Raw genomic sequence first — 118,361 nt, 5'->3', positions numbered from 1 at the left:
CGAATTTGTGGGGATTTTGGAGATGCTGTGGGAATCCGACTTCTGCTTTCACCGAGAAGTGCTGAGTGTTTCATAGCGGGGAAGGGGGATGTCCGTTAGTCCATATGCAGCTCTTTCGCAAACTGATAACTTCAACCTCTCAAAAGTCATTATGATCCAGTGTCCATGCAGTGTTCCTATGTGTTTCTGTGTTTATTTTCACATTTTGGAAATATATGGTGCCTGTAATACTGGGTGTAACTGTTGGTTTATTTGTCTGTCTCCTCCTGAGGGTCCTCGAGGGCAGAGAATTTTTTTCAGAGGCTGGTGATCATTTGTTAAAAATTGTCTGATTTTGCCTTGAAAGTGACTTTCTTGGCATGAGTGCTGGCATTTTTCTTGTCTGTTAACCACGTCTGAGGCTGATAACCCGTCACCCATCTCTGAGAGCTATCCTGTGATCACAGGCTCTGCTCCCTAAGAGAGGGTCAACTCTTCACAAACATCCGTGTTCTCAGCAGTCAGGCGTGGTCACACTGAATATGCTCTACTTCAGGCACAGGTAAACTAAACCACTGGCAAAGCCAAGTGTCTTTGGACTCACCCTAAAGTTACTGATCACCATGAAGAAGTTGAAATAGAGAATCTGGGTCAACCCAGACTCATTGTAGCAGTTCTGATCTCAATTGCCCTCAGCTGCCTAGTTGACAGCTCAATATACCCTTACACTCATTTTTACTCTTGTATTAAGACATCACTTAATAGGCTTTCTGACTTCCTCTGTATCTCTGGCTGCATGAACAACCAAATGCAGCCACGTGCCATGCTTCACCCACATCCTTGTGCTCCCCCACCACCATATCATTTCCCTCTTCTCATGGAGCAAAAGCCCTAAAAATGTTTTCTCATTTTTTTTTTTAATTTACAATCTACTGGTTTATGAGTGTAAGGCAATTTTATGTTATTTTTCAAGTCTTTTACATACTTGGGGAACTTCGCCTTCAAGAGGGATCAGCAAGATGTCACATCAGCCATTCACCTCCATGTTCTAAATTGAGCGCCTACCCTGTTTGGCTGAATGCTCCATTCATATCATTGGGAACAGCTCCACACCCTCAGAAGCTACATGGAGTTGCACACACACCTCACACCATCACAAAATTTCCTCAGATGAGAATTTGATTTCCTCCAGAGCATTTTAAATTCCAGCAAATGGGCTCTATTAAAAAAACAAAACAAAACAAAAAACAGGAAATGCTGCAAAGGCCTGTGCCCTTGTCTTTCGTTCAAAGCTAATTTTGTGCTTGACTCAGCAGAGAAGCCTGTAGTCTGGACAGCAGAAACCTGAACTTCCCCAAGAACAAACAGGGTCCCTAAGTCTCCCAGTGAGCCTGGCGCTGAGTCAGCTGGGCAACTCAATGTCTCTGCAGCTCCCCACTCAATCACTTTTTAAAAATTTTTTCTTCCTTTTTTATTGAGATATAATTGACCTGTTACTGTGAGAATAGAAAGAGCAGGAGTCCTGCTGTGAGCTGGTGTCCCTGGGTTTACAGAAGGACCTGTGTGCCTGCCTCCCTTTCCCTCTCCATGCTGCACCAGCCACAGCTGGCTCCCCACCCCCAGTTTCAGCCTTGCCTTGCACCCCCAGGCTATACCAACCCTACCACTGCTCCTTCTGTCACCAGCCATGAAAAAAATGCTGACAAAGTACTTAACTGAACTAAACTGGATTGAATTCAGGGTCTAAGTGTGTTACTAAAAAAAATCATCAACATAAACTTTTGGAAGGCCTTTCTTGAAAACATATCCAATGGAAACTTCCTTACCTTTCAAATGACTGATAGCATATGCTGTGAGACACTCTATTTGTTATCCATTTTCACTTTTGTTTTGCAACAATAATATTTAAATTATTTCATCTATCTTCTAAAATTTCTTATGAAGGTAGAACTCTAGAACTCCAGTGTTTAATATCGCTCACCTGAATCTAAAAGTTTCTGCCATTTTCACATTTTGGTGTAAACTTCTTTGCTCTTCCCCTCCTCCTGAAATTACGGTGTCAGTGGCAATGAGTCTTCACAGATCATGGGCTTTTAAGAGCCAAAGGCCTTACAGATCATCTGAATTAAGAGTGGGGGACACACATGTATACCTGTGGCGGATTCATTTTGATATTTGGCAAAACTAATACAGTTATGTAAAGTTTAAAAATAAAATAAAATTAAAAAAAAAAAAAAGAGTGGAATGGGGATAAGAAGCATATGTTCAGTCATGTCTGACTCTTGGCAATGCCATGGACTGTAACCTGCCAGGCTTCTCTGACCATGGAATTCTCCAGGCAAGAATACTGGAGTGGGATGCCATTTCCTCCTCCAGGGGACCTTCTCAACGTAGGGATTGAACCCATGGCTCTTGTATCTCCTGCATTGGCAGGCAGATTCTTTACCACCAGCGCCACCTGGGAAGCCAAACTAGAGCGAGTTGCCTGCAAAAGAGACTTCTGCTGGTCAGGTAAGCAAGGAGTAGCTTCAAACAGAAAGACAGATATCCATCATAAAAGAGTGAAATTCATCTAAGCAATATTATAATATGTTTGGTTATTTTTCTTAAATTCCAAGACCCATTGATTTCCCTTATTTGCCTAGTCTGATTCTCCATGGAAACCATGCACACAGAATCTGTTTGTATACATAAATTCATCCTGAAAACATTTACCAAGTACTTATGAAAATCAGGCATTGAGTTAGATCGTGGGCATGCAAAGGAAGGCTTTTCTATGAAGGCCTGTTTTGTACTCCTAGGGAAAATTGTAACCAGCAAAGCCTACTGGATACCCAGGAAAAATATTAGTAAGATGTAATCTAGGTGATAAGGCCTAATCTCTTTTGTGCTTAGTTCCACTTCCCTATAGGCGGCGTGTGCAGAGGCCTGGTACCTAACACATCATCAGATTCGAGTTCCCAGTGTGAGCCACTGCACTGACACCTCAACTTGGTGGGCTGCCTGCAGAGACACTGCACCTGACACTGCGAGGTGGAGCCCTGAGCAACATGACTGTGCCTGCCCCTGGAGAGCTCCTTACTCTTCACCTCCAAACTCTATAAAGCAGCCCTTTGGCGAAAGCGTGTGTCTAGAACACAAGCTCATACCTCTCCATTCTCCGATCAAAGGCTGAAGCTTTCCTTTGCTTCTGCACCAAACTTGGTTTTATTCCATTGGTGCAAGCAACACCGAGCAGGAGAATCCTTGTTGGGCCCCAGCTCAAAAGGGTTGGAAACCAAATGAAGGTTAATAGAAGGAAAGCCACTGAAATGTTGATCCTGCAATGCAAGTCTTTATCCTATGGTGGAGGCATAAAGGAGGAAGCAGAAATTTCATTCCTATTTTTCTGATCTGGAGAACAGAATAGGTGACCTTGTGAAAAGTCTTTGTATACTTTTACTGAACTCTCATATTTATCTTCTGAAATAGACTCAGTTAAGAAAACTGTTATAATGCCAAAAATTTCTTGCCTTAATAATAACTACATTCATTTTCCTGCAGGAGGGGGTGGTTCTAGAGAAAGCAATGTTTCTTCAGTGAGGATCTCTTTCTACTTTTCTATCACCTTGCTTCTGACTCAGGAGGGCTGTGGATACAGCCAATATGAGGATGGTTTTGTGTGTATGTCAGAAGATTTCTAAGTATGAAAGTAATTTCATACAAGTGTGTATGAGTCCATAATTAAAAACCACCTAAACTGAGAAAGTGGCATTAGCTAAAACATTGTAAAATCAAAGTTTATTTTCTCTTGGGTGCTAGTAATAGTAGGAAAATAGTGCCTAGGGGAAAAAAAAAATCACCTGTTGAGGGGAGTAGAGTGTGGAAAAGTCCACTGGCTTGAGATTGAGTCCCCAGCCTAAGTAGATAATCTGAGAGATTGGTCTTACAAGACAAGTTTTATACTATGGCTGTCCACCATCATGGCTTTATCCAATTATGTGAAAAAGAGCTTCTGGGAAGCTGCTCTAGGCAATCCAGATAGCTACTATCATCTACCTCAACCACCAGCCACCTCCTTCCTTTCCCTCCACATCTTCCCCTCTTCCACCATCCCTTTCTTTCTCCGAACCTTGTTTCCAGTAGCAGGAGTGAGAGGTAGAGAAAAGAGAGAGAGTGACTTGTTAAAGAACCAAGCCACAAACCCTTGCCTCTGTTTACCCTTTCTCCTACTTGACTCTCTTAAGTCATCTATAAGAACAGGAATTTAGAAAAATATTTGCAAACTCCATCTAGAAGTACTTTCACCAACCTCCACCCAATGAGCCTGTGACATTAGGTAAAATTTGTACACAGGAAATCAACTCCCTTGATGGTATTCGTGTCCTTTTTAAAAGCAGTTATTTTTCTATTTTAATTTGCCTTGCCTTTACTGGTGAGAAGTTAATCAGAAGCTATACTTTGGAGACCTGAGATGGTTGGGTTTCTTATTTTTACCTAAAGGGAAAGTAAACTGAGTAAATTCTAAGTTATTTTAAAGGCAATGTGATCTGGCCACACCAGCTTTTGTAGAATAAGCCATAAGTGAGAGTTGCTCAGTCGTGTCTGACTGTTTGTGACCCCATGGACTATACAGTCCATGGAATTCTCCAGGCCAGAATAGTGGAGTGGGTAGCCTTTCCCTTCCCCAGGGGATCTTCCCAACCCAGGAATTGAACCCAGGTCTCCTGCAATGCAGGCAGATTCTTTACCAGCTGAGCCACAAGAGAAGCCCAATACAGTCCCATATTTAGGCTGTGCACATTTCTGTTTTTAGCAGAATGGCTTTTTAAAATTAAAGATATGAAATTAGCTAGCCCTGATCAGAGAAACAACACAATAGTAAAGCTTCTGCAAATTGACATAGCAAAATGCTGACAATGGACTCTAGAGGGGGCAGAGAGTCCCTAAGGAATAAAGAACCCCGACCTAGGCAGCAGTTCTCTGTGCTGATCTTCAGTCGGTTCCTGGACTTTCAAAAGAACAATAAGCAGCGTAACTGAACACTTAACTCTGTTTCATACTCTTTACATGTGTTACCTCATTTTCTTTTTCTTCAAAAGGCCATTTTGAGGGATAAACCTTTGTTACCTCCATTTTGAAGATGGTAAAATTTTAAAATGTTAAATGAAGTGCCCAGCTAGTGAATGACAGAGCAGGGATCCAAACTCAGTCTTAATTTAGATACTGATATTTTGAACTTGATCCTCAGAGCACCTAATACAGTGTTGGATACTTGAAAATAATTAAGACTTTGTTGATCCATCTGTGGGATAATTGACTCAGCAGGTGAAGAATCTGCCTGCAATGCAGGAGACTCAGGTTTGATCCCCAGATTGGGAAGATCCCTTGGAGAAGGAAATGGCAACCCACCCCAATATTCTTGCCTGGAGAATCCCATGGACAGAGGAGTCTGGTCGGCTACAGTCCATGGGGTTGCAAAGAGTTGGAAATGACTGGGCACACAAGCAAACTAGTAATAACTGTGTAAGAGGGACAGTAAACAGGAAAGGTGGAGAAGGCAACGGGGAGCCTGGTAGGCTACAGTCCATGGGGTCACTAAGAGTCGGACACGACTGAGCAACTTCACTTTCACTTTTCACTTCCATGCACTGGAGAAGGAAACAACAACCCACTTGTGTTCTTGCCTGGAGAATTCCAGGGATGGGGGAGCCTGGTGGGCTGCCGTCTATGGGGTCACACAGAGTCGGACACGACTGAAGCGACTTAGCAGTAGCAGCAGCAAACAGGAAAAGAGACCTAAAGGGATCACTCACCACTCAATTTTTCTAGTTATTTTCAACATTATTCCTTAACGCAGTATTTACTGAAATTTTACTAGGGAGTGCCTAGTGTATCTAGTACAGTGCCAAGTACTGAGGTGGGTGGAAAACAGAAATAAATATGAATCTTGTATTTTAGTAACTCACAGCTCAATTAAAGACTCCCAAGGATAGTCAGACAACTTAAATGGTCAAACAACATGGCAAAGGGAAGTGACATTAGCAGACTACGGAGGAGCTGGCAGGACCCCAGCTTCCAGGAGGAGGGGGCTTCTGAGCAGAGACGTGAAAGATGAGCAAGAGGAGAGCAACAGTTAAGGCCCTGACAGACTTGGGGGAGAGTGTGAGCACAGGCAAGAGAAAGGGACATGGTGATTTCAAGCAGTCATTGCTGCTGCAGTGAAAGTGCTGTGTTGGGAGTCTCAGTGTATCCGTGGTCCTGGACAGGGAGGGAGGGACGAAATCAAACAGAACCTTCTAAGGCATGGGAGGTGGGAGTTGGATGAATGAAATAGCAGAGGCGTGGGGGCAAGGGAGAGAAGCAGGAATTATGCTTCTATCACTGTGAGTAAATCACAATGTAAAAAAAAAAAAAAGAGTGCAGTTCATGTCCTTGAGTTCTCTTCATTTCTCCTTTGGATTTTTCCTATTTTCTATTAAAGTGAAAGTGAAAGTGTTAGTCACTCAATCGTGTTGGACTCTTTAAGACCCCACGGACTGTAGCCTGCCAGACTCCTCCATGGAAATTTCCAGGCAAGAATACCAGAGTGGGTTGCCATTCTCTTCTCCAGGGAATCTTCTCAACCCAGGGATCAAACCCAGGTCTCCTGCTTTGCAGGCAGACTCTTACCCTTTACCAGGGACGCCCCCTATTTTCTATTAAAACACATGCAAACATGAAACACATTTCATTCACGAAACAACATGACCTACAAAAAGTGTTAAGGAATCAGTTTGCTGAAATAACATACCTACAGAAAGTGTTAAGGAACCAGTTTGCATGGCAACCCACTCCAGTATTCTTTACTGGCGAATTCCATGGACAGAGGAGCCTGGGGAATACAGCCCTTGGAGTCACTAAGAGTAGGACACTATTTCATGACAAATGTTATAATACGTCATAGCCAGCAGATGGCACTAGGCATATGTAAAATAAACATTTTGTGCACTATAACTTTTTAGTGGACATTCCTGCCTAGATATTACCAAAAGAAATTGCTTTTATAATACAGCAAATCATTTTGGTAAGCATGGGGAATAAACATGAACTATGTTTCAGATTATGATAGCTTTGCTTTTCAGTATACTAGAGAGAAGGCAATGGCAACCCACTCCAGTATTCTCGCCTGGAAAATCCCATGGACGGAGGAGCCCGGTAGGCTGCAGTCCATGGGGTTGCCATGAGTCGGACACGACTGAGCGACTTCACTTTCACTCTTCACTTTCATGACTGGAGAAGGAAATGACAACCCACTCCAGTATTCTTGCCTGGAGAATCCCAGGGACAGAGGAGCCTGTTGGTTGGGTTGCCATCTATGGGGTCGCACAGAGTTGGATACGACTGACATGACTTAGCAGCAGCAGCAGCATAGAGTGTCTAATAAAGCTCAGCTGTTACATTTAAGATAACTGGACTTAGCTAGAGTAATTTGTGATCAAATTTCAGTGTTTAAATCCTCAAAGAAGCATGCATGTGTATTTACTAAGCTTTGATGGTTTGAATGCCTGGCTTCTATGGTTCACATAGCACTTTATTCTGGAAACTCTGAGGTTTGACTAAGGTCCAGGGTGTGAGAAGCATGGGCATCTCACAGTCATGCAGTCCCCCTCTCCTGACAACAGCTACCACGATATAGCCCCAAAAGGGATTACCTTAAGGGCCTCAGTGAACTTCTAAAAAGAAGTTTCTTTGGAGGCACCATCTCTGAGTGGTCAGGAAAATTCATGGAAAACTAGATTTTCCTACAGTCAGAGTTGTTTTGTTTTGTATTTATAAGCCCTGCACACACACAGAACAGCACACCTCTCCAGAATCCCCGGCAGACTGAGACAAAAACCCTGAGCTTGCTCTGCTTGGGATTCGGGCCGGCATCCACCTAGGTTAGTTCAGATTTTCCAGGAAACAGATGCTGAGAGGGGACAAGAGGCTTACTGGAAGGGGGATCAGCTGTTAGAGGAGGGAGCTGGATTGGTTAGGGAAGATTTTAGGAATGAGGTGGATCTGATACCTACAACAGAAGGAGCAAGAAAGGAGAGCCAGGGGGATCCAACCAGGTCTTGGCTTACTCAGCAGGGAGTTCCAAAGTCCAGCACTGGGCAGGGACGGCCAGGCCCTGGTACACTGCTATGCCCTGTCACCGGCTGAGGACTTCCCGAAAGAGTGTGACCTTGGCTTGAACACTAGTGGCAGATGCAGAAGGGGCTGCAGGAGGAGGCTGTCAGTAAACTGCAGATGGACAGTTAGTTTTTTCCCAGAAGAAGGTCTGAGGGCTGGTGTACCTTTGTGGCTGCCACACTAACCTAGTTAAAACAAACTCCATTCATGTTAAGATTCCCTTTGTATTCTTAGGTCTCTCTCAGATGAAGGCGTGTGAACAAGCTATTTCTTTTCCAGTAATTGAGGTGCTATTTCTGTACAGATGTTAAGTCCTAGATTCTTGGGTTATGATTCAATCCAAAATATTCCATGAAGGGCCCTTCAGCTTCATTTGAAAAATCTCAATGTCTATATGTGAATCATACATACCACTTTAATGGAATCAAAAAAAATAAAGACTGCTGTCTGTGTTTAAAAGTTACAGATGAATTTTAGTATCAGGCAAGCATAATAAGGAAGTCAGTATCTGCAAAGGCTCCTCTCAGTTCAGTTCAGTTCAGTCGCTCAGTCGTGTCCGACTCTTTGCGACCCCATGAATTGCAGCACGCCAGGCCTTCCTGTCCATCACCAACTCCCGGAGTTCACCCAAACTCATGTCCATCGAGTCGGTGATGCCATCCAGCCATCTCATTCTCTGTCATCCCCTTCTCCTCCTGCCCCCAATCCCTCCCAGCATCAGAGTCTTTTCCAATGAGTCAACTCTTCACATGAGGTGGCCAAAGTACTGGAGTTTCAGCTTTAGCATCATTCCTTCCAAAGAAATCCCAGGGCTGATGTCCTTCAGAATGGACTGGTTGGATCTCCTTGCAGTCCAAGGGACTCTCAAGAGTCTTCTCCAACACCACAGTTCAAAAGCATCAATTCTTCGGCACTCAGCCTTCTTCACAGTCCAATTCTCACATCCATACATGACTACTGGAAAAACCGTAGCCTTTACTAGATCGATCTTTGTTGGCAAAGTAATGACTCTGCTTTTGAATATGCTATCTAGGTTGGTCATATCTTTTCTTCCAAGGAGTATGCGTCTTTTAATTTCATGGCTGCAATCACCATCTGCAGTGATTTTGGAGCCCAAAAAAATAAAGTCTGACACTGTTTCCACTGTTTCCGCATCTATTTGCCATGAAGTGATGGGACCAGATGCCATGATCTTCATTTTCTAAATGTTGAGCTTTAAGCCAACCTTTTCACTCTCCACTTTCACTTTCATCAAGAGGCTTTTTAGTTCCTCTTCACTTTCTGCCATAAGGGTGGTGTCATCTGCATATCTGAGGTTATTGATATTTCTCCCGGCAATCTTGATTCCAGTTTGTGTTTCTTCCAGTCCAGCATTTCTCACGATGTACTCTGCATATAAGTTAAGCAGGGTGACAATATACAGCCTCGACGGACTCCTTTTCCTATTTGGAACCAGTCTGTTGTTCCATGTCCAGTTTGAACTGTTGCTTCCTGACCTGCATACAGATTTCTCAAGAGGCAGGTCAGGTGGTCTGGTATTCTCATCTCTTTCAGAATGGATATATACAGTATTCTAGTAACTGTGTACATTTTGTATTTTTTCTAATCTTTGTAGTTAACAACAGGGGGAGAAAACGAGGTAATTTAGCACAATACAAGAGAAACAGTGAGGCCAATTTGAAGTTCTAAACAAGGTACTGCTGAGTAATAAAAATCTTGACCTTTGAAAAAATAAAAACAAATTTGCATTTATCTTAACTATTAAACAACATGAATATTTGATATGCAGAGGCTGTCAAATACTCTGATGGGCTGCAAAAACAGAATTCTCATCACATGGAGGCTATCTTAAGGACATGAAGAAGCCACTTTATATTGCACATTTTTAAAATATATTCTGAATTGTAACAAAATTTCTATGAATGATATCTTTCTTCAGTCTATAATGTAATTTTTAAAAAGCTATTACCACTCCTGAAAGATCATGTAGTTTCTTTTTACAACTATTATGGATTTTCCAACTTTCCCTTTGTGAACATGAATTACTTTTATAGAAAAAAATTTTAAAATAAGAATAAAAAATAATAATCACTTTCTATCCAGTCTGGTTGTTCAATATAGGCACTGTCATATCATCTGCCATTTAAAGAAACTAAGTAATACATTATGCAAATGTACGCTCATCTACAATTTGAGAATTTGACAAGTTGTACTTCAGTCTGATGATGCTTGTTTAAGCACCCTAGAACCACTACAAGAGAATCTGAGGTTTAAGAACCACTGATGTGGTATCAATGCCTTACTTTGAAGGGTATAAAATATATCAAACATTATCAAGTATACACACATCTTAATTACAAAATGAAACTTACATACTTAACACCCAGTTAGAACAGGGACATTTAAGCACCCAGGGTTCCTCTGGATTGCACTCTCTCTTAGAAGTGATTGCTGGCCTAACTCTCGTATGAATTCTGCCTATGCTTTTATTGTTTTGCTACACATGTATCTCCTAATATTCTTGTTTTGCTTTTAGGCTATTTACAAATACCATTTATACTTACACATGCATACACATACAACCATTGATAACTTTTTTATTCTTTTTTTCAAAAATGTATGTATCTGTTTTTGGCTGCCGTGGGTCTTCATTGCAGCATGGGCTTTCTCTAGTTTGCTGTGAGCAGGGGCTGCTCTGTGTGGTGAGTGGGCTTCTTACCGTGGACCGTGGTGGCTTCTCCAGCTGCAGAGCACAGGTTCTAGGCAGGTTTCAGTAGTTGTGGCATATGGGATCTTTCCAGACCAGGGATTGAACCCATGTTCCCTGCATTGGCAGGCAGATTCTTAATCACTGGGCCACCAGGAAAATTCCAAGCTTTTTATTCTTAACCTTATATTGGAGATTCATTCCTATTGACATGTGAATAGATGATTTACCCCTGTATAATATTCCATTATATGGAACTGTTTTGTTTTACTCACTCACTCTATTGGTGCCTTTAGGTTGCTTCCAGCTCCCTCTACCAGGTACAAATAATGCTTCCATGAACATTCTTGGGTTTGAAAATTTAATAATTCTGCCTTCTGTAACCTATAAAAAGCAGCTCAGATGAGATCAACAATAATGGTTTAAGAAATTTCATACATAAAACACAATTTACAAAGTCAATGGTGTCCAAGCATGAAATTATGATCATTGAATCCTTTTTAAAAGCAGTGGAATCACTGAGATTTTTAAACGTGGCATTTAATATTAAATATGACATCCTGGATATACTATAAAGTATATTATATAGTATAAAGTATATAGTATAAATTATAAACTATTTTAGACAGGCTGAAGCATCATGCCAAGCTTATTGAGGAGTAGGTAAACTAATATGACATTTTTATTGACTTGACGGAATACTTAATGACAAGACAGAATCACCAACAGTGAGGATCTGTAACACAGCTGGTCTCAGTGCCAGGCTGGGCTTTCATAAAATATATGCAGACAAATGTAAACAGACAATGTACAAGAGGAAATGGAACCATTTACAAACATGAATAGGTGGTCCAATCACACAAACCATGGGATAAATGCAAATTAAAATGATAATACCATTTTGGGTGTCACAAATTAGCAAAAAATCATTAATAAAAAACCCAATGCTAACGAGTGTTGTGAGATGAGCATTATCACACACTGATTTTTGGTGATGCATACAATACTTTTGCAGAGGTAATTTGAGGCAAACTGCATTGACAGTATCCATAGTGTTTTATTGAAAGAAATTTATGGGAATGTACCCTAAAGAAATAATTTGAAAATTAAAAAAAGAATTCATGGCAGTGTTCTATACATATCTTATATATTGTACTATGATATCTACATAGTCACAAAAGTGGAAACAGCTAAATAATGGTTAAGATACAAATATCTGTGCATATATTTATATACAAAATAGGGCATTATGGAGCCATTAAAAATAGTTTGTATGTAACATTTCCATATTTATTACATGAAGAACAAAAGATAAAACTGTTTACATTAACACAACAAAAACTTATGCCTAAAGACTGGAAGGAAACAATGAGATATTAATAATGTCTTGGTGAACATTTTCCCCTTTTGAATTTTTTGTTTTTTTCAAAACTAATTTTCCATAATGAGTTTGTATGGCTTGTATAATACAAACATATAAAATATAAGCATAGTTTTATTATTAAAATTAACATGAAAAGTAAAGTGAAAGTCACTCAGTCATGTTCAACTCTTTTTGATATATAGTCCATGGAATTTCCCAGGCCAGAATACTGGAGTGGGTAGACATTCCCTTCTCCAGGAGATCTTCCCAACCCAGGGATTGAACCCAGGTCTCCTGCATTGCAGGCGGATTCTCTATCAGCTGAGCTACCAGAGAATCCCCCATGAAAAGTATTCAATGATTTTTGATGTAGTGTTCTTAGCAGCAAAAGACTAGCATATAACACACATATTATTTACTGAAGCTGTATATCAGCTTCTGACAACTTGATGGTGGAGGGAATTACTGAACTTGTGCACAACTCACTTTTATCATGGTTTCAAGTAAGTGTGCAAAAATATGACCATAGGAAACTAAGGAAAACGCTTCCTTGCACTGAGGAAAAATCTACCCATTACTCAACAAACAGCATTCATGCATATTTTTTTCAGATTTCCAAAGAATAGATAATAAAATGTACACAGACAAGAATGTAATAACCTAATTTATATTTAAAAAGTAAGCAGTGGTCCAGTATTCTTACTTATAGACACCAAAGAAAAGTAGGACTATTTGCATTAGTATATGAACCTATTTACTGGGAAGGAATGGAGACACAGATGTAAAGAACAGACTTGTGGCCGCAGTGCGGGGAGGAGAGAGTGGGATGAATGGAGAAAGTAGCATCGACATATATACACTGCCATGTGTAACACAGATAGCTGGTGCTAAGTTCCTGTATAATACAGGAAGCCCAGCCAGGCACTCTGTAATGACCTAGACGGGTGGGAGTTGGGGATGTGAGGGAGGCTCGGGAAGGAGGCTCAAGAGGGAGGTGATATATGTATAATTATGGCTGATTTGCATTGTTGTATTGGCAGAAACTATCATAATACTGTAAAGCAATTTCCCTCCAACTAAAGAATAAAATTTATTTTTAAAGTAGGACTATTTGGAATTCTGAAATGAGACAACACACCAGGTAACACGGTATTACAAAACTGGCTATTGGTGGGTAAGGGAGAAAGAGTGAATGGGCTAACAACTGTCGAGGGCCTGTATGTGCTCTAACACATCATCTCACTAATCCTCAAAATGACTCTGCCAAGTAGGTAGTGTGAGTCTCCTTTTTGTGTTAAGAAACTGAAGTTTTCAGAGTCAAGCCACATAGCCACGAATAGTGCCTGACATACATCAAGTGTTCAAGAAATATCTTTTCGATGGATGGTAGGTAATATACCTAGTAAATGAAAGTTATCAGGATTCACAGTGAGATCCAACTGGTTACAAAGCCACACTATTTCCTCCATAGTACATTGCCTTTTGTGTGAGACTACACAGAATTGTTTTAAAATGGTCAAAAAAAACACTATCAATGTAAACACGGTCAGGAAACCATGATTTCTACTTTCATATCAGAGTGATTTCAATTTCCAAATGTGTTTTAGTAAAGAATGAAGAAAGACAGAAAACATATGCCAGGATCTTCAAGGGCTTTTTTAATTTAAAACATATATAGCACGTGAAAATAACATAAATTCATATTAATACATTATATTTATATGAAATATGTTTTAGTTAATCCAACTCATCCATTTTTGTTGCATCCATTTTTGTTCTAGCAATTTCTTTTAAATGTTGCTTATGAAAATACTATCCAAAATGTGCTACTTTAATTTCATTAATCTTAGGTGTTGTAGCTTTTTTATCTCACATTTACACCAAATGAAATATTTGAAAATGCTAAAATAATGCTTTCTTATTGGCTTTGCATCCTGTATTAAAATAGTTTACAACTATAAAAGTTGAAAATGACTTTATTGATTCCCTATATATAAATCCATGTAAATATACTTGTACTGCATATTTTATTAACTGATAAAGTTCTTGAAAAATTCTACCAACTTCTTTAGAATAGTTCCTATGAAAGCATCATCCAAAATATATTTCAATTTTTGTGTTAGGTGTTCTATCTCCTTTACTTCTTTGCCCCATACTTAGATCAAAACAAAGTATCTGAGATGTGAATATAAATACAGTTTTGTATTCTTAGCTGTTCTGTATCTTGTATTAAAATATTTTACAATTATAATAAAAGTTGAAAAATAATTTATTGGTTTTCCTGTATATGTACTTTTCTACCTACTATAAATGAACTAATCTATGGAATTAAGTAATTTTGCTATCTCAAACACAGAGAGGGCCAAAAACAAGAGAATTACAAACATTCCAAGATTATTAAAGTAGATGCACATTAAAATACTACAGATATGGCATATTCAACATCTATCAATCAGAGAGAGTGTTTAACTTTCCACTTGGCAACCATATTTTCTAGATAACTACCACTTTTCAAAGCATTACTGTTGGATAGGTTTTATACTGGAAGAGAGGATCTATGAAACATTACTGTCCTCATCCAAAACCAAAACTAAATAAGGACTTAAAACATATTATTAAAAAAGATGGTGACGGGGGTAAAAATGACTATGACCAATGAGCTACAGGACTTCAAGATGAAAATGCCTTTGCTTCTTCAAATTTTATTTGATAAATTTAACTGGGTTTTCTTTTCTGATTATGCTTAAGCCCTAAATTTGGCTGTGTACTATAACATTTTTACTTGGATAGTAAAAGAAAAAAAAAACACCACTGTATTCTAAAAGACAGATTAATAAATCTGCTGAACTTAAATTGAGAACTGATCAGTGGAAAATATCTGGCTGGATAAATAAATTTAAAAAGATTGAAAACATTGCAAAATAAGCTGTTTTGAAAAATATTTAACTTGAAATGATAAAAAAAAGTTGTTAAAAGCTATTAAAGATCTTTCCTGAGGGCTACTAAAGGCAAAAACAACCTTAATATACACATGGTTACAAACAAATTTCCTCACAAAGATAGAGGTTGTGATCAGTAGCAGGATCTTAGGGAAGTGTCATTTCAGAAACTGCATTAGTCTCTTTTAAGTGTTTTAAAGAGTTTGAGTTGGTACATCCTAGAACTAGAGAAAATTAGAAGCAATTCACCTAGTTGGATACAAAAGGACTTATATATTCTTGATTTATTCAATTTCATTGTTCTCTTACATATATTTTTCTTCTTTAAAACTTTAAGATGAACATTTATTTATGGAATATGAAATTATTTACTCATTTATATGATAAGTTTAATAAGGCTGACATTCAATGGAAAACAATGAAATAATTTACCTTTTAGAAATTAGAAAAACTTTAAATCATTTTTCCTATCTTGTTTTTAAGGGTCTCTTATTAAAGCTTGTGATTTTTATTAATGTAAATAAACTAAAGTGATTTTTTTTGTGCACCTCTTTGCACCATAGTGTAAAGGGCAGTCTTTTCTCAATTAACTTTTAACACTCTGTACATACTATTCTGAAACACTGTGGTGAAGTATGGCCTCGCATCCTTGAGCAAGATGCTACATAAGGGAGGGTTAGCTGAGTTAGAAGGGTCTTCCACATCCCAAATTTCAAGCATACTACAACCAGGCCTGAAAAAATAAGCACATATATATATATATAAAAAATGCATTCATATTAGAAGAACTATAATTATAAAATATCTCAGATTTTTAGAGACTAACATTTAATGAATTAAAGATCTTAGTGCATTTCAAAAAAACATGTTTAAAATTTAGAGATATTAATAATAAAATGAAATTATGCTATATTTTTATATTCCAGTTAACCAAATAACCAATATATTATTGAATCAAATAATAAGAGCTTAATGTAATTCAGATATATATATTTAAAAATCCACCTTCAAAGTGAAATATAAATGAATATATGTTCTAAGCGGTACTGCCATCCAAATATAATACCCGTTTACAGTAAAATGAGACAAATTAAAGTTAATAGTTGATCTAATTCCTGATGAATTACCTACTTCATATTCTTGAACTTAAATTTTGAATTAAATTAGCATGATAACATATAAAGTCCAAAGTAGGAAAGAGAAGCTCTTCTGCCACTGTTACTCCCCTCAACTCTTCCCTTTCTGAGTGGACTGAATGAGATATTTCTCACTAGAGAGTAACCCTGCACGGGAATCATTACAGGGAAGAAGTCAGACAAAATCAGTCTATACTGAGGTACAATTTATGTACAATAAAATCCACCCAGTTTATGTGTAAATTTTCATAAGCATGGGTAAATGTGTATAAGTGTGTGAGCACCATCATAATCATAACACGGAAAATTTCCATCACCTCAACGAGTTCCCTTGTACCCTTTTATAGTCAATCCTCTCCCTGAAGCATCAGCCTAGGTAAGTGCTGATCTTCCTTCCACACTATAGTGTTGCCTTTTTAGAATATGCTAGAAAATACATATTTAGCATATGCTACACACATGGTTACTCAAGTGGTGACATTTTTATCCTTTCTACTTCAACCTTTCTTTCATGTATTTGTACTTAAAATGCATCTTCCTGTAAGGAAGGACATAGATGGGTTTTGCTTTTGTATTCAGTCTCAATCTCTGACATTTGATTGGAGCGTTTAGTCCCCACTCACATTTGCAAGTACTGATATACTTCTTCCTATACATTATTTATTAGATTTTAAAATTAGATACAAAAATTAGCTACTAAAATCTCAAAACTTAGCTCTTCAAAAGTCTCATATAGCCAATTCCTAATTATTCATAGGAGAAATGAAAATTCTTAATGTTAAGATTAATACAACTAAGGATTTTTTAAATCAAGGAGACTAAACAAAGGCCTGAAGATATTCATTACACATCTCAGAATAGGATGTATTTTTAGGTATTCAAAATTTAGAAATTAAAACTTTAATTAGAAACATTTTCTTATTATGTCCTTTTGAGTTATGTGAAACTTTTCTTATATGTCTTATAAAGCCAATGTAAATCAACTGTAGTAGCAGAATGCTAGTATCTCACTTTGCTATAAATTCAAATCTGTATTTTAGATATCTAATAAAAGTTTAAAAAACTTGAAAATTATGGAAAAAAGCAACATTCAGATGTTAAAATGAAAGAATTAGGATAGCAAAATACACTATCATTTCTGAAATTACATTATGCTTAAATAGCATAATTCCATGCAAGAATTTTAAATAAAATGCCAAGATAACAATTTAATGGAATTAATTTAGAATAAAAATTTTTAAAGAATCAGGACTGCTATAATGAAGTAAAACATTCATTGCTTTAAAATATACCATATATCATAGAGCATAGGGCTCATACTCACTTAGTTCTCACAACACACCATGCCTCTTCTAAAATGTAGTAATTTACATGTAACTCCACCAACTTGTCTCTCACTTCTTTTGCAGATTTTCGACTATATGCGGAGTAAACTATTTTTGTCCGAGCTCTTTAAATTCAAACAAGTTAAAAAAAAGTTTCTAAATAAGTGATAATAGAGTTGACTAAAGAAATTTTGTTATCAAATTAAAACCCCAATGCTTACTGGATGGAGCACTGATTATACATGACCCCAAACAGCATGAATTATTTGCCGATAGAAACTTCCACATTTTACTTGTATTTTAAATGTTCTAAAACTTACAGAAATTTGAATTTTGCAGGTACTGATTATCAGCATATAAGCCAGTTTAGAGTTTAAAGATAGGTAGCAATATAACAGTTCAGAATATAACTGAACTAAATTTAAATTAGTTTTGCATAATTTATAAAATAACTAATCTGGAAGAAACTCAGATAGAGGCTAAATATAGTGAAAATACAGATTTCAGTAGATAATTTCATTTAGAGAAGATCTGAAAGACATATGAGTTGAAGTTGAATGTAGTAAATAGAATAATTAGACAGTGAGCATCTACAGTAGTAGTCAGGTAGAGAAAGTACCCTAACAGAAGCTTGAGAAACAGGAATGCTCACCAAAATATGGTAGACAGATGATTTAGTTCTAAGTGGGAGTTTTTATAAAATCCTAAGTAAATGATCAATTATACATTAGACTTTTCTTAAGAGTTCAAGCATACAGAATGCCCAATCTTCAAAGCCAAACATAAAACTTTAATTTAAAATATTACCTTTAACAAAAAACCAAAGTCACATTAAAAGGAAAAGATTATCCAATTACTAGGATGATTAAAATAATTTTTAAAAGTCACTTAAGGAAAACAAAACTTTCAGATTTCAGTGGAAACTAGGGTTCCCATAATCAACTAATAAAAGAGCAACCCAAATTTTCATAAAAGCATTTAACATAGTGGACTTCATAAACTCTTTTTACCTGTGAAAAAAAGGCTAATCATTGACCACCAGTAAGATCAAGAGTGGTTTCTTAAATCAGGCAGAGGGGCTGTGGAATCTGGAATAGGGGTTGGCAAATGATGGCCATGAGCCAAGTCTATTCCCTTCTTGTTACTACTACTTAGGAGTGTCACTGGAACACACACACCCACAGAAACACACAGAGGCTAGTCATAAATGTGATCTATTTTTTACTTTGAGCAAAATTCAGTTTTGCTTTTTTCAGTTTTCAGCAATTTATTAAGGTTGCTTTAGCAGGTACATGTTGTAATTTCTGAATTGTTACTACTTTTTAACTTCTAGAATGAACATGAGCATGAAAGAATGTGTGTGTGTAGATAAACATTTTCCCCATTCCTATGAGTCAGTAGAAGTCCTTGGTGTGTCTGGTTGTAATATTCTATCAGTTGCCCACCTCAAGTCTGCATCCTCATAATGTGGGTGATTCACAATGGGGTGAAGAGTGGAAAGCTTGACACTTGCCATTATAGGCATGGCACCAGCAAAAACAGCATCTGGAAAACAAGATTATATTTCTTAACAACATGTTTTAAAGAAAACCAAAAGTTACTCATCTGTAATATTTGAACCCAGTTAAGAAAGATGTGCTGTGCTTAGTTGCTCAGTCATGTCCAACTCTTTCTGACCCCATGGACTGTAGCCTACCAGGCTCCTCTGTCCATGGGATTTTTCCAGCAAGAACACCAGAGTAGGTTGTCATTTCCTCCTCCGGGGGATCTTCCCAACCCAGGAAATCAAACTCAGGTCTTCTACATCGCAGGCAGATTCTTCACCGTCTGAGCCACCAGAGGAGCCCGGGAATACTGGAGTGGGTAGCCTATCCCTTCTCCAGAGCATCTTTCCAACCCAGGAATCAAACCAGGCTCTCCTGCATTGCAGGCAGATTCTTTACCAGAAGAGCTACTAGGGAAGCCCAAGAAAGATGAAGTACAGTTAAAATAATAATCATTGACAGCATTCTTTTTTTTTTTTTACTTAATATTTACTGATGGTCTACATAATAATAGCCATCTTTTGTTAAATGTTATCTTGGTGCCATACACTTGGTGATTATACAATTTAACTTGTACAGCTTTGGGGGCGGGTTCTATGTTATTCCTGTTTTGTAGATTAGGAAGCTAAGAGACAGCAAAGCAATTAGCCCAAGACAGCACAGCTAGGAACTATCACTAGAGCACACTGGCCTGTTCAAGTGCTATACTACAAAGACGCGACTGGAAAGAATTGTAAAATTTCATATCTTGTTCCAATAGTCTAAAGTTCTAGGAACTAGAAGACTTATAAAGGGCAAGTCTCACGGTACATGTTTTAAAGTGAGTTTCATGGGTTATGAACTGTAATCCTGAGAACTTGCCAGATGAAGGCATTGTTTTCTTCTTCAGATCACTTTTAAATATTCATAACTAAGTCTTGACTTTATAAATATATATATTTCATCAAACCCTTTCACTATGTGTTAGTAGTACTTTCTGGAGTAATACCAGGTATGAATCCATTGCTTTTTGTTTATAACTAGCAATACACCAAAATCTACTGTGTGGCTTCAGTTTTAGTTGTATTTCTTGAGAGACAAAAAGACCAAATGGAAAGAAATAAATATGATTTATTATAATCATATAATAAATGATTATATAATTATGAAGATCATTATCACTTTTAATCAGCAAAGCAAAACCACCAATAAGAACTAGGCATATTACTCAGATCTACTGGAAATAATTGAATATTTATTTTCAAATATAATTAACCATTCTAGATGTAACTTTGAATGAATTTGTTGTTGCTCTTCAGTCACTCAGTCATGTCTAACTCTTTGCAACCCCATAGACTGCAACACACCAGCTTCCCTGTCCTTCACCATCTCCCAGAGCTTGCTCAAACTCATGTCCATTGAGTCCGTGATGCCATCTAACCATTTCACCCTCTGTCATCCCCTTCTCCTCCTGCCTTCAATCTTTCCCAGCATCAGGGTCTTTTCCAATGAGTCAATTCTTCGCATAAGGTGGCCAAAGTATTGAAGCTTCAGCTTCAGCATCAGTCCTTCCAATGAATATTCAGGATTGATTTCCTTTAGGATTGACTGGTTTGATCTCCTGGCCGACTCTCAAGAGTCTTCTCCAACATCGCAGTTCAAAAGTATTAGTTCTTCGGCACTCAGCTTTCTTTATAGTCCAGCTCTCACATCCATATATGACTAGTGGAAAAACCATAGCTTTGACTAGATAGACCTTTGTCTGCAAAGTAATGTCTCTGCTTTTTAACATGTTGTCTAGGTCTGTCGTAGCTTTTCTTCCAAGGAGAAAGCTTTTAATTTCATGGCTGCAGTCACCATCTGCAGTGATTCTGGAGCCCAAGAAAATAAAGTCTGTCACTGTTTCCATTGTTTTCCATCTATTTGCCATGATTGGATACCATGATCTTCATGTTTTCAACACTGACTTTTAAGCCAACTTTTTCACTCTCCTCTATCACCTTCATTAAGAGGCTTTGTTAGTTCCTCTTTGCTTTCTGCCACAAGGGTGGTATCATCTGCATATCTAAGGTTATTGATATTTCTTCCAGCAATCTTGATTCCAGCTTGCACTTCATCTGGCCCGGCATTTTGCATGATGTGCTCTACATATAAGTTAAATAAGCAAGGTGACAATATACAGCTTTGACGTGCTCCTTTCCCAATTTAGAACCAGTCCATTGTTCCATGTCCAGTTCTAACTGTTGCTTCTTGACCTGCATACAGGTTTCTCAGGAGGCAGGTTACGTGGTTTAGTATTCTCATATCTTGAAGAATTTTCCATATTTTGTTGTGGTCCACACAGTCAAAGGCTTTATTTAGCGTGGTCAATGAAGCATAAGTATATGCTTTTCTGGATTTCTTCTGCTTTTTCTATGATCCAACGGATGTTGGCAATTTGATCTCTGGTTCCTCTGTCTTTTCTAAATCCAGCTTGAACATCTGGAAGTTCTTGGTTAGTGAAGCCTAGTCTGGAGAATTTTGAGCATTACTTTGCTAGCAGGTGAGATGAGTGCAATTGTGCAGTACTTTGAGCATTCTTTAGCATTGTCTTTCTTTGGGACTGGAATGAAAACTGACCTTTTCCAGTGCTGTGGCCACTGTTGAGTTTTCCAAATTTGCTGGCATATTGAGTGCAGTACTTTCACAGCATCATCTTTTAGGATTTGAAATAGCTCAACTGGAATTCCATCACCTTCACTAGCTTTGTTTATAGTCATGCTTCCTAAGACCTACTTGACTTTGCATTCCAGGATATCTGGCTCTAGGCAATTGATCACACCATCATGATTATCTGGGTCATTAAGATCTTTTTTGTACAGTTCTGTGTATTCTTGCCACCTCCTCTCTATATCTTCTGCTTCTGTTAGGTACATATCATTTCTGTCCTCTATCGAGCCCATCTTTGCATGAGATGTTCCCTTGGTATCTCCAATTTTCTTGAAGAGATCTCTACTCTTTCCCATTCTATTGTTTTCCTTTGTTTCTTTGCATTGATCATTGAGGAAGGCTTTCTTATCTCTCCTTGCTATTCTTTGGAACTCTGCATTCAGATGAGTGTATCTTTCCTTTTTTCCTTTGCCTTTCACTTCTCTTTTTTTCTCAGCTATTTGTAAAGCCTCCTCAGACAACCATTTTGTCTTTTTGCATTTCTTTTTCTTGGACATGGTTTTCATCACCACCTCCTGTACAGTGTTATGAAACTCTGTCCATAGTGCTTTAGGCACTCTATCAGAACTAATCCCTTGAATCCATTTGTCACATCCACTGTATAATTGTAGGGATTTGATTTAGGTCATATCTGAATGGCCTAGTGGTTTTCCCTACTTTCTTCAATTTAAGTCTGAATTTGGCAATAAGGAGTTCATCATCTGAGCCACAGTCAGCTCCTGGTCTTGTTTTTCTGACTGTATAGAGCTTCTCCATCTTTGGCTGCAAAGACTATAATCAATCTGATTTCAGTACTGGCCATCTGGTGGTGTCCATGTGTAGAGTTGTCTCTTTTGTGTTGGAAGACGGTGTATGCCTTCTCTTGGCAAAACTCTATTAGCCTTCGCCCTGCTTTATTTTGTACTCCAAGGCCAAATTTGCCTGTTATTCCAGGTATCTCTTGACTTCCTACTTTTGCATTCCAGTCTCCTGTGATGAAAAGGATATCTTTTTTGGTGTTAGTTCTAGAAGGTCTTGTAGGTCTTTACAGATCATTCAACTTCAGCTTCCTTGGCATTAGTGGTTGGTGCATAGACTAAGATTACTGTGATATTGAATGGTTTGCTTTGGAAACAAACAGAGATCATTCTGTTGCTTTTGAGATAACACCCAAGTACTGCATTTTGTAATCTTTTGTTGACTATGAGGGCTATTACATTTCTTCTAAGGGATTTATATCTCTTCATATGCCTTAAATTAAAAAATATATAAATAAACTGAAGTAAACATATCTATATTACTGTAAGATTCAATAATTAATGATAAAAAGCTCTTAGACAAGAATAGTAGTTCTCAGTCAGGAGTAATTTTGTTCCTGGCAACTTCTGGAGACATTTTTGGTTACCACACTGTTAAGGGAGAGGTACTACTGACATCTGATTGGTAGAAGAAAGGAATGCTGCTAATGCTGCTAAATATTATTCTGCCAGTGTAAAGGGTAGCCCCGAATTTCAAAGTTGAGAAACTCTGGGCTAGAGGGACCCAAGCTCAGGACCAGGGTCATCCAGAAGAAACTAAGGAAGCCTGTCCAGTAAGAACTGGAACCACAGAGAAAAAACTGTCTATGAAACAGAGGGAAAGGGAGAAATACTCCTTAGCTGCTTCTTTCCTCTTGGGAGTAAGGCATCAAATATGAGCATGACAGGGAAACCACAGGATCTTTTCTATAATATATTTAAATCTCCAATTAGCCTACTGCATGTATTAGAAAAAAGTATCCCTTCTGATCTGACAGAACCTCACTAACACACGACTTGTGAGTGGACCACAGGCTGGATTACAGTTCCCTCTTGTCCTCTCAACTGAGCACCTTTGTGCTGTGTACAAACTATGCAAAGCTACATGGTAGACCTGAATGTAAGCTCTAGTCTCACCTTAATTATAGAATCTCAAGCTTCTTTTAATAAAACCTGTGGTAACCATGAGAGAACTCATAATACAGAGATGAGAAAAATTGGTAGGATCAAACAAGAGGCAAAAATGAGGTAAGAGTTTGTAGGAAATCTCTTAGAAGGATAAGTTGCTAAACATAGGCTTTCTTTGACAAGAACCCAAGACAAACACTGGAACAAAGACGCAAACAAACATGAAAAGAACAGATACCTTTTAAAACTTTGGAAAAACAGCTGTAAGTGGTGAGGGGTGAGAGAGAGAGTAAAGGCAGTAACTACCTTGTACCTTATAGGGAAAAAATAAAGTATTAATTCAAAAATTCTGATTAAACTAGCCTGGAAGCTCTAAGACTTAGAGTCTAAGTGATGAGGCATTGTCAACTGTCATCCTTTGAAAGCCACAGACCAAATATTTGAGTTGAAGTTTACAAGAGTTTACCTTAATGATAGCTAATTAGTAGAATGATGACTATCAAATAAGAGATAAGAGGAAAGTGGCTCAAAGAGTCACAAGATAAATTTAAATAAATCATAGTGAAGAAATTAAGCCAGAAAAAACTGTCTTGGACAGGTCTATACAGTAGTTGCAGAAAATAGCATAGAATATATTCATTCTCTGGAAAGGTATTTAAAAATGAAGTAAGTATCAATCTGCTTGAGGTGGTCTTAGATAAAGACTGTAAGAAAAGAAAAACTAAAAGAATATTTTAAACTATTTAAAAGTAGCATGTATAATCATCTTTTTGAGATGAGTTAGTGAAAAAACCCGAATGTCCAAGATTTTAACCCTTCTGTATGTGACTGGCTTTATAGATATGAAGCAGAGGGTATGCAGTGGTGGAAGCAATGGGAAGGTACTGTTAACCTCCCCACAGTCAAAACTGGTTTCTCCAGTCGCCTGTCACACGGTGCGAAAGTTTGTCATTAAAGGTTTTTTACTTTGAAGTGTCACTGTTATGATTAAAATACAATAATAATCTCAGAGTTATAGCATATAACTTGTGAACAATTATTAACTCTAGATATCAATTAAAATTCTTTTTGACAGGTATCCAGGAGGGGTTTAAAGAGGACACAAAATTTCCTTTTGGAAATTTGATTTGGTGAATGCTGCAATTAACACACTAAAAATGTGTGAAGGTATGAATGCATGTGTTTTTTTAAATTGCATATATATACACATATATATATGAAATGATAACTATACAATATACACAAATGTATAACAACATATAATGTGTATAAGTGTATGTGTGTGTGCTAGCTATACATATAATCAAAACAGCTACATACCTGGCCTGGTATTGTATTTGATCCACTGTATCAGTTCTTCCTGGGGCAAATTATTAAATTCTCCTATTATGCTCCATTGATTATGGAGGTTTGCATAACCTTGTATTGACATTACTGTTACAAGACTGAGGATAAGAGGCATAAAACGAAGTCTGCAAAAAAGCCAGCCAAAGAGCTGAAATGAAAGAAACCATTTATTTATAATTCTTATATGAACAGTGCTATTGGGTCAATAATATATTCTCACCTTTCTACCTAAACCAAGATGGATTACCATTTGATACTAATAATAAACAGAATATAATAATTATCTATTGTTTAAAACCAGCAAATATTTTAGAATTATATGATCCAGTTAAAAATGGAGCTTACTTTCCTCTTGAAAGAATTAAAGAAGAAATACCTTCCAGGACAGATTTACAACCAGGAGTTAAGGTTAACAAATCGTAATTCTGACATATCCTCAAACTAAATCCTGTAATATCTGGATGTCTTTTATGGACATCTTGAATATCTAGGGAAACACCATTAGTACTGACAATTTTTATCCTCTCAGGAATTTAAGTATTATGATATTCTAAGGCAAAACGTTTATAATCAAAACCAAGTAAGGGGTCTCTAGAAGTAACTTGGTCCCCAAATTCTAGCTACTTTATCTAGCTGTCTTGCATATGAGCTATAGTAACAGAACCCTAGAAATTGACAATTTTCCCACAGATTATCCAAGCCCAACAGCACAATACTAGAGCATCTTCTCTAGTATTACAAGAGCACTTGAGGATAGTTTTGATGGGCCACGAAGCTGTTACACTGACCTGAATTTCAAAAACTATATTAGTGAGAATACTAATAGAGGGGAAAGTCACAGAATTATCAGCTAAAGTCTAGGAATAAATTTCAAAGCTACTTGAATTTGCTTTTCTTATGCTATAATGAATCACAAACTAGTACTTTAAATCACTTAAGATAAAAAACCACCAAGGGCTTTTATGTTTTAGATTAGTGAGCAAAACCATGATTAACTACACTGTAGTTGCTATAGTGTTATAGAGTAGTTATAAAAGAATGAATACCTTACCCGCCGAGAACATATCAGGGAAGCCATAACACACATGTGAGGTGTCAAAAAGAGCTTCAGCCTCATAATTAAAATGGCAAGGGGAGTAAATGCAAACAACTGCAATGTGTGAAAAATTATCTATAAAAACACAAAACAAAATTAATTTTCGCTTCATATTTTAAAATTAGTATATGTACAATAAAGTATATTAAAACTGTTGTTATTCACTAGGACGAGGATCTTTTAACTCAGTAATACATCTATTAATATTCGTTCATTCATTCAACAAAGATTTATCAAATGCCTGCTATATGCCAGGTACTGTTCTGAGTGCTTTGGATATAGTAGGGTGCTCAAACACCACTGAGCAATTCCTGTCCTCATGAGACTCACATTTTAGTGCATTTAGTAAGGAGAGACAGAAAATAAATAGACATATCAAATAACAAAACCTATTAAACAGTCTTTCAGAAAGTGGTAAGTATAATGGAAAAGGAAGTAGAGCTGAAAAGGAGACTCAAGTGCAGGGTGTGGTGTGAGGTCACAGGCAGAGGTCGCAAGTGTACTTAGGATCATCAGAGTGGAACTCCTCAAAAAGATGGTATTTGAGCAAGGCCCTATACCAGGTGAGACAGGGAGTCACAGAGACTTAAAAATACGGGATGCTTCAAAAATTTGTGATATTCAGTCAGCAACAAAAATCGTAACACAATCTAGATTATTTTAGAAGTAGTGGGATTGTATAAATATTTGTACTAATCAGTAGGACACCCCATTTTGACTAAGATGGAGTTTCACTGAGCTAAGTTTTCAAACAAAACTTTTCTAACAGACATATTCATAAAATATCAACAAACTCCTCAGTACATAAATGGACAAATAATTAATACAAGTAAAAGTAACTAAATATTCATGTTCTAAACCACTAATATTAAAACAAGGTAAATAGTAAAAATAATATTTTCATCTATAAAATTGACAAATATTAAATTAATATTGAGTATTAGAGAGGATGCCATGAAACCACACACTGTAATAATTGGTATATTTTTGTAATTTAGCAATATTTATCAATATCCTAGAAAACAGCCAACCTTGGCTAGGGTCTAGCCAAGACCCTAGAACCAAACCAACCTAAATTTTGGTTCTAGGCATTAAAGGGAATAATCAAAACATAAAAATACTTCTACAAAGATGGTAACTTAAGTGAGTTTTTCACACCAGAAATAGAAACAAACTAAATGAACAATATAGAAGACTAAGTGAATTACTGCATTTTCACATGTGAAAAGTAAAGTGTTAGTTCCTCAGCTGTGTCTGACTCTTTGCAATCCCATGTACTGTAGCCCCCCTAGGCTCCTCTGTCCATGGGATTCTCCAGGCAAGAATACTAGAGTGGGTTTCCATTCCCTTCTCCAGGGGATCTTCCCAATGCAGTAATCAAACCCAGGTCTCCTGCATTTCCTGCATTGTAGGCGGATTCTTTACCATCTGAGCTACCAGAGAAGCTCCATTATCACATGTTATATAGACATTAATATATTGGAAGACTATTTAATGGTGTGGAATAGTTTTCAAAAACAAAGATCATGCCATCTGGTCTCATCACTTCATAGCAAATATATGGGGGAAAAATGGAAACAATGACAGACTTTATTTTGGGGGGGGGCTCCAAAATCACTGCAGATGGTGACTGCAGCCATGAAATTAAAAGACACTTGCTCCTTGCAAAAAAAGCCATGGTATGAGTAGGTCAAAAGAATATTCAGGAGTTAATTCTAAATGTTATCTCTCCCTAGCCTATCTTCACAGTATTATGATATTCTGGAACTAAATATTGTTTTTAAATTCTTTTTCTTTCCTGTGAATTACTATGTCAAATCAGATCAGTTGCTCAGTCATGTCCGACTCTTTGCAACCCCATGAATCGCAGCATGCCAGGCCTCCCTGTCCATCACCAACTCCCGGAGTTCACTCAGACTCACGTCCATTGAGTCAGTGATGCCATCCAGCCATCTCATCCTCTGTCATCCCCTTCTCCTCCTGCCCCCAATCCCTCCCAGCATCAGAGTCTTTTCCAATGAGTCAACTCTTCACATGAGGTGGCCAAAGTACTGGAGTTTCAGCTTCAGCATCATTCCTTCCAAAGAAATCCCAGGGCTGATCTCCTTCAGAATGGACTGGTTGGATCTCCTTGCAGTCCAGGGGACTCTCAAGAGTCTTCTCCAACACCACAGTTCAAAAGCATCAATTCTTCGGCGCTCAGCCTTCTTCACAGTCCAACTCTCACATTCCTTCACTAATTTCTAAGCTCGTAACATAGAACAGTTGGCTAAAAGTAACTAATATGATGGAATAAATAAAACACAAGTACATTAAATTATGAGTAAAAAATCACAATAGACTCCATTAATCTAACAAACTTTAATAATATCACGACAGCAGAGAAGGCAATGGCACCCCACTCCAGTACTCTTGCCTGGAAAATCCCATGGACGGAGGAGCCTAGTAGGCTGCAGTGCATGGGGTTGCTAGAGTCGGACACGACTGAGCGACTTCACTTTCTCTTTACACTTTCATGCATTGGAGAAGAAAATGGCAACCCACTCCAGTGTTCTTGCCTGGAGAATCCCAGGGATGGGGAAGCCTGGTGGGCTGCCGTCTCTGGGGTCACACAGAGTCGGACACGACTGAAGCGACTTAGCAGTAGCAGGGAGGTAACCCAGGGGTTCATTTAGTGAGCTGAGATTTACAGACTGTCCCTGATTCAGAGGGTTGGCACAAAGCAAGGAACTTAGAACTTACTCCCTGGTGAAAAAATTATCCTAAGGAATTCTCACCTAATTTTGAAACAAGCTGGAATGTACAACCTTTTGTTATCATATCACATTCAGAGTTTGTCAACATTTCTGTCTCTCACACCCTGTCATCCCTAAGGTGAAGCAAAGTTGCTCAGTCGTGTCCAACTTTTTGAGATCCCATGGACAGTAGCCAACCAGGCTCCTCCATCCATGGGATTTTCCAGGCAAGAATACTGGAGTGGGTTGCCATTCCCTTCTCCAGGGGATCTTCCCAATCCAGAAATTAAACCCAGGTCTCCTGCGTTGTAGGCAGATGCTTACCGTCTGAGCCACCAGGGAAGTCAAAGTGAAAACAGTTTCATCCCAAACCAAAGAGATTTATCAAGTGTGAGTCACAAGTGGAAGTAGGATTAGGTGCCAGGAAGACACAAGACTCATACTGGTACTGCCCAGAAAGCTATCATCTCCTTCTATAAGATCTACTATTTTTAGAAATTTAAATCTCTAATCTGTTTATGTATTAGGAGTTTAACATACCCACTTTAGTTTAAAAAAATTAGAGATTTTCTATCACTGTCCTCTTTTTGGTCAGCTTTATTTCTAATTGCCTTTCCAGAAAAATATCTTCTTTACTGCCAACAGACTATTTAAAACTCAGATCTGACAACACCATCTCCAACTTAACAACAAGGTCCTAATAACCTCTAGCTTCTTTGCATACAAAGCTCCCAGAGTCTAATGCTGCTTACTTTTCCCAACTTCTTGTCTTTTTTATCCATCAGCAACACTGATTTGCCTTATATCTATAGATAAATTTGGAAAACTCAGCAGTAGCCACAGGATTGGAAAAGGTCAGTTTTCATTCCAGTCCCAGAGAAAGGCAATGCCAGCGAATGTTCAAACTACCGCACAATTGCATTCATCTCACACACTAGCAAAGTAATACTCAAAATTCTCCAAGGTAGGCCTCAGCAGTATGTGAATGTGAACTTCCAGATGTTCAAGCTGGATTTACAAAAGGCAGAGGAACCAGAGATCAAATTGCCAATATCTGTTGGATCACTGAAAAAGCAAGAGAGTTCCAGAAAAACATCTATTTCTGAATTATCGACTATGCCAAAGCCTTTGACTGTGTGGATCACAATAAACTGTGGAAAATTCTGAAAGAGATGGCAATACCAGACCACCTAACCTGCCTCCTGAGAAACCTGCATGCAAGTCAAGAAGCAACAGTTGGAACAGGACATGGAACAATGGACTGGTTCCAAATTGGGAAAGGAGTACATCGAGGCTGTATATTGTCACCCTACTTATTTAACTTATATGCAGAGTACCTCATGCAAAATGCCATGCTGGATGAAGCACAAGCTAGAATCAAGACTGCAGGGAGAAATATCAAACCTCAGATATGCAGATGACACCACACTTATGGCAGAAAGTGAAGAAGAACTAAAGAGCTTCTTGATGAAAGTGAAAGAGGAGAGTGAAAAAGTTGGTTTAAAACTCAACATTCAGAAAACTAAGATCATGGCATCCAGTCCCATCACTTCATGGCAACTAGACGGGGAAAAAATGAATACAGTGAGAGACTATTTTCTTGGGCTCTAAAATCACTGCAGATGGTGACTGCAGCCATGAAATTAAAGGACATTTGGTCCTTGGAAGAAAAGCTATGACAAACATGGACAGCATATTAAAAAGCAGAGACATTACTTTGCAGACAAAGGTCTGTCTAGTCAAAGCTATGGTTTTTCCAGTAGTCATATATGGATATGAGAGCTGGACCATAAAGAAAGCTGAGTGCCGAACAACTGATACTTTTGAACTGCGATGTTGGAGAAGACTCTTGAGAGTCAGCCAGGAGGTCAAACCAGTCAATCCTAAAGGAAATCAGTCCTGAATATTCATTGGAAGGACTGATGCTGAAGCTGAAGCTTCCATACTTTTGCCACCCGATGTGAAGAACCGATTCATTGGAAAAGGCCCTGGGAAAGATTGAAGGCAGGAGGAGAAGGGAACAACAGAGGATGGGATGGTTGCATGACATTGCTGACTCAATTGACATGAGTTTGAGCAAGCTCTGGAAGTTGGTGATGGACAGGGAAGGCTGGCCTGCTGCAGTCCATGGAGTCACAAAGAGTCGGACGTAACTGAGCGACTGAACTGAGCTAAACCAGATAAATTTATTACCTTCTGTCTTCCTTGCATACGTGCATCCTTTGTCTTCAGATAGGTATCCCTCTATATACATTTTAAAAACCCTTCTCCAACTACCACATCCCCTCCACACAGATTTAATCACTTCTTTTGTACTACTTTTATATCTCGCTTTGTCATTGCACATATACTTATATGTTCTCATTTTTTCCTTTACTATATACCTTCATTTCCATAGAAGTAGAAACTTGGTGTATAGTAGGCACATAATAAAGACTGAATGGATAAACATACAGAATTAACACAAAAGAGAAAAGTGGGCAAAATAAGAAGAAATGGAGAAATGAATGACAATGAGAAGGTAGCAAACTAATGTGAAAAAGGGAGGCAGAAACTTAAGGAATACTTATGGAATTAGGTGGTTGCAGAGTGAATGACAAACAGCATAGATTTTGTTGCTACACTGCCCGGATTCATAGTACTTGGCTCTACAAAGCTCAGCTCAGTCTAGCTTTCTGACTTTAGGCAAGTTACTGACCATCTCTTTGCAACATTTTTTTTGTAATCTGTGAAATAAAAAGTAATAGTATTTACATCAGTGGGTTGTTGTGAGAATGAAAGTATAAAAGTATGTAAATAACTACCCCCCCACCCCAACCAAAATACCTGGCACATAGGAAGCAGTAAAGTGCTGACTACTCCTCTAAGAGCGCTGGAAATGGATTGGCAGTGGATAAATTGAAGATTTACTGCAAATTTGCTGTGAGACCTTAGGTGAACTGTTTCATTTCTCCAGGTCTCCAGTTCTTGGCAGAGACTCTTTGCTTTTATTCCTAGAAACACAGCAAGATTCCACTTCCCAGCTTCACTGGCAGTCAGGTGTGGCCATATGTCTGAGTTCTGGCTGTGAGCAGGAAGCAATATTTGTCTCTTTTCCAGGGCTAGCTCTTACAAAGCCTCCAGTGTGCAGTGTTCTTTTTTCTTTGCTGGCTTGTACAAATCAAGCCTGAAAACCACATGTTAAAGACGGCAGAACCATAGGTGGAAGGAATCTGGGTCCCTGAAACACTGCTTGTTGGAGAACCACCTGCTAATCCGAAACTCTGGTTTTAACTTTATGTGAGCAAAGAATTAAACTTCCACTGAGTTAAGTCATTTTGATGTTATCATTTATCTTTAACAGCTAATATCACTTAATTAACATGACTTTCTTATTTGCAAAGTGGGAATAATATTATGAGACTCAAACAGCACAGTACATGGCACATAGTAACTATTCAAAACATCTCGTTTATCATCAGAAGCTATTCCTGTTGAGTTCACAATCAGTTGTCCTTTCATGTAAATTTGACCTGTCCCTTAAGACTCAAAGTTCTATTACTTAGGAAATCATATTTCTAGCCCATGCTATTTTTTCTCTTATCGCAGAACAATTTAGCACCATAAAAAAAAGACTATCCTGTTTTGTTCTCCATTGAAAAATTAGATGTATCTGAGAGCAGGAACACTGCTATACTATCTGTTTTATCCTATAACACTGCTAAGATTATAACTGATTGACCATCAAGTCTGTGTGCGGCAAAGTCACCAGTCACAGTACCTACCCTGATGGCCCACAGCTGATTGGCTCAGCAGGCTAGAAATTAATGTTTATTATTGTTGAATGAATGAATGAATGAAGGTAATTTAATTATACTCAGTGGTCATAAATCAGCTTTCTAGTTGTCAAGTCCTTACCACTCTTCAAAATTGAGAGCAGCTTAAAGAGTGGGAAGATCAGCAGAAATTTACTATCAGTATTGAGCCACTTTAGCACTGCTGATGGTGTACCTGCAGCAAGGTTATACCTTTGTGAGTATCCTTGAACTTAAATATAATACACAAATCTAGCAGCAATTAAAATGAAAGCTTTACCTCACCATGTTCAAGGAGCTGTTTTCTGGAATAAAACAAAAATATTCTCTATTAACTGACTGTTCATTATACTATGATTATATCAGAATGAACCTCCACTTATTTGTTCTTATGTTTTAAATAAATTAATATATAAATAAAGCTGTTGGATAAAAATTACTAAGTTCTACCAAAAAATTACTAAATTAGATAAAAATTACTAAAAACAATGGAAATTTAAAAGGCATGATTTATAGTCATTCTATTTAAAGTATATCAAAATGCTCTTCTTTGGTTAAATGGGTTAAATTTGGATAAAATGGGTATTACTGATTGCTAAATACTCCCTTTGGAGAAATAAATAATAAAAAGAGTGTTTATTAAATATTCAATCACACACATATATTATGCTTTAGATAAGCACTGCTGTGACTTTTGAGTTATTTTTATTTTTCACAGTTATAAATATGAACATCCTTGCACTTAAAACTCTGTAAGCATCTCTGAGTATTTCCTTAGGATAAATTTCTAGAATAAATTTTTTGGGTAAAGCATATAAATATTTTTAGTTCCACAAAAGTTGTTTTACAAATTTTCTAAATATTTACGTCTAAAAATTTACTAAAATTTTATGGCATACCTACTGTATTCCAGACACTGTGCAGTGAACACAGTGTGAACAGAACAGATCCTGTTCTTATTCTCCACAGTTTGTGTTAGATTGGGAAGAGGTACAAGACTGCTTATTTTACTTCCCATTGTAAAGACAATAGTTCACTTTTATAACAAAGCTTTGTAGTATAAAAGGCCTTCTCATATGGATTTTGGGTTTGGCAAGAGAAGTAAGACAGTATAAATATGAAAGTATGAAGTATAAGGAAGTTCAGGGGCACACACAGATCCAGAGATTTAAAAAAAAAAAAAAAAGAGTAGTGAGGGGAGGCCACTTAGAAGAGGACTGAAATTACTACATTATTTTGCCACCGCTGCAGCTCCTTCCTGACTTCTGCAGTCAAGGGTGGAAGTGGGCGTGGATGGATGGGTTCCCACACGTCCAGAAACCTGTCAGTCACAACAGAATCCTGTAGTGAGTGACTGCATGTAAGGGAGAGGCCTGGTAGGTAAGTATTATAATCACCAAAGACCCCAACAATAACTATGGATACAAATAAATCTAGTAACTAATTTAGAATATCAGTATACAGTCAAATCATGAGAAACAAATAGGATGGAAGAAAAACACCAAGATAAATGAGCAAATGAACTCTCAAGAAAGTGTTAATATAAGTAATAAGAATATTAAATGAAAGTTCCAATTATTATCTTCACAGATGCTTAAGAGAACACTGTATCCATACAAATAAAACAAGCTGTAATAAAAAAGAGCTTTCAGAGATAATTAAAAAAACTAATTTGCCAAATTTAAAACCTCAAAAAAAGGTCAAATAGCAGTGTACACAACTGAAAGTTGTGTTGAAGATGCATTCATGAAATTCTGAGAAGAGAAAAAAGAAATAAAAAATATAAATATAATAATAGATGATCGAAAAAGAGAGGCTAAAGTAAAAGAGAGAGGGAAAGAGAATATCCTTTGAGCTAAAGAAAAATTTGAGTGTTCAGATTAAAATTTCCATGAATAATTATGTAAACAGGGCAGAAACTTTATTTAAAGAATAACAGCTGAAAACCTGCAGCTCTGGAGAGAGATATGGACATTCAAGTACATGAAGCTCATAGGTAACTCCCCACACACACTGCAAATTCACTAGATATAATAAAACTGTCAAAAGCAAAAAATGAACTTCAAAAACAAAAAATCATCTCATATAAGGGAACCCCTGTAAGGCTATCAGCAGATTTCTCAACTGAAACCTTGCAAGCCAGGAGAGACTGGGATACTTAAAAGTGCTCAAATAAAAAAATCTGCCATCTAAGAATACTTTACCTAGCAAAGCTGTCTTTCAGATGAAGGTGAGAAAGACTTTCCCAGAAAAACAAAGTTGAGGGAGTCATCATCACTAGACCTGCCTTATAAGAAATGCTAAAGAGAGTCCTTCAAGCTGAAATGAAAGAATGCTCATTAGTAACATAAACATACACGAAAGCATAAAATTAGCTAGTAAAAGTAACTATATAGTCAATCTCAGAATACTGTAATAGTGGTGTGTAAATCACTTAACTCTAGTATAAAAAGACTGAAGCATTAAAAAATAAATATAGCTACAATAATTTGCTAACTGATACACAATATAATAAGACACAGATTGTGACATCAAAAGCATAAAATGGGGATGAGAGAAGTAAAAGACAGAATTTTTATATATAAATGAAGTTGAGCTGTTATCAGCTTAAAATAGACTCGTAACTCTATAAGATGTATTATGATAACCACACAGCAAAACATGCAACAGATATACAAAAGATAAAGGAATCAAAGTATACCACTATGAAAATCATCACATGATGAAGAAAGTTAGCATGAAAGGAAGACAGACACTACAAAACAGAAAGAAAACAAGATGGCAAAAATAAGCCATCCCTATCTATCAATAATTACTTTAAGTATAAATTGATTAAATTCTCTAAAGATAGAGAGTGGCTAAATGGATTAAAAAAACAAGACCCAATCATGCTGCTATGAGAGTCTCATTTTAGTTTTAAGGATACATATGAAGGATACACACTTTTAAGTGAATGGATGAAAAAAAAAATTCCACTAAAATGGAAGTGAAAAGAAAGCACGGGTGAGCACGGGGTGTGTGTGTGTGTGTGTGTGTGTATAATCAGGAGAAACAGCCTAAGTTGAATAATGTAACAAGAGGTACAGGGTATCCCAGGATATCCAGATCAGGCCTGTTGGAAATTTATTATCAAACCTTTGAGGATGACATAGCACTTTAGATGATCACAAAGATCTAGGCTCTTGATAACATATAAACTTTAGATAAAAAGTCCCTGAGAGGTCTCCTTCCCATCTTTCTTTGTTACTTGCATGTGTCCTCAATATGCTTCTAATCAGTATACTTTTCCTCTGCAGACACTACACCCAGAAAAAGTCCTTCCTGGCATTAAGGGACAGAAAACTACTGAAACTGGAAAACCTGACTCTCGATCAATGCTGCTTTCAGAGGAAGTTCTTGATCAAAAGGGAGAAAGAAAAAAAAAAATGGAAATTTCAATTAAATAGGAGTTGGGATACAAGAAGGGGGAACTTTCATGCCCTGAAACAATAGAGGAGTCCAACAAGAAGAATAAGGATTCCTCTTCTTTCCTGGCAAGTAGTCAGCCAATGAAAAGCCATGAATTTTTTGTTTACTATAGCTCTCACAACTTTGTTTTCCCTTCCATAAAAGTGTTCTCTTCTCCTGGCTGTGCAGGGACTTGCATATGGCTCACCATGGTGGTAAACCTCAAAGTGCAATCCTCTGCTGATCCCCAATAAACCCAATTTTGCTGAAGAAATTATCTGGCAGTCCAATTGTTTTGTTAGGTCAACAATGAATAAAGGAAATGTGGCATGTGTGTATACTCTAATACAACAGAGTATTATTCCACCATAAAAAAAAAAAAAAAGAAAAACAAGGAAATCCTGTCATTTGCAACTACATGGATAAACCTGGAAGGCATTATGGTATGTGAAATAGGGCAGACAGGGAAAGACAAATATTTTATGGTATCACTCGTATGTGGAATCTAAAAGTGATCCCCAAAAACGTAAAAGAAAGAGCAGAATGGTAGCTGCCAGGGTCTGGGGACTGGGCATAATGATGTGATGTTCCTTAAAGGGTATAAGCATTTAGTTATAAGATGAAGAAATTCTGAGGAAGCAATGTACAGCATAGTGACTATACTTGATAATACTGCACTGTATACTTGACATTTGCTAAGATGGTAGGCCTTAAGTATCTACACACATACAAACACATTAACTCTGTTAGTGGATAGATGTGTTGAATGTGTTAATTAACTTTGTTGTGGTGATCACTTCACAACATTTATGAATATCAAATCATTGCATTATCTACTTTACACATATTTATTTTGCAAAAAAATATGAAAGAGAATATAGGGAACTATTTTTATGATACTGATGTGGGGGAGTGTATCTAAGCACAGAAATTAACAGAAAACAGAGAGTGTACAGTTGTGATTGTATAGAAATTTTAATCTTCTATAGAGCAATGACCATTAATAAGTTACAAACTGACATTCTAGAATAAAGCCTGTTATACACATAACAGACAAAAGATTACTGTCTATACTATAAAAAGACACCATAAATAAATTTTCAAATGGACAAAATAGAAATACAAATAGCCAACAGACATATGGAAAGATGTACTTCACTGGTAAAGATGTAAAACTTCACTTCACTTTGTAAAATGAGTTACTTCTTAAAAAACTACCAGTAAGAAAACGTGATTAAGAAAACTTAATAACATTGGTGTTCATAGACATGCAGAGAAATGGACACTCTCACCATTATTCTCTCAGTATCTGTAAAATATTCATAGCTTATGATCCAGCAGTCACATTTCAAATATGTTAAATATTCTAAATACTGAAATAAGTGTCCAAATGAATGTGTATAAAGTTGGTAATTACTCATAGCATTGGTTGTTATGACAAAAAGAGAAATATAATCTAAACATCCACTAATGTGAGAATGGCTAAGTACATGATAGTCACTGGTGATAATGAATAAATAAAACATGGGGACCAGAGTAATACCAGTAAAAAAAATACATTGTGCTTTCAGAAGTATTTTCTGAAATGATACATACTAAGCCATTTATAAACAGCACTAATTGAGGAATACATCTAAGAGATGGGAATATTTCTTCTTTTCTTGATATACTATTTTTTCTGATTGTATCACCATAAGCATACAGTTGGCCCTTGAACGACACAACAGTAAGGGGTGCAGTTGAAAGTCTGAGTATAAATTACAGTTGGCTCTCCGTATACTTGGTCCCTCTGTATCCTGAAATTCAACCAACCACAGATCTAGTAATAGTGTAGTGTTTATTACTGTATAAAGTCTGCGAATAAGTGGAACCATGCAGTTCAAATCCATGTTGTTCAACAGTCAACTGTATTATTTTTGTGGTTTAAAGGACCCTTCTTCCCAGATACCCATAGAGAGCCAGAACTTACAGGAATGTAATCATCAAGAAACACCTCATTTCCACCAACTTGCCCCTCAAGTCCGTCCTCTACATGGTTGTTGTTGTTTAGTCACTAAGTCATGTCCAACTCTTTCGTAACCCCAAGGACTGTAGTCTGCCAGGCTCCTCTTTCTCTGTTCATGGGATTTCCAGGCAAGAATATTAGAGTGAGACATTTCCTTCTCCAGGGGTTCTTCGTGACTGACAGGTGGATTCTTTACCACTGACTGAGCCACCATACCCTCTTAATTTTTTTGAGACAGAGGCCATGTATCACGGGCTTCCCAGGTGGCATTAGTGGTAAAGAACTCACTGGCCAATGCAGGAGATGTAAGAGACATGGTTTTGATACCAGAGTGAGGAAGATACCCTGGAGGAGGGCGTGGAAACCCACTCCAATATTCTTGTCTGGAGAATCCCATGGACAGAAGAGCCTGGAGGGCTATAGTCCACAGGGTTGCAAAGAGTCATTCAAGACTGAAGTAGCTTAGCACACTTGCCATGCACCCCTTCATCTTCTATTATTCAATGAAATATCTCAAGTCTCTTAATGCACTCCTTATATGAATAGTTTTCAGAGCTCTAAAAACATTGTTTTTAGAATGTCAAGACATAGCCTCTGGGCTCCATCTGACCAGGACAAGGTAGAGTGGATCTATTAACTCTCTTGATTTGGAAACAATTTCAACAAATAAGATTTTACCATTTCAAGTATAAGATTCTAATTAGCTCTTCTGGCTACCATACAAAGTTGTTTACTGAAAATATAAGCAGAGGGCATACGGTTCATGGAAGCCCTGTGCACTAATTTTACAATTTTCCTGTAAATATAAATTGGCCTAAAAAATAAACTTTATTAAAAAACAATAAATTTAATGGCTATATGTACAAATATAATGCAATCTGAGTTAAAATTTTTTCTCAGAGGAAGTTTTCCTCACAATTTATTCTCATGTCCTATAACAGTGTGTGCTTTGGTTATATTTTGCTTGTATTTGTTTATACCATAATTCTAGTGACTACTAAAACCACAAATAAATGTAATAAAACAGTTTTAACCATAAATGTAGGAAAAACTATTCCATGAATACTCAGAAAAACAAGTTGCTTTCTCTGAAAGTTAAAAAAAAATCACCAAAAATAACTTCAGCTTACTTCTGTTTACTGACTTTAAATTGGAGTGGTATATGAAATTAAACCAATTTAAACTTTGAGTTAATTCACAAATATAAATCCTTAAAAACAAGCCCAAATACATAAAAGAGACACAGCCATCATACAGTCTTTTTTTTTTTCTTTCCAAGAAGAAATCTAAATTTGGTTCATGTTTCCTTTCATAATCATAATGGTGAAGTTTAATGTACATTCATTTGGAAAACTGATATTATAGTAAGTTATTTAATAACTGAATATTAAAAACAACTATGATATAATTACCTTAGATAAGTGTTTGCACACAAGACACATAGAATATCACGAAAAGCCTGTGAACAGAATCAAATTAATGAAATGTCTAAGGAATTAAGTGATATTTAAAATGCCCTGATTCATTAACAAAGACATCCCTACTAGAAAGAAGTATTTTTCTTGTTAAAACAAGTCCTTGGGAACAATTTAGTTCCAGCTCTGCCTTAGGAAAGCAGTATCTTGAAGTTGTAACCTCCTTTTCTACGACAATAAAAGGTACTAGAGTAAATCTTTCAGGTCTAAAATTCTAAGGTTTATATATGGGTAACTTCTGACTGGAGTTTAAATTTATATTTTACTAGATGCAAGTGAGCTGTAGTTGGGGGACTGGTTTCCACAAAGGAGGCAGGTTTCTCCAGGTATTTCAGAGGCTATTTTATGTCGAACTTCTAAGAAATTAGGACTCTCTCTCTATCTCTGTCTACAAAGACTATATTCCTACCTCAAACTCTTGATTATTATAAAATTAGCTGTGGCCTACCTGCTTCCCTGGTCTACCTCAGCCTGAAGTGACTGCTACAGAAGGCTTAAGAGCACTTATCAAGATGTATCAGCTAATGATGAGAGAGGGAGAGAGGGAGGAGTAAAGATGAGTATGAAGCTAACGTTGGCCAAAGAGGTTTCAGCAGCATTTACAGACAAGAAATTTACAAGAACTTAAAATTTTGTACTCTGCATGATATGTGGCTTATAACTCACAGATAAACATTGAAAAAATACATAATACAATTTGGACTCAAATGTTAAATATAAGTTTAGAATTTTTAACTTCTCTCATTGACCCAAGAGCATCCTGCATGGAAGAATGTTTCAAATAACAAAAATGAGGTTACACTCCTTGTGACAAGCAAAAGCCCATTCAAAGGTACAGACAACAGAACGCACACATTCACAGGAGTCTAAGAGTCAGTAGTGTCATGGTAGAATCATACTACACATGTCTTGCTCCTTTCCTTCCCAGAAGAGATTTCACACAAGTGAAAAGTTAAATGAACATCAGAAATATCCCTGATGTGGAAAATAAGCCATAACAGGACAAATAAAGACTGAGGCATTTATGTGGATGCAAAAGTGGAGTTAAGCTTTAATGGCTGCAGGGATGGTTATGTCTGTGTATACATGTGGGGATGTTATATCTGTGTATACTGTATGTTACGTCTGTGTATGTGTATATATGTGTATACGTGTGGAGATGGTTATGTCTGTGTACATGTCTGGGGATACGTGTGTCTGCATGCTGGCTACTGCACAAACATGGTTTGAGCTGTGGTATGTTTGGGGGCTAGTATTACATTTATGAGGCTTTATATCTTTATTTTTAAAATAGTTAATAGTAGATCTAGCTGTCATTTTCTCCTGTGCTGGATATTTCCCCCACTGAATAGTTAATTCTTGCATTAGTACTTCCAAGTGGGACCTCAGAAGAGTAACAGAAGCTGACATGATGGAATAGACAAACTGGCTAATAGAGAAAACCTGCAACTCGAGCTAGGCAGGGTCAAAGCAAGGGAGAGCAGCAAACTTGTGTGCGGTTTACTCACTCCCTCTCATCACCTCTGTCTATCCTGACTCTTTCTTTCCAAGTGGTGCCTAGGGAACTAGACCAGGGGTGAAGCAGCACAGATGTAGAGGGAATGTCTTTCTCACTCATAAATTAGTCATCTTCGATGTGAAAACAAAATAATAAGAAATGCGGGAACTGAAACTACATAGAAAGATAGGCAATTTGACTTTAAATATAGAATACTGACTTCAACAGAACCAGCTGAAGTAGAGACAACTTGCTGTGACAGTAGAGAAATAATGTTACTGCTATCTGCTAAAAGCATAAAACACCTACTGACTAAAGGCAGGGCAATTTTTCAATAATATAAATAAAGATGGTTCAAAATTGCTAAAAACTGAGGACCCACTGTCTTTAACCAGGCTTTCAGATAAACTACTCCCAGACCAAGAAAATCTTCCAGTAGTATTTTAAACACTAGCTTTTCTATGGTGATAATACTATCTTTTTTTGTGTGAAAACAGTGAACAGTAGAGAATGATATTTTAATGGCTATACAAATTTCTATTCATGTTTCAAAATGGATCAAGACTTCTTCGAATGTGTCTTATTTTGAAAGAGACTGAAAATGTATTCTACTTTTCTTTTTTAGTACTAATAACAATTGCAATTATTTAATCATTTGGGAAATTATTTGTTTATTGTTCCCACTGGATCAGACTGTGAGTTTCAAGATAGGGTGGACTTGTCTTATTTATCCCAGTGTACCTACAGTGTTAACATAGTTCTTACCAGATAGTGGGTAACTGACATATTTCTTTTGAAAGAATAAATAAAAATATCTTTTCTAATGTGGCAGATTAAAAACTCCATATAAAGCAAGATAAATAAAAATCTGAATAAAAAAAGGTTTTAGGGAGGGGAAGAGTCATCCTAAAAGTAAAACAGAATCCTGAGCTATTAGCACTAACCTAAATCCTTGTCTTAAACCCAAAAGCAAGTAAAAAAAAATTTTAAATACCTTTTTAAAGATAAAATAAGTAATCACCACAATAGTTGGAAGCAACAATGTCTTTGAATATCGCACTGGCGTCTGAAATATAGCAAATTATTCAAAATATTTTTTATTAAATTTTATACTAATATACAAGTCTATGTCAAATTGTCACAATGAGATTTCTTAAAGGTAAAAGATATCTTTGTCATTAACAGAATATATATTATCAAGTTTCATATTCTAACATAAGAATCAAAATTATAATGACTTACACAAATATATCAAAAATTATGATAAAAACTATTAAAGCAAAATTAGCTATGGATATTATTTTTTCCTTTCTTGTGTTTTATCTTTCCTTTATTTATATAATAGTAAGTTTTAAAATGTGTGTTTACTGATCCCTGGGCCCTAGATTATCACCTCCTGGGCTTTAAGTTTCTATTATTTTCATTTGTGAAACTATAGGACTAACAAGGGAGAAAGACTAAGTAATTACTGTGCTTGCTTGCTAAGTTGCTTCAGTCGTGTCCGACTCTGTGCGACCCCATAGACGGCAGCCCACCAGGCTCCCCTGTCCCTGGGATTTTCCAGGCAAGAATACTGGAGTGGGTTGCCATTTCCTTCTCCAATGCATGAAAGTGAAAAGGGAAAGTGAAGTCGCTCAGTCATGTCCGACTCTGTGCGACCCCATGGACTGCAGCCCACCAGGCTCCTCCGTCCATGGGATTTTCCAGGCAAGAGTACTGGAGTGGGGTGCCATCGCCTTCTCCGAAGTAATTACTGTAAGTATAAATAAATACTGAAACAAAAGCAGCAGCTAAATAATTCTCATGAGTTGTGATAGGGAGTGAGTTACCACTTAACTAAATGATATATTTCTTAAAGGCAGGAACCAAGTTATTTAACTCTTTGTAGTCCTATTAAAAACTGCCTCATAGATAATTAATGGTCAATAATTGTTTTTGAATGAATGTATGACTGATTTGACAGATAAGAGAATAATATATGATTACTAGCATATTTACTTGGCAACATTTTATTATAAAATTTTGTAATATTTGAGATATTAAGTGAAAGAAAATTGAATTTTTAAAAAATAAAACAATAATTTGGGTTTATTTTTCCTGAATGCTCTCATACCTCCAACTGACCTAGATTATGAAAAGTAACTGAACTGCAATAATAGTAATTGACCATAGGTCACATCCTGTGCACTTGCCCTGGTAGGGGCCATTGTTTACTGATTTTACATGTAAGAAACTAGATGAGAATGGCCATATTATTAGCAAAAGTTATCATAAAAATGGTAAGAATAAATAAATTGGGTGTTTCTAAATAAAATTTTTGAGTTTCAGATTAAAGAGAAACTTAAGAGCAAGAACTCATCATACCTGTAGAGGAAAAAAATAAAAGAATCATTCATACCGCTTTTTCCATGAAGTCAAATTCAGGAGCACAGGTGTAAATTAAGGTATCAAAATCTGTATATCTTAAGATTCTGGCGGCAATAAGGTCACTCAGGCGAATCTGGAAGAAATATTAAAATTATAAAAATAATTATAGTTAATAATAATTGGTTTGCTGCAGCAGTAATAATGTCTACAGAGAAGATATATCCATGGTACATGGATGCCCCTTCAAGGAAACAAAAAATACAGTGAACCCCATTATGTGCTGAGTTATGAAAAAAATTGAAAAAAAAATAGAAATATCAAGAGAAATGAAAAGGAAAAAGAAGTCAGGAAAAATAAGTAAATAAGATGATAATACAAAGAATGAGCTAAAATCAACACTTGCTGGGCACAAACCACTATGCAGTTGACCATGAAATTTCATGATCAGATCATTTATCAAGAACAAAACATTTCATGTTAACCCCTTTTACCACATATTGTAAATCATTAACAAATTTTCTGTGTGTTGTCATTTTCACAAAGCCTCATACATTAAGGACAATTTTTTGGTGCTTCTTGAATTTTTCAGACATACATTGAAGCCATTAACAACGAAGCTATTCTTCAAGAGAATTACAACAACTATACATACCACTCTGATTTAGTTACTTGGTCTGGAAGGCCTTTTAAAATAAATACCATCAACTAAATCCAATGTAGAACTATTTTCTACTGATCATTTATTATTTACTTTGGTGAGACAATTATTTTTACGCTGCATCCTTAGAAGGTAAGAAAAATATCTGGTATGCAAAGCAGTAATTCAAATTACTTTATAAGAACATAAATTATTTTATATCAACTTCGATGATTATGGTTTTCAATTACTCATTATTGCATTATCTACCAGTACCAAACATACTTTACAGTTAAACTTTATTTTTCCAATTTAGAGCAGGGCTGGTGACTAATGATAATTTAACCAAGCCACTTTAGTTTCAAGTCTTTCTCACAGTTGTCACATAGAAGTCACTTAAGAATACCAAGGGTGTATGTGTGTGTGTGTGTTTTAGGATTTGTAAAGAGTTGGGTGACAATGTAGGGCGAGTCAAGGAAGAAAATCACAGATCAACTTAATAACTTAAGATGCCTAAATAAAGTTTACCATAAAATACACATCCCCTAAAGAATAAAAATTTAAGAATGACAAATAAACCTAATAAACCATAATGCAGAGCTAACAGTAAATGACAAATCCTTATATTTTGAAATTTCATTTGTCATTAATATGTATATAGGGCCAATTGTACTGGAGAGTGATAGCACTTGTCATTTTAAGAGAGTTAACTACGATAATCCCTTGTTAAGTTTGAAGCAATTTCATCAGCAGACAGGGTTCTAACTGGAGAGTACCTGATATGGTAAATTTCAGGGTAGATTATTGCATGATACACTCATCTATCTTCTATCCAAAGAGAAAGTGCTAAAAATCAAAAGTTAAATTCATGCACTGCTTTCTATTCCCTAAACAAATTAGCTGATAGGAATTTATCTTTGAAAACAGCCATCATTTGAGGCATGAGCCTTAAAACAGACAGAAACATTGTACATTAGGGATGTGGTCCATATATGTTCCAGAAGATGAAAAGATAGAGAATTTTTATCGTATTCTTTATATAAGAAAAACTTTAAAGATATCAAATCACACCCTAATTTTAGTGTCTAATTATAAATAAAACTTTGAGTTCTATACTTCAAAGTTGAGGACATTTTTATATTCATATTCATATTTATATTTATATTTATAATGTTCATATTTATATTTATATTTATATTTATTTCTGTTCATATTTATATTTATATGTTTATATTTATATTTATATTTATATATATTTTTTCTGTTCATATTTATATTTATAATGAATCAATTTCATATTTATATTTATATTTCATATTTATATTTATATTTCATATATTTATAATGAATCAATAACTTGCTAAACAAATTATTTGTATTTTAACCAAAATATAAACAACTATTTAACATAATTTTTTCCAAGAAGGTTTAGTCACCATTCATTAATGTACTTTTTTCTTAGTGGGATGAAAACAATCTACAGGATTTTAGTACTAACTCTGCCAATAACTAGCTGGGGACTTTGAAGAAGGTACTCAGCCTCCATAAAATATAGAGGTTTCATTTTAAAATAGATGGTTTCAAAGTCTTCTCCAACTATGCATTTACAGAACTTTTAATGTTCTAACTAGAAAGTACTTACATGGTCTGAAACACCTAAAATTTTAGATGTCAGAAATTTCAAAATGATTGTTCCAAAAAACCAAGCACTACCTTGAATTACCTAGAAAATAAACAAAATAGATAGAAGTCAGAAGACTAAAAAGCCCTTTCTCTTGGAAATTATTAATAACAAACATTCTAATAACAAGTCCTAAGTGAAAGGGAAACACAAACTTGAAGAATTTTTTTAACATAAGGTAATGAAAACTACATACTAGAAACTAAGGAATGTATGTAACACAGTGATCAGAAGAAAATGCTTGGCCTCAAAAACTTTTATCAATAAAAAAATGGAGGAGAATGGATACATGCATATGTATGGCTGAGTCCATTTGCTGTTCCACTGAAACTATCACAACATTGTTAATCAGCTATATCCCAATGCAAAATTAAAAGTTTGTAAAAATTAGAGTAAAAATAAGGGAAAAGCCTGACTCAAACATCTAGATAAAAAAAACAATAAAATAAAAACACATGAAAGGAAATACTCAAGAGAAAAATAGTCAATTATATTTACACCTATGTGTATCCATTTTGTTGTCCTTTATTTCTTCTGAATGTTCTAAGATTCTTTCTCTCATCATATACTTCCTGCTTCAAGGACTTCCATTTAAGGGTTGCTCTGCTAAAAACAAATTCTTAGTTTTCCTTCATCTGAGAATATGTTTTACTTTCCTCTTCATTCCAAAAAGACACTTTCACTGTATATACAAATTATCATTCACAATTCTTTCCAGCATTTTTCAAATGCTGTGCCACATCCTTCTGGCTCCCATAGTTATAGACCAGAAGACTGGTGTGATTGAAATCTGTTTGGGCCTAAAGGTAATGTCCCATTTCTTGCTATCTGTTTTCAAAACTTTTTCTTTGCCTTTAGTCTGCAGCAGTTTATGACTGTGCCTTGACATGGATTTTGTTAGCTTTATCCTACTTTGGATTCACTCAGTTTCATGACATATATATATATATATATATATATATATATACACACACACACACACACACATACATACACACACACACACATGCATATGGCTACTTTTGAGTTGCTAATCTTTTCTTTTGTATTTTAGATCCATGGAGTATTTTTTAGTATAGATGGAATTTAAAAATCTATGTTCATGAGTAAAGTGAAGTTGAAAGTGAAGTTGCTTAGTCGTGTCCGACTCTTTGCGACTCCATGGACTATAGCCAAACAGGTTCCTCTGTCCATGGGATTTTCCAGGCAAGAACACTGGAGAGGGTTGCCATTTCCTTCTCTAGGAGATCTTCCCAACCCAGAGATTGAACCCAGGTCTCCCTGAGTGCTCATGAGTAAACCTAAGCTTAACCATACTGTTCATGCCTGACCTTCAGTTCAGTTCAGTCGCTCAGTCGTGTCCGAGTCTTTGCGACCCCATGAATTGCAGCATGCCAGGCCTCCCTGTCCATCACAAACTCCTGGAGTTCACTCAAACTCATATCCATTGAGTCGGTGATGCCATCCAGCCATCTCATTCTCTGTTGTCCCCTTCTCCTCCTGCCCCAATCCCTCCCAGCATCAGAGTCTTTTCCAATGAGTCAACTCTTAGCATGAAGTGGCCAAAGTATTGGAGTTTCAGCTCTAGCATAAGTCCTTCCAAAGAACACCCAGGGCTGATCTCCTTCAGAATGGACTGGTTGGATCTCCTTGCAGTCCAAGGGACTCTCAAGAGTCTTCTCCAACACCACAGTTCAAAAGCATCAATTCTTCGGTGCTCAGCTTTCTTCACAGTCCAACTCTCACATCCATACATGACCACTGGAAAAACCATAGGCTTGACTAGACGGACCTTTGTTGGCAAAGTAATGTCACTGCTTTTCAATATGCTATCTAGGTTGGTCATAACTTTTCTTCCAAGAAGTAAGCATCTTTTAATTTCATGGCTACAATCACCATCTGCAGTTATTTTGGAGCCCAAAATAATAAAAGTCTGACACTGTTTCCACTGTTTCCCCGTCTATTTCCCATGAAGTGATGGGACCAGATGTCATGATCTTAGTTTTCTGAATGTTGAGCTTTAGATTACCAATAAGATTTTGTTTTCTTTCTTGTAAGGATTTACATTCCTTATGATACACACAGAGTTGCCCTTGGGTTTTGAGTAAATTTCAGCATAAGCTCAGTTCAATATATTTACCTTGCAACTAAAAACTGAGGTCTCCCATTAAGCACTGAATTTGCTCCTATTAAGAAAACTCTAAGTGAATCACTTAGGCCTAAAAGTACTTGTTTAGGCTTTATGTCATAAATACTTATCTTCGCTAAAGATACCAAGAAGCTAAAAATAGAGAATACCTAGTACCTAGCAAGGGGAAAAAGAGTCTTTCTTCCAACTTACCACATGATGGTAAAGAATATTAAAATTAGTGTTTGATCACTCATAAGTGGCAATTTTGCTATACATTGTTTTACTATCATTCAATTCAAAAACATAAGGATTTCCTTGTTTTCAAATTTCTCAATTATGACAGAATAAGATATGCAACATAATCTTTATTCCATAGGCATGTAAAAATTACTTGGAGTAATAAAATAGATGTTGTAAAAAAAAAAGTGTCAATTCAAAACAGCTTTGCCTTTTCTTTTACTCTTTTCAAAAAAAAATTAGCTACATAAAGCAAAAATATCTTTTATGCTGTTTAGATGACTATGATGGTTCATTTCTCCCTGTTGCAAGAGACTGGTGGTATTAATTATATCAGTTTAAAAACATACATATAAGCTGAATATTCATAATATCTTAACTTTTCTCTCATTCAGATTTTTGTTTCTTTGAAATTCTTGAATTGAAAGCTTTTTATTCTTTCTGATCTAAAACTGAAAATATACAAGACAATAAACTTTCCTCTGAGCACAATGTTGGCAGAATCCCCTAAATATCCACAGGCACTGCTGATTTGCTGTCATTTTACAATAATTTGTAATTAAAACTTCGCTTTCCTTTTGAGTTCAATTATTAAATAAAAATCTTTAAATTTTCTTTTGATTTCTTGGTTTAATCTTTTAAAAAACCGGCATTGCCAATTTTTCTAAAATAAAATAAACTCATATATATCACACATTAGAAAGGTAATGTGATTCAATAACTTAAATGCATTTTCATCACGGTTATGGGAGAATGCTTCCAGTAATGAGAAACTGGCAACTCATCCCATTTTGTTCATTTGTAATCTGAACAGATATTTACCTTGTATTTTCCAGTTTTACCATAACAATATATAATATGTAATCACACAGTTCTTCTATATGGCAGATTTGATTTTTTAGAAAGAGTACATTAAAGACCCAGAGAAAAAGAATGTTATCTGCCTGATATTATAAGAATTAAGTCATCGCAACACCTACCTAATAAAATACTTACTTTACTTTGTAACATAACACACAAGTATAAAGGTGACCTGGGCCACTCATGTGTACATTTGGGAACAAGTGAAACAAAGATCAGGTAATGGCTGAGTTGAAATTAAAAAGGGACTGTGAGATCATAAGGAAAATGTTAAAAAGACAAAGATAATAAGAATCTAAAGATGGAAGATGAAGGAAAGATTGATGATGAATAAATGCAGAAAAAACAAACAGGTACAGCAGGGACAGAACTACAGATTGAGTTATGTTGAAGAGGTTACTAAGTCTAAAGAAAAAAAAAAAACAACTCAAAGCAAATAGAAAAAAAAAATTAAAAGCAAGGTAATAGGGGTATAGCAGAATGAAAAGTAAAGAAGAAAGGCCTGAGAGTAGTGCTGAAATACATGAACTAACTTCTTGAAAAGGACTTGTAGATGTTGCTAAGAACTATTTCCCACCTTGTGAAAGTAGCTTAATATTTATTAACTATAAATCATTCAATTCTTAAAGTACATTATTTGTATTCAGTTTATAGAAATAAAGAAGGATTTGAAGAAATTGTGGTAAAAATGTTGAACCTTACCCAAAAGTGGAGTTCAGATACTCCAAATCTTTGAATTTTATTTCTCTTTAGAATTATCACCTAAAATGCATATGATATAAAATAAAATAATTAAATAAAATTAACATTTATATTTTATATGAATGATACATTTCAAAAATCATGCAGCCAACCCCTTCTACCTTGGTTATCACCAGACATTTTCCTTCATTGTTGATTTTTCTGAATTTGAACATGGAAAATTTTGGGGGGTGTAAGAGCGAAATGCTTTCTGTGCCAAAAAGTTGACTCTAGGATCAAGTTAATTCCTCACTGAATTACTTGGGATGTTTTATGTACGAAAACTCCTCTGAGGAGGCAGATGGTGTGGGAAAGGTGCATTCCATGCAAGTGTACACGTAAGTTACCCAGCAAAAGGAGAATTCTTCCTCTCCAAACTCCCACATATTTTAAAATGTTAAAAAATATGTCTAACTGAATTTATAAGAAAGAAAAGGTACTTATATCAGGTGCCAAGGAAAGGAGGTGATTTTTAAAAACTAAACCATTAATTAGGAGAGAACCTATGACAGTTTTTAAGGAGGTCTGTAGGCCAGAGTTACAGTGTTACAAATGTGAGCTTATATTAAAAGGGAGGGCAGCAGAATTGACTTGAAGCTATGTAAGGTTAATTAAGACTTGTGCAGACATTTTGAGATACCAGGGATCCTCAAAATCCCTGGGATCCTTGGTGCTATCAACTAAATATTTATATCCCTGTACAAATCCATATGTTGAAATGATAATCTCAAATGCAACATATTTAGATGTGGAAACTTTGTGAGGTAATTATATAACATTATGAAAGTGGGAACTTCATAAATGGGCTTAATGCCTTTCTAAGAAGAGACATAACAAAGAAAATCCCTTTCTCCATCATGGGAGGACAAAGCAGATATCCGTCTATACATCAAAAAGAAAGCTCTTACCAAGAACTAACTCAGGTGACATCTTGATCTTGCACATTCCAGCATTTAGAATTGTAAGAAATAGATTTCTACAAAAGCTACCCAGTCTGGTATTTTATTATAGCAGTCTAAACTGACAAAGATGTACAGGGAGGTATTTGTTTATTCTCAAGTTGGTATTGAAAAATAAAGGCTCCAATGAGAAACAAATCTTAGGCCTGTGTATTATTTAGATCTGGAGGAGAATTCTGTATTATCTATTTGGCCCAAGATGAACCAGATTTCCTGAACTTCCAACAACAGAAAAATATAAATGTACCATATTATACAATGCAAAATTGCTTGTAAATGCAAAATACAAGAAATAAACCAAGTGCCCAGACATAGGACAGTGGTTAAATTATCTATAGAATATGCAGAAGGGAATACTTACTATGAAATTATAAGGAAGGTTGAAGATCTCTATCCAGGAAAGGTTAATAAGTGATACCCAGGATAGGTTGATAAATCAAAAATGCAAAGGACTATAGTATGCTACCTTTCATGTAATTAAGAGGGGTTATGATAAAATATATATGTAATATTTATTAGTGCAAAAAATAAAAAAGTAAATGGGCAAACTAGAAAACCAATGAGCTATCTCACTTATAAGATATAGGGAGGGGACTTCCCTGGTGAAGTCCCTGTGGTTAAGAATCCATACTGCAATGCAGGGGACGCAGGTTCAACCCCTGGTTGGGGAACTAAGGTCACATGTGCCTCAAAGCGGCTGGGCCCCCTCGCCGCAGACGGAGAGCCCGTGTGCCACCATGGAAGATCCCACATGATGCAGTGAAGATCCCAGGACCCAATACAGCCAAAGAAATAAATACTTTTTTTAAAGAAATAGGCAGGACCAAGGTAAAAAGAAAAGTGGAGAGAATGAGGTGGAAGGGAGGAGAGAGAGTGGTATTTTCTGAGTATAAGATGTATATTTCTTATTCCTAGAAACATGGTACTTTTCACCACAAAAATAATTAAAATCAATCAAGAGGGAACTTTTGCTTGTGGTCAAAGTTGGTACAACAGGAAAGAAATTTACTTTCCCATCTTTAACAACTAAACACAAGCAAAATAGGTAAGAGACTACTATGAACAATTAAATGTCAATGTATTATATTATTATAAAATGTATATATTCCTAGAAGCATATAATCTACCAAGACAGAATCATAAAGGAACAAAAACTCTGATCACACCTATAACTAGTAAGGATATTGAATCATATTCAAAAATCTCTCAAAAAAGAAAAGCGGGACCAGTTGGCTTTACTGGTAAATTCTACCAAATATTTCAAGAACTAATGTCAGTCCTTCTCAAATCCTTCCAAAAAATTGAAGAGAAAGGAATAATTCCAAACATATTGCATAAGGTCAGCATGTTTCTGATACCAAAGTTAGACGAGAACACTACAATAAAACGCAACTATAGACCAATATCCCAGATGAACACAGATGCAAAAGTTCTTATCAAAATATTATCAAACCAAATTTAACATCACATTAAAGTATCACACACAATTGTCAAGTGATAATTACCTTTGCAATGCTAGGATGGTTCAACATAACAAGGGATAAAAATCACATAATCATTTCAATCAATGCAGAAAAACATTTGATAAAATCTGACACCCTTTCAGCAAATTTGGAAAACTCAGCAGTGGCCACAGGACTGGAAAAGGTCAGTTTTCACTCCAATCCCAAAGAAAGGCAATGCCAAAGAATGCTCAAACTACCACACAATTGCACTCATCTCACACGCTAGTAAAGTAATGCTCAAAATTCTCCAAGCCAGGCTTCAGCAATATGTGAACCGTGAACTTCTGATGTTCAAGCTGGTTTTAGAAAAGGAAGAGGAACCAGTGATCAAATTGCCAACATCCGCTGGATCATGGAAAAAGCAAGAGAGTTCCAGAAAAACATCTATTTCTGCTTTATTGACTATGCCAAAGCCTTTGACTGTGTGGATCACAATAAACTGTGGAAAATTCTGAAAGATATGGGAATACCAGACCACCTGATCTGCCTCTTGAGAAATTTGTATGCAGGTCAGGAAACAACAGTTAGAACTGTACATGGAACAACAGACTGGTTCCAAATAGGAAAAGGAGTTTGTCAAGGCTGTATATTGTCACCCTGTTTATTTAACTTATATGCAGAGTACATCCTGAGAAACGCTGGACTGGAAGAAACACAAGCTGGAATCAAGATTGCCGGGAGAAATATCAATAACCTCAGATATGCAGATGACACCACCCTTATGGCAGAAAGTGAAGAGGAACTCAAAAGCCTCTTGATGAAAGTGAAAGTGGAGAGTGGAAAAGTTGGCTTAAAGCTCAACATTCAGAAAACGAAGATCATGGCATCTGGTCCCACCACTTCATGGGAAATAGATGGGGAAACAGTGGAAACAGTGTCCGACTTTAGTTTTCTGGGCCCCCAAATCACTGCAGATGGTGACTGCAGCCATGAAATTAAAAGACGCTTACTCCTTGGAAGGAAAGTTATGACCAACCTACATAGCATATTCAAAAGCAGAGACATTACTTTGCCAACAAAGGTTCATCTAGTCAAGGCTATGGTTTTTCCTGTGGTCATGTATGGATGTGAGAGTTGGACTGGGAAGAAGGCTGAGCGCCGAAGAATTGATGCTTTTGAACTGTGGTATTGGAGAAGACTCTTGAGAGTCCCTTGGACTGCAAGGAGATCCAACCAGTCCATTCTGAAGGAGATCAGCCCTGGGATTTCTTTGGAAGGAATGATGCTAAAGCTGAAACTCCAGTACTTTGGCCACCTCATGAGAAGAGTTGACTCATTGGAAAAGACTCTGATGCTGGGAGAGATTGGGGGCAGGAGGAGAAGGGGACGACAGAGGATGAGATGGCTGGATGGCATCACTGACTCGATGGACGTGAGTCTCAGTGAACTCCGGGAGTTGGTGATAGACAGGGAGGCCTGGCATGCTGCGATTCATGGGGTCGCAAAGAGTCGGACACGACTGAGCGACTGATCTGATCTGATCTGATCTGACACCCTTTCATGATAAAAACTCTCAACAAACTAAATGGAAATTATCTCAATATAATTAAGATCATATTTTAAAATCCCATTGCTAACATCATACTCAATAGTGAAAAACTACAAGCTTTCCTCTAAGATCAGGTACAAGGAAAATGTAAAATTATCTCTGTTCACAGATGACATCATCTTAAATGTGGAAGACACTAAAGATTCTATACACACACACAGTGTTAGAACTAATAAGTTCTGCAAAGTAGCAGGGTACAAACTCAATAAAGAAACTATGTGGTATTTCTATACATTAACAATGAGCTATCTAAAAAGGAAATTAAGAAAATAATGCTATTCACAATAGCCTAAAAATTATAAAATAGTAAGGATAAACATAACCAAAGAGGTGAAAGGTTTATACACTGAAAACACTGTTGAAAGAAATTAAAGAAGACACAAATGGAAAGACAGTAGCTGTCTTCTGTGTCTGACTTATTTTACATAGTATTATGTCAAGGTCTACCCATGTTGTCACAAATGGTAGGAAAATCTTTAGCTACCATTTCCAGTGACTTTCATAGAGCCAGACTGATATCTAATATTATAATATATTCCTTTCATATGAAGGACCTTCTTTAATATTTCTTTTAGTGTAAAACTGCTGGTCATAAACTCTATTTTGCCTTCATTCTTGAAAGACATGTTTGCTGAATATAGAATTGTAGATAGCATTTTTAAGTATTTTAAAGATGTTGCTTGACTGTTTTATTGCTTGTATTTTTTTCTTATGAAAAATCTGACATCCTTACTCTTTGTTCTTCTATATTTAATATGTCTTACTTCTCTTGCTGCTCTTAAGATTTTATCACTGACCTTGAACAAACTGATAATATGCCTTACTATATAGCTTTATGTTTCTTGTACTTGAGATTCATTGAAATCCTTCATCCAGAAGATCGTAATTTTCATCAAATTTGGAAAATTTTTGGTCATGATTTCTTCAAATATTTTTCTAGCTCCTCCCAACTCCACTGATTTAGACATGTACTTTTCATATATAAACTGTAACTGGGGGATTAGAAGATCAGCATTTTGCAATCCTTATTGAATTAATGAATCTGATACTAAGCACTGGAGGCTGTGATCATAAAAAGAGGGGTACCAGATAATAAGTGCTTTCTGCTTAAAGAACAATACTATCGACTTGCCAAAGGTATTAAACTTGAACATGTCTAAGCTTTAGATTCAAGTATTAATACAGAAGACAAAAGAAAATGTAAAGCTGCCTCATAAGGACTCAGAGAGTTAAATCTAGATCACAGAACCCTTCACATGTGCAATGACCCAGGTTTTTCAACAAATAAATATTCCAGGAAGAAAACATGGAGACATATTAGAAGCCTGTAGATTAAAAACAGAAACTTGATAAAATTATAAGGAAAAGCTTGGAGTGATCAAGTGATCTTGACCATGGCCAAGATAGACGCTACTGTTTTAGAGCCCTTCTAGGTCACGTGGAGGGCTTCTCGAATGGTTAAAAAAGTTCTGGCTTTGAGGTGATGGTATTTTAAGGATGTATAACAGTCCTTAATAACAGTATTATTAATACTTATCAGTATTATTCAGTATATGAAATATTGGTTTTATAAAGTTTTCTATATCTGCTATATTTTAAAATAAAGGTTTTCATAAAAAGAGGTGGATGAGCAGAATATAACAAGTTCTCTACTCTGTAATGCTGAAAAAGTTTGACAACATGCTGAAAAGAGCCTGTGTTTTTGGATATAGAAAAAGGAGAGCTTACTCACTGTGAGGCAAAAAAAAAGTATGGGGAGATAAAAATGTTAAAAACCTAAATTTCAAGAATACAATATGGCAGAACCAATACAATATTGTAAAGTTTAAAAATAAAATAAAATTTTTAAAAAAGAATATATACGTGTGTGTGTGTGTGTGTGTGTGTGTGTGTGTGTATAACTGAGTCACTTTGCTCTACAGCAGAAATTGGCAAAACATTGTAAAACAACTATACTTCAACTTTGAAAAGTGGGGGAAAAACCTTAAATCTCGAAAGATTCCATCAATGCACCATATGTGGAAAAGTGCTGTATTTTGGTATTTCTGTATTCAGTTATCATTTTCTGATCATTGTGGAAAGGGAATATCCCAGGAACATTCCAGTGAAGAACATTCCAGGTACTGGCATATGAACATCAAAAGTGTGACTATAAGGTAATAAAACTGATTTACTGAACCACCATTCCAAATACAACTTCAAATGAGAGTTATTCCATGAAAGTAAGATACATGAGGAGATTATACACTTATTCTAATTATGTTGCCATTGCTCAAAACAGTTTGGAACTCCTCTTTATAAACTTTATAATTCCGAGTTTATTTCCTTGTGGGTGTAAGAAAATCGGTCTTATTACTTTATTGCCACACCATATTTTGATCAAGATCTGTATTACCTAGTCCAATCACCCACCTTAGTCACAAGACTTTGGTCGTTTCCAAAAATCAAATCCACCCTTGAAAGACGCAGATTTGCCACCATTGAAGATATTCAAAAGAATGTGCCACAGTCTGTGAAGGCATCAGAGGATTTCCAAAAATGCTTTGGGCAATGGCAGTGTCACTGCAATAAGTATTTAGCCTACTGAAGTGACTTAGAAGGAAATAAATAATTTTTATCATAAATTATGGCATATTTTAAAAAGTAAGTCATTACTTTATTATTTAAAAAATAGCTACTGGGGTATCGGCTTAAAAAGGTAAACCTTCCTTATATTATTTTTAAAGGATGAGATAGAGAAAAGCATTATCTTGGAAAAACTTCTTATGTGAGTAATAATCCAGAAAGGGCTCTATTTGTTCTTGTTAATTGTTGCTGTGCTCCGTCTTGTCCGACTCTTGGTGACTTCATGGACTATAACCCATTAGGCTCCTCTGTCCATGGAATTTTTCAGGCAAGAATACTGGAGCAGGTTTCCATTTCCTACTCCAGGGGATCTTCCCGACCCAGGGATTGAACCCATATCTTTTGCATCTCCTGCATCGGCAGGCAGATTCTTCATCACTAGAGCCACTTGGGGAACCTATTTATTCTTTCTCACCTACATTAAATGGTTAAAATTGCTATTTGAAGGTAAAAAAAAAATATTTATGAGCTTAACAAACACTCACCAATGTTATTATCAGAGATGAAGAATAGTAAGAAGATAAATACATTGGATTTCCAAACATGAATACAAAACAAAGCAAAACTGAAATCTGAAAATTGAAGAAAATAAATACATTTTATAGTTATTAAATAAATATCATAATGCATACTTTGTCTACAAGGATACAGTCATTTCTAATATAAACTTTATTTGCATAGAATATTAATAAATAGATCTTGACCAAGTGATAACAGAATTTCAACACACTGACAGGCTGTAAGTATCTTCAACACCATAAATACTATATAACAGAATTTAATTTTTTTCTCATTTGCAACCTGGCACAAAGAAAAAGCAATGGCACCCCACTCCAGTACTGTTGCCCGGAAAATCCCATGGATGGAGGAGCCTGGTGGGCTGCAGTCCATGGGGTCACTAAGAGTCGGACACGACTGAGCGACTTCACTTTCACTTTCCACTTTCATGCACTGGAGAAGGAAATGGCAACCCACTCCAGTGTTCTTGCCTGGAGAATCCCAGGGACGGAGAAGCCTGGTAGGCTGCAGTCCATGGGGTCGCACAGAGTCGGACACGACTGAAGTGACTTAGTAGTAGTAGTAGTACAAAGAAAAAACTATTATTTCTACTGATTTAATAATGGAGTGATATAAAAAGAAAGACTTAGTTATAAGTATTAGTTTTCTAATCTGAGTTTTGTTAAACTACTTGAGGACTTCTCTCAATAAGGAAGTTTTATTTTACATTCTTATTAAAGATTTTCATTTTTTATTTTCTTAAAGGAGATGTGTTTGGAAGCTAATATAAAACAATAATGGAAAAACATTTACAGTCATGCAAAGTATTAAAAAAAATCTCAGGCCTCAGAGAGAAAAGGCAGTTTCAAAAGTAGCAACAATAATAATAAAACAAAAAATTTTAAAGTTTCATTGAGTACAAAACATCTGCAGTCTAGTTGAAAGTATAGTTCTCTAATATGTCATTCAGTTATCCTTCTAATATTATCAACATCATATGTATTAAATACTACCTGAGAGGAGATATATGAAACAGTCAGTTCTACTTTATAAATTCTGAAATCTTATTTTAATATATGACTTATAAGTATTTAAAACGTTACCATGTTTGCATGAATTATCTTTTGAAACTTGTTTGGCTCAATGTACCCCACAATATACATAGGAAATAATGAAGCTATCTGAAATAAAAACATAAAAAAGCAGAAGTGAAAAAAATGTAGAAAAGCATTTCCCTATTCATTAGCAAAGTAATTGTGAGAGGACAGTCATATTTCTAATAATTAAAGTCAGAATAATGTGAACCAACCTCCTCACTAATGACTAGAACAGCTCGAAAAAATACTAAAACTACCTGTATGAAAGGCTTCCCGGTGACTCAGTGATAAAGAATCTGCTTGCCAAGCAGGAGACATGGGTTCAATTCCTGGCTTGGGAAGATACCCTGGAGAAGAAAATGTCAACCCACTCCAGTATTCTTGCCTGGGAAATCACATGGACAGAAGGGCCTGGCAGGCTACAGCCCATTGGGTTGCAAAAGAGTCAGACACGACTTAGCAACTAAACAACAACAACCTATAAGGCATAAAAGAATTAGGAAGCTAAGAGCAGAGAAAAGATAGAAATCTACACAGATGAGCATGACATTTTGGATCACTTTTCTTCCAGAGGCATCTGCCAATTCCATCAGCAGCAGATGCCTGCCAGCTGAGAGGCAGTTGAGAGGTTTCTACATACTCAGCAGTCAAGTAATCCCAAGAGTGAGATCCCTGCTAAGTCCTCAAGATTTGGTTGGGACTTTGAAGAGTTATACTGTAAGCGTGAGTGCTCAGTCGCTCAGTCATGTCTCACTCTTTGCAACTCCATGTCCTGCAGCCCCCAATGTTCCTCTGTCCAGATATTCTCCAGGCAAGGATACTGGAGTGGGTTGCCATTTCCTCCTCCAAGGAATCTTCCCAACACAAGGATTGAACCCATGTCTCCTGTGTCTCTGCATTGGCAGGTGGATTCCTTACCGCTAAGCACCTGGGAAGCCCCTAGATGAGAGGCAACCAGAAATCAAAGCATCCCTCCAAAATACTGAATCCCATCTTTGAATTATCTCATTCTCTGATTGCAGGAGTATGATTAAAGATTGTTAGTCCCTGTATTTGCCTGCTGGAAGAAAATTTACTTTTCTCTGAAAGAAGTGAATATCATCATAGTCTCAAATTAACTCTATTGAACTCAAATTGTTCATGTACAATGTCTAATACCATATAAAAACTAACCAGATATAGAAGGAGATATGACATTATCACTAAGACAACAGAAACAGATCTAAGAAGAATCTAAGTCTAGTTCAGGGGTCAGCAAACTTTTTATGGAAAAAGCCAGATAGTAAATGTATTATGATTTATAGGCCACATACAGACGCAATTGTATATTCTTCTATGTTTTTTAAACAACATTATAAAAATGTAAAAACTATATCTTAGCTCACAAATCACTCAGAAACATGTGTGGTATCATCAGACATAGACTTTATGTTTCACATATGCACAGAAATAATACAGAAGATTGAAAATTCCAGGAGGGTACTGAAAGCCATAAAAAATAAAATAAAAATGTATAACTAGTATTACAATAATCAATAGTAAGAAGTCAAAGATGGGTTTAAAAGCAGGTGAAACACAAGCAAACCAACAAGTGATAAATTGGAAGAAGGATCAGAAGAAAGTATAAAGTGGCAAAAGGATGAACGACATATGAAAGAACACAAGACATGTAAAACATACAGTGTAAAGATCATACTTTATATCTCAGAAAGGGTTGAGGGATTTATACTTAAAAGACATTATACCTGAGAAGTTCCCAAAATCTACAGTAAAAAAAAAAAAATCAAGCCCTGATTCATAAAGTATTACTAACCCCCAGCAAAGGCTAAATTATAACAAATAAAACCTAACCACACTTAGACATGTCATAGTAAAAACTGCTTATAACCAAAGGCAAAGAGTAAACACTTAAATAGAGTATGAAACTGACTGACTTTAAGACTTACTATAAAGTTTCTGAAACTGGAGCCTATTATACAGAGTGAAGTAAGCCAGAAAGAAAAACACCAATACAGTATACTAACGCATATATATGGAATTTAGAAAGATGGTAACAATAACCCTGTGTACGAGACAGCAAAAGAGACACTGATGTATAGAACAGTCTTATGGACTCTGTGGGAGAGGGAGAGGGTGGGAAGATTTGGGAGAATGGCATTGAAACATGTATAATATCAAGTATGAAACGAGTTGCTAGTCCAGGTTCGATGCACGATACTGGACGCTTGGGGCTAGTGCACTGGGACGACCCAGAGGGATGGTATGGGGAGGGAGGAGGGAGGAGGGTTCAGGATGGGGAACGCATGTATACCTGTGGCGGATTCATTTTGATATTTGGCAAAACTAATACAATTTTGTAAAGTTTAAAAATAAAATAAAATTAAAAAAAAAAAAGACATCGTGGTACTGGAGAAAAAATAAACAAACTGACCAAAGGAATAAAATAGAGGGTCCCAAAACAGATCGACACAATCAGAGGCAACTGAGCTTTGACAACAGAGCAAAGGTAATTCAATGGAGAAATGACAGTCTTTTCAGTAAAATGTGCTGGAAGACTTGGATATGCATGTATTAAAAAAAAAATCTAGATCTATACGTCTTTCAAAAAACTGACTCAAATTTATCTTAGATTTAAATGTAGAACACAGACTAAAAAACTTCTAAAAGATAATATAGGAGAAAATCAAGGTGATCTTGTTTAAGGATGAGTTTTTAGATAGACAAGCATAAGCATGATTCATGGAAAAAAACTGATAAAACTGAGCTTCCTTAAAATTAAAAATTCCAGCTCCACAAAAGACACTATAAAAAAAAACTAAAAGACAAGCCAGGTATTGTGAGAAAATCATTACATAACTCATATCTAATAAAGGTCTAGCATGTAAATACTAAGAACTCTCAAAACTCAGAAATAAGAAAACAAATAATCCAATTTAAAAATGGACAAAATATCAGAACAAATACCTAATCAAAGAAGATACACAGAGGGCAACTAAGCACATATAAGGATGCGAGAGACAATACTACATTAGGGAACTGTAAATCAGAAAAACAAGATACTGCTACACACCTATTAGAGTGGCTGAAATTCAAAACCTTGACACAACTGGCAATTTCTTACAAAATCAGTCTTACATACAGCCCATCAATCACAATCCTGGGCACTTACCCAACTGAGCTGAAATCTTTTGCCCACTCAAAACCTTCACGTGAATTTTTAAAGAATCCCAAATCATGTTATTCGGTGACTAGTCACGATCGTTTCAAGAGGTGAATGGATAAACAAACTGTGGTACATTCAGACAACGGACTATTATTCATCAGTGAAAAGAAACAAGCTATCATTTCATTAAAAGACATGGAGGAACCTAAAATACATATGGCTAAGTGAAAGAAGACAGTCTAAAAAAGTGACATGATCTATGATTCTAACTATATGACATTTTATTCTGGCTGTATTTTATTTCATTAAAAATTGCAGAGCTCAACTGTGAATTACAATATTAACATTTCTTGTATTTTAGATGACTGCATTCACAATAACAATTATGACTGGACCCAGGAATTCTTTTGTTTGGGCCTTTGAAAAGTCCCATGCAACTTAACATTCAGCAGTGACCAGATTATGGATTTGTTGTAGAAGTAAAACAATGATGGATAATTCATTTAAGAATTCCAAAGAAATTTTTATTTCAAGAAGTACCAGTTGGAGATGGTTGATGACTTCCAAGTAACAACCAATTTACCTGAATATAGTTTCCATGGATTTTGCTTATAACTTAATTTATAACTTAAGTTATAACTTATAACTTTAAGCTTGGAGCTTAAAGTACAGTTTTCTGGAAATGAGGCTATAAATTCAAATCTATTCAATGGATACCAGAGGGCCAATGCTATCTTCACCCCAAAGAAACTTACTTGCTGGTGGTGTGGGAAAAAGGCAAGGACACAAATGTCTCAGCAAACCTCTTTTCAACACATTATCAAGTGCCTCATGGAGCAAGCTCAAGCAAAGCCATAGAACCTCAGAGTCACAGAATGCATAAATTGTTACAGGTTTATTCTATTGATCAACTACCCAGAACTCTATGATTTACCTGATAAAGAATTCAAAATTATTTTTGTGGAAACTCAATGAGCTACAAGAAAACACAGAAACACAATTCAATGAAATTAGGAAAACAGTATATGAACAACATGAGAAGATTAACAAAGAGATAAAAATTATTTTAAAAAGAACCAAACAAATTCTGGAACTGAAGAATTCAATCAATGAAATGAAAAATGCAACAGAGTATCAACATCAGAAGACACCAAACAGCAGACAAAACAGTGAGTTAGATAGGAACTCTTGAAATACTCTATCAGAGGAAAACAAAGCAAAAAACAATGAAAAAACAGTAAAGAAAGCCTATGTGATCTATATGAAAACATCAAATGATCAAACATCAGAATCACTGGAGTTTTATGAGATGAGAAAGAGAAGAGGTAGAAAGTTTATTTAAAGAAATAACAGTTGAGAACTTCCAAACCTACAAAGAAATCTGGATATTCAAGTTCACAAAGCTAATAAATCACCCGATCACTATGACTCAAAAAGACCTTCCCTAAAGCACACCACGATGAAACTGTCAAAAATCAGAGACAGAGAGAACGCCAAAAGCAGAAAGAGAAAAAAAGAAGTTGCCATTACACTATCAACTATAGAAATCAAAACAGTACAGTTCAGGAATAAATAATATACATACCAGTGGAACAGACTGAGTGGCCAGAAATAAATCCATGCATATACAGTCAACTAATATTTGACAAAGAAACCAAGAATACTTAGGGGGAAAGATAATGTCTTAAATAAATGGTGGCAAGAAAACTGGATATTCTCATAAAATTGGACTTCTATCCACATCATTCACAAAAAATAATTAAAATGAATTTTAAAGACTTAAATATAAAACCAGATGCCACAAAACTTTTAGAAGAAAACCTGGGGAATAAGCTCCCTGACCTCGGTCTTTTCAATGATCTTTTGGATAGTAATACCAAAAGCACAAGCAACAAAAGCAAAAATCAACAAGTGAAACTACATCAAACTAAAAAACCTCATGCACACCAAAAAAAAAAAGAAAAAAGAAAGAAAGAAAAGGCAACCTATGCAATGGGAGAAAATATCTGCAGAGCATATATTAGGTGAAAGATTAATATCCCAAATGCATAAAGAACTCCACAACTCAATAACAAAAAATGATTAAAAATTGGTAGAAGAAAAATGAATATTTTTTGAAAGAAGACATCCAAATGGCTAACAGGTACATGAAAAGACACGCAACATCACTGCTGCTGCTGCTGCTAAGTCGCTTCAGTCGTGTCCGACTCTGTGACCCCATGGACTGCAGCCCACCAGGCTCCCCCGTCCCTGGGATTCTCCAGGCAAGAACACTGGAGTGGGTTGCCATTTTCTTTTCCAATGCATGAAAGTGAAAAGTGAAAGTGAAGTCGCTCAGTCATGTCCGACTCCTAGCGATCCCATGGACTGCAGCCTACCAGGCTCCTCCATCCATGGGATTTTCCAGGCAAGAGTACTGGAGTGGGGTGCCATTGCCTTCTCCTCTCAACAACACTAACTGTCAGGAAATGAAATCAAATCCACAATGAGATATCCGCTCACATGTATTAGAATGGCTATAATCAAGAAGACAAAAGAAAACAAATGTTGGTGAGGATGTGGAGGAAAGGGAACACTTGTGCATGCACTGTTGAGTTCAGTTCAGTCACTCAGTCATGTCTGACTCTTTGTGACCCCATGGACTGCAGCAAGCCAGGATTCCCTGTCCATCACTAACTCCCAGAGCCTACTCAAACTCACGTCCATCACATAAGTGATGCCATCCAACCATCTCATCCTCTGTTGTCCCCTTCTCCTCCTGCCTTCAATCTTTCCCAGGATCAAGGTCTTTTCCAATGAGTCAGTTCTTCGCATCACATGGCCAAACTATCGGAGTTTCAGCTTCAGAATTTCCACTGAATATTCAGGACTGATTTCCTTTAGGATTAACTGGTTGTATTGCATGCACTGTTCGTAGAAATGTAAACTGGTGGAGCCACTATGGAAAACAGTATGGAGGTTCCTCAAAAAATTTAAAATACAACTACCATATGATCCAGCAATCCCACTTCTGGGTACATATTCCAGAGGAAATGAAAACAGAATATTGAAGAGATCCCTGCACATCTATATTCACAATAGCCAAGGTATGAAAACAACCTAAGTGTCCATCAATAGATGAATGGATAAATAAGAAATGTACACACACACACACACACACACACACACACAATGGAGTAATACTCAACCATGAGAAAGAAGGAAATCCTGCCATTTGTGACAACACAGATGGACCTTGAGGGCATCATACTAAGTGAGAGAATTCAGATAAAGACTAGGTTGGCCAAAAAGTTTGTTTGGTTTCTGGTAACTTCTCACAGGAAAAAAACCAAACAAACTTTCTGGCCAACTCAACACTTCATATCACCTTATGTGGAATCTAAAAGAGCCGAACTTGTCAAAACAGAGAGTAGAATGTTGATTGGGGGCTTGGGGGTAGGGGAATGAGAGAGATGTTGGACAAAGCGTATAAATTTGCAACTAGAAGATGAATTGCAGAGTCAGACACAACTGAGCGAGACTGAACTGAGAAGATAAGTCCTGGAGATCTAATGTACTGCATAGTTATTACAGTCAATACTATACTAGATAAGTCACAGTTGCTAAGAGACTAGATCTTAAATGTTCTCACCACAAAAATGAAATAATAATTATGTGACTTGATAGAGGTGTTAACTAACACTATGATACTAATCAGGTGATAATCATATTGTAATATAATAATGTATCAAGTCAATACACTGTACACTTTAACTTTACAAAATGTTAATAATAGGTCAATAAAAAATTAAAAAAATAAAAGTCTAGTATATCTTTTGAATGGATAAAAAACCATTAAGGCAATATCAAAATTACCCAAGGAACTAAACAGTTTCATCAGCACCACTAAATTAATACACTTGCTTGCAAGTAAATGATGTACACTGGAAATCTATTCTACTATGTTGGCATATCCAAATAATGAAAACCATAGAAATTCCGTGTTATTAATAGTTATAGATCAAATATAAGGAAGTAAGGCAGAGTGAAGATTCTAAATATGCTTTAGACATGTGGCATAAACTAAATTGAGATTATAACTTCATTTTTTATAGACAATTCCACATACAAAAGATTCTTGGCAGAACTTCTCACTGCCAATAAAGAATATCATTACACACTATCAGTGTTTGTTAGCTAAGTGGAAAGGAGTTCTAACAAAAATTCATAGTAGGAAATTTCATCAAAATTGATCTTTTACTCTGCATCCCTGGTGGCTCAGATGGTAAAGAATCTGACTGCAGTGTGGAAGAACCAGGTTTGATCCCTGGGTCACGAAGATACCCCAGAGTAGGAAATAGCAACCCACTCCAGTATGCTTGGCTGGAGAATTCCATAGACAGAGGACCCTGGTGGGCTATAGTCCATGAGGCCAGAAATAGTTGGCAACTGACCACCTGATGCGAAGAGCTGACTCATTTGAAAAGACCCTGATGCAGGACATTGAGGGCAGGAGGAGAAGGGGATGACAGAGAACGAGATGGTTGGATGGCATCACCGACTCAATGGACATGAGTTTGGGTAAACTTCGGGAGTTGGTGATGGACAGAGAGGCCTGGTGTGCTGCGGTCCATGGGGTCCCACAGAGTAGGACATGACTGAGCTACTGAACTGAACTGAGTGACAAACACTTTCACTTTCTGCTTCCCCAGCTCAGTTTCTTGCCATTAATTACTTAGTTGTTTGGGGTAACAGGATATGGTCTCAGTTTACTCCATAATATCAAGATTAAAGCTCTGAGAAATGGTGTCCAGTAAGATTCTGCTCTTCAGACAAAAGAGCCAACATTTATCTGGATTAGAAGCAGAAATCCCCTAGCATGAAGAGTTTAAATGGCCCTTATCACGTTATGCAGCTTGGCACCTAAAATGATTACTCAGGCAAAAGAAGAATCTACAGGTAGAATTACAGAGATCACCTCAAATACCAATAGGAAAAATTATGGATTAAAATAAGAGCAAAAATCCCATTTTACAGGTTGACCTTTAATATCGGCCTAACCAACACATTAACAGAAGGTAGGATTACGTAATTTTTAAAAAATCAAACATGTATGTCAACTTTATAATCATTCAATATTTTGAAAATCTATTAGGACACAAATATAATCATATTTAAAATTTCTCCAAAATAAAAAAGAACATTTATAAAAGAATGCATATATGTGTGTAACTGAGCTACTCTGCTGTATAGCAGAAATTAGCACAGCATTGTAAAGCAACTATACTTCAACAAAAAAATGTTTTCGATGGAAACAACCAAGTACATCTTGCATTCAACTTAAATAAGTTTAAAATCATCTTACCTGTGTAAAAAGTATAAACTGAGCAAATTGCCAGGGAAGCATAAAAGCAACATTGGAAAGGCAGAGTGCAATAAAGTGCCTTCTACTATTGTTCGTGGCCCTTAATGAAGAGAATTGACACCAATAAGTTTTACTATATATAAAAGTAGCCTATCATTGAACTGAAAGACTGGTTGCAAAATGTTAAAATCTAATGGTCCCCTTACCTTTGATGTAAGATAACAAAATACAGTTAACTTTTAAAAGCACATTAAAAAGAACAAAATATTTGAATTATAAAAACACTTATAATAAAACAATCAAAATTAGAGCTTTAAATAAGATATTGTATCTAGTTTATCACTAAGTATTTTAAACATATAGCACAGTAATTACAGTCATTATTTTGTAGTTAACTTTTAATGGAGTATAATCCATAAAAATAATGAATCACACTTCTGTATACCTAAAACTAATACAATACTGTAAAACAACTATATTCAACTAAAACTTTATTTTCCTTTAACGATGCATGACATTAGACATTTAATACTCCATCAAGAAGGTCGGAAAATAGAATGTGAACTGACTTTGCATACCTCGAGATATTTATATTATATGAGCAGCAGTAGCTTTCATATACCACCACTTTTAAGTTTTGAAAAATGTTAAGTGCTGGTGAAATTATAAGCTAACAACTAAGAGAGAAATTTAAAGGTCATTTTCAACAATGACTTCAAAGGAATGATTCTGGAATACAGTTAAACTAATGCATATTGAAATTTAAACTGTCCATTTTTCAATTATGTGATATATCAGTAACCAATACCTTTTGCCATATAAGACTTTTAATATCTTTTAGAATATGAAAAAAAGAAATGCAAACATTTTGTGTAAATTATAAAACTCTGTTATTTTTCTAAAGATGATACACTGTTATAATATGGTACATAAATTTTCAAAAGTAAAAATTTTAATGATCACACTGTTTAGTAATATAGCACAAAATATATTAAGTACTCAGTTATGGTTATAAAATAAAAATTACTTTTGACTAAATTCCATCCTAAAGGAAATCAGTCCTGAATATTCATTGGAAAGACTGATGCTGAAGCTGAAACTCCAATACTTTGACCACCTGATGCAAAGACCTCACTCATTTGAAAAGACCCTGATGCTGGGAAAGATTGAGGGCAAGAGGAGTAGGGGACGACAGAGGATAAGATGGTTGGATGGCATCACTGACTCAATGGACATGAATTTGAGTAAGCTCTGGGAGCTGGTGATGGACAGGGAGGCTTGGCGAGCTGTAGTCCATGGGGTCACCAAGAGTCAGACACAACTCAGTGACTAAACTGAACTGAACTGAAAGTATGGAGTATAACACGTGCATTCCAGCATACAATTCTAAGTGTTTTAATTCACGTATTTCCTTCCATGAAATATCTGCCTGGCCAGACTAATATCACTTCAAAAAATTTAAACAAATGGAAAATAAATGGATAAAAATTAGATTCCCAAATCCAAATTCAATCCAAAAAAAACCTTTCATGTAGGTAAGGTAGTCTGCACCTTTTTAGAGGTTGTTACTACCCCAGTTTCCCTCTATATTTCTTCTTTAAGTGAACATATAAGGGGCTTTAAATGGCTACAAGACAGTGTGCTAAGTGCTCCATGGTTAAAGAGATAAATGTAGCATGGTCTCTGTTTTCAGTGGCATTTTACTATATTAAGTGTATATTCAGACATTTGTGTATGTGTGCTGTATTAACAAATTTATGGTCTTCAGAAATAAAGAAGATGCACACACATGATCTTAATATGGGCAAAATCTGAAGGGTACTAATAAGTGATCATTAATAATGATCACTATCCCATTTCTCTGGGAGTTTGGAGGGGATAGTGATCACTAGTTCATTCAGTCATAGATCTCAATAACATTCTACGAAACCTATCTATGTGATAAAGTTATTTATAGCATTCTACTATTTATGCTTCTGATGTTGTTGCTCAGACTTTCAAATTTTCTGACATGCTTATAACGTTAATCCCAACCAAAATATATGTCCAGGAAAATAAGTTGAGATGAAACCTCGGTTAAACCTCTAGAAATATCTGTAGTTCAGAAATATTAATAAACATATGAACATAGATACTCCTTATCTAACTCAGCATTTCTCAAATTCATTTGTGCATCAAACACTTATTTCATGCTTCATCAAAACCACAGGTTGGAAAACAATGAGTCAGAGTACAAGAAGATTGAGGGGGAGAAGTATTAGCTTCTCAAAACCCTTTGAATCTTTCTTGTTGTTCAGCGGCTATGTCATGTTCGACTCTGACCCCATGGATTGCAGCACGCCAGGCCTCCCTGACCCTCACTATCTCCTGGAGTTTGCCCAAGTTCACGTCCACTGAATGAATTGGTGCTGGCATCCATTTCATCCTCTGTCACCCTCTTCTCCTTTTGCCTTCGATCTTTCCCAGCATCAGGGTCTTTTCCAATGAGTCTGCTCTTTTCACCAGGTGGCCAAAGTACTGGAGCTTCAACTTCAGCATCAGTCCCTCCAATGAGTATTCAGGATTGATTTCCTTTAGGATTGACTGGTTTGATCTCCTTACTATTCAAGGGACTCTCGGGAGTCTTCTCCAATACCACAGTTCAAAAGCATCATATCTTTGGTGCTCTGCCTTCCTTATGGTCCACCTCTCATATCTGTACATGACTATTGGAAAGAACATAGCTTTGACTATATGGACCTTTGTCAGCACAGTGATGTCTTTGCTTTTTAATACACTGTCTAGATTTGTCATAACTTCCCTTCCAAGAAGCAAGCTTCTTCTAATTTCAAGGCTGCAGTCATCATCTGCAGTGATTTTAGAGCCCAAGAAGAGGAAAATTTGCCACTGCTTCCACTTTTCCCCCTTCTATTTGTCATGAAGTGATGGGACCAGATGCCATGACCTTGGGTTTGTTTTTTTTTTTAATGCTGAGTGTTAAGCCAGTTTTTTCACTCTCCTTTCACCCTCATCAAGAGGCTCTTTAGTTCCTCTTCACTTTCTGCCATTAGAGTGGTATCATCTGCTTATATGAGGCTGTGAGTATTTCTCCTGGCAATCTTGATTCCAGCTTGTAACTCATCCAGCCCAGCATTTTGCATTATGTACTCTGCACATAAGTTAAATAAGCAGGGTAACAATATGTAGCCTTGTCATACACCTTTACTAATTTTGAACCAGTCAGTTTTTCTATGTAAGGTTCTAACTGTTGTAGGTTTCTCAAGAGACAAGTAAGATGGTCTGGTATTCCCATATGTTTAAAAATTTTCCATAGTTTGTTTAGACCCACATAATAAAAAGTTTTAGTGTAGTCAGTGAAACAGAAGTACATGTTTTTCTGGAATTCCCTTGCTTTCTCCATGATCCAATGAATGCTGGCAGTTTGATCTCTGGTTCCTTTGCCTTTTCTAAACCTAGCTTGTACATCTGGAAGTTCTCAATTCATGTACTGCTGAAACCTACCTTAAAGGATTTTGAGCATAAGCTTACTAGCATGGAAAGTGAGCACAGTTGTCCGGTAGCTCAAACATTTTTCAGCACAGACCTTCTTTGGAATTGGGATGAAGACTTACCTTTTCCAGTCTGGTGGCCACTGACTGGGTTTTCCAAATTTTCTGACATATTGAGTGCAGTAGTTCAACAGCCTTATCTTTTAGGATTTGAAATAGTTCAGGAATTCCATCACCCCCACTAGCTTTATTGGTAGTGTCCAACTACTCAGTCATGTCCAACTCTTTGCGATCCCATGGAATTCTCTAGGCCAGAATACTAGAGTGAGTAGCCTTTCCCTTCTCCAGGGGATCTTCCTGACCCAGGAATAGAACTGGGGTCTCCTGCATTGCAGGTGGATTCTTTACCAACTGAGCAATCAGGGAAGCCCCTTATTGGTAGCAATGCTTCCTAAAGCCCACTTGACTTCACACTCCAGGATGTCTGGCTCTAGGTGAATGACCACACCATCATGGGCATCTGGGTCATTAAGACCTTTTTTTTTTTTTTTTTTTTTTAAATAAGACCTTTTTTGTACAGTTCTTTTGTGTATTCTTGCCACCACCTCTTCTTAATCTCTTCTGACTCTGTTAGGTCTTTATCATTTCTGTCCTTTATCGTGCCCATCCTTGGATGAAATGTTCCTTTGATATCTTCAATTGTTTTGACAAGATCTCCAGTCTTTCCCATTCTATTGTTTTCTTCTATTTCTTTGTATTGTTCAGTGAAGAAGCCTTCTTGTCTCTCCCTGCTATTCTCTGGAACTCTGCATTCAGTTGGGTATATCTTTCCCTATCTCCCTTGCTTTCTGCTTCTCTTCTTCCTTCAGCTATTTGTAAAGCCTCCTCAGACTGCCACTTTGCCTTCTTGTATTTCTTTTTCTTTGGGATGGTTTTGGTCACTATCTCCTGTATGAACCTCCGTCCATAGTCCTTCAGGCACTCTGTTCAGTAGATCTAATCCCTTGAATCTATTCGTCATCTCCACTGTATAATCATAAGGGATTGGATTTAGGTCATACCTGAATAGCCTGGTAGTTTTGCCACCTTTATTTAGCTAAAGCCTGAATTTTCCTATAAACAGCTGATGATCTCCCCCACAGTCAGCTCCAGGTCTTGTTTTTGCCAACTGTATAGAACTTCTCGATCTTCAGCTGCAAATACAATCAATCTGATTTTGGTATTGACCATTTGGTGATGTCCATGTATAGAGTCATCTCTTGTGTTGTTGGAAAAGGGTGTTTGCTATCACCAGTGCATTCTCTTGGCAGAATTCAGTTAGGCTTTGTCCTGCTTCTTCATTTTTTGCTGCAAGGCCAAACTTGCCTGTTATCCTAGGTATCTCTTGACTTCTTACTTTTGCATTCCAATCCCCTATGATGAAAAGGACATCTTTTATGTTGTTAGTTCCAGAAGGCCTTGGAGTCTTCATAGAACTGGTCAACCTCAGCTTCTTCAGCATCAGTGGTTGGGACATAGACTCGGATTACTGTGATGCTGAATGGATTACTGTGATACTTGAAACTTTACCAAATATATATGATCACACACATACTGGTTTATTAAAACATAATGTAATTATCTAAAATCTGTAGCCTAAACTATTTTAAGTGGAAAGCAATTTTTTTTACATAGTGATTTTAGATTTTTTAAAAACTGGACACAATTTAATTTTGAATAATATTTAAAAACTGAACCTAAATTTAGTAACTATAACAATAGGTTGAAGTAATTTTGAGAAACTCATGATGTATCTAGATTTGTTTTACAAATTAAAATTACCTGAGAATCACAGTTAAGATGTACATCTGAAGTACAAGAAATGGATATGAAAAACTTTCCCGGAGAGGTGGTGTCCACATCACCCGAGTGGCCTGAAATCAAGAAAATGCTTACTTTACTCTATGTTCCATTGCAATAAACATCATTAATTTAATAATCATGGGTAGGCTGGCCTTGGCTGGTCTTAGTAATTTTCGTATTAGGCTTATTTATTTCTGAATACCTGTATAGCTTCTCAGTTTTTGGAGTACTCTTATAGGACATAGTCACTAGGTAGAGAGCCATTAACTACCAAGTCCAGAAACAAGTGAAAGATAGATCAGGTCAAATGTAAGGACACCCAAAGGACAAAGAAGATGATAGGGTTAGGAGCAGTGAGGATTCTGAGAACAAGCCAGATCCACATTCCAGCTCTTCAGTGATAACTGTGGCACCCCGGGCTTTGGGATTTATGCATGCTCAGAAGAAATAAACAAACGTCACCTAGGGCATTCACAAACACCAAGAGTTTGTGCATGACAAGTATAATGAGTACAGACATACTCTATAAATAATTAAGATTGTCTTTGAATTTGTGAAATATACCTTTGGAAGAGTTAACTGCAAACTTCTAAAAACAACAAGGAGTATTTGGGAATCACTGATATGATGTTTATAATGTAAGTGTTAATTATCAATAAATTTCATACAGTCTTTAAAACTATTTTCAAGACAAATGGGACTGTGATCTCATGGACTATAGCCAGTCAGGCTCCTCTGTCCATGGAACTCTGCAGGCAAGAATACTGGAGTGGGTAGCCATTCTCTTCTCCAGAAAATCTTCCCAAGCCAGGGGTTGAACTGGGGTCTCCTGAGCAGCAGGCAGATTCATTACCATCTGAGCCACCAGGTAAACCCAGATAAATGGATGGGAATAGTACAAAATTTTATATAAAGAATTCTGAAATTCTAGAAAAGAATCTAAACTCTTATAACCTTGCAAGAGTCTTAAAATTCATTGCTCTTCCTACAGGAAACCAAATTGTAAACCTTGGAAGATGTATTACACACAATACGTATAAGAAGATTAAAACATAATGCATACTCAAAAGAAAAGCCTTGTCTTTGCATAAAGACAAGACACATTTTTTTTGTATAACACATTGTTGACTGACAATATATTTAAGTTAATACATTTAAGATATTTATGTATAATTTTATGATTCCCTTCCCAGGTGGCGCTAGTGGGAAACAACCTGCCTGTCAATGCAGGAGATGTGAGATACAGGTTCGATCCTTGAGTCAGGAAGATCCCCTGGAAGAAGGCAAGGCAACCTACTCCAGTATTCTTGCCTGGAGAATCCCATGGACAGAGGAGCCTGGCAGACTACAGTCCATAGGGTCACACACAGTCGGACATGACTGAAGTGACTTAGCACACATTTGTCTAATTGATTTTTTAAAAAATAACTGCATATCTACTTTTCCCAATGTAATGAATACAGACTTCTATCCTATATAATCTCTGCTATAAGATATTACATATTTTGATTCCAAAAACTAGCAGTCAAGATTCTTCCACTTTTCATTGCCAAAACCTCAGCATCTAACACAGAACCTGGCACACATTTTATACTTGTTTTGTTGAATGAATCTATCATGTTCTAAATAAGTTTTCATGAGCTCTTTTTAGGTGAATCCTGTTTTGGTGGACTGAGTTACTAAGATAATTTCTGTTTTGAATTCAGCTTGTGTTATTAAAAGGATCATGATATAATAGAAGTGAGGTTTTAGAGCCAGAGAGAAGGATAAGAGGAAACCCAGCTTCATCATGGAGTCAAAGTGGAATCTTGACTTTGTAATTTAACCGCTCCAAATTTCAATTTCATATCTTCTACTATGAAGATATCAACCACCTCTCTAAAAAGTCTGATGGAAGTATATGAGATAATGTATATAAGGTGCCTGAACTCAACAAGTATAATATTTCCTTTTTCTACAAAATATATGTAACACATATACATGCTAAAAACCAGGCAAGATATTTTACATCATAAATTCTAATTACTATGTAAAAATGTGGATCAACACGATTAAAATAACAACTTACAACACAACGTTCTTTAAAATATTGCAAAGTCCTAAGTAAGATACAATTAAATACTACTTTAATATACTGCCCCTTCTATTTCTAAAAATTATTTTCTAGAAAACAAACCTCTCCATGGTTGAAAAAGTAGCATAAAACTGTAATTATACCTCCAAGTTGAGTCCCACTGTAAAAAAAAAGATATATACAATCAAAATTCATGTAAAATATAGTGACTTTTTCACAAAATTATTTTAGATTTTAAAATGGCACAATACTAGACCATACAGAATAACAATAAAAATTGCAAAAGTACTCATGTAGTTGATGTTTTACTCATGAATGTATAAGGATCCAAAGTATAGATATAAAGTAGTCTGAATCTTACAATTTATTGTATTTAAAATATTTTCTAAGTATAATCTTACATGTGAACATAAAATATTTTTTAACACAGGCCAGCATTTTAGAGTGTATATACTCCATTCTCTGAATATTTTGAGTGGAGGAAAATTTTTGTCATCAAATTGGATATCAGTGACTGAAAGATGAAGAGTCTAACAGTTTCATTTAGCAGTAACTGAACCATCTGCTAAGTCACTTCAGTCGTGTCCGACTCTGTGCGACCCCATAGACGGCAGCCCACCAGGCTCCTCCGTCCATGGGATTTTCCAGGCAGGAGTACTGGAGTGGGGTGCCATTGCCTTCTCCGAACTGAACCATCTAAACTACTGCAAATATTCTTTGCTGAGTCCCAGCGAACAACATTGTAGAATATAAAACTCAGATCAAGGATGCCTGATAATTATCAAAGATGAAGAACCATTTCTTAAGGTTGCCTTTCTTTAAAGTATTGTTCATCATTATACACACAACTTCACACTCTCAAGACAAATACTGGTTTAATGACTGAAAAAGGGGGAAGAATGAATTCAACAAAACAAGCAGAGGAAAGCCAGTTGGAAGTAATTTACCTTGAAGAGATTTTCACTAAGGGAAATTCAAAGGGCACACTTTGGAGAAGGAATTGAGAGGAAGAAGGTATGAGAAGCAAGAATAAATGCTGCATATAGAAACTAGGAACATGTAGATAAATCTAAAGAAGACTCAACAACATAAAAGAAACCGTGGTGACTACTGTGGAGGGGTACTAGAAGTACTAAACTTCTAATTATTATAGTTAGAATAATTATAAGATGCTAGGAACTGTTTTCAAGTACAATGTTCTAAATTCCTTGTTTTGATCAAAAAGAAGAGGAAAGATATCAATCAATTTTAGACTTGGTCAAGTTAAATATGCATGTTTAAGTTTTATCTTTAACCACCAAAAGAATAGAAACAGAATACCTGTGTCCCAAGTTAGTGCCCACAGGGGGAGAGTAGCCATGGTTAAGAAATAGAAAATTTCTCCCCAAACCCCTATTTCTTTTGTTCCTCATATGCCATAGTTTCTAGTCTCCTCACAATTTTGGTGACACTTTTATAGTCAGCATATATTATATCTACATATCCTTCTTAAAGACTGGAGCTTAATAAAGTATTGATATCCTGGAACTGTGTAACTAATTTAGAGAAGACTGTCACCTCATGGGTAGCTTTCCGAATGAAAAATACTAAGTTTTAAAATGTCTTGGTCTAGTGTAAAATTTTCCATATTTGAAAAAAGCATAATAAATACAAACTATTGTTTAAAATAGAACATCTTAAAGCCTGTGAGCATAATCTAAAAGCAATTGTTTTCCCTCAAAATACTGATGAGTTTATATATTTTTCTATATAGCATACATATGGAAAAGTGCATTAAGGTTTTCAGATAGTTTACAGAACACTTATAAAGTGAATATTCTTTTAACCACCATATGTCGCTGAAATAGAAAACAGATCACATCCTGACACCTCACATGCCATCCCTTGAGACAGGCACTATCCTGAGTTTTGTAATTATCAACATAACTGCTTCTATATGTATCATACTATCATTTACTTTTAGCTGTATTCAAACTTTATACAAATATAATTTTTCAGTATTTTCAAATCTTGTGCCTGCTTTGATTCATTCAACATTATATTTGTAAGATTTTTTCCACGTTGATGTTTGTACCTATAGTTCATTCATTCTCACTGTTGTGCAATATTTCCCTATACTAATAAACTTACAACGTGTACATTTCTCTGTGGAGGGATGTTTAAGTTGTTTCTAGTTTGGAGTTACTACAATGATGTTATGTTATTGTACATATTTTCTAGTGTACATGTAGAAGAGTTTCTTAGGCATATTTACTTCAAACTGGAATTGCTGAATTATAAGGTATATACATCTTCAAATTACTAGATAATGCACAATGTATTTCCAAAATAGTTGTACTAATTGATATGTCCACCAACCGGGGATAAAAGTTCCTGTTGTCAATTTTCCCAACCCAGGGATTGAACCCAGGTCTCCTGCTTTGTAGGCAGATTCTTTACCATCTGAGCCAGCAGAGAAGCCCTTTGTCAATCTAGTAGATGTGAGATAGTATCTCACTGTGGTTAAAATGAGTATTTTCCTGATAATTAATATGGTGATCAACTTTATATACGTTTGTTGGCAATCTGGAACTCTTCTGGAAGATGTCTTTTCATATTTTTTCCAGTTTTCAATTGGGTGGTCTTATTTTGTCTACCTCCTAGACTATAAATTCCATAAGGACAGGGATTATTTGTTTTTGTATTCCTAGCTCCTATAGAATAGTGCTCTCAGTCACAGTAGGCACCAAATAATAATTGTCAAATTAATGAGCATAAGTTTGGATACCACATCCATAAGTCTGGATTACCCTACAAGGATAAAAAGGAGGCCTTTTAATATCTTAAAGACTTTATTTTAGTGACTAGCTCTAGTTTGAGGCTGCATATTTGGCTAAACTTTTGAAAAAAATAAAATCTAAAAGTTTCCATCTGTTAGTCAATTAATCTTGTTAATTATCCTTTTAATTTAATCAACAAATGTCAGAAAGTCCACCTAAATGTCTTTTAATATAGTAATCTTACCTCAGGTAAGCACCATACATGAAGAACAATCCCATCATTATTCCATTTAAAATAAAAATCACACCAACATAAAAGCAAGCAGGGTCTCCCAATCCTTTGAAAAGACACAGATTATTAAGTATTTAATGAGTAAATGACTATATAGCAATTGAGCATAATTATCTCAGTGCTTTGTAATCAAGAGCTCATGAATTAGCTGAAAGCTCTGTGGCTCAGACTGCTGCTCTATTTAATAGTTACATTAGTACTTTCCCCATACATGAGGTATTATTGGTTACATTTGTATTTTTCTCCACCCAAGTATTATCATACTGTAATGATTATTTGGTGCTTCATTTTATTTAGGTGCTGCTCCTATTGTTCAGTGTCTAGAACTGTCTGTAGAGTTACTTGATAAATCACAAGAGAAAATCCACTACATTAATTTTATCCTGGATGACTAAGATACGGCCCTGACCTTAAGGCGCAGCTTTAGTCTATAGGAAATAAACTGATCCATTACTATGTATAGCCGGGACCATAATACTTAATACATTCCATGTATAAACACCATGTATATGGGATATATTGACACAGACATAATCTACTAGGTGCTTTTCCACTATCATCTCACATAATACTCAGAACAAATCTTTGAAATTACCTGGTGTGAAAATAACGTTTTTCAATGGTTGAGAAAACAACACAGAAAACTTAACCTGCCAAAAGTTATTTAAGTGTAACTGGTGGAGCCAGGATTTGAGGGCTAGCCTTTCTGATTTCTTCTACTTCTCTGATCATTCCTTTTCAGTCTGTCCTAGTAATTCCTCTTCCTATACACACCCTCCTTCAACGTTGGACTACTTTAGGATCTGTCATATGCCCTCTTCTTTTCTAAGTCTGCATATTCTCCTTAAGGAAATTCTTTCACTTCCGTGGTTCCAATTACCATCTATATACAGATGATGCCAAGTCTACATTCAAATGAGAACTGTCTTATTCCTGTATGTATGTACATAGGTAGCCACTTGACATCTCTACTTTGGAATCTCTCAAATACTTCAAATTAATGAACCAATTCAAACCTGCTACTTTTATAATGTTTCTTATCATTTTGAACGGAGGGATTCAATTACTTAAGCCAGAAACCCAACAATATTACATGAATCCAGCCTCTTCCCTCTTTCCTATCAATCATCAAATCCTTTCATTTCTGCTTTCTACTCTCTCTCAAATCCATTCATTTTCCAGTTTTCTTTCCTGCAATCACTTGCTGAGAGCAAAATAGTTTCCTACCTGGACTCACTAAATTCACTTTTGTCCTTTACTAATTATCTTTTCCATGTAATTGCCAAAAGCATGTTTTAAAAATAAAAACCTGTCAAAATTCTTCAATGAATACATATAATATCCTTAGCCAGTAAATGGTTCTTCATTAACTGACTCTTGTTTACATTCCAAACATCATTTCACACCATGTTTTCTTCTCTAACTGCTCAAGGAAGTCTAGCTTTCTTTCAATTCTTTCTTGCTTCAGAACTTTGGAATATGCTGGTCCCTATTCTCGAAACACTTCTCTTATCCTCAGCAATTTTATTTTCTTGTTTGTAATATCCACCACAGTTGTACCTGCTAACATCCCTCTTAAGCTGTAAAATCTGTGCTGGTAAGGCCCCATGTTTACCAGGTTTATCTTAGGGTCCCAAGTGCCAATACTAACCTATCACTTAGTGGCAACTTAATAAATACCATATATACATATATAAGGTGATTTTTTCCCATCCCTCAGAAAAGGTTCTACCTTCCATGCTGGTCGAATCTCTCATTTTATGAGACATTCTCTCAATTCCTTTGAACAAAAAAGTTTAAATGTCCTCAAATATCCTCTACCACGACTGTTTTAGATATTATAAAGACCATCTGAGGGAACCAGTAAAAATGTAAGGGAAACATGAAAATACAGATTTAGGATATATTCTGAGAACAGAATGTGATTGCACACAAGTTAACAGAAAAAATATATATATATATATAAAACAATGTTGTAGAGAATATGAAAAAGAAAAAAACTATGTAAGTGTTATACAAGTAGATACATGTGATTGCAAATAAAAGTTTCAAGGTACAGCATCATACTTCATACAACATCATACATATAGATAGTAATAGTGCTAATTCACAAATATCTTAAATAGCAATGACAATTACAGATTCTGTAAAACTGTTAAATGATTCTAAAAGTGGTTCTCTGACAAAAATACTAACGTAGAAGATGTATATGAAGAACTATTTATGGACTGTGAGAGCACAAAAAAGTAGAACTTCTAAAGTAATCTATTACTATATATGTCTTATTTTTAAATATTTATGCATGACTAAATTTTTACATTAACTTTATTAACTATTACAGATAAAACTGTGACTATTTGATCTACATCCCCCAAACTTACATATTCAAGCCACCTCAGAACCTTTTCTGTACCTTCTGAAATGAAGGGATGTCTTATAATCAGTATGACCTTACACAGATATATATTAATATTCAAATTAAATTCCAAATTAAGACTCATGTTAGTAAGTACACCACCTTCTCAAAAAATTATTTTAAAGGGTAAAGGTAAATATTTAGGTGAATCAGTTCTATAATGTTTTTAAAGAAAAAAATCAATCATAGTAATTTATAATAATTCTTAGAGAGTCATAATATTATAAAATGTTTACGTAAACATTAATGACAATATACAGCAGCATTTTAGGAAGAAACATGCCTTCACAGCTTTGAACTTCATTTAGAGGTTCTATTCTGGTCACGTTCCAGCAGGTCTTAGTTTCTAACCCAAATAAATTCATTATTCCCACAAATGTGCGATAGCAGAAGGCTATAATCACCTAAAAAAGATAAAATAAAAAAGATAATAGATATACATTATCTTTATAATTATTCCAAAATATCATTTTATGATGGCTGACTTTAACATTATAAACTGATGAATTTATTTAAATCATTTCATGTGGGAAAGTCATTTAAAAAATTGTATATACACACACACTATAAAGTTGTGTATTACTGAGTAATGCACTGCTGCTGCTACTGCTGCTGCTAAGTCGCTTCAGTCGTATCCGACTCTGTGCGACCCCATAGACGGCAGCTCACCAGGCTCCCCCGTCCCTGGGATTCTCCAGGCAAGAACACTGGAGTGGGTTGCCATTTCCTTCTCCAATGCAGGAAAGTGAAAGTGAAGTCGCTCAGTCGTGTCCGACTCTTAGCGACCCCATGGACTGCAGCCCACCAGGCTCCTCCGTCCATGGGATTTTCCAGGCAAGAGTACTGGAGTGGGGTGCCATTGCCTTCTCCAATGCACAGCTACACAATTTATGTTGTGACTGACATCTCTGTAATATACTCTTTTAAACAACTGAAACAGAATAGTAGCTGTAAAATCAAGCATTAAGTACACAATTAAAATATGAAGATAATTAATAGCAAACATACAAAGTTTTACAGGAGTATTTTATAACATTTCTCTTAGGCCCTTGAACTTATTCTCTTCACTGTCTAAAAACCAACTCATAGTCTATAAAACAACTGCACGTGGACTAAAGCTCCTATGCCCATTAAGCATTAACATTTGATTAAGCAGATTTAATTAACCAATACTTCCCAATCTGAAATGTGCCTTAAAATTTTTAAAGACAAAGGAAATTAGCAACAAAAAATTACAAGAAAGTGCTGATTCCTGGGAGATCGTTTTAAAAAAATAATTTTACAGATTTGAGAAAAATAATGCAGATCACTGTGTGGGGGGGTGGGGGCGAGTTAAAAAATAAAGACTTCAAAGGGAAAGTAAAAATAACCTAGAACTAACTACGTTTACTATTTTGGTGGCCATCCTTCCAGTTTCTCCCTAGGCACAAAAGACAGGCAGCTAGTGTCACTGGGGCTTCCCTTGTGGCACTAGTGACAAAGAACCTGCCTGCCCATGAAGGTTAGACGTAAGACATGTAGGTTCAATCCCTGGGTTGGGAAGATCCCCTGGAAGAGGGCACAGCAACCCACTCCAACATTCTTGCCAAGAGAATCCCATGGACAGAGAAGCCTGACAGGCTGCAGTCCATAGGGTCACATAGGGTCGGACATGACTGAAGCGACTTAGCATGCACACATGCAGAGTTATTCATTGTACAATAAATATTATACAAGTAGTTAATGTAATACACATCAGTAAATATCATAAACAACTTTTCATGTATAATATAGATTTACTTACATCACTTAATTTTGTAAAACTGACATTCTGCTATAATTTATAACTTCTTGTGTATTTTTCACAAATGTACAAAAATTTGTCACATTAAGTGTTTGTGAAAAATCTAGAATTATACTCCTTTATGAGATGTCATTCAATATAGGAAGAAAGCATGACTTTGAAGTCAAGTTTGACTTCAAAATTTGACTTCAAAGTCAAGTTACAAGTTACAAGTTCTGCAAGTTACAGTTTCTATGGTGTGAAATAATCCTTCAGCCTCTGAACCTCAGCCACCTCATCTCTAAAATGACATTAATGACCATCTTACAAGAGTGATGGGAGATTAGAGCTTACATATATAAGTACTGGTATAGAGTAAGCATTAAAAGCCTTTTCCCTTTTAAAACACATTTTCACACTCATATTTTAAGATGAAAAATTAATCTCCTTGTGAACACAAAGTATGGACATTTACTTCAACACTGAAGTACCACATAAGGCTGCAAGCAAATTTAAGTGTTCTCCATATTGTATCTATGCGATATGAAAATAAGACTGGACGAGTCCTTGTTGGCTGTCATTTACATGCTTTCAAGTTTTAAAAATGAATGAACTACATTATCATGATTATTTTTTCATAACATCAAAGAAACTGAAAATTGTACAAATTATTCAATAAATTTTTTGATAACCAAAATGAAAAAACTAGCTAATGTTTTAGAGACCATACTGATGGAAATTAGTGGAACAAAAAACAGATTTAATGATATAAAATTCTAAAAATAACTCAAAACTAAAAATAATAATTATCAAACACTGGAAGAACTTGGCCTAGTCCAATAAGCTAAATCCTTATCTTATTTACACAGAGTAAGTCAACATTAACTAAAGTTGAAGATTCAACAAATAGTTTTTTTTTTCTCTTTGATTTTTCTATTTTCACTAGAATTATCCAGATAATCATTAGAAGAAATAAGGTCAAAGTGCCTCTGAAAAGTAAGATGGGATATGGAGAAAGCTGCTGCAGAAAAACACTTCTTTCATCTTAAATCTTATGTAGGTCTATACAATTGTTACTACCACAAATTACACTGAAAAGCACTTATAGAAATCAAAGAAAGAAATAAATCTGAGAAACCCCTAAGTTCTTTGAAATTCAATAACACAATATTTAAATATCCAGTGGATCAAAGAAGAAACCACATGGAAAATTAGAAAATCACTTAAACTAAATGAAGATGAAAAAAAAAGGCAATATTTAAATAATGTAAATGTCCACTTTTGGGAAATGGAGTAATATACTTTTCTGTATTCCTACAAGTACAACTAGAACTTCTGCGAATCCTATAAATCAAACATTGGAAGAAAGGTAGAAAAAAGAAGGCACACTAGCTAGGAATCTCAGGACCCAGGGAATGACATGGTGCTAAGTTCCCTGGACTTTCCTTTTGCCTTATTTTCTCAGATTTGGAGCCAGAGTCTGGCAACCAGAAACACCACTGGGGCCTTACACCGCATTCAGAAAAGGCCTACTCTTTCTAGCCAAAGGTCTAGGAAAATGGCAGCCTAGAAATAGATAACTTTTAGACAATAAAAACCACCAAACATTCAAAAAACAATACATATATATATATGCACACATACACATATATATAGTACCATTCTCTTCAAAAGAGGTCAAATGGAGTATGTAAATAAAAACTTAATCTAAGTTTTAAAATTTTCTAAACACAATGAATTTAAGCTATAAATTAATAACAAAGATAAATCTTCAAACACTTGAAAACTAAAAGAAACCCACTGCTAAGTCGCTTCAGTCGTGTCCGACTCTATGCAACCCCATAGACAGCGACCCACCAGGCTCCCCCGTCCCTGGGATTCTCCAGGCAAGAACACTGGAGTGGGTTGCCATTTCCTTCTCCAATGCATGAAAATGAAAAGTGAAAGTGAAGTCGCTCAGTCGTGTCCGACTCTTAGCGACCCCATGGACTGCAGACTACCAGGCTCCTCTGTCCATGGGATTTTCCAGGCAAGAGTACTGGAGTGGGGTGCTATTGTCTTCTCCAAAGAAAGCCACTAAACCCACTAAAAAAAAGTCCATAGACCAAGTAAGCAACCTCAAGGGAAATAAAATATATTGAATCTAATTTTTAAAAAAGTATAAGGTTTCCAAGTCCAGCATGTAAGAAACTTTTAATTTGCCACTGCATTCTAATAAGAAAAAAATTAAACAAGCTGAAAAGTCAATTCTTTTTATTTTTATTTATTTTTTTATTTTTTTTAGTCAATTCTTTTTAGATCCAAAAGAGAAATGAAGTCATTAGGCAAACTGCTGCTCCCAGACTGTAAAGGTCGACAGGCAAATACAGAAAATCACAACTTATTGGAGCAAAAACCCAGGGGTAGAAACCTCCATGGGAACCAGATGGAGAGACGGAAAACCTAAATTATAATTGATGAATTGCTAGAGGCACAGTGTAGACAATTCTGAGGATTGTCTCAGGGAGACAGGTCTCCAAGGAGACCCAGTAATAGGGATAATGCCCACATATTTATGAATTTTATCTCTAGGAGATCACTAGTTTCTTACAGTGATATCAGAAAAAAATCTGTTTCTGAGGGGGAAGTGGAAAGAGGAGCGTTTTGAAATACACCAGAGCACTCTGTTCTTAACAAGGCCTGCCCTTGAAAGAGACTATTCCACCAGTAGGCCTAACCAGCTAGGGTTTTATCAGAGCCTCAACTACAGGGTGGCAGAGTAATACCCAACTCCACCCCTCTATGTGAGAGAAGGGAAATACCAATTCCAGCCCACTCTAGTCATCCTGCTGTACCTAAATGGGAAAGAGAAAACCAAGAAGCACATACAAAGTTCATAGTCCAGAGGTACAGGTTCACAAAAGATTGAGACCTAATTACAGAATGCTTCCCTTACACTATTAAAGGCCTATTTATGGCAGCTCTTTGTACCCAGTACCTCAATCTAGCTATTACATCATAAGGCATACTAAAAGCCAAAACACAGTTTGAAGAAACAGAGCAAGCATCAGAACTAGACTTAGATATGGCAGGCGTGTTAAAATTGTAAGACTGGGAATTCAGAACAACAATAATTAATGTGCTAAAGGCTCTAACAGATAAAGAAAGGAGTATGCAAGAACCGATTGGCAATATTAGCAGAGAAGTTCTCCATACACTATAACAGAATACACTACAACAGAAATTAAGAATGCCTTTGATGTGCTTATTGGTAGGCTGGACGTGGCTTGAGGAAGGAATCTCTGAGCTTCAGTATATTTCAATAAGAAACCTCCAAAACTGAAAATCAAAAATATAAAAGACAAAAATAAGAGAACAGAATATCCAATAACTGTGGGACAACCACAGAAGGTACACCATACATGTAATGGGAATGCCATAGGAGAAAAGATAAAGAAACAGAAGAAATACTATGAATAAAAACAATGACTGGGAATTTCCTCACATCAAACTACAGGTACAGAAAGCTTAGAGAACACCAACCATGATAAACGCCAAAAAACTATACCTATTCATAAATCATACATATTGAATATGCATATAACATTCAAACTATAAAAAATTAAAGATAAAGAAAAATCCTTACAGAAGTCAGAAGAAAAACATGCCTTATTTAAGAAGGAATAAAGGTTAAGAAGTACCTCTGACTTCTCAGAAACTATTCAATTTAAGAAGAAAATGAAATAAAAATGAAATTTTTAAAGAGTTGAGAGGGTAAAAACCAACTTAACCTCATGTGAAATTATCCTTTAAAAGTGAAGGAGAAATACTTTCTCAAACAAACAAAAATTGAAAGACTTTGTATGTTTTTTACTACTACTACTACTAAATCGCTTCAGTCGTGTCCGACTCTGTGCAACCCCATAGACGGCAGCCCACCAGGCTCCACCGTCCCTGGGATTCTCCAGGCAAGAACACTGGAGTAGGTTGCCATTTCCTTCTCCAATGCATGAAAGGGAAAAGGGAAAGTGAAGTCGCTCAGTCATGTCCGACTCTTCGCGACCCCATGGACTGCAGCCCACTAGGCTCCTCCGTCCATGGGATTCTCCAGGCAAGAGCACTGGAGTGGGTTGCCATTGAGAGATAAGAAAGATATGGATTAGAAAACTTGGACCCACAGAAAGAGCATCAAAGAAAGAATAAGTGAAGATAAAAAAAGCTTTTCTTTTTTTTACTCTTAATTAATCTCAAGTATAATAGCTTTGTTCAAAATTATAATAGCAGCAGTGTATTCTTTATGCATGGTTATGCATGGACTTATGTATAATAAACATAAATGACAGCAATGATTCAGGGTTGGAAGGAGGAATTAGAATTACTTTGTGATTAGAAGGTCCTCACACACACACACACTGCCCTGAAAGTGGTTTAGTGTTATCTAAAAGTGATCTTGGATTCATTTTAAATGTATACTGCAATCTCTAGGTCAACCACCAAAAAAAGTTAAAAAAAAATTATAACTAATACAGTAAGAAAGAGAAAATGAAATAATATAAAATGCTCAGTTAGAATCACAAAAGGCATGAGAAGAGTGGACTCAAAATAGGAACAAAAAACAAGGGCAACAAATATAAAATATTGTAGCAACAAATATAGTTGATATCAATCTATGTCAATAATTACTTAGAACATCAATGGTCTAAATGCACCAATCAAGAGACACAGATTATTAGAGTAAATCAGAAAATCAAGACTCAAACATACTTTGTCTAAACTAACTTTAAATATAAAGACACATATAGATTAAGAGTAAATGAAGAGGACTTCCCTGGTGGTCCAGTAGTTAAGAATCCGCCTGCCAATGCAGGGAACATAGGTTTGATCCCTGGTTGGGGAAGATTCCATGTGCCACAGAGCAACTAGGCCTGTGAGCCACAACTACCAAAGCCCATGTACCCTAGAGCCAATCCTCTGCAACAAGAGAAGCCACCACAATGAGAAGCCTATGTACTACAAACAAGAGTAGCCCCACTTCCCCCAGCTGGAGAAAGCCCTTGCACAGCAACAAAGATCCAGTGCAGCCAAAAATAAAATAAATATGTTTTAAAAAGAGCAAATTAATAAAGTAAGATATACTATGCAAAAACTAATTAAAAGAAAAATCAGAGTAGCTGTACTAATTCCAGACAGAGCAAAACTTCATGAAAAGGTATCAGGGATAAAAAGTGGTATTAGATAATGATAAAGAACGTGAATGTGAACGTGAACGTGAGGTCACTCAGTCATGTCTGACTCTTTGCGACCCCACGGACTGTAGCCTACCAGGGTCCTCTGTCCATGGGATTTTCAGGCAATAGTACTGGAGTGGATTGCCATTTCCTTCTCCAAGGGATCTTCCCAACCCAGGGATCAAACCTGGGTCTCCCGCATCGTAGACAGACGCTTTACCGTCTGAGCCACCAGGGAAGTCCTAATGATAAAGGGGCCAGTTCTAAAAGGAGACATGGCAATCCTCAATGTGCCTGCATCTAACAACGGGGCATAAATAAAATCAATAAGCCTCCAGCCAGACTAAGAAAAAAAGAGGAAGAACACAAATTACTAATATCAGAAATGGAAGAGAGATCATCCTTATAGATCTCATAGACATTAAAAGGATAGTAAAGGAATAATGGGGCTTCCCTGGTGGCTCAGTGGTAAAGAATCCACCTGCCAATGCAGGAGACATAGGTTTGATCCCTGGGTCAGGAAGATCCCCTGGAGAAAGAAATGCCAATCCATTTAGGTATTCTGGCCTGGAAAATCTCATGGACAGAGGAGCCTGGCAGGCTATAGTCCATGGGGTTTCAAAAGAGTTGGACCTGACTGAGTAACTAAGCCACCAAAACAAAAGGAAAAATGAACAACCCTATGCCCACAAATGTGATAACCTATGAACCTTCTCCATCTGTGAATCCGTGGCTCCTTCCCATCTGGCTTGTCTATTACACTGGCCATTACTGCCATACTAAGGTTCTATTCTTTAAGTTCACGTGATAATAATTTCTGGGATTTTTTGATTTAGGAAAGGAACTTTTGATGTGGTGCTCAACTATAAGGACACATACAACAATCAATAAACTTTATAGATCCCTTCCTTCCTATAACATCATCATTGTGTTTATAACTTCTATCTGATAAAAGAAGAAACCCTTCTACAAACATTTGTCCCAAAACATTGCTTACCTCTGGATAAAGATGGAAGCGTTTCACTGTATTAATTACAAGGGGATATTCAGTGAGCCTGTCATTCATAATCATCCATAGTCCTTGCAAAAATGAAGGTGCTTCAACAATGGTCTTGAAGTAGGAATAATAAAGTCCCTTTTAAAAAGTATAAATTGTTAATGTAAGTAAAATTTTTAAATATTTTTCTCTTTTTAGACAATTTATTCTGAAAAGGAAAAAATGATCAATAATAATCGACTTCCTAATTTCTACTTACTACTGCATTCTTGAATGCAAACAAAAGCATACCTTTTCAGGTCATCACTATACTATTCTTTCATATTTTCCATAGGTTTGAAAGAGTTAAAGGGATGTATTCAACATTTTAAGGAATTTTTTCTAACCGTACCTTATAATAAGTAAGCAATACATTTTAATTCTACCAAGCCTGACTTTACCCCCGTACTGTGAGACACCTAGAGGCTGAGATCTGATAATTCTGGCATAGATATGACTTTGTGTCATTGTATGTGTACAACTTTGCATAATTACTTATATTTCTCCAACTCTTTAGAAATAATAAATGATGGTCACAAGAGCATCAGATGGCACTTGATGCTTTCCTTTGCCTTCCCAGTTCCATTGACTGGCTCTGCACAAAGTGAAAGCCAACCGTGAGCTCCTGTTCATGACCGAAATGTTGTGTCCTGAAAGAGGGGTTATTCTAGTGCATTACTACAGCATGTGAAATGATTATTTTATTAGGCTAGTAAACTTGCTATGTAAAATTCAAAGACCAACTAAAGTATGCTGCCTCATATTACTTGCTCATCAATTTCCTGCTTTCTTTCCTAAAAACTAAAGGGCCACATAGTTTGTAATATATGTTCCTCTCAAAATCATTAAAAGGAACCTTCAACTCTGCACTCATTCTGGCTTCATACAACTACAAGGTACTTTATTTTTTTACAGATTAAGCAACAGTAGTGACTATTAAAAATAAAGATTTGTTTTAACTAATATCTGAAAGGGCTGCTGCTGCTGCTGCTAAGTCGCTTCAGTCGTGTCCAACGCTGTGCGACCCCACAGACAGCAGCCCACCAGGCTCCCCCGTCCCTGGGATTCTCCAGGCAAGAACACTGGAGTGGGTTGCCATTTCCTTCTCCAATGTGTGAATGTGTGAATGTGTGAAAGTGAAAAGTGAAAGTGAAGTCGCTCAGTTGTGTCCGACTCTTAGCAACCCCATGGACTGCAGCCTACCAGGCTCCTCCGTCCATGGGATTTTCCAGGCAAGAGTGCTGGAGTGGGGTGCCATTGCCTTCTCCATCTGAAAGGGCACTTCATCATAATTTTAATTAGTATCAACAGAGCAAGTTCATATAAGGATCTTTCCTTTTTGCTTACGAGAGAAACAAGGCAATACAATGAAAAGAGATCTAATATGCATGTCTGTACTAACAGAAAGAGAACACACACACATTTTTATTAGTAAGTTATTATTTTTGTGCCTGGTACTGTGCTATGTGCTTCATTCATTTTCTCTTTCTTCATTTTCAATAAAATCCTGTAAGGCTGGCATTATTTCTAATTAACCGATGAGACTGAGAATCAGACAACTTACTCATCATTATACAACAAAGCATAGAACTGATATCTGAATCTAGTGATGTCACTGAAGCCCAGACGCCGACCCAGCCACAGTTTTCAGTTCAGTCGCTCAGCTGTGTCCGACTCTTTGTGACCCCATGAACTGCAGCATGCCAGGCCTCCCTGTCCATCACCAACTCTTTATTAAATAATATTTTATATCCTCTCTTTGGAAATAACACCTATAAGATATTAAAAATTAAATGCCATACAAATGCTAACATGTCCAACTCTTCAAAGCTTTTAAGTGGCTATACAGAGAGAGATTTAAAAAGCAATGGCTGAGATACCTAGACGAGGCACATTTATAGACAGAAGTAGAATAGAGGTCACTAAGGAGCTAGGTGAGAAAGCAGTGGGAGTGGGGAGTTATGTGCTTAACAGGTGCAGTCTATTTGGGATAATAAAGTTCTAGAGATGGATGAGGGTTAATGGTTGCACAATGTAAGTGTGTTTAATGCCACAGAACTATATACTTAGGAATAATTGAAATAGTAAGTTTTTCTAATTTTAATTCTTTAATTAAAAATTTTAATTAAGTCACAGTTAAAGGCAAAGGGGAAGGCAATGGCAACCCACTCCAGTACTCTTGCCTGGAAAATCCCATGGACGGAGGAGCCTTGTAGGCTGCAGTCCATGGGTTCGCTAGGAGTCGGACATGACTGAAGCGACTTAGCAGCAGCAGCAGCAGCAGCAGCAAAGGCAAACAAAAGAGCCAGTTCCAGCTCTTGGCCCCTGATTAGCACATCTGGACACCTGGCTTCTCTTAATTGTAAATTTCTGCAACTCGGGCTTTCTTTATCCCATTTAACCCCCACAACAATTATATAAAACACAGTAGATTACATTATCCATTTTACAGATTCTGTGTCAAAAGAACAAAAAAAGTATTAAAGAAATGATATCAAAAGTTCTTTAAAAGAGATTATCTCTAAAAGAGATTATCTGGAAATCAAGAGAGCTTAAAAAAAAATTTAAAGTGCCAGCTAAAACTGGCCAACTCTACCCCAGGAGAAAGCAATTTGCAAGAATTCTGATAGGTCTGTATCACTTCTTAACCTTTGTTTTCCTTTCTTCAGCTATTATAATTGATCTTTCAGTTCAGTTCAGTTCAGTCGCTCAGTCGTGTCCAACTCTTTGCCACCCCATGAATCACAGCATGCCAGGCCTCCCTGTCCATCACCAACTCCCGGAGTTCACTCAAACTCATGTCCATCAAGTCGGTGATGCCATCCAGCCATCTCATCTTCTGTCGTCCCCTTCTCCTCCTGCCCCCAATCCCTCCCAGCATCAGAGTCTTTTCCAATGAGTCAACTCTTCACATGAGGTGGCCAAAGTACTGGAGTTTCAGCTTCAGCATCAGTGCTTCCAATGAACACCCGGGACTGATCTCCTTTAGAATGGACTGGTTGGATGTCCTTGCAGTCCAAGGGACTCTCAGGAGTCTTCTCCAATACCACAGTACAAAAGCATCAATTCTTCAGCACTCAGCCTTCTTCACAGTCCAACTCTCACATCCATACCTGACCATTGGAAAAACCATAGCCTTGACTAGACGGACCTTTGTTGGCAGAGCAATGTCTGCTTTTTAATATGCTGTCTGCTGCTGCTGCTAAGTCACTTCAGTCATGTCCAACTCTGTGTGACCCCATAGACGGCAGCCCAGCAGGCTCCCCTGTCCCTGGGATTCTCCAGGCAAGAACACTGGAGTGGGTTGCCATTTCCTTCTCCAATGCATGAAAGTGAAAAGTGAAAGTGAAGTCACTCAGTTGTGTCCGACTCTTAGCGATCCCATGGACTGCAGCCCACCAGGCTCCTCCGTCCATGGGATTTTCCAGGCAAGAGTACTGGAGTGAGGTGCCATTGCCTTGGTCATAACTTTCCTTCCAAGGAGTAAGCATCTTTTAATTTCATAGCTGCAATCACCATCTGCAGTGATTTTGCAGTCCCCGCAAAATTTATATTTTTAAAAAAATAAATAAATAAATAATATAAAAAAACTAAAAAAAAAAAAAAAAGTCTCACACTGTTTCCACTGTTTCCCCATCTATTTCCCATGAAGTGATGGGGCTGGATGCCATGATCTTTGGCATGATCTTTGTTTTCTGAATGTTGAGCTTTAAGCCAACTTTTTCACTCTCCTCTTTCACTTTCATCAAGAGGTTTTTTAGTTCCTCTTCACTTTGTGCCATAAGGGTGGTGTCATCTGCATATCTGAGGTTACTGATATTTCTCCCAGCAATCTTGATTCCAGCTTGTGCTTCTTCCAGCCCAGCGTTTCTCATGATGTACTCTGCATATAAGTTAAATACGTAGGGTGACAATATACAGCCTTGACATACACCTTTTCCTATTTTCAACCAGTATGTTGTTCCATGTCCAGTCCTAAATGTTGCTTCCTGACCTGCATATAGGTTTCTCAAGAGGCAGGTCAGGTGGTCTGGTATTCTCATCTCTTTCAGAATTTTCCACAGTTTATTGTGATCCACACAGTCAAAGGCTTTGGCATAGTCAATAAAGCAGAAATAGATGTTTTTCTGGAACTCTCTTGCTTTTTCCATGATCCAGCGGATGTTGGCAATTTGATCTCTGGTTCCTCTGCCTTTTCTAAAACCAGCTTGAACATCTGGAAGTTCACAGTTCACATATTGCTGAAGCCTGGTTTGGAGAACTTTGAGCATTACTTTACTAGTGTGTGAGGTGAGTGCAATTGTGTGGTAGTTTGAGCATTCTTTGGCATTGCCTTTCTTTGGGATTGGGATGAAAACTGACCTTTTCCAGTCCTGTGGCTACTGCTGAGTTTTCCAAATTTGCTGGCATATTGCGTACAGGACTTTCACAGCATTATCTTTCAGGATTTGAAATAGCTCAACTGGAATTCCATCACCTCCATTAGCTTGTTCGTAGTGATGCTTTCTAAGGCCCACTTGACTTCACATTCCAGGATGTCTGGCTCTAGGTCAGTGATCACACCATAGTGATTATCTGGGTCGTGAAGATCTTTTTTGTACAGTTCTTCTGTGTATTCTTGCCACCTCTTCTTAATATCTTCTGCTTCTGTTAGGTCCATACCATTTCTGTCCTCTTCAAGCCCATCTTGGCACGAAATGTTCCCTTGGTATCTCTGATTTTCTTGAAGAGATCTCTAGTCTTTCCCATTCTGTTGTTTTCCTCTATTTCTTTGCATTGATCGCTGAGGAAGGCTTGCTTATCTCTTGTTGCTATTCTTTGGAACTCTGCATTCAGATGCTTATATCTTTCCTTTTCTCCTTTGCTTTTTACTTTTCTTTTCACAGCTATTTGTAAGGCCTCCCCAGACAGCCATTTTGCTTTTTTGCATTTCTTTTCCATGGGGATGGTCTTAATCCCTGTCTCCTGTACAATGTCACGAACCTCCATCCATAGTTCATCATGTACTCTTTTCTATCAGATGTAGTCCCTTAAATCTATTTCTCACTTCCACTGTATAATCATAAGGGATTTGATTTAGGTCATACCTGAATGGTCTAGTGGTTTTCCCTACTTTCTTCTATTTCAGTCTGAATTTGGCAATAAGGAGTTCATGATCTGAGCCACAGCCAGCTCCCTGTCTTGTTTTTGCTGACTGTATAGAGCTTCTCCATCTTTGGCTGCAAAGAATATAATCAATCTGATTTCGGTGTTGACCACTGGTGATGTCCATGTGTAGAGTCTTCTCTTGTGTTGTTGGAAGAGGGTGTTTGCTATGACCAGTGCATTCTCTTGGCAAAACTCTATTAGCCTTTGCCCTGCTTCATTCCATATTCCAAGGCCAAATTTGCCTGTTACCCCAGGTGTTTTCTTGACTTCCTACTTTTGCATTCCAGTCCCCTATAATGAAAAGGACATCTTTTTTGGGTGTTAGTTCTAAAAGGTCTTGTAGGTCTTCATAGAACCGTTCAACTTCAGCTTCTTCAACATTACTGGTTGGGGCATAGGCTTGGATTACCGTGATATTAAATGGTTTGCCTTGGAAACGAACAGAGATAATTCTGTCATTTTTAAGATTGCATCCAAGTACTGCATTTTGGACTCTTTTGTTGACCATGATGGCTACTCCATTTCTTCTAAGGGATTCCTGCCCACAATAGTAGATATAACAGTCATCTGAGTTAAATTCACCCATTCCAGTCCATTTTAGTTCGCTGATTCCTAGGATGTCGACATTCACTCTTGCCATCTCTTGTTTGACCACTTCTAATTTGCCTTGATTCATGGACCTGACATTCCAGGTTCCTATGCAATATTGCTCTTTACAGCATCAGACCTTGCTTCTATCACCAGTCACATCCACAACTGGGTATTGTTTTTGCTTTGGCTCCATCCCTTCCTTCTTTCTAGAGTTATTTCTCCACTGATGTCCAGTAGCATATTGGGCCCCTACCGACCTGGGGAGTTCCTCTTTCAGTATCCTATCATTTTGCTTTGATATCCTATTAATTGATCTTTACTATCTTATAAAGAAGTCTGCCTGTAGGAAAGGAAGAGAATGTGACAGAAGAATCCCGAAACACTTTTCTGTGGTATATATTTTATTTTTTAGATTCCATATATCAAAATAAGTGGTAAAATAGAAGGGAATTGCTGGATCATATGGTAGTTCTATTTTTAGTTTTTTGAGAAGCTTGTACACTGTTTTCCACAGTGGCTGCACCGATTTACATTCCCATCAACAGGGTAGGAGAGTTTCCTTTCTTCCAAATTTTCATCAACATTTGTTATTTGTAGACATTGCAATGGTAGCCATTCTGACTGTGGTGAGGTGATATCTCATTGTGGTTTTGACTTGCACTTCCCTAACAATTTGTGATGTTGAGCATCTTTTCATGTGCCTGTTAGCCACCTGTATGTTTTCTTTGGAAAAAGATTATTCACGTCTTCTGTCAATTTTTCAAAAATTTTTTATATTGAGTTGTATGAACTGTTTATGTATTTTGGATATTAACCACTTATCAGTCACAGCATTTACAAATATTTTCTCCCATTCAGTAGATTGTCTTTTAGTTTTGAGAATGGTTTCTTCAGCTCCCCCAAAGCTTTTAGGTTTTACTAGGCTCTATTTATTTCTTTCTGCTTTTATTTATTTTGCCTTAGGAGACAGATCCAAAAATAAATACTGCTGCAATTTATGTCAAACCGTGTTCTGCCTATGTTCTCTTCTGGGAGATTTATGGTTTCAGGTCTAACATTTAGGTCTTTAATCCATTTTGACTGTACTCTTGCTTACAAAGTGAGGACTAAAACACTTTTTATTTAAATAATAAACCTATAGGCCAGATTTCAAAAGCAAACCTATGGTTACCAAAGGGGAAATGTGGGTGAAGGACAGGGAGAGATAAATTAGGAGCTTGGGATTAACATACACACATTACTATACATAAAATAGATAACCAACAAGGACCTATTATATAGTACAGAGAACTCTATTCAATATTCTGTAATAATCTACAGAAGTAAAAAATCTGAAAAAGAATGAATATATGTATATTTATAACTGAATCAGTTTGCTATACATCTGAAACACAACATTATAAGTCAACTATATCCCAATAAAATTCTTTTTAAAAACAGCAAAAATAAAATAAACCTACAATAGTGTGAGAAACAGTATAATTCACCAAAATTCATTTCAGATCCTAATATATTTGCACCTTACTATTCTTAAATTACAAATGAATTCATTAGAAGAAAGAACCTAACCATTTCAGTGCGAAAAGTCATCTCCCGTTCTAAGGCTGAGAGGTGAGAAAAATGACGATCATTTTCAAAAAGTGTTATCAAATGTACCCTAGAAGAAAAACAACATGTTTCAAAAACAGGGCTAAACTAACTATTATAAACAAAGAATAAAAGCCATAAGAAGAACAAAGAATAAATTTTTACAATAAATATTGAGATAACTTTATAGTTTGTCAATTTGTAAATTTTTAGGCATTTATAATCCAGCACTATAACACAGATAATTGTATATTTCCCCTTCATGGATCACTGCCTTGTCATGGTGAAGGGGCTTGCATAACTCAATGAAGATATAAGCCATGCCGTGTAGGGTCACCCAAGATGGATGGATCGTAGTGGAGAGTTCTAACAAAACATGATCCACTGGAGCAGGGAGGCCTGGCAAGTTACAGTCCATGGTGTCGCAAAGAGTCGGACATGACTGGGAGACTGAACAACAACAACTGTAGATCTAAAACTCTTGTAGATTTCTCCATCCTTCTTCCCATTCCAGGCATCTAAATCAGAACTGAGGCATGCTTTTGTTTATCTGTTATGTTTTACAAGTGTTTCTAATGTACCAGGTTTGGGAAATGCCTCTTAACTGTTGAAAAGATTTAGAATATAATTTTAAATAAAATTATTTTAGGTTAAATAAATTTTTAAATAAGTAGAACACTACATAAAGTGCCAAAGAAAACAGGACTGTACTTAAAGATATTTCATCAGTACAACTAAAAATAAATAAATAAATAAACCCAGCTGTAGGTACTGAAATAGGAGCATAAGTGACAAGTAAAAATGTAGTGAGCAATTATACTATCCTTAACTATACAGTAGATGCTTTCCAATGAAGTAGAAAATAAAACAAAATTCCATATGGCAACCCTGTCTTCCACTCACCTTCATTTATACTTAGGACATATACCAGGGTATCACAAGCTGTAGGAAATGTTTCTTAACATTACAGTCTTAGTTCTATTAACAACATCGAGATCTCCCTGCAGAATAATGGTCAGAAAAGCACTGTCCCAACAGGACGTGGGGTAGATCCCATTCTTCCCAAGAGCAGAAATCCTTGAGCTCAGGTAGAAATGAAGATATGTCAGAGGAAAATTATTTTACATATACTTTTTACAAAGATATCATTTATGTAAAATAATGTGTATGTGTATGCACACTGAAAGGCTCATTTAATTCTGTATTACCATTACAGGGTGTTTATCTTCATTTCTACCTGATTTCCAATTGACAGGTGCTACTAAAACTTTACACAAACCCTAAGTTTATGTCACTGCCGCCACCGAGGCTGCTGCTGCTGCTAAGTCACTTCAGTTGTGTCCAACCCTGTGCGACCCCATAGACAGCAGCCCACCAGGCTCCTCTGTCCCTGGGATTCTCCAGGCAAGAATACTGGAGTGGGTTGCCATTTCCTTCTCCAATGCATGCATACATGCTAAGTTGCTTCAGTCATGCCCAACTCTGTTCGACCCCATGGACACCAGCCCACCAAGCTCCTCTGTCCACGGGATTCTCTAGGTAAGAATACTGGAGTGGGTTCCCATTTCCTTCTCCCTTATGTCACTAACAACTCTCAATTGCTATAAAATGAGGAAGTTTTTTACATGAAATAAACATGAAAACCACACTACAAAAGCTAGATATTTAGGAAATACAGTGGTGAACCTTTTGGAAAAGCAAAAATATTTTAATTCATAAATTACTATTCCCATAATGCATTCATTTATAAATGTTTCACACATGAGGTTTTTTAAAAGTTTTATACACACACACATATATATATGTTAGCTGGTACACATACAGATATTCTATATACATAGCAAGCAGTTAATTTTTTATATATACAAACAGTCATGATAATTTTTATTTATATCAAAATGAAACTAATCTTACCAGTGCAAAATTGCCACAAAGGCAGCTGGAAAAAGAAAAAAAAAGGAAAAAGTCATTAAAAGTTGCTTTATTATGCCTTTAAAATGACTACTTAATAACTTTTAAAACAAACACTGCAATGTTGGAAGCTTCCCATCATGCTTCTCCAGCTCTTTTTCATATTCTCACCATCCTGAGCTCAGTCCTACCACTCCTCAACATTTCTCAGATGTCTAGTTTTATGTCACAATCAGCAAACTATGGTCTATGGTCTGTCTGGTCTATTTTGTCTGCAAGCTAAAATGGTTGTTAATTTTTTTAAGGGTTGTAAAAAATAGGAAAGAAGAATAAATAACAAAGACTGTATGTGGCCTGAAGTTTAAAATTTTTACTACTTGGGTCTTTACAGAAAAAGTATATACTCACTACATATGTTAACTTTCCATCTAATACATGGTAATACTATGAACCACTTTAACATTAAACCTATACCTTCCCTCTCAACTCTGATAAGGTTTCATCAACTCTAAGATGGACAATGTCCTACTCAACTATATTTGTATCCTCTTTCTTATTCTCAAGGCAATTACTCTTAAAAATAATACTTAAGAAAAAATCAAATATCCTACTAAGTCCATCTAGCTTTCCAAAGTCTTCGAAATATTAGTGTCTCTCACCCACTCCCCTTAACCCACATTCCCTACCCAACAAAATTGTAAGGTGTAATGATGTCAATACTGTAAATGCAAAGAAGGGCTTATCACAGCTCCTTCTAAAGTTGTGATTAAAAGCCTATCTCCTGTATCCTGCCTCTGTCAACTTCACCTCTGAAAGTGACCCAACCTTGTACCTTACTGACACAAAGACCATTTGACGCAAGCACTCTCAACATCTTATATCCATTTTAACATTTCTCTATATAGTGAGCTTTGCTTCTCTGTTCTCTACCATCTCACAACAGGAAGCATCTCTTCTCTTTTCTACTGATAGCTTCTCAAACTCATGCCTTTATCTCCATCCTTCCCAATTATTCCAAGACTGCACCATCAAGTATTCACTCTCTTTGAACCTCAATCTCACCCTCTCTCCTCGATTGTTCCCCTTCAGCCTTTAATATTCCCAGGCCTTAAAATACTTCTCTTGATATAGCAGACCTTCCAACTACAAAATATTCGCTTCTCCATCCCCTGCCATGTCTGACAAGATAATCAGCCAACTTCTTTAAAGTTCCTATAACTCTTAAATGACCAATGACCCTTCAGTTATCAACATTAACAGTCCCTTTCAATTCTCCTGCTTTTCAATCTCTCTGTAGAATTTCACCAGATTCTTAGATTTCTTTCTCTATCAAGACCCATCATACCAACCTGCCAATTCGTCCATTTTCTGACCATTTTGTTTTTATATGCTTCTCTGTTTTATTTTTCTCTTCTCTCTTAAAACTAAGAATGCAGGGGTTTTCCCAAGTATCTTTACTTTGCTCTCTTTTCTACCTTGGAAATCTCACTCAATGTTTCAACTCACTTCTACATGAATAATTCCCAAATCTACGGTCCTCATGCCTGACCAAATGTTCTCTCTTCCTCTCATCACATTCCTTTCCTCTTCTACCTCATCACCTACGCAGGTCCTCTCAACATGTTTCCATCAACTTTCACCTCTGACTTCTCTTCTCCATTCCTACTGTCGCTACCCTCATTAAGACCACTGCTGCCTGGGGCTTCCCTGGTCCAATGGTTAAGAGTCCACTCTGCAATGCAGGGATACCGGTTTGATCCCTGGTCCCAGAGGATCCCACATGCCATTGCAGAGCAACTAAGCCTGAGCACCGTAACTATGAGCCTGTGCTCTACAGCCTGGAAGCTGCAGCTACTGAGCCCACATGTAGCAACTACCGAAGCCTTGGTGCCTAAAGCCTGTGCTCCTCAACAAGAGAAGCCAGTGCACCCCAACTAGAGAAAGTCCACATGCAGCAACCAAGACATTACCGCCAAAAAAACAAACAAACAAACAAACAAAACATCAAAAAGACCATTATTGTCTGGATTTTAGCATTCAACTGTTTTTTTTTTAATTTTATTTTATTTTTAAACTTTACATAATTGTATTAGTTTTGCCAAATATCAAAATGAATCTGCCACAGGTATTCAACTGTTTTTTTCTACCTCAGTCCGTATCCAGTCCATTTTACACACTGCTGTCAAATCAGTCTCTCTGAAGCACACTTCTGATCCTATCACTCTATTTAAGTCATTCAATGTCAATGTCAAGAACATACTAAATGTCACAAAATTGTTCACTTTAAAAATGGTTAATTTTATGTTATGTGCGTTTCACCTCATTTAAAAAAAATTATTTTCCTAAAGAAAAGAATCCATCAGTGCCATCCTACTGAATGAAGTTCAAATGCCTTAAATGTAGACTTGAATTAGACTCCCCACAGCTGGTCCCAACCAATTTTTTGAACACTCTACCTTCTCTTTTGGACCCTTACTTTTATTTCATATTTTCTTACTTCCATGGCTCTGATTATGCTGTTCTATAGGCCTCTAATACTTGTTGTTTGCTCCACACATCCAAATATTACCCTTTTTTGGTCCCAATTAAAATCCCACATTTTCCGTAACTAGACATCTGACAAAATCTAAATATGAACCCCCATTATTTCTCAAGTATTGTCTACATGCTGCAAATGTGGAGATCCATTCTACTTTAATATCAGCAATCAACTTACGATGGAAAAGAAATCACAACTTACATTAGGAGATATCTATCTGTGTTTCAATATATAACAGCAGCCAGTCTGAGCAAGGACTAGGCTCAAAATTGATCTTAATGAAAAAGCAAAATTTACATCTTCAAAAATTAGGAATGCAAATAAAGAAAAATCTTTCAAGGGCTTAAATAAGAAGGCAATTTAGGCATCAAGCTCCTCAGCAAGATGAAAGTAAATAGATACCAACATGGGGAAATATATTGCCTAATTTGATCCTATTTCCCCTGTGAAAGATTCTCAACTCATTAAAACCAACACATTATTTTGCTTCATTCAAGGTGCAGAAAAATATAAAGTCTGACCTCCCCCTCCCCCAAAGCTACCCTATCATTTTCACTAGGGATAAATGGCTGCCTTAAGATGACATTTTGTTGGTGACACATCAAGTTATCACTGTGCCTGCAAACCTTTGAAAATGTTTTAAAATAAGAACTAAGGGGGCTCGGAATTTTTGTCAGCGATTTTCCAGATACTGGAACTCGCCATTATTGCTGCCAGACTTGCTTGTTAAACTGATATTCAAGATTCATGGAAACCACGTCCAACTCTAGGCTCAAGAGGGTACATAGGTCTCTCCATTGTGAGCCTAGTCGCCCGGGAGTGCTGGTCCCGGAGCTGTCGGGGCTCCTGCAAGGGGCTTTCCTCGGTCGGTTCCGCTCACCTATGCCGAAGGTCCCCTTGCCCGAGACCTGACGTCTTTGCAATAGTTGAGCCTTGTCCCACAGCAGCTCCAGCAAAGAGCTGAGAAACGGAAAGCGGTCATTCAGAAGATCGGTCCTTCTGACCATCTCCACTGGCACGCAATTCTGCGTTTTCAAGTTTCGGATCCTCCGCGGCGAATACTTCCGGGCACCCCTTGGCAGGTTCCCCCTGCGTGTGCGCATAGGCAGCTCCGGCCTTTTCACCTCCTCCTTCGGCTCCTCCTCCAACTCCCGCTCCCCAGTTCCTGTGGCCCGGCGCCGCCGCCTAGACTGAGTGGAGCGGAGAAAGTGCGATGGCTCGGAAGCTGCACCTCTGAGCTTATTCCTCGTTTGCCCGACCATTTTCTCATAGTCCCCGTTCGGATGGGGCTGGTACTCTCTCCGGCGCCGGCCTGGCCGAGTCAGGCGAGGTCCGCAAGATGCCTGGCTCGGCTCACATTCTCAACGACTCGCCGCAGCGCCGTTGCAGGCTGCCCGGTCGTCAAGGCGACCGCGAAACAAAACCCAGGCTGCCTGGCGCCTCTCGTGCGCCGCTCACGCGCGCAGCCCCACGTGCGCTTATCCTGCGCACCCTGCCACGTGCACCTCCCACGCGTTCAGCCCCAGGTGCGCTTATCCAAAGCACCACGCGCAACCTCCCGCGTGCGCTACCACGCCTGCAGCCCCACGTGCGCAGGCCCTTAGCACCGCCCCTCGCTGACCCTCCCACGTGCGCCCCCACGTGTCCATTTTGTAGTGAGCTGACTGCTCGGCGCCCCAAGCACGTCGCCACGCGCGTTTCCCAGCGCATCTTCTCACGTGCGCGGCTCAGCTGTCATACCTTGCTAGCGAACAAGACTGAAGAACTTTCTTCCTTTTAATTCCTTTCTTCGGGTTTAGCCTTAGCTTTGTTTTTGCCAAAAGGTTGTCTGTTTCAAGGTTATTAACAAAAAAGGAGATCTCAATTTTAAAAAGTAACAGTAGGGGGGAAAAAAAGCGAGGAAAGGAAGCGAGAGCCTGTGACGCGCCTGGCACTTATTAGGAGCGTCTCTCCTCGCCTCCTTGGAACACTTGGCTGGTATGGGACACCTAGAGTTCATCTCCTACACCGAGGCAGTGGCCCGACGCTGCAGGCAGCAGGTGGCAGAGCTGGCATGAACCCGGTGAGTCTAACCGCACAGCCTCAGGTTGAATGCGAATTCAGAGTTGTCCCCTTTGAGGACAGAGTTTATCCATCTATTCTGAAGTGAAATTGTGTCCCAAACCAGGTTGCTCAGAATTCCTCGGCAGTTGAGCGCGGAGCTGTGCTCAGCACTCTCACCTTTCTGAACCAGAAACCACCCGGGACCACATAAAGGAGAAACCCACAGTCACTGCAGAGCCATACGCGACGCCACAGCGACTGGCAAAGATGCACAGGGACCGTGGCGCTTGTCATGTCCTCTGTTCCCGGCCCTGCGGCCAGAGCCCACACCGCCTCACGTCCCATCTGTTTCCCGACGGATCCAACTTCCTAAAACCCCTTTCCCCCCATCTGGTCTAGACGCCCTGCGGCTAGGTTAATTTCCCAGATGCCACACCGCTCAGAAATGCTTAGGACTCCCATTAGCCCATACATAAAAGTTAAACTCCTTGGCTTGTTTATTGGCACCTTTAGTAGCCTGCCCCATCTACCTTTTCAACTTCAATTTCCCACGTCCCCGGACATAGATCTTCCTCTCCAGTCATTAAGTAAAGTCTTCAATGTGACTCCGTTAACTATCCCTTTACTCATACCCTAAAGCCCTCTTGCGTTCTCATCCGTTTTTGCTTACCTCTTTCAGTTTTGTTACTTTCCAAGCCCCACCCGGTTTCTCCAGCCCAGGTTAATTTCCCTATTCTGCAGGTCTAAACCGGCAATGGCACCCCACTCCAGTACTCTTGCCTGGAAAATCCCATGGACCGAGGATCCTGGTAGGCTGCAGTCCATGGGATCGCTAAGAGTCGGACACGACTGAGCGACTTCACTTTCACTTTTCACTTTCATGCATTGGAGAAGGAAATGGCAACCCACTCCAGTGTTCTTGCCTGGAGAATCCCAGGGACGGGAGAGCCTGGTGGGCTGCCGTCTATAGGGTCGCACACGACTGAAGCGACTTAGCAGCAGCAGAAAACCAGTTACTGACAGCACTATTCATCTTGTCACTTAAATTCAGTAGGTGTTATTAATTTGCTGGTTTGTAAGATCCCCCCACCCACCCCCCCACTCCCCCCCACCCCCCCAACCCCACCCCCCCACTCCCCCCCACCCCCCCAACCCCACCCCCCCACCCCCCCGCCAAGGAGCCTTTCTATATTCCTGACACTGTTTGCTGCTTAAAATGGTCACGCATTTAGGGAATTCCCTAACAGTCTAGCGGTTAGGACCCCACTCTTTGCCGAGGGCCCAGATTCAATCCTCACCCCCATCTCCACCCCCACCCCCGCGAGGCTAAAAAAATTAACAAAATGGTTTCGTATTTAATTGTATTTAATTCACACAGTAACTGTATGAATTAGGAAACCGTGGACTAAGGATGTAGTGATTTACCCAAGTTTTAACAACTGAAAAATCGTCCAATTCTGAGTTTAAAATACAAGGCACTTATGGGTGGTTGATAAAAATACATTATTTAAAAAACATGCAAATTCAAAAAATGCCTTATTTTTTCATATGAATATTCTAATATTGTTTTTGGAGTGCTATGATTTAATGAAAAGGAAATTATAGAATTATGTAAGACATGATTTGGGTGCATTTGCACCTTTATGTATGTATTAAATAGAGCATCTGGTTCTGGAGGTTTTTTATTTCTCTTTAATCTATCATTCGGAGAAGGCAATGGCACCCCACTCCAGTACTCTTGCCTGGAGAATCCCATGGACAGAGGAGCCTGGTAGGCTGCAGTCCATGGGGTCACTAGGAGTTGGACACAACTGAGCGACTTCACTTTCATGCATTGGAGAAGGAAATGGCAACCCACTCCAGTGTTCTTGCCTGGAGAATCCCAGGGACGGGGGAGCCTGGTGGGCTGCCGTCTATGGGGTCGCACAGAGTCAGACACGACTGAAGTGACTTAGCAGCAGCAGCAATCTATCATTATTGGTATATTTACAGGCTACTACTTCTGGTATCAGTTTGGGGAATTTATATTTTCCAACAGACATTTCAAGTCAACTGAATTATACACTCTTTTACCTGAAATTGATATGGTCACCTGTGCTTTTTCTAAAACTCAGTGTTTTCCCAAATAATCTGTTTATTCTTCAACTCTGTAATTTTTCCTAGATGTGTTTAAGTTATATCTTGTTGAATATTTTCAAAGGTAATTTGAGGGTCCCTGTTGATAGATTATCTACTTAAGTGATTTTATGTTTTACATCTTTGTTTTTTGTGAGGAGTGGGTAGTTTTCTGGGAGCAAAGAGTGGCTGCTACTGGGATGTTGGCCAAATGTCATTTTCAGGGACATTTTCTTGTATAACTCTGAACTGAAATTTCTGATTTTGGTCTTCTCTTCAGTCTGTTTTGTCTGTTTCTTATGTTTCTCTCTTTGCGAATTTGTTTCTTCGAGTTTCCTGTTGTCTTTTGGATCACTCCATGTGCAAACAGAATAAAGCATATGCTTACCCTTGGTCTAGCCCTCAAAGGTTCAAATCTGGTCATGTTCTCCATTTAAAAAATTAATTTTTATGATGTTCATTGTACTATTATTTACATAAGTGAAAATTAGAACTCCCATGTCAAACAGTGAATTACAGAACACCGATGATGGTGAGGCATTACTAAATTGAATAAAGTAATTTTAAATGAACACTTAACAGTACAGGAAAATACTTACAGTGTTAAAGATGGGCTTACTGGGTGGAGCTAATGGTAAAGAACCTGCCTGCCAGTGCAGGAGATGTCAGAGATGTGGGTCGATCCCCGAGTCAGAAAGATCCCCTGGAGGAAGGCATGGCTACTACTCCAGTATTCTTACCTAGAAAATCCCATGGACAGAGAAGCCTGGCAGACTACAGTCCATAAAGTCACAAAGAGCTGGACATGAGTGGGTAATTTAGCATGCATATAGTGTTAAAGGTAAAATAAGCAGTGTATATATGATTCAGTGTATAGTAAACACATAGAATTAACTGTGTTCCATGGACTTCCCTGGTGGCTCAGTTGGTAAGGCATCTGCCTGCAATGCAGGAGACCTGGCTTTGATCCCTGGGTCGGGAAGATCCCCTGGAGAAGGAAATGGCAACCCACTTCAGTGCTCTTGCCTGGAAAATCCCATGGATGGAGGAGCCTACATAGGTTTAACATAGAAGTAACCCCATACATAGGAGTAACCCCATAGGCTACAGTCCATGGGGTTGCAAAGAGTCAGACACAAATTGAGTGACTTCACATACTCCCCTCTAAATCTTTTACATAGAAGACTCATATATGGAAAATTACCAGTGTGTGACCTTTAGTTTAGTAACTTAGTCACTCTAATATTTATATCCTGATCTGAAAAATGCTGAAGCACTTAAAGCATAGTAAAGCATCTAAAAGAGTACATGCTTACTTTTAAAATTGTTACTATATCTTGGGGACTTACCTGGTGGTCCGGTGGTTAAGACTCCAAGCTCCCACTGCAAGGGGCAGGGCTTTGATTCTTGGTCAGGGAACTAAGATCATACGTGTCGTACATTGTGACCAAAAAATAAGATAAAGTGCTCTAGAGTGACCATATTTAGAGTATGCTGATGAGTATTACTTCCAATTAATGTTTTGCTCACCTATATTTTTGTCATTAGTTTTATGTTAGTTCTATTGTTAAACAGTAATAAGAATTCTGTGCTCACTAGTTAACTGAGAAAACTGAGAGTTGCCTAAATGATTTTGCGTTCTCTCAGTAAGGGGAGGGATAGATTGTGTATGTGAGGGGAAACATGACACTCAAGTTTTATTCTGTTGAACAGAATCATGGCATGTTTTCATCTTGTATAACTTCCCTAACAGTGTTCACTTATTTTGAGCTAGCTATTTGGGACACAGTTGTTGCAGTCATATTTAGCTACATGCTTGTTAATGACAATGACTTAAATCAGTATTCCTGATACTTATTTTCTGCTGAACTGACAGTGCATTATAATTTTATATAATGCAGTATATTCTCAAATTATTTTTTTATCTTTGAAATGAAGATAATACGTGATTTAGCAAATTGTTTCTCTCACATAGAGATTTTCCAGGCATCTATGTCTAAAACGTGTCTCAAGTTTTCTTTTAGTAAAGCAATTGCTTCTTTATGCCAAAATGCAGTGAAACTGTAAAACCTGCAGATGGCAGTAATGACTTGTAAATCAGGATTTTAAAAATTAACAGAAGTTTTTTAGTTCATTTTTTTAAATATGAAAAAATCACTGTTATTGTACATCAGTTAACTAAATAGGAAATAGGGAAATTCCAAATTAATCCATCATAAAGATATTACATTGTGTATTTCATATATCAAAATAATTAAGATATTCATCATGGCCAGTGTTTGGTTTTCACAAATAATAATGATTTTGCTTTCATTGAGTCAGATATTTTTAATCAAGTTTAAGTGTTTTAACTTTGCACAAATATATAGATATAAATTTAAGTGGATAGTTGAGTTACATCTATATCTAGCTTAGTTATATGGATCTGGAAAGATTGAGATAATAAAGTGAATATTGCTTTGAAAATATTATACAAGTTGATAATTTAAAATACTAATTTCACTTTAATAATATGCAAACAAAATGGGGTTTTATTTGTGCTATTTCAGTTTCTTATACATTACTTTTTTCCCCCTCTTTAAAGAGTTGGAATTGGCATCTAAGTGTTTACCTCTAGTCTGTCATCATTAACTAGTCCTAAAGATGAGAGCAAAATTCTTAGGATCTCATGATTATATTAACTATTACTGAGCCACATATCCAAGATTTTTTCAGAGCATTTAGATTTAGTGATTTTATTCATTTCAATTAAGTTTTTAAAAGATGAACTGAATGAGATTCATTTTCTATACTTTTGCAAGACTTCCTATAAATTCACAAAGATGAAAAAAATTCTGTTTATTCATGTATCTCTGTATTTGCTTCAAAAATAGAATAACCATAGACTCAGTTTTCTTGGTGGCTGTTTATTTTCTGAATGGTCTGTTTCATATATGTTAAAAGGTCCTTTCAAATTCATCTGCAGCAAGTTACTTCCACTAAAAGAAATGTCTTTGCACATGTATGTTTATGAAACAACTTCTTCAGTCTAAAAGCATTACATATCTTGCATTGATTCATTTTTACATAGTGCATTTGCTGCTATGAATTACTTTATAGAGCCTGTTTCAATTCTAGTTTTATGCAGGTGCTTGTTCATAGAAGAAAAAGGGAAGTCATCAAATTGCAATGAAGCATACAGCTTGAATGCAAATACATCTGTATGTGATACTTTGTGTAAACACTGCCTTTTCATCCACAGGAGAAAAGATATCTTGTAATAAGTTGAAATTTCTGGAAGTTCTAGTCCTTCTGTGTCTGTGAGGGTCCTATTCTCCTTTTAAAACTGTCTCTCTCAACCACCCATACTGGTTAGTTCCCCAGGCCTATATCAGATGAAATGAGATCTGCTTGACCTTAAACAGCCTTATATAGAAATATTTCATTCAGAGGAAGGAAGATAATCCAGTAATTAATTGGGAGAATTCCTTCACCTCCCCCACAGAGAGACCACCTGATCGCATAATATGTGCACACTGATTTGAGCAGAAGGGTACTCGGTAATCATTTTAAAATGACTTAACCAATACATACACAACCACAGGCATGTATTTATGTCATACCCCCAAAGTCCATTTTTCTATGAACCCAATGATGATAGTTCCTTGAATAATTTCCAACATATGGATTTAAAAAAATTTGCAACCAAAGTAACTAATACAAGAACTACTACAAATAAGCAAAAGTCTTAGACCATATTAAAGAATGGACTGTTGTTTATGTATGAGCAGGTTAGATGCAAAATATAGCAAAAAAGGAAGTGAAACATAAGACACGTGTGTGCTATGTTTTATATCTCATTTTAGATTGACTTAAAATTTAACTTTGATTATAACATAGTGGTAAAGAAATATCACAGTAGGATATTAGCCAGTATGTCTTGGCAATTTACTTCACCAGCTCTGATTTCTTCAACCATGAAATAAAGACTTTGGACTACATAGCCTTATTAAAGGGCTTCCAAAGTGGTAAAGTGGCCCTAGTGGTAAAGAACCCACCTGCCAATGCAGGAGACATTAAGAGACACAGGTTCAATCTCTGGGTTGGGAAGATCCCCTGGAGGAGGGCATGGCAACCCACTCCAGTATTCTTACCTGGAGAATCCCATGGACAAAGGAGCCTGGCAGGCTACAGTTCATGGGGTTGCAAAGAGTCAGACATAACTGAAGCCACTTAGCATGCACGCATAGCCTTATTTAAACTTTTAAACTTGATTCCAGTTAGTATTTGAACATACATTTAAGTAGCTGGAAAAATATACATGTTGAGTTATATAGTGCCCTGTACCAAACTCCCTTGTTAACCATGCTTCTCTTCTCTGCTTATCTGTCTCTAGCTATGTGTTCAGATTCCACCTTGATGGTCTTACTCTCTGCAATCTACCCCTCAATTTGTTCCCTATCCTGTCCTTCGGTTGCTACACCTCTCACTGCCAACTCAGATGAACTAAGCCTATCTCACTCTACCTATTCAGCCCAGCCCCAACCTGGCCTCTACTGCATCCCTAAACTCTGTTCTGGTTCTTTCCTGATTCTATATGATGTCCAGTCTCTCAGATACAGTTGACTTCATTGTTCCTATTCTCTTAATTATGTCCATCCTTTAGAAGCCTAAGCGGCAACTAGTGTATAAAGGGAAGAGGAAACATCCCTAAATAATAAGTGTTTTTATGAAGACCACCAAGCTCTTGCTTTGGACATCAGAGTCCTGCTTTCACATAAATATTGACTTGTTCTTAAAAGGTAAATGTGGAAGTTTAGAATTTCCTTCTTGTCATTGCTACAATCCGAAACTCTTCTTGAGACTCGTCAGTGACAATGTGAAATTCAGTAGGAGAAAAACTGTTGAGTTATTTGTTTATGTTTCTTAAGATTACGTACCTGGAGACACAGAAGACAATGTACTGTATAAATCCATGTATATGAAATGCCCAGCAGAAGGATATTCAGAGAAACAGAAAGTAAAGGCAATGTAGGCCTTAATTTTTCTCTCTAAAATCTAGAAATATTTGTCATAGGGTTTAGCATAGAGTCTTAGTTATGAATACAGACAGGGTTTGAAACCTGGCTATCTCACTTACTTTGTAGGTCTCTGAGCATTTAATTTCTCTATGCCTCAATTTTCTCATACCTCAAATGGGAATAATAGTAGCACATGCCTCAAAGAGTTGTTGCAAAGGTTAAGCAAGATCATGTATATAAAGTATATAGATATAGTAAATGTTTTATAAAAGTAAATAATTATTATCATATCAAGGCTCAAGATGGAAATGGAAGTATTTATGTCATCTTTTTCTTTTCCAGGGAGTCCAAAGAAATAGCTACAGTTCTTCCTAGGGAAAAAAAAAGAGGAGATAAAAATAACCCAATTTAAATTGAGAGCCTAAAACCATACAATGCTATCTAATAGGCAGAATTATCTTCTTTTTACAGATAAAAAGGAATTTTGAGGCAGGGAGAAGATTTTAGACTGCTCACTCTTAACTCACAAGTACACATGATTTACTCCCCTGGAAGTCCTCAAAGTTGACAAGTTGGGCCCTAAAAAATGGAAATGAAATATTTTCTAGATAGCTTTTTTTATGTTTTAAAGTAACAGCTTTAGTGATATGTAATTCACATAGCATGAAATATATTCTTTTAAAGTGTAGGATTCCGTGACTTTAGTATATTCACAGTGTTGTGGAACAATCACTGCTATCTAATTCCACATTTTTACTATGCCCCACCCCCAAAATACATCATACTAGCTAGCTGTCATTCCCATTTCTCCTTTCTTCTATCCCCTAGCAGTCTGCTTTCTGTCTCTCTGAGTATCTTTCTACTGGGCGTTTCATATAAATGGAATCACACAACATGTCTTTTGTGTCTGGCTTCATTCGCCTAGTGTAATGTTTTCAAGGTTCATCCATGTTGAAGCACATATCAGTACTTCATTTCTTCTTATAGCTAAATAGTATTTAGTTACATAAATATAACAAATTTCATTTATCTGTTTACCAGTTGATGGACATTTGGGTTGTTTCTACTTTTATGGATATTATGAATAATAGGAATATACATATACAAGTTTTTATGTGAACATACGTTTTCATTTCTCCTAGATATATACTGGGCATAGAACTCCTAGGTCATGTGGTAACTCTACCTTTAACATTTTAATGAACCACCAGACTGTTTTCCAAAGTGGCCATATCATTTTATATTCTCACCACCAATGTACAAGGGGTCCAATTTCTTTACATCCTTGCCAACACTTGTTACTCTCAATCTTTTGATTATAGCCATCACAGTGGGTGTGAAGTGGTAGCTCATTGGCTTTTTAAAATTGTTGTTGTTAGTCATTAAGTCCTGTTCTGCTCTTTTGCGACCCTATGAACTTTAGCCCACCAGGCTCCTCCTGACCATGGCATTTCCCAAGCAAGAATACTGTAGTGGGTTGCCATTTCCTTCTCCAGGTGATCTTTCTGACCCAGGGATTGAACCTGCATCTCTTGCATTGGCAGTTGGGTTCTTTTCCACTGAGCAGCTTAGTGGTAAAGGGCTATTTTTTTTAATTAATAGACTTTATTTCTTAAAATAGTTTTAGAATTACATAAAAACTGAGCAGAAAGTACAGAATTCCTATATGTCCCCATATACCCTTCCCCTCTACTGTTGCACATCCTGTTATTAACATTTTGCACTAGTTTGGTACATTTGTTACAGTTGGTAAATTAATAATGATACATTTTTATTATGTAATTACAGTTTGCATTATGGCTCACTCTTTGAGCTGTATGGTTCTTTGGGCTTTGACAAATGCATCATGTCATGTATCCATCATTATAATATCATCAGAATAGTTTCATCACCCTAAAAAGTCTATATGTTTCACCTTTTCATCCCTCTCTCTTCCCAGACCTCTGCAAACCACTGATCTTTTTATTATCTCCATGTGCTTAGTCACTCAGTCATGTCCGGCTTTTTGAGACCCCATGGACTGTAGTCCGCCAGGCTCCTTTGTCCGTGGGGAATTCTCCAGGCAAGAATACTGGAGTGGGTTGCCAAGCCCTTCTCCAGGGGATCTTCCCAACTCAGGGATCGAAGCCAGGTCTCCCACATTGCAGGTGGTTTCTTTACCATCTGAGCCACTAGGGAAGTCCACTATCTCCATAGTTTTGCCTTTTCCAAAATGTCATACACAGTGGCTGTACCATTTTGCATTCTCACCAGCAATAACTGTTATTCTTTGTCCTTGTCAGCATTTGGCATTGTTGGTGTTTTGGATTTTAGCCATTCTAACAGGTGTGTAATGGCATCTCGTTGTTGTTTGAATTTGCATTTCCCAAATGACATATGATGTTGAGCATATTTTAATATTTATTTGCCACCTTTATATATTTTCTTGGTATGTTTTCTATTCAGATAGATCTTTTGCCTGTTAAAAATATGGATTGTTTTCTGATTGATGAGTTTGAATAGGTCTTTGTATATTAATACAAGCCCATTATCAGATATGTGTTTTGCAAATATATTCTCCCAGTTGTGGCCAATCTTTTCATTCTCCTAGTAATGTCTTTCATAGAACAATTTTTTTAATTGTAATATAGTCCATCATATTAACTTTTTCTTCAATGGAGCATGCTTTTGATGTTGTATCTAAAAATCCAGAATCACCTAGATTCTCTCCTGTTATGTTCTAGGAGTTTTATAGTTTTGCATTTTACATTGAGATCTGTGATCCATCTGGGGTTAATTTTTGTAAAGGGTGAAAAGTCTTTGTCTAGATCCATTATTTTACATGTGGATATTCAGTTGTTCTGGCATAATTTTTTTTTTAAGTTATAGTTTCTGGTTTGGGAGAATGGCACTGAAACATGTATATTGCCATATGTGAAACGAATCGCCAGTCCAGGTTCAATGCATGATACAGGCTGCTCGGGGATAGTGCACTGGGATGACCCAGAGGGATGGGATGGGGAGGGAGGTGGGAGGGGGATTCAGGATGGTGAACACATGTACACCTGTGGTGGATTCATGTCAATGTATGGCAAAACCAATACAATATTGTAAAGTAATTAGCCTCCAATTAAAATAAATAAATTTATATTTTAAAAAAGTTATAGTTTCTCCACTGAATTACCTTTGCTTCATTGTTAGGGATCAGTTGACTGTATTCGTATGGTTTTATTTTCTGGGCTCTCCATTGTGTTTTGTGGATCTACTTGTCCCTTCTTTCACCAGTACCATACTGTCTTTATTAATGTAGCTTTATAGTAAATTTTGAAGTTGAGTACTGTCAGTCCTCCAGCTTTGTTCTTTTTCAATATTTTGGTTGGCTGTTCTGGGTCTTTTGAATATAAATTTTAGAATCAGTCTGTTGATGGGCACAAAACTCGCTGGAATTTTGACTGGAATTGTGTTGAGTCTATAAATCCAATTGGTTTTCACTCTTGAGTATCTGTATGCACACATAGAATATATCTCCATTTATTTAGATCTTCTTTGATTTCTTTCATCAGAGTTTCATCATTTTCTTCATATAGATCTTATACATATTTTATTATATTTATACCTAAGTATTTCTTCTCTTACATTTTGTTGCTGATATAAATAGTGTTGTATTTTTAATTTCAAATTACAATTGTTCATTGCTGGTAGATTAGAAAGTATTTGATTATTTTTATTGACCTTGCATCCTGTGACCTTGTTATAATTGCTTATTGTTCTTTGTTAAGTTTTTTGTTGGTAGCGTGTTAATATTATATATATTATATATATATATATTAAGCATGAGAGGGAAAAAAATCCTTAAAACTGTAAGCAAACTGAAAAAAATGAACCCAGTTGTATTGTAAATGAATAGCATAACCATATAGGAAGAAAAACTAATCTAATTAACTACTAAACATGTCATTTGACTGAATACCCTTAGTTGAGTGAGGAGGGAATGTCTACAAACAAATCCTAAACTTTTTAGAAGATTTATTGTAGTTGTAAGAAATAAGTAATATGAAATATTTGGAGTGTATAGTAGAATTGAGTGAATAAATATGTTGATGTTGTTGAGAGCCAGGATTCTCACTGTGGAAGAAGGCAGATACAGATATGAAATGGGGCAAAGCCTGGAAAAAAATACCCTATGGCAGTACAATGGAGTTGGATATAGCAGCATAAACTCATGACTTCTAATACATATCTAATACACACAAACACATACATATATTTGAATGTGTATGCTTACATACACTTATGTATTCCTAACTCTGTCAGCTGAAAAGGCCCAGAAACATACCAGAGTGAGTACATCTGGCACCCAGATAATTGGTTCCTAATACTGTTTCCCAAACTAACAAAGGAAGCTAGGCTCCGGTAGGAATTGTTAATTCCAAGGCTAAGGCAGGAAAGGTACAAGATGAACCTGGAACAATGTGTTATGCCAGAAACTGAAGAAGTACTTTAAAAAAAGCAAATCATGGATTGGAAGAATCAATATAGTGAAAATGAGTATACTACCCAAAGCAATTTATAGATTCAATGCAATCCCTATCAAGCTACCAACAGCATTCTTCACAGAGCTAGAACAAATAATTTCACAATTTGTATGGAAATACAAAAAACCTCAAATAGCCAAAGCAATCTTGAGAAAGAAGAATGGAACTGGAGGAATCAACCTACCTGACTTCAGGCTCTACTACAAAGCCACAGTTATCAAGACAGTATGGTACTGGCACAAAGACAGAAATATAGATCAATGGAACAAAATAGAAAGCCCAGAGATAAATCCATGCACATATGGACACCTTATCTTTGACAAAGGAGGCAAGAATATACAATGGATTAAAGACAATCTCTTTAACAAGTGGTGCTGGGAAATCTGGCCAACCACTTGTAAAAGAATGAAACTAGAACACTTTCTAACACCATACACAAAAATAAACTCAAAATGGATTAAAGATCTCAATGTAAGACCAGAACTATAAAACTCCTAGAGGAGAACATAGGCAAAACACTCTCTGACATACATCACAGCTGGATCCTCTATGACCCACCTCCCAGAATATTGGAAATAAAAGCAAAAATAAACAAATGGGACCTAATTAACCTTAAAAGCTTCTGCACATCAAAGGAAACTATTAGCAAGGTGAAAAGACAGCCTTCAGAATGGGAGAAGATAATAGCAAATGAAGCAACTGACAAACAACTAATCTCGAGAATATACAAGCAACTCCTACAGCTCAACTCCAGAAAAATAAATGACCCAATCAAAAAATGGGCCAAAGAACTAAATAGACATTTCTCCAAAGAAGACATACAGATGGCTAACAAACACATGAAAAGATGCTCAACATCACTCATTATCAGAGAAATGCAAATCAAAACCACTATGAGGTACCGTTTCACACCAGTCAGAATGGCTGCGATCCAAAAGTCTACAAGCAATAAATGCTGGAGAGGGTGTGGAGAAAAGGGAACCCTCTTGCACTGTTGGTGGGAATGCAAACTAGTACAGCCACTATGGAGAACAGTGTGGAGATTCCTTAAAAAACTGGAAATAGAACTGCCTTATGATCCAGCAATCCCACTGCTGGGCATACACACTGAGGAAACCAGGAGGGAAAGAGACACGTGTACCCCAATGTTCATCGCAGCACTGTTTATAATAGCCAGGACATGGAAGCAACCTAGATGTCCATCAGCAGATGAATGGATAAGAAAGCTGTGGTACATATACACAATGGAGTATTACTCAGCCATTAAAAAGAATACATTTGAATCAGTTCTAATGAGGTGGATGAAACTGGAGCCTATTATACAGAGTGAAGTAAGCCAGAAAGAGAAACACCAATACAGTATACTAACGCATATATATGGAATTTAGAAAGATGGTAACAATAACCCTGTGTATGAGACAGCAAAAGAGACACTGATGTATAGAACAGTCTTATGGACTCTGTGAGAGAGGGAGAGGGTGGGAAGATTTGGGAGAATGGCATTGAAACATGTAAAATATCATGTATGAAACGAGTTGCCAGTCCAGGTTCGATGCACGATACTGGATGCTTGGGGCTGGTGCACTGGGACGACCCAGAGGGATGGAATGGGGAGGGAGGAGGGAGGAGGGTTCAGGATGGGGAACACATGTATACCTGTGGCGGATTCATTTTGATATTTGGCAAAACTAATACAATTATGTAAAGTTTAAAAATAAAATAAAATTAAAAAAAAAAAAGCAAATTAGGACATGTCAAGGGGACACAGGAGCCAACTTAAGGGGCTCCCAATGACCAAATCTGGGATGTTTTGAGCATCAAAATAACTAAGGGTCATAATAAACTATAAGCCATTGAAAAATAGGAATTATTTTGCTGTTAAAGAAAGACTGAGAATCTATAGGTACCAGATTAAAGGAGACTAAAGAAAGATAATAGCTAAATGCAATATGTGATTCTGAACCAGATCTGATCCTTACTGAAGGAAAAAATATGCTACAGAGGACATCACTGTTGTAATTGGACAAAATGGGAGTAATGTGGTAGATCACAGTATCATACCATGGTCAAAATTCCTGAAATTGCTAATTCTGCTACTGATATTTAATGGAATCATCTCAATTTTAGGAAGTATACTTTGAGTTACTTAGGAGATAATGGGGCATGATATATGAGCTTACTATAGGGATAATGGGGCATGATACATGAAGCTTACTGTCAGATGTTCAGAAAACCAACTTGTATGTATGTGTATATGCAGTGACTACTTCGTATGAATGCAAATGATAAATGGAGCAAAACCTTAACAATTGGTGAATCTGGGTAGAGAGTATACAGTTTCTTTTGTATGTAACTTTTATGCAAGTTTGGAATTATTCCAAATAGAAGATTTTGTTTTTAAAGGCTGGTGCTTGGCAGGCACAGAATATTAAGGTTAATAGAACAGACTTCTGAAAGCACAAGGTTTGATAACGTCAAGCATTTTGAGGGACTGTTACATGGAAGAAGTATTAAGACTTTGAATTTGGCTAATCTTATTTTGTGTCAGTATATTTTGTGTAATATCATTATAGCACATCCAAGAGCTCATGACTGGAATGAGAGGTAGGAGTTCTTTAAACTTTATGGAGTCTTCAGTATCATTCAGTACAGAGAAGTGCAAAGACTGGCTCATCAGGTAGAGTGAATGAATGAATGAATTAATTAAAAGAACTGGGTGTAGAAAAATGGGATCTGGTAGCAACTTGAGAGCAGTGTCTTCTCTAAAGATTTTCAAGTACAAAAAGACAAAACCAAAAAAACCCTGTGTAGTACTCCTGTGGGTTGTGTCTGTTCTGGGAGTGACTAGTGGGGACCCCCTAATCTTACCTAATCTTCCTCTTTTTATTCCAGATGAGGAAAGGGTACCAAAAGTCACAAAGCAAAATGTGTGAGAGAATGAAAGGTGTTAAGTGTGTGCATATATATAAAAAACACACCATATTTAATGAAAGAAATTAATATTCACACATTTGTACTTCTGTACAATTTTGAGTAATATATAATTTTAAGCTGTTTACAAATAGCATGTAATGCTTCAAATATTACATAATGTTGATAATACATTTCTAGCAGAAATAAATATATTGCACTTAAAAAGAACTTCATTAGATGTTACTTCATAGTATTAGGCTTATAACTTCTTTTTCCATAAAACATTTCCCATGCCCTTTCCCCCACCCCCAACACACACACTTCATTACAGTGACTGTTCTCACGCAATTCATTAAGCAAATAAACACAGCAAACAATAGAGCTATGATAGAGTCTACTAAAGAGGCTAGATCAAATTTTATCCTTTAGGAAATGAAAGATTTTCTTTTAGGTTTCTGAAACTAAGAAAAGCAACAACTAAATATAGTATTTTAAAGTACCAGAAGTAAAATACAAGTTGTATTTTTTGTCCAGATGTACTATTCACCAAAATGTTTTTATTTTCTTATTATGGGGAGGGGGGGTTAGAATTATCTAAGGGAGAGACAGAGAAATAAAGACCAAAAAATACTTAATTGTCTATCAAATATTAATAAATGAACCTTTGCATATTTAAGCATGATGAAGAAAGCTAAGTACTGGCATATTTTATAGCTGACATGGGATAGCAGTGACAAAAGGATGTTATGATTTCCTAAAATTTTAAATGTTTTAACCTTCCCTTTGCTTGTTTACATAAAATCCTTATTCTAAAATAATATAAAAATTTATAAAATGTATCCTCCACCCAAGCCCAGCTCTCTAAGGGAGGTAGCTGAAACTCTTTTCTGTCCAGTGCTTTATTTCTGTCCAGTCTAGATGTAGAGTATGATATTGTTTTGTTTGTAGTAATTATCAATTCCATACACATTTAATAATGAAAAGTTTTCCTTAGTCAATGCAATTGAGTAAAAATGTTGTTTTTCTTGTAATATTTGATCCTGCACATTATACAACTGACATTTTGAACTTTAGTTACTAAGTCATGGTTTGAGTTTGACCATGTTTTCAATGGGGTGGTCAAGTCACTGTTTATTTTATTTGAAGTTCATTTTTCTCAATATTATTCAACTTAAATATAAGCAGGACAGCCTGAAAAGCTAATGTGAAATCCAGAACTGGGATAAATATCCTAATATCTCTGTGAAAAATTTTTAGTCTGTATGAATAGGCAGATGCTTTGCTGCTAAGGATACTTATTATTCTTGGGCTTTTGGGGTTTCCATTTTACCCCCCAGGATGGGTACTGTGACTAGAGAAGTGCAATGACAAAGATACGGATAATAGTGGAGGGAGACGGTTTTGGAATATCTCACAAGACAGTGTGACTCCTGCACAGGCTATTTACTAGATAAGACATCAACATCAGGAAGCTTAATATCTCCTACTCTGTGCCCACCTACTAGAAATGATGGTTGACCTTTCAGACAATATACCATTCCTATAATTCTGCAGTGTAATACAAATTCATTAACGTAGACCTTGTTACCTAATAATTTGTGTTATGTTAGACACAAACTGGATAGGCTTACCTTTATACTGCCAATGGTAGGCAAGGGGCAGGGGGTAGATTTACTAAGTAAGAGAAATGAAGAGCTTACTCAGAATTATTGATAAATATTTTTAAAACATATCACATATGTAGAATCTACTAAGTTATGAATTAATTCTTTGGGGTTAGATAAAGCCATTCAGGCAGAGCTGCTTTTTAGCAGCACTACACATTACCCAAGCTTTTTGATACCGTAATATAGCTGGGGGGAACCCTGAATTTATTCCAAATATACCATAAATCATGCTCTTTACCATTCAGTTGCCTTTCTCACTAATTATCTAGTTCTTGCAATTGCTTTTGATAAAACAGGCTTTATAGAGTTTTAAATGTTAAATACCCAAAGAGTTAAATAATAAACAAATAGAATAGCTCAGAAGGACCCTTGTGGGGCAAACATCTATCCCTAGTTCCCATGACTAGTGACTGATCAGGTTAAGCTCCATTTCACTTGTGCTTTTACTTTCTTGTTCAAATAATGCTAAATACTTTTTTTTTTTTTAAGTATCTGATTTAGAATTTCAGGTGTGATTTTCCAAGACCATGCTTTGGTGTCTTTGTCTCTGCTTTTTTCTAGTATGCTATTTATTTTTAGTCTTATATTGATTAATTACAAAATAAAGTTATGAATTCAGGACTTACTATCATAAAACAATATTTAACAAAAACATACAAACCTACTTTGAGACACACCAGTTGGGAAAAAATGTCAAAATAGTATTAAAATGATCCTTTCATTCTCCTTGAAAAGAAAATTCAGGTATGGGTTCACTTTAGGAGACCAGTCATTTATTAGAGTGTTAAGTAGCATCATATAAAATAGTATTTACTTTTGTTATTCCTGCTTTAAGTAGTAGTACTCTATATTAAAAGCACTGACAAACAGGCCACCTATTAAATAGTAAATCCTTATCCTAAGCTCTGTGGATATTTACTTTAAACATTATGCATAACTAAATT

General features: G+C 36.7%; 1 protein-coding gene across 1 annotated transcript; it reads right to left on the bottom strand.

The window, feature by feature from the left end:
- Positions 1 to 15,471: 15,471 nt before the first annotated feature.
- DPY19L2 (dpy-19 like 2) lies at positions 15,472 to 100,449 on the bottom strand. Its single transcript, XM_055590423.1, has 22 exons — positions 100,046 to 100,449; positions 96,630 to 96,654; positions 94,698 to 94,785; positions 87,351 to 87,488; positions 79,668 to 79,788; positions 76,921 to 77,014; positions 74,020 to 74,077; positions 71,823 to 71,914; positions 66,514 to 66,613; positions 58,013 to 58,090; positions 56,897 to 56,983; positions 49,735 to 49,794; positions 45,765 to 45,845; positions 43,517 to 43,618; positions 42,113 to 42,184; positions 39,558 to 39,604; positions 32,974 to 32,998; positions 26,120 to 26,239; positions 25,042 to 25,216; positions 19,031 to 19,130; positions 17,585 to 17,710; positions 15,472 to 15,857 (listed from the first exon to the last, which is right to left on the bottom strand). Exons 1-22 carry the CDS (start codon positions 100,425 to 100,427, stop codon positions 15,707 to 15,709), a joined length of 2,322 nt encoding a protein of 773 aa, XP_055446398.1. The 5' UTR covers positions 100,428 to 100,449; the 3' UTR covers positions 15,472 to 15,706.
- Between the last annotated feature and the right edge of the window lie 17,912 nt (positions 100,450 to 118,361).

Source organism: Bubalus kerabau, chromosome 8, assembly GCF_029407905.1.
Source record: "Bubalus kerabau isolate K-KA32 ecotype Philippines breed swamp buffalo chromosome 8, PCC_UOA_SB_1v2, whole genome shotgun sequence".
In the NCBI taxonomy this organism is placed as follows: domain Eukaryota; kingdom Metazoa; phylum Chordata; class Mammalia; order Artiodactyla; family Bovidae; genus Bubalus; species Bubalus kerabau.
This window is presented reverse-complemented; position numbering and strand designations above follow the sequence as displayed.

What these genes read in the sequence shown, in the direction of transcription:
- DPY19L2 (XM_055590423.1), bottom strand. Translation starts at nt 100,427, where the DNA reads ATGGTCGGGCAAACGAGGAATAAGCTCAGAGGTGCAGCTTCCGAGCCA. An exon ending in GCTTCCATCTTTATCCAGAG is followed by an intron (nt 79,789 to 87,350) that starts GTAAGCAATGTT and finishes TATCTTTTTTAG; the next exon opens with GTGATTATAGCCTTCTGCTA. An exon ending in ATCTTAACTGTGATTCTCAG is followed by an intron (nt 66,614 to 71,822) that starts GTAATTTTAATT and finishes CTCTTCATTAAG; the next exon opens with GGCCACGAACAATAGTAGAA.